Source organism: Eriocheir sinensis, chromosome 5, assembly GCF_024679095.1.
Source record: "Eriocheir sinensis breed Jianghai 21 chromosome 5, ASM2467909v1, whole genome shotgun sequence".
Classification (NCBI taxonomy): Eukaryota; Metazoa; Arthropoda; class Malacostraca; order Decapoda; family Varunidae; genus Eriocheir; species Eriocheir sinensis.
The window spans coordinates 11,215,605-11,331,631 of record NC_066513.1 but is presented as its reverse complement, the minus strand read 5'-3'; the positions used below and the strand labels follow the sequence as shown (position 1 = coordinate 11,331,631).

At 41.8% G+C, this 116,027-nt stretch overlaps 1 long non-coding RNA gene across 1 annotated transcript; it reads right to left on the bottom strand.

Moving 5' to 3' along the window:
• Positions 1-33,189: 33,189 nt before the first annotated feature.
• Positions 33,190-99,131, bottom strand: LOC126984294 (uncharacterized). Its single transcript, XR_007736549.1, has 3 exons — positions 98,947-99,131; positions 68,335-68,800; positions 33,190-33,442 (listed from the first exon to the last, which is right to left on the bottom strand). It is a non-coding gene; the product is annotated as an uncharacterized LOC126984294 (long non-coding RNA).
• Positions 99,132-116,027: the final 16,896 nt, after the last annotated feature.

The following is a 116,027-nucleotide window of genomic DNA, read 5'->3' as shown; positions in this document are numbered from 1 at the left end:
CCTTTGTTCAAACTAAATGTATCCTACTTAAGGGGAGCGTCTGCCATGTTCTAAGATATTATCAGAGGATCACCATTTTCTCACAGGTGATGTGTACCTTGAGTAGGAACATCATGTACAGTTTTGGTGAAGATTTGTTGAAGAAAAAAAAATTATGAATTTTTTTTCAAAAATTTCAAAATTTTGAAATTGAAAAAAAGCATATTTAGAGTTTAGATAGCTCAAAAATAAAAACACCACTGGAACGGGCATACAAAATAAGTGTATTCCTAGAGATTACTTTTCCATTTTTTTTTTTGTTTGTTTCTCCAAAGTTTAAACTTAGAAAATTTATATAAAAATTTTGATGATGTTTATCCAGATTCTGATCACTAGCATTTATAGCTATTTTTTTTCTCTTTCCAACGCTATCTTTATGTTTGTGCTAGGTCCATAAATAACTTAGAAATATCAAATAAATGCGCGTGTGACCCTGTTTTGAGAAAACGAAGGAAAACTAAATTTATCGATCGCCCATCGATTCTGCTCTCCGATGACAATGTATTGGTAATGAATGTCAATGTAACTCTAACCCTGTGTAACCACAACATCTTAGTGCAAATTAGCATTGCATTTACAGTTGTTGTGTCCCATATTTTGGCACCTGGTCCCCCCTCCTTGTCGGAGGTATTACTTGGTCGAAGCCAAGGGTATCAGAAGACGCCACCTTCCTCATTGTAGCCAGGTTTTGGGACTAGAACTGACCAGGCTGATAGTCTGCACTTGGTGTTGTCTTCAGTCTCTTCATGGCCCTGGGTCTTTGGTGCCTTTGCAGCTCCTTTGTTTGGCGTTTCAAACCCTTTTCGATGTCTGGGTTTGTCCCGAAGAGTTTGGTTAGGAGGCTGCTCTTCTCGTACCCAATATTATGTTCCAGGGTAGCAAGCTGAGTGATAAACTTTACCCTGTAGTAGCCTGCAAAAATTACGGACATAAAAGCACTGATTCATGTATGCATATTTTGGCGCGTAAAGCGCTCTGTATGGCAACACTACCAGATATTTAAAGGGCCGCCAGACCGCGCGAGGATTTAAATTTTAAAAAACTAACCTCGCCACGTGACACCCCATTGTATCCCTGGTATGATGAGCCCATAAAGTGAATTTCGAGGAATTAAAAATATTCATCAAAAATACCCCCCCAGACGCTCCCCTTAAACCCATTTTTACGTGTCTTACCCGATTCACCACCAAAACCTTATTATCATCACCCTTATTAAAACCCCTCACATTTTTATAAACTTCGATGAAGTCTCCTCATACCCTTCGCTTTACTAGAGAAAACAAATATAAATGAGATCTATCTTTACGGCAATTTTCGCAAACAATGAATATTCTTATCATGCTTCCCCGCACTTATTTTAACATCTTGATATCATTAGTAACCCTGTTTGAGCGACTATTAGCATGAATGAAAAATTGGGCCTTTAGACGGATATCAAAGGTCACTAAGACACCTAAATTCCTCCCACATCTAGATGTAATAAGGGGAGTGTCATTTAAGGAATTATTATTGAAAGATATATTCCAACAACACACTAAACTATACTTCACGACATTGATTTCCACAGGTGACCTTCTCCAAGTTTCTACAGGTATCCATTTATCGACCATCCAGAAAGGATATGCATCTGGGTTGGCTGCACGCCGACTGCCCACGCCGGGTTCGAACCCAGGCCAGGAGATTCGTAGTTAGCGACTCCGGAATGGTCGTTAGATTTTCCTCTGTGAAGATTACGAGGGAGTAGTTATTCAACAACATACTAATTTCCTCCCCTTTTTCAGTGAGATGACCTGTGTCTGTTTTCAATGCTCCAATTATCTCCTTTGTGTTTGTCGTATACATCTAAAAAAAAAAAAAAAACTTGTATCACTGTCTTGTTACCTACCGTAATCTTATAGTTATTTTCTTGTTACGTGGGCTAATTCAACATAACTATTACTGAGGTGGATTTCACCATTTCTTATTTCATTATAAATTCCGCTCTTTTATGTTTAGCTATTGTTTAAACCTATGGGCCATCCATTTATGGTCGTTTTTTCTCCCTATGTTTGGTAAGGAATATACTGCTCCTATCTCCAATACATCGTAGTTACTCATATCACGCAAAAGCTTACACAAAAACACCACACCCGTAATTTTTTTTTCCGTTCGCACCTTGTACTCTATGGTCAGTTTATAACACAAACTAAATTTATCTGGGGAGGCGGTGGCCGAGTGGTCAGCGTGCAGGCGTGGTGAGCTTGAGGACCTAGGATTGAGTCTCACCGAAGGACGCTGAAAGTTTTCAACCATTGCCGAGTGACGGAAGATTACCCACAAGCTTCCCATATCTTCAATCAATCCTGACTTCAGCGACTTCGTTGAAGTGGACCACTGGGAGCAGCATGGGCCAAGTTAAGAGTCATATATCACGGCAGCCATTATGAATAAAACTCGACGGCGCCACTAACGGGCTGAGGTCGTCCAAGAGGTCACTCAAGAGAGCCTATACGGCGCTATAAGTAAAAGTAAAGGTGGGTGCATACGCTATAGCTGCGCGTGGCAGCGGTGCTCATCTTCGATCCGTTGATCCTTTGAGCTTGCGGTAGGTAACAACCATTTACCCCGGGTCACGAGGTCAATGTGAAATCCGGGATTACCACAGCTTACCTTCCCCAGGTTTCCCCAGATAACCATTTATCGACCAGCCCGAAAGGGAGGATGAACAGGTGAGTGAGTTGCACGCCAATTGCCCTGGCCGGGATTCGATTCCGGGCCAGCGGAGTGTTAGCCAGGCATGCTGACCACTAGATCACGGAGGGGCTATAGACAGCACCTACAAATAAAATGAATTCGAACGTACATGTCCGTACTCTTCACTCAAGGCCTTTATAATGACAACGTGGTCCATAACCCACGGCTTGCCCTGGGGTTCCCAAATTACTTCTCACGGCTATGAGATCATCAACAAAAGCCATGATCAGCTGTCGCTGTGTCTGATTTGAGTGGTTCTACTTCAAGGAAAGCGTCACACAAATATTTTTTTAAAACATCGAAATATTCGAAAAAAAATCTTATGTGTTCTAGAGTACTTCAGCTATCATGTCAGGAAGTTTTATAAGAAAAAACACAAAAATGTAAGAGCTATGACCGATTTTCTCCAACCCCTTCTCTCCCCTGTCACTCGCCTCGGCTGGGAACGCGTTGGTGCATACGTCTTCAATTCATTTTTTTTCTAAGAAATTAGTCCGTAATGGAAATTCATATATCATTCACCAACATCTAGAAACAAACTGGCATATCTATCACACTAAGGCTTCACTACTCTCTCCTCTCCTAAGCTTGGATGAGAATGAACTGTGGAAGAGGCTGGTTGTCGCTCATCGCCACTCATCCTTCCATCATTCTTGCTCCCTTCAGACCATTTACCCTTGCTCCTTTTGTCTATGACACACTGTTTACTGCACACTACATTGTTACACCACCATGCCGAAGGCGTCAAGGTGCAAAAAGGCTCAGAAACAGAGAATGATAGCTATTGTCCAACGCCGCCGTGGGGCATGTGAAGCGGCGACCATGAGTCTGCCACCCCCATCTCCACCTATCCCTCCTCAACTTCTGATCCCACTGAATCCTCACAGGGCTGTGCTAGCTCTCCACAATCTGTTGGCTTACAAGAGCAATACCCATTAAGGGGGGGGGGGGGGGGGGTTATAATATCTCAAATCCCGTGTTAAAAATCTTATGTTCTAAGTGTATATCCTCCCTTTCATTCAAACGGCATTTTAATCAGGAAGGATAGTAGATTAAAGGCTACTCTCTTTTGGTTTCATACAATAGTAAAAAAAAAAAAAAATTAAAGTTCGATGAAATAATACAAAAATAAAAAATGACAAATATTCCTCAAAAAATCAAAATCAACTTCAAACATTAGTTTCGAGACTAGCCTTTATTCCTTACACATACTTTCGTAAGCTGCAGCGGGATATATGTGAATAACAAGACGTGCAAAGGAGGAGATATTCTTTAAAGTGCAAAATAATGGTTTTGAGATATCAAGCGATGAAGTTTATATATTTTTTTCAATTTTACCTATTCCACCTAGGGACTTGAAATCTACAGGATACATACATCAGGATATGAAGAAAAAAGCAGACATGGCTTCCCTTACTTACTTTCATTGATTGTGTAAACAGGCTGCTTTGTTTAATCAAGGTTACGTCTTTTTTACGGGGTCATAAATCCATGTACTCGAATTTTACCATATTTCGCCATATTTCAAAGTAAAAACCAGTGTTCTACTGTGTAAAATCAATAAAATATAATGAAAAAAAGACATTTGATACGGATACATAGAGTGTTTTGATGGATTTATGAAAAAAATATTATGGATAAATTTTAAAAAGATAAAAGTGAGTGCTAAAATTTCCCATTTTTTAAACCAGTGATGAGAGATAACCTAAGAGTTTCATGACAGACCAGGGGAAAAAAATTATATAATTATAAAGGGGTGAAAACATGGTTTGTACCCCGGGCAACAAAAACAGTGTATAAAAAAAGCCCGCTATATGCCGCTCCCAACAACAGAAAATAGTAGAGTGGCCAAAAGAGAGGTCAATTTTGGGTGGAGAGGTGTCTTGATACACTTCTTGAAAGAGGACAAATCATAGGCAGGAGGAAATACAGACGAAGGAAGGCTGTTCCAGAGTTTACCAGTGTAAGGGATGAAGGAGAGAAGATGCTGGTTAACTCTTGCATAAGAGGTTTGAATAGTATAGGGATGAGCATGAGTAGAAAGTCGTGTGCAGCGGGGCCGCGGGAGGGGGGAAGGCATGCAGTTAGCAAGTTCAGAAGAGCAGTCAGCGTGAAAATATCGATAGAAAATAAAGAGAGAGGCAACATGGCGGCGGAATTTAAGAGGTAGAAGATTATCAGTAAGAGGTGGAGAGCTGATGAGATGAAGAACTCTGTCCAGAAGAGCTGTGTGCGTGGAACCCCCACCACACGTAAGATTCATACTCCATACGAGGGCGGACAAGGCCCTTGTAAAAGGATTGCAAAAAGGTAGGGGAGAAGAACTGGCAGAGACGATACAGAACGCCCAACCTCAAGGAAACTGATTTAGTGAGAGAGGAGGTGTGAAGTTTCCAGTTGAGATTTTGAGCTAAGGATTGACCAGGGATATTTAGTGCTGAAGAAGGTGATAGCTGAGTGTTATCGAAGAATAGGGAATAGGTGTTTGGAAGATTATGTCGAGTTGGTAGGTGGAGAAATTGAGTTTTTGAGGCATTAAAGGACACAAGGTTCCTTTTACCCCAATCGGAAATAATAGCAAGGTCTGAGGTTAAGTGCTCTGCAGCCTCCAGTCATGAGTCATGTAATTCCTGTTGAGAGGGTCTTCTGTTGAAAGAATTTGAATAATGCAGAGGGGAGTCGTCACCGTATGAGTTGATAGGACAGTTTTTTTTATGGAGAGAAAATCATTGATGAATAACAGGAAAAGAGTCGAACACCACTGTTAATAGGTTTAAGGGAAGAACATTGACCGTCTACCACCGTAGAGATAGAACGGCCACAAAGGAAGCTGAAGATAGAGGAACAGAGAGAAGGATATAAACCGTAAGAGGGCAGTTTAAAAAGCAAAGACTTGTGCCAGACTCTATCGAATGCTTTCGATATGTCTAGCGCAACTGCGAAAGTTTCACCGAAACGGATAAGAGAGGATGACCAAGAATCAGTTAAGAGAGCAAGAAGATCGCCAGTAGAACGCCCCTTGCGGAACCCATCCCTACACTAATTTTAACCCCTTTTCACGCGAACCCAGTGCTACATGGTTTTGTTTTGTTTTGTTTTTCTTTTCATTCTACTATTACGATACGTTACTGTGTTGTGATAATAGGAACACGTGAATTAGGCGCGCCTAGCTAAGTAAATTTCTAAGTCTCGTGTGTTAGTGCCCATACACCTTTCCACTCCTCTTCCCTCTCCTCCCCCTCCTCCTCCTCCTCCTCCTCCCCATCCTCCTCCTCTTTCTTTCCCTCTTCATTCTCCTGCTCAGCACGGCTTGGTAGGTTGTTGAACGATGAGGTACTTTTGTACTCAAAAAACTCCAAGCGCGGGAGAGACACCAAAGTGCCGTAAATAACTAAACAGTAGAGACCGTCCATCATACGACTAAGGCCTCTAACAGAAAACACACGCAGACACCAGACTACTGTTCCTCGAAGCGTTGAAAACAAGAACGACATTTCTGTCCTATACACTAACGCACGGAGTATAATACCTAAACCGAAACGTGGGCCACCTCTGACCATCTAATGACCGAATTCTCAATTCCGGGATACGAAAGCTTCTACAAAAACAGACTTCACAAGAAAGGAGGTGCTATATGCTACGTCAAGAACAAATACCCGGCGGTGAAAATAACCAAAGAGGACTCAGAGAAATATGACACCGTTTATGTTGAACTGGAAACTAGCAAGCACAACAAAATGACGAGTGGAACCGTATACAGACCTCCAAAGCGACAAGCAGCGGACGACGCAGCGCTGTCCGAGGAAATTCACACCATAACACAAAACAAACAGTCAGACATTATCGGGGACTTTAATTGTTCCATCATTGCCACAACACTGCCTCGGGGTTCCCGCCTGAGGGGGGACCATAAATTACCCCAGGGAGGACTCCCCTTCTGGCTGCCGACCTGAGAGGCGTCCTGATAACTCCCCGAACCTTCTCTTTATCAATTTCTGCAACAATCGCGGTCTTAGTTCTAATTTCCATTCTGTGGAGCGCCAGCTCTTCTCCTCTAAACCTCACCTTCTCTCCCTCACCGAAACACAGGTTTCTGAGGCTACTATCTCTATCCTAAATTTCAATCCAAAGCTGGATGTTGCGCCTACGTGCGCAACGACATCACTTGCTCTCGTGCCCACGACCTTGACTCTTCTGAATTTTCCACCATCTGGCTAAGACTTCATTGTCATTCTATTACTAAATACATATGTGCTGTTTATCTCTCACCTAACTCTACTAACTATGTAAAATTCTTTGACTATTTGAACTCAGGGTGTAGCACATCTTGACTCACTCTCCCTTCGCTGAAATCTCCATCTTGGGAGATTTCAATGTTCACCACCAGCTTTGGCTTTCATCCTCTTCACTGACCAGCCTGGTGAACAAGCCTACAACTTTGCTCTCCTCAACGATCTAGAGCAGTTGCTTCAGCACCCTACACGTATTCCCGACCGTCTTGGAGACAGGCCCAACATACTAGACCTCTTCCTTACCTCTAACCCTTCTGCTTACTCTGTCAAACTGTTCTCTCCGTTGGGCTCCTCCAATCAAACTTTATTTCTGTACCCTGTCCTATCGCTCCTGTTCATCCTCTGAACCCACCGAAGGAGCGATGTTTCTAGCATTTTGCCTCAGCTCGGAGGGACGACCTGAGGATGCACTTTTCCGATTTCCCGTGGAATGATTACTGCTTCCAAGAGAGAGACCCCTCTGTGTGTGCCCAGCGCATCACAGAGGTGATTGTCTCTGGAATGGAGACACACATTCCACGTTCTTTCTCTACTCTTCATGCTAAAAAACCTTGGTTTAATCATGCTTGTTCTCGTGCTATTAAGGATAGAGAGGCAGCTTACAAAAAGTTCCAGAGCCTTCGCACTGCTACTAACCATGAACTTTACATTTCAGCCCGGAATCGTGACAAATTTATTCTCCGACTTACCAAAACATCTTTCATCAATAGAAAATGTCAACACCTTGCTTTTTCTAATTTTTCACGTGACTTCTGGCACCTAGCCAAATATATCTCCACCAATTTCACTTTTTCTTTTTCCCTCCTCACCTTAACCCTGACGGGAGCACTGCCATCTCATCTATCTCTAAGGCTGAACTCTTCACTCAAACTTTCTGTAAGAACTTCACCCTAGACGATTCTGGGCATTTTCCTCCTACTCATACCCCCCTTGACACATTTATGCCTGTTATTAAGATTCTTCATAATGATGTTCTCTATGCCCTCTCTGGCCTCAACTCTCCGAAGGCTTATGGACCTGATGGAGTGCCTCCTATTGCCCCTAAACTGTGCTTCCGTGCTGACACCCTGCCTGGTCAAACTCTTTCGTCTCTGTCTATCAACATCTACCTTTCCTTCCTGCTGGAAGTATGCCTTTGTACAGCCTGTGCCTAAGAAGGGTGACCGTTCCAATCCCTCAAACTACCGCCCTATAGCTTTACTTTCTTGTCTATCTAAAGCTTTTGAATCAATCCTTAACCGGAAGATTCAAAAGTACCTTTCCACTTCTAACCTTCTATCTGATCGCCAGTAAGGGTTTCGCAAGGGGCGTTCTACTGGTGATCTTCTTGCTCTCTTAACTGACTCTTGGTCATCCTCTCTTAGCCGTTTCAGTGAAACTTTCTCAGTTGCGCTAGACATATCGAAAGCCTTCGATAGAGTCTGGCACAAGTCTTTCCTTTCTAAACTGCCCTCTTTCGGATTCTAGCCCTCTCTGTTCCTGTATCGCCATTTCCTTTCCGGTCGTTCTATCTCTGCGGTGGTAGACGGTCACAGTTCTTCCCCTAAACCTATTAACAGTGGTGTTCCACAGGGCTCTGTCCTATCACCCACTCTCTTCCTGTTATTCATCACTGATCTTCTTTCCATAACAAACTGTCCTGTCCACTCATACGCCGACGACTCCACTCTGCATTATTCAACTTCTTTCAATAGAAGGCCATCCCAACAGAAAGTACACGACTCCAGATTGGAGGTTTCAGAACGCTTAACCTTAGACCTTGCTATCATTTCCGACTGGAGTAGAAGGAACCTTGTGTCCTTCAATGCCTCAAAAACTCACTTTCTCCTCCTATCAACTCGACACAATCTTCCAAACACCTATCCCCTATTCTTTGACAACACTCAGCTGTCACCTTCTTCAACACTAAATATCCTCGGTCTATCCTTAACTCAAAATCTCAACTGGAAACTCCATATCTCCTCTCTCGCTAAATCAGCTTACTCGAGGATGGGCGTTCTGTATCGTCTCCGCCAGTTCTTCTCCCCCGCACAGTTGCTATCCATATACAGGGGCCTTGTCCGCCCTCGTATGGAGTATGCATCTCACGTGTGGGGGGGCTCCACTCACACAGCTCTTCTGGACAGAGTGGAGTCTAAGGCTCTTCATCTCATCAGCTCTCCTCCTTCTACTGATAGTCTTCTACCTCTTAAATTCCGTCGCGATGTTGCCTCTCTTTCTATCTATCACGCTGACTGCTCTTCTGAACTTGCTAACTGCATGCCTCCCTCCCGCCCGCGGCCCCGCTGCACACGACTTTTTACTCATGCTCATCCCTATACTGTCCAAACCCCTTATGCAAGAGTTAACCAGCATCTTCACTCTTTCATCCCTCACGCTGGTAAACTCTGGAACAATGTTCCTTCATCTGTATTTCCTCCTGCCTACGACTTGAACTCTTTCAAGGGGAGAGTATCAGGACACCTCTCCTCCCGAAATTGACCTCTCTTTCGGCTACCTCTTTTGATTCTATTTTTAGAAGCAGCGAGTAGCGGGCTTTTTTATTATTGTTTCCTTTTTTTGTGCCCTTGAGCTGTCTCCTTTGTTGTAAAAAAAAAAAAAGCCAGGTATTTTCACGTGGGGGGGCGCTGGATCAAAATTGGTGTGGACTGCGCAGCCAGACCGTGGTGTCACAGGCTAGACGTGGAAGAGGTATGTTTGCTGCGTGGACATGTCTTGACCCAGCCACCGGCTAGAGAAGGTCTATCTGAACGGTCCGTTTTCTGTGACATGGGAAACGCGTGTATAGTATGCCTTCGTGTTGCATTGTTCGTGGGTGCAGATCCCTGCATCACAAAGGGACCACACTGCTTTTTCAATCTTCCAAAAGATGAAGTTACAAATACAGTTTAGGATTGTGTATAATTTCATTAGGCATATACTGTACATAAATAAATAATAAGTCTGTAGCCTCATTACATAGCACAACGGAAGCTGCCAAGCTGTGAGGGAAGGAACTCATTGAGCTTATCTGCACTGGGCACCATGGTTTATACCCAAGATTTATTATAGGTGAACAAATACTTTAAAGAGGGATGGGAACCGTGGATTTTATGTGAATGTACTTGCCCTATAGCCATTATTATTATATGAGTGAATTGCCCTAACACTCCAGGGAAAATTAATGCAGAGGGCACTAAAACAGTACAGAAAGACAAGTGCATCCCAGGATCAGAACCTACTTAGACGTGCAACGGACTACATTACATTAGGATACCTTTAAAATTCTCTCTCTCTCTCTCTCTCTCTCTCTCTCTCTCTCTCTCTCTCTCTCTCTTGCTCTCGCATGACGTCACAGAAGTGAAGCAGTTTTTGGCCTTGGCTTCGCTCCGCCGGCCCGTTACCCCCCATGCTTCACCTCACAGTGGAAAGCGGCGCCCGCTGAGGGCCACTCCATGTATTCTTCCTCCAAGCTCGTATAGCCCGTGACGTCACGTAGGGCCGCTTTCACAGTCGTCTGGTACGCACCCTAACCAAAGGCCCTACCATCCTGTAGGGATGGGCAAGTACCGTTAATTTGAGTACCGGTAGTACCGGTACCGAAAACTCAAGTACCGTTAGTACCGGTACCGGTACCGGTACCCGAAGGAATTTTTTTTTCTTAATGACGTCTGATGAAATTCCCAAATAAATTTCCTGTAAAGAAAACTCTCTCTCTCTCTCCTTCAACATAATATCAACTAGAGTAGAAATGCAACGTTTTGGAGCCTTCTGATTAATGTAAAATCACTTAGGTTTAAGGACAGACCACCTAGTCTGGACCATGGGGTCTGTGTGGTCTGATTTTTTATGTAAATCTATGTAAATCTCTCTCTCTCTCTCTCTCTCTCTCTCTCTCTGAATGAAGTGAATATTTATTTTTTCGATAAAAAAATAGCATGTATAGTTTTTTTTTTTTTTTTTTTTTTTTACAGCAAAGGAGACAGCTCAAGGGCACAAAAAAGTAAACATTAATAAAAAAAAAACCGCTACTCGCTGCTCCTAAAAAGAATCCAAAGAGGTGGCCGAAAGATAGGTCAGTTTCGGGAGGAGAGGTGTCCTGATACCCTCCTCTTGAAAGAGTTCAAGTCGTAGGCAGGAGGAAATACAGATGAAGGAAGATTGTTCCAGAGTTTACCAGCGTGAGGGATGAAAGAGTGAAGATGCTGGTTAACTCTTGCATAAGGGGTTTGGACAGTATAGGGATGAGCATGAGTAGAAAGTCGAGTGCAGCGGGGCCGCGGGAGGGGGGGAGGCATGCAGTTAGCAAGTTCAGAAGAGCAGTCAGCGTGGAAATATCGATAGAAGATAGAAAGAGAGGCAACATTGCGGCGGAATTTAAGAGGTAGAAGACTATCAGTATGAGGAGGAGAGCTGATGAGACGAAGAGCCTTTGCCTCCACTCTGTCCAGAAGAGCTGTGTGAGTGGAGCCCCCCACACATGAGATGCATACTCCATACGAGGGCGGACAAGGCACCTGTATATGGACAGCAACTGTGCAGGGGAGAAGAACTGGCGGAGACGGTACAGAACGCCCAGCCTCGAGGAAGCTGATTTAGTAAGAGATGAGATATGAAGTTTCCAGTTGAGATTTTGAGTTAAGGATAGACCGAGGATGTTTAGTGTTGAGGAAGGTGATAGCTGGGTGTTGTCAAAGAATAGGGGATAGTTGTTTGGAAGATTGTGTCGAGTGGATAGGTGGAGAAACTGTGTTTTTGAGGCGTTGAAGGACACCAGGTTCTTCTTGCCCCAATCGGAAATAATAGTAAGGTCTGAGGCTAAGCGTTCTGCAGCCTCCAGCCTTGAGTCGTTAAGTTCCTGAAGGGTGGGTCTTCTATTAAAAGAAGTTGAATAATGCAGAGTGGAATCATCGGCGTAGGAATGGATAGGACAGTTCGTTTTGGAAAGAAGATCATCAATGAACAACAGAAAAAGAGTGGGAGATAGGACAGAACCCTGTGGGACACCACTGTTAATAGATTTAGGGGAAGAACAGTGACCGTCTACCACGGCAGAAATAGAACGGTCAGAAAGGAAACTGGAGATAAAGGTACAGAGAGAAGGATAGAAACCGTAGGAGGGTAGTTTAGAAAGCAAAGATTTGTGCCAGACCCTATCAAAAGCTTTTGATATGTCCAGCGCAATAGCAAAAGTTTCACCGAAACGGCTAAGAGAGGATGACCAAGAGTCAGTTAAGAAGGCTAGGAGATCACCAGTAGAGCGCCCCTTGCGGAACCCATGCTGGCGATCAGATAGAAGGTCAGAAGTGGAAAGGTGCTTTTGAATCTTCCGGTTAAGGATTGATTCAAAAGCTTTAGATAGACAAGAAAGTAAAGCAATAGGACGGTAGTTTGAGGGATTGGAGCGGGCACCCTTCTTAGGTACAGGCTGTATGAAGGCATACTTCCAGCAAAGAAGGAAAGGTAGATGTTGACAGGCAGAGGCGAAAGAGTTTGACCAGGCAGGGTGACAGCACGGAGGCACAGTTTTTAAGGACAATAGGAGGCACTCCATCAGGTCCATAGGCCTTCTGAGGATTGAGGCCAGAGAGGGCATAGAAAACATCATTTTGAAGAATCTTTATAACAGGCATAAAGGAGTCAGAGGGGGGATGAGTAGGAGGAATATGCCCAGAATCGTCCAGAGTGGAGTTTTCAGAAAAAGTTTGAGAGAAGAGTTCAGCCTTAGAGATAGATGAGACGGCAGTGTTGCCGTCAGGACTGAGGAGTGGAGGGAAAGATGAAGAAGTGAAGTTGGAGGAGATGTTTTTGGCTAGATGCCAGAAGTCACGGGAAGAGTTAGAGAAAGCAAGGTTTTGACATTTTCTATTGATGAAAGAATTTTTGGTTAGTCGGAGAATAGATTTGGCACGATTTCGGGCAGAAATGTAAAGTTCATAATTAGCATTATTATGGATGTACTCGATCATAGTCTAATAACAAAAAAATATTTATTAGCAACCTAAAAAAGAAAAAGAATCGGACATGAAGAATTATCCAGTAATTCCAATAAATAAATAAAATAATAAAATAATGGAAAACTTGGGGAGACGGTCAGCGGGGCAGTGACTCAGCGTCTACACACTGGGCCCATACCGCATGGAGGCGGGCGAGCGCCGAGCGTCACTAAGATCCAAACGGTACCGGTACTAGCGGCAATGCGCAGTGCCGAGTGATCATTAAGCTTATCGGAACCCAAGTGATCATGAGGCTTCGCGGTACCAGTACCTATACCGGGTACCGCGAGGAATCGATTATTCGCGGTACCAAGTACCGATACCTGGTACCGGTACCTGGTATCGGTACTGGTACCGCGAAGCCTCATGATCACTTGGGTTACGGGAAGCTCAATGATCACTCGGCACTGCGCATTGCCGCTAGTACCGGTACCGTTAGGATCTTAGTGACGCTCGGCGCTCGCCCGCCTCCATGTGGTATGGGCCCAGTGTTTAGACCCTGAGTCACTGCCCTGCTGACCGTCTCCCCAAGTTCCCACCATTTTGTCCTGCTTTCCGTTTCCATCACAGCTCCCGTTTCCATTATTTCATTATTTTATTTATTTATTGGAGTTACTGGATAATTCTTCATGTCCGATTCTTTTTCTTTTTTAGGTTGTTAATAAATATTGTTGTTTTTATTATCATATGATATCGAGTCACTCTCTCTCTCTCTCTCTCTCTCTCTCTCTCTCTCTCTCTCTCTCTCTCTCTGAATGAAGTGAATATTTATTTTTCCGATAAAAAAAAATAGCATGTATAGTTATTATGGATGTACTCGATTATGGTCTAATAACAATAACAATATTTATTAGCAACCTAAAAAAAAAATCGGACATGAAGAATTATCAATAAATCCAATAAATAAATCCGAGCAACAGGTACCGGTACCGAGCAATCTGGTACCGGTACCGTACCGTTTAGCTGGTACCGTTAGTACCGGTACTGGTACCGGTACCTGCCCACCCCTACCATCCTGGTAACAGGCATTACCATCGCCTCGATCCGCTTTCACAGTCGCTGTTTTCGTGGTATCGGCGACCACCAGCGTGTAGACGGTCATGACAAGACGAAGGGGCGTGATTCGGCAGTGTTGGTATGCCGGAGCGGCGGGAAATGTCAACAATACATCAGCTGAGCGGAGGATTATATGAAGGAGTAATATGAAAAATAAACGTACAAAAAGTAAACGTGAAGAATAAATATAAAGAGTAACTGTGAAGAATAAATATGATGAAAAAATGTACTGAGTGTCTCGCTGATACAGCCCTCAAATCTGCTGATAGCCTAATATTTCCTAGGCGAAAAAGGTGAAATAATGGTGAAAAATATTAATTAAAGTACTTTTATATTATCTGATGTCAGCAAGTCAGACTCTTCACCTATATCAATTACATTTATTCAATATTCACATATTTATCAGGCTTCACATTTATTCTTTACTTAATATAGGGCTGATTTCGTTATATATATATATGCCCTCTGTATACATATTAGGCTAACTAGAATAATACGAGTTTGACACAGAAGGCATAACAGGTGAATAATGGTGACAAGTATTAAAGTCCTCCCTTGTTCTTTATTGTGTACTTTTGCAACAATAAACCATCAATCAATCAAATTGAAATTCTCAGCAGAACGTTTACTGGTCAGCAGGTGAAGTGAGTTCATATATGTCATTCAAATTCTTCTATTTTTTTTTTTTCTCATATAACCATTGAATCCGTGCAACGTGTTGCTGTACTGTTTAATATTTTTTCACATCTATTTAAAGAAATAATATAACCATTTGAGAGCAAGAATTTGTATTATTTACTAATTAATGTCATTGGTGAGATCCATTGGGGAGCCCCCGCGGCTACCAGAGCTGGGTTACCAGAGGTTCCAATCTCTGGTACTGGGCCCGGATCCACAAAGGCTTAGTTCGTAGTTTTGGGCCCTTAGTGCGTAGTTTTGAGAACATCGAGATTCACAGAGCTAACTACAAACTAATCGATGACGTCACGGGTTAGCGCGCGGATCTACAAACGTTTACCGCGCTCTGTGTGACGTTAAATTTGTTGTTAAATAACTACTGCCTCGGAGCTGACGGTAACGCTAACAATATTATCAGATTTACGTATAAATCCTTATAAATCGCGTTTTTCAACTTGAAATATAACTTTGCGAGTAGAGGAGGCCCATTTCTTTATAAAATGATGAGATATGCACCCTTTGAGAGGTATTTGATAAGTGTGGGCGGTATGGCAACACCCGGCCGGGGATTTGCCAGACCTCCCTCCTCTGCCTGCCGTGGAGGATAGCTTGGCGACGAGGAAAAGTTGCCGAACTTTATGTAATTTCTGATTTACTAGGGAGAATTTTGCGTTTTCCTTCTATATGTAGATACAGAAAGCGTTCATTTACCCATACATGTCAACAGAACGATCTTACAATATATAATAGCGAAGAAATCCGAGGCATATAGATGCCCAGACTCAATTCTGCCCGAGGCTCAATTTTATCGATGACAGGGGCCTATATTTTTCCTTCCCCTGTCATTATTAATGAATCTCAAGTGTCGCAACTTGGTGTGAACATGCCCTAAGTATTCACCTGTGGAAATTTATTGATGTATATGTGATTGGTATCCTATTTTCTGAGAAAAATGAATGTGCGATCATGGGTGTCGGAGTGGTGCTCTGGAGGATGGCTTGGCGACGAGGGAAAGCTGCCGAACTTTATGTATTCTTATTTAATGAGGCAAATTTTGACATGGTCTTTGCCATCATAATAAAGAATGATGATTATGCTAGTTCTAGACGCCATATCAGTCGAAAAGAACCCCACATACACGAGCTTGAGCTAAGATAACAGAGGCATGTGGATGTCCGGGCTTAATTTTGCCCGTGACACCGCCCCCATCCGTGGAGGGACCATGGACCTTTGTCGGGTGACAGCTAGCCCATGAGTTGGGCCGCAGATATGGCAAGACAGTCTTAATTTTCTCTATTCCTTCCTTCCGTCCTTCGTTCTGTCTGCCTCGATATCTGTCCCATATTTCTATTTGCTTTCTTCCTGCCTCAATCTCCTCCGTATCTTCTTTTTCTTCATCTTAAGCATGTTCGTAGGTAACAAGACATCGAACAGCAGAGCTACTTTGACGTAAATGTGCAGCAAACAACGAAATAATTGAATTCGTAGATTACGATTTAGTACAGTTTGCCTTGAAAGGAAGAAAAATGGGAAAAGAGAATGGGTTTCTTGAACCAGCAGCTGGAGGGGGCTCCCTAGGATTGGCTGACGGTTCTGTAAACGTGCTTGCGATTCGCTGCAAGGCCAATGACGTCATCAACCAATCAGCGGCCTCGCTGACTTAGCGCGCCTCTAATTACAATCTAAGGTTTGCTTCGTGAATCTGACACTAACGTCGGTAGCTAAATCAATAGTGCGTAGTTATGTTAGTTCGTAGTTATTGAGTCTGTTTGTGAATTCGGGCCCTGATGCAAACAAACAGCGCCGCGAAAGACGACTGTGAAAGCGGATTTCTTTTTGGTAGCGGCGGTCGCTGCTCATTGGTAACGATCAACACAAACAAACGTGACTGTGAAAGCGGCCCTTAATTAGAATGCGCAGAGAGTGGTGGGGTAGGGGGGATCAAGACTACCTGGTGTTCCTTCTACCATGGTACACACATGCTTGCCCACTTACTCGCTCGCGGATGCACACACACACACACACACACACACACACAAACACACACACACGGTACTACGAGCTCTGTGCTCTTCCGTAGGGAAACGGCTGGCTGTCTCGAGAGACCAGCAGCCAAGGATTATATAATATAAGGATAGCTCACAAAGCATTTGTTTTACCCACAATGCACCTCGGATGACGTCACACATGTAAACACATGTTGCTCGGCGGCAAATTGGTTCACTCCCCGAAGTTCTCACCGTAGCGTGCTCAGTTAAAATGATGATTTATGCTGTATATGCAAGATGGCGCCACTATAAACACTCGCCTGCGCCAGAACGGGCTGGGCCGACCATCAGGCCCCACCTGGAAGAAGCCTTGGGCCGACCATCAGGCCCCACCAGGAAGATGCCTACCAGCTCAATAGGCAACAACGTAAAAAAAAAAAAAAAATGGGTGAAACAGTGGCTCAACTACGGGAAGTCGTCAATGTGTTAGTTTTTTTCGGTTTCCTAAAGACAAACACACCTTGAAGAAGTGGATTTTGGCCTGCAAACGGAAAGATGAAGTGAAGGTGAAGTCTGCGCGGGTGTGCTCCAAACATTTTCAAGAAAGTGATTACAAGCAGGCATATCGTATCAAGAAAGACGAGTCAGGATCATCACCAAGAAAATGCAGGCTCCTTCACCCTCGGGCAGTACCATCTCTACAACTTCCCAACTCAAAACTTGAAGCAGGTATGTAGTACGAGCCCATGTGTATGATGTTGATATCCTGTTTGTCAGTTTCACCCCGTAGATAATGATCAAAGTACACGTTTTCCACCTTTATTAGGAATCTCTCTGATGCGCTCAGAATTATCGAATATCGTTGGAAATGTCTTTATAACCCCTACATAATACCTACCGTACAAAGTCGTCCCATTTAACACTGAAGAAGGGGGGGGGGGGGTAGTTATTTATGTGATAACTGATAGATACATTCCCCTCCAGTCAGGTTGGTGACAAATTTAAATGATATAATAGTCATTGTGGGTGGATGTCAGTGCAAATAAAAATAGGACAGAAAGAATAGGTGCATTATATAGGCCACCGAGTCAGGGACCTGAAGTTGACGAGCTTATGGTAGATGAGGTAAATAGGGGGTGTTCTAAGGGGACATTTTTTTTAGGGGATTTCAATCTTAGTTCAGTAAACTGGGAGACAATAGTAGGAGACGTTCGTGGAAATAGGTTTGTTGAAAATTTTCAAGATATTTATATAATGCAGGTAGTAGACAAACCTACACGGGGAACAAAGATATTGGATCAAGTATTAATTAATATCGAGCATTGTGTGAATGATGCTGAGGTAGGAGAGACGTTAGGTAATAGCGACCACCACATCATTAGATTTAATATTGTTATTAGTACTGTTAGGACAATAAATAGAACAAGGGTTCCAAATTATCATAAGGGAGATTATGAGAGGTTACGACAGTTATTATGAGTTGTGAACTGGAAGGAAATTTTAGAAAATAAGACAGCACAGGAGATGTGGGATGTATTCATGGGAATATTAAAGGAAATAGTAGCACAGTGCATACCAGACATGGCTATTAGGAAAGGAAGTAGGAAACCATTGTGGTGGACTCAGGAGATAGGTAGGAAAATCAGAGAGAAGAAGAGGGCTTTTAATAAGTTACAAAACAGTGGGGAGGAAGTTGACTTGATTATAGCGTTACACCGATAAGCAATTTGGCCGATTGCCAATTAATCGGTAACCAATAATCGGCCGATACCGATTAATCGGCCGATTATTTAGAAATTGTAGATGTGATTAATCTTCATTAATTACTGGACACTGGTACCACAAAGTTAAAGACATACCGTAACCCTCATGTTTACAACTTTGTTTACTGCCCAACTGTCATCTGTATGGAGAGCAAATACTTCTAGTAATTTGTTACTTATAATTTAGCCTTGCTTTGGGGAATTGATTGATTGATTTAAATTAGGCGCCGCAACATTGCTTTGTGGAAACATCCTGGTTTTAATATGTTAGAATTTGCCAGTTTTCTCATTCTTGTGGTGATCCTAGATGTTACTAGAAATGGTAGTGTACAGAAAGTTTATCAGTCTTTCAAGTCTTCTACTAATTTACTATCTGTTACACTGTGTTTACTTATAAACTAAAAACACGCATGTTTTGATTTTTTTTTATTAGTACAAAATAAACAGTATAATTACTGCATATTAAAATGAAATAATTGCTAACTTTATGTAGCTACAGTGATGAAAAGGTTGAATAATGTCCCGTGAGACCCAAGCCACAGGCTATCATTTGCTTGTCAGTCAGTCAGTGTGTCTCAGTGAGCATGCTGCCTATGTAATGTAAGCTGGTGACGTTCCACTTATTGTTTCTAAAAATTCATATATAGGCTATACACGGCAGGCATGGTGAATGATATTGCTCAATTACGATACTAAGCAAGTTGAAATAGGAATATAATTTTGCTTGGTTGTAATATAAAGTAATATGTTGATTTTTTTTTCTAGTTTCAAAGTTGAAGCAAATACTGGTACTTCAGTTCATATCATAATTTTATATATCAATTTGAATTACCTAATATATATTAGCATAGGGACTTGTTTGAAATAAATGCTGTGGAAAGGTATTAGAGTTTTGGTAACATCACCATCCTTACAATAACATTATTGATATTGTGTTATGTACATTGTATTATAAAAGAGAAAATATTTTAATAATCGGCCCCATTTAATTGTTCAAAAGGCCGCTTACCGATTAATCGGCAAAGTGGCCGATTAGGCCGATTACTGATTACTTTCCGATTAATCGGTTCAACCCTACTTGATTAGATACCGACAGATTAGGGATGAACTGAATATAATTATCAAGAGAAGTAAAAGGGAGTCAGAGATTAAATTAGGTAGAAATGGGAGCAAAAATCCCGAAACATTATTTAGTTATTATAGGGTCAGTGATAGGAAAAATCAGGATAGGATTGGACCACTTAGAAAGGATGGGGTGGTACGTAGCAGATAATGATGAGGACATGATATAATTATTAAACAAACAGTTTTCGTCGTGTTTACCAAGGAAAATTTAGGAAGCCTTGGTTCAGGTAGCATGATAGGTAGCTCAGAAGTATTAGATACTATTAATATAGAAACAGGGATCATTAGGAAGTACATTTCAAAGTTAAATGTTAGGAAAGCAAGTGGTCCTGATGATATACATGCTAGGGTACTTAGGGAGGGTGTAGATAGTGTTACTGAAGCACTTAATTTAATTTTTAATAGCTCACTTAGGTACATAGAGATACTTCAGGACTGCAAGTTAGCTAGAAAGGTAGGAAAGAGGATGTTAGTAATTATAGGCCAGTCAATTTGACTAGTATAGTGTGTAAGATTCTGGAGAAAATTATTAAGGGTAGTATTTGGGAGCATTTATATCAGTATAGACTAATTATGGACTCTCAGCATGGGTTTAGATCAGGCAGTGAGGTGCCTGGGGTATAGGGAGAGGTTAAAATAGCTAAATATGTTTTCATTTGAGTGGGGATGTCTAAGGGGAGATATGATAGAGCTATATAAAATGTTTTCAGATTGTGATTACTTAGATGTGGAAACTTTCTTTACACTAGAGGAGGGAAACAGGACTAGGGGTCATGATAGGAAAATTAGGAAACAAGGGTGTGGGTTGGATTTACGAAAATATTTTTATAGCCATAGGGTGGTAGATTTTTGGAATGCATTGCCAGGGAAGGTAGTATACGTACAACAGTAGTTTAAATGTATTCAAAAAGAGGTTAGGTAAGTTTATGGATAAGAAGATTTGGTAGGAAGTAGTGGGTGGGATACAGGGTACTTGACGAGTGGAATAGGCTGGGTGGCCATGTAGAAGCTGGATGTGGCAAGATTACTGCATTCAAGAGACTAGATAGGCTTGGGGAGGTGGATAATAGGTCCTACACTGCCACCCCCGGTAGGCAGACAGGGGCTGCCAAGTATAGGCCAGTGGGCTTTTTGCGGACCCTTTATGTCTTTAACTTGGGGGCATCATATTTTTGGAGTAGTAGGGTAAGGGTTTAGTAGGTAGCATATATATATATATATATATATATATATATATATATATATATATATATATATATATATATATATATATATATATATATATATATATATGGTAAAACTGCAGTATCCATATTCTCTACCGATCTGTCTCATGTTGCAGATATGGGTAGGATATATACCCTACTTAACATCCCTGACGATTTAAGTGGGCGGTCGGCTCCAGAAAATTCCAATTGCTGTGTTGAAATCAAAGATTTCGCGCAGCTGCTCCGCGGTTTCCCCCCCAATTGGACGTTTTTTGTTAAATCTGTCTAGCGGCTCCCTCTCTCTTCCCTTCTCATCCCTCCCCAGCACCAACAAATTTGGGAATCTGGTGGGAAAGTGGGATTTTAGGGTGGGGGAAGCCAAATAGGGCAGATTTGGCAAGACCAAAAAAAGACTACGGTGAAAAAGTTTGTAGAAAAATTCCCCAAATCTAACAGTCTAGAGTACCCTACGAGGGAGCTACGCCCCCCCCCCTCGACCCCCCCATACCTATCGGGAGGGCTGTGTCCCCCTCGACCCCCCACCCTAGTCTGATGTACAATATTCAATACTAAAACCAACACCTAACGGGGGGGGGGGCTTCGCCCTCCTCGACCCCCTCTACCTAACTTAACGTAACCTAAGCCCAGGTAACGAAACCATGCATGACCCCCCTTCAAAAGCATAACGTACGCGTTTCCCCCCACCCCAAACACAACCCTAACCTAACCTAACCTTCTATCCCCCAATCTAACCCTAACCTGGTCAAATTACTAAAAAAAAGGCCCCTAAAATATAGGGTAATTTCCCCATTTTTTTTTTAAAAGATAAGAAAATTTCCCTATCATTTTCTGAGGCCGACCGCCAACTTAAATCATCAGGGAAGTTAAGTAAGGTGTATATCCTACCCACAACTGCAACTTGAGACAAATCGGTGAACATAGATTCTGCAGCGTTACCATATATATATATATATATATATATATATATATATATATATATATATATATATATATATATATATATATATATATATATATATATATATATATATATATATATATATATATATATATATATATATATATATATATATATATATATATATATATATATATATATATATATATATATATATCAGTCAATGTCACTCAGTGAGGAAAATGACAATTTTAAATTGAAGTGTAGCTATTAGGTGTTAGGTGTGGTAGCACATCACTACATCAGTCATTCTCATTTTCAGAGGGCAGCGATACTCGAAGCAGAAGATTAGCTGCTAGGCACCGACATTGGTTTGTCGAGAGTACTGTGCTTGATGGCACTGGTAAGGAATATTATTGAGCCTTCTTGAATGAGTTTGATGTGTATAGTGTTGCACACACACACACACACACACACACACACACTAGAGGACTGGGGTTGGGCTGGAGTTAATTTGGTTTTATCTCCTTTCCCATGTAGCCCCTGTTTACCTATCAGTGCGTAGGTACGGGATGTAAGTAGAGGAGTTGCAACTTCACTGTCCCAGTTCCATTTTTCCAAGCTGTAGCTATACGGGCTGTATTGCCAATCTGTTCTCACCATTCAGCATCTTGATAAGAATAAGGCTTGGGGTATAGCTCCAAAACTAACCATAAGACTTTCTTGAAATTGGTCTTATTGTGTTTCCCACACCAATATACTCAGGAGATCTTGACATGAGTTAACCCAACCTAACCAAACCTAACCTTACCTTCAGTCAAATACCCTGAGGTTGGTGGGTGGGTGGTTTGGCCTAACACAGAGCAGTTTCCTAATATACATACAGGCTTAGTCCCGTGCTTGGGATTACACTCTAGTTAGCCTATTGCTCCCAAACTAACCATGGGATATTTTCGAAAACAGTACTCTTATTGTGATTACAACGGGTTAATCTAATCTAACCCAATCTTACCTAAAAAAGTGGCGAGGGCTGCAAAAGAGCCAGGTAACCAAGCCAGTATACCGTTTGGAAATATGCATCCTGGTGTGTGGTGTGTGAGTGGTCTCAGACCTAGGGCTACCTGAAGATCACTCAGTAGGGATGGGCAAGTACCGTTAATTTGAGTACCGGTAGTACCGGTACCGAAAACTCAGGTACCGTTAGTACCGGTAGCGGTACCCAAAAAAGTTTTATTTTTATTTTTTTTATCTTAATGACTTCTGATGAAATTCCCAAATAAATTTCCTGTGAAGAAAACTCTCTCTCTCTCTCTCTCTCTCTCTCTCTCTCTCTCTCTCTCTCTCTCTCTCTCTCTCTCTCTCTCTCTCTCTGAATGAAGTGAATATTTATGTTTTCGATAAAAAAATAGCATGAATACTAATTATCGATCATAGTCTAATATCAAAATAGCATGTATACTAATTATCGATCATAGTCTAATATCAAAATAGCATGTATACTAATTATCGATCATAGTCTAATAACAATAACAATATATATTAGCAACCTAAAAAAGAAAAAGAATCGGACATGAAGAATTATCCAGTAACTCCAATAAATAAATAAAATAATAAAATAATGGAAACGGGAGCTGTGATGGAAACGAAAAGCCGGACAAAATGGTGGGAACTTGGGGAGACGGTCAGCGAGGCCGTGACTCAGCAGCGAGCACAACATTCAAGGATTAAAGCGTCTCCACAGGACCCATACCGCATGGAGACGGGCGAGCGCCGAGCGTCACTAAGATCCAAACGGTACCAGCACTAGCGGCAATGCTTAGTACCCGGTACCGGTACCTGGTGCCGAGAAGAATCTATTCAGCCTGCACCCGGTACCGGTACCCAGTGCCGGGAAGCATCATGATCACTCGGCACTGAGCATTGCCGCTAGTGCAGGCACCGTTTGGATCTTAGTGACGCTCGGCGCTCGCCCGTCGCCATGCGGTATGGGCCCTGTGGAGACGCTTTAAGCCTTGAATGTTGTGCTCGCTGCTGAGTCACACGGCCCGCTGACGTCTCCCCCAAGTCCCACATTTTGTCCTGCTTTTCGTTTCCATCACAGCCCTGTTTCCATTATTTTATTATTTTATTTATTTATTGATGTATTAGACTATGATCGAGTACTTCCATAATATCTATACATGCTATTTTTTTTTTCGAAAAAATAAATATTCACTTCATTCAGAGAGAGAGAGAGAGAGAGAGAGAGAGAGAGAGAGAGAGAGAGAGTACAACAGAAGACACATCCTAATAATAATAAATTATTGAGGGCAGAGATAAATGAGAGAAAAAAGTCCACTGTGTGTGTGTGTGTGTGTGTGTGTGTGAGTGTGAGTGTGTCTCTCTCTCTCTCTCTCTCTCTCTCTCTCTCTCTCTCTCTCTCTCTCTCTCTGAATGAAGTGATTATTTATTTTCTCGATAAAAAAATAGCATGTATAGTTATTATGGATGTACTCGACCATAGTCTAATAACAATAACAATATTTATTAGCAACCTAAAAAAAAAAAAAAGAATCGGATATGAAGAATTATCAATAAATCCAATAAATAAATCCGAGCAATCTGGTACCGGTGTGGTGTCATGAGACAGCCGCTATACTAAGACATCCCATCCTGATCTGCGCATGCGCTGACTTTGTTTACAAACAGAGCGTGGATGAGCTATGACACGGTACCGTGTCTTTTGTCGACTGCCCATCATGAAACGTCCCACCTAAGTTATTCTTTATCTTTTTGAAAGTGATAAATGAGATAACCTACACCCTTTGTATGTATGTCAGTAAATGATAAATGAGGTAACCTACACCCCCTGTATGTCAGTAACTGATAAATGAGATAACCTGCACCCTTGTATTTCAATAAATATTCTCCCGCTGTCTCCTCAGATTTCTCTTCTCATTGATAGTCATGTTTCTTGGATACTCTCCATTTAGTAGTATATGAATAATAGGGTCCATGTCATCCTTGAATTTGGCCATTTTCCCACAATAGCTGCCATGGTGCCTTGTCGCCATCTTGCCTAGGACAAACGACGATATCAACACTCTGTGTTTGTAAACCTTGGGTCCCGCGCATGCGCAGATCAGGATGGGATGTCTTATTATAGCCGGATGTCTCATGACACCACACCGGTACCGAGCAATCTGGTACCGGTACCGTACCGTTTAGCAGGTACCGTTAGTACCGGTACTGGTACCGGTACCGTACCGTTTAGCAGGTACCGTTAGTACCGGTACTGGTACCGGTACCTGCCCACCCCTATCAGTCAGTATGAGCTCTGAGATGTTTTTGTAGGAGAATGTCTGTCTTCCTCAACTGAGACAAGCAGCAGACCGTGCAGTGAATTACATAAGAACATAAGAACATAAGAACGTAAGGAGTCTGCAAGAGGCCGGTTGGCCTATACAAGGCAGCTCCTGTACACTCAACCCCACCTTACCTCACCATCCATGGCTTTATCTAACCTCTTCTTGAATGTATCTATGGTATTGGCACCCACAACATGGCTCCCAAGCCTGTTCCATTCGTCCACCACTCTATTAGTGAACCAATTCTTGCCTATGTCTTTGTTGAATCTGAATTTGTCTAACTTAAAACCATTGCCACGCGTCCTACCTGGCTCTTTCACTCTCAAAATTTTATTGACATCCCCTTTATTAAATCCCTTCATCCATTTATAAACTTCGATCAAGTCTCCTCGCACCCTTCGCCTTTCTAGAGAGTGTAGATTTAACTGCTTTAGCCTGTCTTCATAAGGCAAGTTCCTCACCCCCTGAATCATCTTCGTCATCCTCCTCTGTACAGATTCTAACATCTTGATATCCATTCTATAATAGGGGGACCAGAACTGAACTGCATAATCGAGATGAGGTCGAACTAGTGCTAAGTAAAGTTTGAGGATGACTTCAGCGCTCCTATTGCTCACGCTCCTTGAGATGAAACCTAGTACTCCGTTTGCCCGATTTTTAGCCTGAATGCATTGAGCCCTAGGACGGAGGTCAGCGCTCACTAGGACTCCTAAGTCTCTCTCCCGCCCAGACCTGCTTAGAGGAGTGTCATTTAAGGAGTAATTGTGTAAGGGGTTATTCCTACCTACACTCAAAATGCTACACTTCCCGACATTGAATTCCATCTGCCACTTCCTCGCCCAATCGTATAGTCTGTCAAGCTCATCCTGGAGAACGGTAGCGTCGCTGTCTGATTGGATTACTCTACCGATCTTGGTATCATCTGCGAACTTACTGACATCGCTACTGATTCCTGTGTCCAAGTCATTGATGTAATTTACATCATGTAAATAATAAAAAGCAGAGGACCCAGCACCGACCCCTGTGGGACTCCACTCGTAACACTGCCCCATTCAGATTTCCTACCATTGATTTGCACTCTCTGCTTCCTACCACTAAGCCACGCCCTGATCCAGCTCAAAACTTTCCCATCTACGCCGTGAGCCTGTAATTTTAGTAATAGCCGGTGATGAGGGACTTTGTCGAACGCTTTACTAAAATCTAGATATAATATGTCATAGTTTTCATCTCTGTCAACCGCCTCGATTACTTTAGTGTAGAAGGACAACAGGTTAGTAAGGCAAGACCTACCCTTTGTGAACCCATGTTGTGAGTCATGAATTAAATTATGCTTTTCTAGATGGTCCCGAATGCTCCTGGCTATAATCGACTCTAACATCTTTCCCACAACTGATGTTAAGCTAATTGGGCGATAGTTTGAGGTGGCTGACTTGTCTCCCTTTTTGAAAATCGGCGTCACATTAGCTACTTTCCATTGATTGGGCACATACCCAGAATTTACCGACATTTTAAAGATATCGGCAAGGGGGCCACTAAGGACTTCCTTGCACTCTTTCAGAACCCTTGGGAATACTTCGTCTGGGCCCGGCGATTTGTTTTTCTTCAACCTACCAATCTCATCCTGGACTACTTGCCTAGTGATGATCACATCCCTCAACTTGTCGTTCTCGTCACCCTCATATATCTGAACTCTCTCCGGAATGGTTGTTAGATTTTCCTGCGTGAAAACTGAGAGGAAATAGTCATTCATCATTTGGCTCATATCTTCTCCATTCTCAACGAGCTCGCCCGTGTTTGTTTTCAACGGTCCAATTCTGTCCCTTGTTTTCGTCCTGTACAATTTGAAGAAGCCCTTGGGATCGCTCTTGGCCTCGTTGGCTACCCTAATCTCATAATTTCTTTTTGCAAGGCGGGTGTTCTTCTTCACCGACCTGGCTAGCTCAACATACCTACCCCTGAGGTGGATCTCTCCGTTCTTTATTTTCCTATAAATTCCTCTCTTCAAGCCTATTTCATGCTTGAGTCTGCGGGTCATCCATTTGGGGTCGTTATTTTCCTTCCTACGTGCTTGGTAAGGGATATGCTGTCTCTGACCCTCTGCAATTTCTCTAACTAAATTATTGTACGTCATTTCTACATGGTTCCCCTGTCTTTCCGGCTCCAGCCCTGAGATCTGGCCCTCATCCAGCCCTAAGGTTTCCCAATTTACCTCCTCAAGGTGTTTTCTGAGCCCCTCATAATCAGCTCTTCTAAAGTCGGGCACCAACACCGGGTTGAGTTCATGGGTCACCGCCCAGTCTAATTTAAACCTAATTTCCTTGTGATCACTGCCACCTAATTCTCCCCCAACATCTAGCTCGCTGATCATATACTCGGTGTTAGTTAAGACCAAGTCCAGAATGTTGTTACCCCTGGTGGGCTCTGTTACTGTCTGCTTGAGAAAATTATCTTGTATTACTTTCAGAAAATCCTCAGACTCTAGATCACCCACCACGCCTTCCCAATCTATATTCCTATAGTTAAAATCCCCCATTATGCAGACATTTTTGCTCCTGCTCGCCCTGCCTATCTCTTGTAGTAATATATCAGTGTCCTGCCTGCTGAGGTTGGGTGGCCTGTAAAGAACCCCCCCCCCCCACCCCACACACACACACACACAGCATTTAAACCCAAACTGGATAATAAGCGTTATGGAGACGGGACAGCATGAGCCTAGTACGGCTCTTTTCCTGTATTTCACAACTAGGTATATAGAACTAGATAAATACACACACATAACTAAATTTTAGTATTAGGTACATTTCGTCTGTGTGGCCATAAGGTAAATTGCATAGACTTCGTCCACACTAATTACAATTTGATTATGCAATAGGCTACTACCTAGATTTTGGTAGTTCAAGATAATAGCAATTTTATTTATTGTATTTGTTTGCAGGTACTGATGGCAGTAATCAAGCTGCAGTCACAGCATGGAAAGACGGTGATAGACCTGGAGTTACACCCCAAGTTACACCACCACCAAGTGATGAACAAATGCAGTACCAAGGTAATTATGTAACAGATTTGTAGTAATCTAATTTATGTAATTTATTTAGTAACTGTAATTGCCTTTCTCTAAAATCTTGTAAGTGTGGGAGCTAAACAGGACGTGATGGCAGTATACATAAGGATGAGACCTTTCTGACATGTCCACCTCACTGACTGAGAGTTCTTTGGTAGAGCAAGGTGTTGTAGATCCGGGTAAACAAGCATTTGTATTTTTTATCACAATGGAGCTTATCATAGATTCTACTGCACTTTCTTTACTCAATGGTGACAAGTAATACTCGTGTGACTAAGGAGCACCAGGCACTGTCTGTCCATGTGTCGACCATTGTCCATATCATCTGTGTCTTGTCAATGTGTCCGGGTATGTCCAGTCATGTCTGTCTGCAGTTGGAGTGAAAGGAACTAGAATGGACGTTTTTTTTTTCTCTCACTTGAATACCAGTATTTCCAACAAAAATTGTTTCCTAACTGCCTACCTCTCTAAACTGCTTATTTAATATACGCAAGTGATCATTTAAGCAAATGTCATTACAACTGAAACTAAAGCTTAAAGATTTATTTGCCATTGAATGCCAAGAATTTATTTTTATACTATCTTGCTTTGTAGCATGGTGCTTAAGAATTTCTGCCACAGTATTCCCTGCATGTTGTAAAAGGCTACTAAAAGGGCAAGGGCAAGGGGGTTTAGGACCCCTCTCACCTGTAATATAATCCAGCGAACAGACAAGCTGTAGAGGGGGAAGGGACTGTGACTCCCCGAACCATAACGATTGGGGCGTTTAATGTGTGTGAATGTATTGTATGTATTGTATGTTCTAAATAAAAAAAATATCAAAGAATTTCTTCAACTCTGTGGTTTGGGTCTTAATAATTCTGCCACTGTATTCCCTACATGTAAAAATTTACTAAAAGGGATGGGGCAAAGGTATTAGGAGCCCAATCCTACATAGTGTAGTCCTACAAACAGACAAGGCACAGAAGGGGAAGGAAGCATGGGTCCCCAAACCCTGATGAGTGCCTTGTCATGGCTACTCTCTTTTAAGGGAAATATCTCAGGCATAGACAGATTGATAGATAATAAGAAAAAAACTATTTCTTCACTACTGGAAGCAGGCAAATTTTGCTTCCTTTTCACATTATTTGGGGGATATTAATAAATTATTATCTTCTAGGAGGTATAATAAGAAGCGAAAACGATAATTGCGTGATGGGGGAAACGACACAGAGTGGATTGTGGTGTGGTTGAGTGGGTGCAGTACGGCACACTGAGATGGTTTAGGCATATGGTGTGAATGAGAGAGGATGAGTTTGTGAAGCAGGTGTTTAAGAGCAGTGTTGAAGATTGTTATGTAAGAGGGAGGCCACCAGTGAGATGGATAAACCATTTGGACGAATATTGGAGGAAGAGAGGGAGACTTTCCTGCTGTGGCCACCCGCATGGAGGAATCCTGAGAGGGGGACGAGGCATCAGAGATATGGATATACATAGAATTTATATATAGAAAGACTCTGAGAAATGGCAACCAGTTTTATTGAGGTTTTGAAAACAGCCACTTAGGAAAGGAGTGTGCAAATTTTGGTTCAATTTCTGTTCCTTCTACAAACTGTATATTTAAATTCTACATACTGAATTTGGTTGTCTGAACATGTTTCTTTCAACACAGATTGCGAACTACAGGATCCTGGTATTGAAGAAGATCTGCCTCATACAAGTACTATGGAAGACCTAAAAGCTTCTCAAGTGCAGTCACAGCCATAAGTACTAAATGATGCCAAAACACCTGAGCACACTAATGAGGATGATGCCTTCAGAACTCAAGGTTGTTGGACATGTGCAACTTTTCCACAAATCAGCCATTCCCAGTCTTCTCTTTTAGGGGAGTTATCAGAGGTTATGAAAGAGTTAGAAGAAGTGAGAGGAAAGAACATATTGCTGGAACAGAAGGTGTGTGAGCTATCTGTAGACTTAAATCTGCTACGTAAAGATAATGATCAGTATAGGAATATTCTATCACAGTATGAACTGGAGAATGCTAAGGCCACTTACAGACATATTAGAACACCATGACGAAACTTCTAACCAGTTGATAGATATACTGCATCCATACTTCACTGACACCCAAATAGAATACTTTTTACCACAGGATCCTATTAGAAAATGGTCAGAGGATGACATTGCTTGTGCCCTTGCTTTTAAAGCTTTAAGTCCCAATACGGTGGCGGTGGCTGAACAGATAGCAAGACGGCCCCGCGTTCAGGAGGACGCGAGTTCAATCCCCGACCGGTGCCACCAAGCTGGGATTTTTCAGCCGCCGCCGAGTGGTTTAAAACTACCCACATGCTGTCCAGAAGACCACCTATCAACCCGGACTCTAGGTTCTAGGATTAAAGATGAGCTCCGGGAGGGCAGTTTGAGCCAATGCAAGATGGCGCCACTATAAAAACTCGCCTGCGCCAGAACGGGCTGGGCCGACCATCAGGACCCACTGGGAAGAAGCCTTAGACCGACCATCAGGATCCACCGGGAAGAAGCCTACCGGCGCAATAGGCAAAGACGTAAAAAAAAAATTTAAATAAAAATGGTTATAGATATGTTAAAGAACACCTTAAGTTACCATACCCATCTGTTTCAACTTTAAGAAGATGGACACAGTCTTACCACTTTGAACCAGGACTTCAAGATATTGTTCTTAAATTAATGAAAAAGAGGGTCGAAAGTATGACACCAGGAGAAAAAGCATGTGTAATCTCATTTGATGAGATGAAAGTTGCTAAAGCATGGGAGTTCAGGCGAACAGATGAAACCATCCTCTCCTCTCATAATTATGTTCAGGTTGTTATGGTTAGAGGCATTTTAGGATGTTGGAAGCAAATTGTGTATTATGGATTTGATGAAAAAATTACCCCAGACTTATTGATGGAAATAATAAAAGCTATGGAACAAAGTGGATTTGAAGTTCATGCAACTGTTTGTGATATGGGGAGTTTCAATTACAGCTTGCTGAATAAGTTGGGTATCAGTAAAGATGGAAATTTATTTCTGAATCCCTGTGACCACAGTCGTAAGGTACATGTGTTCCTCAATGCTCCACATCTTATTAAACTTGTTAGGAACCACTTCCTGGACAGTGGCTTCCAAACTGATAATGATGATCACATTAATTGTGAACCAGTAAGATAACTGATATTAGTAGATAATGGAAATCTAAAATTAGCTCCAAAATTGAAAAATCAACACCTTTCAGTGAAAGGAACAGAGAGACAGCGAGTCAAATTTGCTGTACAATTATTACCTGGTACTGTTGCTAAAGCACTGACAATTCTTGGTAATCATGGGGATATTAAAAGTAAGAATTGGTCTCAAACAGCAGATTTCATTCAGTTAATAAATGATAATGATAAGCAACTAGACACTATCTCTAAGATAACGAAAACCATTAAATGTCTCAGAGTATCTGGAAAGTTTCTACCTTTCCAGAAAGGCATTTTGATAAGCTGCCAGTTACTGGAAACTCTACAACTCTTTACATGAAAGATTTAGTATGTCTTATATCATGACAAGGACACTAAACCAAGATATATTGGAACACTTCTTTAGTGTCATCCGTCAGATGGGTAGATGTCATGACCACCAGAACACCACTTTCATTCCAACATCGTTTGAAAGTTTACATAATGGGGAAAGAAACCACAGTTCTCTCATCCAACAATAATACAGTAGAGTGTGAATCTACTCCTTCAGTTGTTCGAGGGATACAGGAAATAACAGATTCCTCAGAAAGTACTATCACTCCTGAAGATTCATGTTTAACATCACATGTATTTACACCTGATTTTAAGGTTACTGCTTCAGAATGTGAGAACAGTGCAGAGGATGATTTTGAGCTCAAATTTCCAGAAGAAGAAGCAATTAATCACTTTCTTGGCCTTATTGTACATAAATTTCAAGCAAAGTACCCATATCTAGGAACAGTGTTGACTAATGCAAATGAAGACAGAAGCTGGGATGCTCATATAACCCAAGGTAGTCTGAAAATTTTACACTCTTTCTATCGGGAATTCTTCCTTACTCCTGAGCAAAATTTTAGAGAATACCATGGTGTATCTTTAAAAGAGGGGAAAGGGGCTACTGAAGGAGTTATCAAGAGAGTCAATATACCTAATGATATTCCAAGAGAAGTAGCATCATACTTTGTTCGATGTAGGATTTATTTTAGGATCAAACAACTTAATTGCAAAATTAAGGAAAGCAAGTAGTCATACTGAATCCAAAGAAAAAAAACAAAATTTGCAGTTAAAAGTTATTTCAATTTGGTGATAATTGTTTTAGCTAAGGTGACATTGCCTTTTTTTCCCCTTATACGCTGCTAGGCATCTGGGTGACATGTAAGTGACTTTAAGCCACTCGGTAAATGACACTTATGTTTCAAAGTAGCACTGGTGTGGTTTGAATCCATGCACACACATCATTGCAATCCCATGCTCACTGCCTTCATCCACTCGGCCACTGCCTCTCTACTACTGAGTTATCTACTACTGAAGATGAAGTCTGGAAAAATGCTCTTTTTTCAATGTTTGAAGTAAGAGGAACTTCTTATTATATTTGTACTTACGAGGAAAGAAACATGAATAATGTAATATAGATATATAAATTTTACTTGTAAATTATTAGAGAATTTATCATAACTTTTTTGTTGGCGTTATTGCCCTCATACATTTCTTTGGCCATGTCTGAGGCCTTTAATACATTCACCTTTCAGATATAGTTTACATATATATCTTTGGTTCTAGATTTTGTATGAATGTAATCTGTCTTAAAATATTATAAGAAAATTCAGGACGTTTATTTCTTTTCTGTTTGTTATCAGAAATCTTGGCCAGCCATGTAGGTACGTGTTGATGGATATGTGGTAGGATATATTTACTATATATATATATATATATATATATATATATATATATATATATATATATATATATATATATATATATATATATTTTTTTTTTTTTTTTTCGTCGCTGCCTGTTGCGCCGGTAGGCATCTTCCTGGTGGGGCCTGATGGTCGGCCCAAGGCTTCTTCCAGGTGGGGCCTGATGGTCGGCCCAGCCCGTTCTGGCGCAGGCGAGTGTTTATAGTGGTGCCATCTTGCATTGGCTCATGCTGCCCCCCGGAACTCGTTCTTGATTCGCTTGGACGGCTTCCTCTAGAGTCCGGGTTGATGGGTGGTCTTCAGGACAGCATGTGGGTAGTTTTAAGCCACTCGGCGGTGACTGAAAAATCAGAGTGGTAGCGTGGGGATTCGAAACCGCGTCGTCCATCACGCGGTGAATGTGGGCCCAGTACGCTACCACTTCGGCCATAACCCTTAGACTAAGTAATAAAAGAAACAAGAGGGATAAACTTTAAGTTGATTAATACTACGTTTTGTAAGAAAAGAAGTAGGAATTGTCTATTTTTTCAAACATGCTTCCTCTAAGTAAAGTGGTCATCTTTTTCATATTAAATTGACTATACTCAGACATTACTCAACTCATTATTTAGACACGTATTCTATCTATCTATCTTTCTCTGACGCCCAACTCCCTCCGGGAACGTCTCATAATGGGGTGGCCACAGCAGAAGAGCCTCCACCTCTCCCTATCCAAACACTCTCTCTTTGCCTGTTCGATTGCTGCCCCTCTACTAACACCCCTCTCACACATGTATTGAATCCCTCACCCTGTCCTTCCATCTTCCCAGTGGTCTTCCTCTCATACCAGAACCACCCAACTCACTCACATACCAACACCTTTTTCACAATCTCATCCCTCCTCATTCTCTCAACATGACCAAATCATCTTAATGTGCTTCTCTTCACCCACTCAACAACTCCACACTTTATTCCATTTGCAGAAGTTCCCATACCACATCTTTCATACACACTTTCATTTGTCTCACCATCCCACCTTATTACTCCACACACTTCTCTCAAGTAGCTCATTTCCACAGCACACACCCTTGATTGTTGTGCCCTATTCCACGTCCACGTCTCTGATCCATATGTCAGTTTTGGCAGAAGAATACTATTCCTCAAACCCCTCTTTACCTCCATGGATAAATTTCTCCCTCTCATAACCCTTGACAGTGATTATATCACACTCCTACCCTTTACAACCCTCTCCCTTATTTCTCCATCCATCTCTCCATGTTTATCAATAACTGTCTCCAAATATTTGAATTCCTGCACTTCCTCCATTGTCTCTCCTCCCAAAACTATCCTACACCTATCCACTGTCAGTACACTCACTCTGTATGGCATCCTGAAGTTACACACTTCCACCTGCTTCCTCTCAAACACCATCACCTAGCTCTTCCCGGCATGTTCTCTCAGCTTCCTCCTCACACACATTGTAAAATTCATTCACAACTCTCTGAAGTTCGCTTTCACTCTCAGCAAGCAATACCGTGTCATCTGCAAACAAACATGCCGCTACAGGCCAGCTCCCTCCATTCACCTTCAATCTTGCACCAACATTTCCAACTTTAGCTCTCAACTCTCTCATACACCCATCTATAAAGATATTAAATAGCCAAGGTGACATCACACCCCTGTCTCACACCCACGTCTATAGGGAAACTCAGTGAGATCTCCCTTTACCCTCACACAAGCACTTGCCCCTGTGTAAAAGGCCTTAATTCCTTCCATGAGCTTCCCTCCCACCCCATAAATCCCGAGCACATTCTACAAAGCTTCTCTATCAATCCTATCATATGCTTTCTCTAAATCCTAAAGGCTGCATACAGTTTTTTTACCCTTTCCCAAATACTCCTCAACCATCATCTTAATAGCAAAAATCTGATCTACACAACCTCTACCCTTCCTAAAACCTCCCTGCTCCTCACCAATCTTCCTTTCAGTTACTTCCATCACTTTCAGTCAGGATCCTACCATACACCTTTCCTGGCACACTCTGCAGACGTATACCCCTATAATTGTTACACTTAGACACTTATTTATGCCATATATACCTTACATTTTTCAACTGCTTCAATACATTCCAAAATTTGATAGTTCTGTATTGCAAACATTTATTTTTGTTAAATGGATATAAAAAGAATTTGCAGATTCATGAATGTCTGTAATGGAATAAAGTTGTGCTTGTACTCGGTGGCCTATCATTTGCCTTCTTGGTTGTCTAATAAAAGTAAATTCATGGTAAGTCCTTAATTGTTCTAAGTTTGGTGTCATATCAGATCAGGAAAATTATTTCCAATGGTTAATATGAATAACGTATAAAGGGCAGTGGCGCACCCAGGATGGTTTACTGGCTGCCCGGAAACACCCCTCCCCACTTTTTTTTACGCAAAAAATGTCCGGCCGAGGGCAAGTGAATCTGGTGGTTAAAAATAAGAAATATTGGTAATAAGCTCATTTACGTCTCTCTCTCTCTCTCTCTCTCTCTCTCTCTCTCTCTCTCTCTCTCTCTCTCTCTCTCTCTCTCTCTCTCCTGTTATAACATTAAAGAAAAGACAATAAAGCTCTAAAGTAAAAATTTGGTAAAGGTAAATTCATTTAGTTAAAAATTTGCGTAAATATTATGCAATATATCTATGTATAAAAAATTACATTCATTATCCTTTGATATATATAAGTAGCTCTATACATAGATTATGATGTTAAATATTAATACCAAATACACCATTTTCAATTTCAGGATTAGTTACCCCTGCAAATTAAGTTGTAGAAAACCAATGTTACTAAAAGTTAATAAAACGTGCATCGATGGTAAACAGCAATATTTCTGCACCTTGTTTTTATCATGTTTCTCACATTAGTTATATTATTGTATACTATTAGCCAACATAAAAGCTGCCTAATTTAATTCTTTATCCTTAGCAATCAAAAAAGCGCAAAATCTGACCATGAATAAGAATAAATAAGGGTTTTCTATTACATTTTATACCGTGAGAGCAGGGTGACAGTTAACCAGATGACGCACCGCAGTCATGACGTCATCGATGACGTTTCAGTGAGCTATCCTTGTAGTATATAATCCTTGCCCGCAGCAGACCGAGAGGTGCATTACACACACACACACACACACACACATTCACATGGTGTTTTTTTCTACTATCTGAAGCGCATCATAAATTGATATTATCGTGAGAATATATATTTATTTTCCCAAAAAGTCTGATAACCGAATCCAGGCCACCAAAGGTCGAGGCTGACATTCTAGAGTCAAAGGGTACCTCACGAGTTCAAGCGTTTAGTCTTTTTTTCGCGTTTTGGGTCATCTAGATGGTTTATCTTATTCTATTTCGATTTGTTTATTTTTGCTTTGATTTATATATGCTTTGTTTTCCACGTTTTGATACTCATTTTCACTTTTTTATTTTTTATTATCGAGTAAGACCCGGAGAAACACAGCCCAGAAATGAGAACCAGTTACCACTGTTACGGTGGGCCAACCTCTACAGTCATATTTCGGTACTTCTACTTATCGAGGCAAGTGAGAAAGTTGTCTGATGTGGATAATATTTTTTTCCCAACAATCCGCCCAGGATTCGAACCCTGGTCCCGGAGAAGTGAGTCGATCACCGAGGCGTCGAATCAAAGGGTACCCAACTCCGTCTAGGGTCATTACACAAGCACGTACCGCATGCACAGAAGTGCGCGGGTTCGCGCGCGCGCACACACACACACACACATACACACACACACACACACTTATAAATAAACCCATTAACATATTCTAATTTCTTTATCAGCTTAATAACCTAGATTGTTCGCCATTCCGTGTGCATCAGCGGGATGTGGGTCGCAGCGGGGCAGGGTTCAGCGGAAGGCAGCATCTCCCAGAACCAGCACCAGACGGGCCAAGAAAAGAGTTTGTTAAGGCGTCACGAGCTGGGAAGTGTATGGTTCGTTTGCCTTCCAAGTGATGTACTGCTTAGAGACGTCGGATGGAAGCGGCAATCCCCTGCCTGCCTGGCTTGTGCTGTCTGCCGCAGGACGTGCTGTGATGTGTGAGTGGTAATGGGACTTCAAATGTTAACTGCTGAAATATATAATGTCGCATGAAAATAGCTCTAAATGATCAGTCAGTAAATCTCATAAAATATGAAATGATAATTTACCGAGATTACATAGAATGAAAATAACCAGCGGCTTAAAATGCATTTTCATAAATTTTGTAGTGAGTAAGTAAACACCAGTAACTCTATCACTGGCGTCCGCTGCATGGCTCGCCTGTCCGTGCTGTTAATGCCAACTGCTGGCCAGCCTTGCTCCGCCTGCCCTGCTCTGAGATATTCACGTGCGGTGGTCGTCAGAGCAAGGGATAGTTGCGTGCCTAAGATTGGATCCGAATTGTTACTTTCAAATCAAATCTCTTTACTGATGATGATTTGCACCAGTGCCACACCACGGGATATAAAGATCTTGGTTGGCCCCTGGCGTACTACATTATCCCTCAACACACACTGGACCATGTTTGTATTGGCTTCGATGTAAAAAAGGGGACCCCACTCGAAATAAGTTCGACAACCTTAGTGGGTTATTCTTGTAAGAGTTGGCACGTTGTCACTGTACTGTCTCAGCAGTCACAAAATGTAACCACTCACTAATTAAAATCAATCAATCAGAATGGTCCGAATAAATTCAGGGAAAGATAGATTTCTACCTATCATCTATAGCTTGAGTACAGAGACATGTACTCGTGAAAAAGTCCTAGTCGGTGGGAGAAGGCAGTGCTGAGAGGAGCCTGCAATGGGTTTCAGGCACAGTATTATATCGTTTTTCGGGATTTTTTTTATCAAAGCGTCAGATAAGGATAGGAATTCGGCAATGTATTTTTCAAACCTTGCCCTATTGTCGTGAATACGATTTATTAAGAAAAATGTGGCTATTTAAGGCACTTACAATAATAAAACTCAGCAGATGAATTGCTAACTGTCGTGAGGGAAATGTTGTTGTGGAGACGTCATTGTGTGCATTCTCTGGAGGCCAATGCACATTGCGTCCGGTTTTAATGCCTGAGCTCTCCGAGTGTGAGCACAGCAGCGGAGGTGTTAAGTTTCTCGGTGGACGGGCTGACAGGGTGATTCAGTGGCTGGAGAACTAAACCAAGGTTCCCTTAAGGGGAGGTTTCTACTTGGGCGTTTCCCATGTTGAATGGTTTGTCTTCTTTTCAATTATCCTCCCTTATTTCTTAACCAGTTTGCTTCATTCAAAAAGCATTTTATTCAGGAAGGACGAGGGAAAAAGGTGGGGCCCCTTATTGTTAATAAAAAATGAGAAAAAAAAATGTTCGATGAAAAAATTAAAATAAAAGACAAATATTTTCTAAAAATCAAAATGAACTTTAAAGATAATCTAGCAGATTCTCAGTTGTTCCTTTTGTATGGTTTCATAACCCTGAAGCATTAAAACTAGTATAACAGTAAATGCTTAGGAGGAGATATTTTATAAAGTGCAAAATCATGGTTTTGAGATATCAAGTGATGAAGTTTAACTATTTTTTTTTTTTACCTATTCACCCTAGGGACTTGAAATCCACAGGATATATACATCAGGATATGAAGAAAAAGCAGACATGATTTCCCTTACTTTCATTGATTGTCTAAACAGGCTGTTTTGTTTACCCAAGGTTACGTCTTTTTTACGGAGTCATAAATCCATGTACTCGAGTTTTACCATATTTCGCCGTATTTCAAAGTAAAAAAACAATGTTCTATAGTGTAATATCAATAAACTATAATTAAAAAAGACATTTGAAGCGGATACATAGAGTATTTCATTGGATTTATGAAAAAAATATGATATAAAACGTTTTTTCACGGGTAAATACGAAAAATATTAGTGACTGCTAAAATTTCCCATTTTCTTAGCCAGTACTGAGAGAGAACCTAAGAGTTTCATGACAAACCAGGAAAAAAAATCCTAAAATTAAAAAATGGATTGCAGCACGTAGCGCCGCGCGGAGGCTCATTCCAGCACGTTGCGATGCATGTTGCGTACCACCGTATTATTTTTCATCAGATTCATTCATATATCAAAAGAATGCAAAAAATCACAGAATTTTATATGCAAAAAAAAAAAAAAAAAGCCCAAGTGGAAATCTCCCTTAAACTGTTTTGGTAATGGAAATTAGAATATAAATCGATCAAATGATAAAAAAAAGTGACACGGCGGTGGGTTCGGTACTGCCACTAAAAAAATAATAGTGAATGTCATTCGCCTACGTCGCTGGTCACCGGCGTAGGCACATAATGCCGTCTTCGCAATACCGTTCTTCATTGTGTTATCATTACGTGTCTCTATTCAATATTTCAATGATCCACATCTTGTGAATGAATCACATTGATGCAAATAGGTCAAGGTCTGAAACATGTTTTGCCAGAATATTTTTCCTTATCAGACGCTTTGTTAAAAACAAGTTATTCCTGAAAAAAAAACCCGATATAACACGGGATCTGAAACCAGTATGTGCTTGTTGGCTGAAGGACAGGAGATACTAATTTATAAAACATTACCATAATATGATTAATCGAGTCGAATACACACACACACACACACACACACACACACACACACACACACACACACCAACGCACCGCTTCGCAGGTGTTGATGGACATTCAGTGATCGTACCTGTCGCAATTACGTGTATTTAATAACTTGGTGCAGTGACGAAACTGTGTGTGTGTGTGTGTGTGTGTGTGTGTGTGTGTGTGTGTGTGTGTGTGTGTGTGTGTGTGTGTGTGTGTGTGTGTGTGTGTGTGTGTGTGTGTGTACTCATATATCAACGTGGTACTGGTTCACAAAATAGGATCCGCGGCTCTTCCCTTGCCATCGCCATCAACTCCATCCATTCATCATCATCAGCATTACCGGGGCAAAAAAAAAAAAAAAAAAAAAAAAAAAAAATAACAATACAACATTTCTATCACAGTAAACCCATACAATATTTATATCACAGTAAACCCATAAGGAAAACCAGCGATATCGTGTTTGCCAATGATTTGTTGAGGAAAGAGAATGAGGACTTGGAAGAGGAAAGAAAGAAACAAGGATGGGAGGAAAAAAAAAGGAAAGACAATAAAGAAGACTGAGAAAGATTAGAAGTGGAGGGAGAAGCAATGTGGGTGCAGAGGAGGAACGAATGGAAAGAAGCATGAAAAACAGGGTGAAGATAAGAAAATATGAAGGGTGAAGATTGGCGGGAGGAGGGAAAGAGTAAAGAAGAGTGTGGAGTGAAGAAGAAGAAAAAACGAAGATAAATAATGCTCGAGAGGAGTGGATAGGAGACAGAAGAGAAACTAAAAAAAAGGAGACAGAGGAGGCGGGAGAGGGAAAGGATAGCGAAGAATGTGTGGAGAAAACTGAGTTAAGAAAGGACAAGGAGGAGGAAGAGAAAAAATACGAGGAGGAGGAGGAGTGTAAAGGTGAACTATGAGTGGACGGAAGAGTATAGAAAGCAAAGGGAAAGAAAGAATGGAGGAATAAATCAATGTAACGAAGACAGACGTATTTGAGAAACAGGAGAAAGACGAAGAGCGGAGAGCAGAAAAGGCTGGGACCAGAGAGGAGGAAAAAAACAGTGTGGGCGTAGGAATGGAAATGGAAAGCAAAGACACAAAATGGGATTACGAACAAAGCGCAAGAGGAGGAGGAGAGATGAGAGAGAGAAATCCCAGGGAACGGAAGACGGACAGACGAAGTGAGGGATTAAGACACGACGAAAGGGAGAAGGGAACAAGGATCCAAGTGATGGGGGAAGACGATGGTAAACCTGAAATGGGGCAACAGTAACAAAAAGAAGGGAAAGGAAGGTATAGGGAAGAAAGCGAGGAAGAGAGTGGAAGATCAGTAGAAGAGGATATACAGTGTTCAGAGAGAAAAAGAAGAGCTGAAAGAAAATGGGGAACATAGAAATAAAAAAAAATAAAAAACGATAAGAAAGGGGAGAAAGGGATAAATTAAGCGTTAGAGATCACGTTAGCGTGTGAATCGGAAGGGAGAAAACCGTGTGGATTTGTATGGAAAAAATAAAAAGAAAAAGACAAAATGTATTACAAGAGGTGAAAGGAAAAAAAAAAATAGAAGATAATTATGAGCTTTAGGATTAATGTAACGGAGGTAGGAGGAGGAGGACGAACAGGAGCACGGGGATAAACATAAAAGAACAGGTGTATAACAGAAAACCTGCTGGCTCCTAACAAGCCAACATGTATTTTAGTGATTTAATTTTTACCAGTCATTCATGTTAACTGTTGAATAGATTAACAATATTAGAATGCTGGCCCAGAACGCTAACCACTCAGTTACCATACATTGGCTCTTAGCTCCTTACACTCTTATGTTCTTATGTTCTTAATCAAGTCATTATCACGTAGCCACTCTAAAACAAAACGCTCCAGCGTAAGATATACAAAGGCCGAGTCCGATCACATGGAGCCTCAAGAAAGTGTACCGGCACCGTGGGTTGTACATGTGAAAAAAATATTAATTGTCGACTCAATTTTCAATTATTTTTCTGTAGCATATAATGCAGGAAAAAAAGTGATAAGAGTGTCTGTTGCATCTCCTGGCTTGAAATCGTTGAGCGTTATTTCTAGTTATATTCTACTTTAAAACTCAACCTTTGAAGTGATGTACGCTATAGAGCTTATGAAGCTACTGCAACATGCATCTTGAAAATTACTCCTAACAAGGAAACAGGTTGAGGGGCCTGAATTTCTCACATACGATTGAGCCTATACACCAATTGTACAAGTTTCGTGGAGCGTTGCTGCAGTCTTAAACATTCGATGTCCTTGGATATACTTAATGAAGACCAGAACTGTACCGAGGACTCACTAACAACTTAGGGAAGGACAGCATTACCCCTGACAGGGCAGTGCTTGGAATGATCGAGCTCATTGTCGACAATAACGTGCAACGAAGTGCAATGGTTTTCCGCGCATGTTAAATGTATGCTTACTATTACTGGGAGGAGAGGAACAAGGATGGTGTCACAGAATGGTGTGGAGGAGAAGGAGGAGGAGAAGAAGAATGGGATCGAGATAAAGGCAAGAAGTTACAAGAGGACGGCGATAAACATGAAGGCAAGAATACGAACAAAAAGCAGGACGGGGATAAGAAGAAGAAGAAAAAAGAATAGGACGAGGAGAAGGAAAAAGAGGAGAAAGAAAAGGAGAAGGAAGGCGACAAAGGTTTTTCTTCTTATAATTTCATTTGATTATCCTACCAAATAAGAGAGAGAGAGAGAGAGAGAGAGAGAGAGAGAGAGAGAGAGAGAGAGAGAGAGAGAGAGAGAGAGAGAGAGAGAGAGAGAGAGAGAGAGAGAGAGAGAGAGAGAGAGAGAGAGAGAGAGAGAGAGAGAGAGAGAGAGAGAGAGAGAGAGAGAGAGAAGCAAACAAAGATATAAGCAAACTATGCGAGGTCAGATGATATACACCAGTGGTTCCTAAAGTGAGCGGTACCGCCCACCTAGGGGCGATGAAGAGATCTGGGGGTCGATGAGGAAAAAAAGTGGCGGCAGGAGGGCATTAGGAGTAATCAATAACTTTTATTTTTTTTACAAAATCTGAATGACAAAATATATGTCAGAAACACCAAGGTTAAGCTAAAGGAACACGTTGAACATATAGATAATATAATGGAAATAAGAAATGTAAACAAGGGCATGACTCTATTTTGTTACATAGTCCGAAGTCAGAGTGTGGGTACTTGGGTGCGCTTGGTGCCCTGGGAGACAAGGGGGCGCCTGCATAGAACAGTTTGGGAATCATTGGTCTAGACATAGCAGCTTCAGTGAATGGGTTATTCACATTATTCGTCAAATTACCTTTCAATCTATAAATCTATCTAACCTTCATTTATAACTTTCAATTATATTTGCAATATATATATATATATATATATATATATATATATATATATATATATATATATATATATATATATATATATATATATATATATATATATATATATATATATATATATATATATATATATATATATATATATATATTTCCATTTATATACTGATCTGCTACTCTATTCGTGCGCATGTTTTACGTAGTTCCCTCCTGAACCTGAACGTGTCCTATATATACCAATAGCGGCATGAGCGAATGTTTTCATTATAATTACGTTATATGTCCTCTAATGTATCCTTAATAACATATTAAAGTCTTATAAATTGCCTGATAGCTTATGTTTACCTTTTTTAGTATGTTTCTGTACGGCAAGTTTCCTTGGATCATTATGGTTACACTTCGTTGTACCAAAGTGATCCAAAGACTTTAAAAAATTGCCGTTCAGAAAAAAATAGGCCTATCTGGCTTGTATCCTGTGGAAAAAAAAAAAACTGCACTGCAAGGTAAATTAAAGGGACAGACAGACAGACAGACAGACAGAGGGTAAAACAAGTGTTAATAGCACAAAAACTTTGCTAAATCGGCGTCGCATGACCCCCCAACCCCCCCCAACAATTTATATTAAGCAACTAGGGGTCTAAAATGGAAAATGCCGAAAAGTAAAGATGGCGCCACTATAAACACTTGCCTGCGCCACAACGGGCTGGGGCCGACCATCAGGTCCTACTATGAAGGCCTACCGGCGCCACACGCCAAGACGTAAAAAAAAAACCAAAAAAAACACAAAAAACACCTATAATGCCATGTTGTAGGGTTCATCAGGGCTAACATATGTCATTTTATCATGTCATATCTACAATGCATGGATAAGCCAGGAAAACAGCATGAAGAGAACAAGAAGATGGACAATCTGTTGATCGGCGTCTGTGACGCCGATAAATATATCTGGAAGGAGAAAACAGGAATGAAAAAACAAATTGAGAAGGAGGACAAGGAGGACGAGGTGGAGGACAAGAAGGACTACGAAGAGAAGAAAGAAGGGTGAACAATTGAGGGAGGAAGGATGTTTGAAGAGGCTTTAGAAATGCGATACTTGCAGAGAGAGAGAGAGAGAGAGAGAGAGAGAGAGAGAGAGAGAGAGAGAGAGAGAGAGAGAGAGACAGACAGACAGACAGACAGACAGACAGACAGACAGACAGACAGACAGACAGACAGACAGAGAGAGAGAGAGAGAGAGAGAGAGAGAGAGAGAGAGAGAGAGAGAGAGAGAGAGAGAGAGAGAGAGAGAGACTAGGTGGTCTTTCTTTAACACCAAAAGAAAGTTCGGCTTATGACCACCAAGATTTTGCATATCTGCTTCAGTGAATATTAAGGTGGAGGAAATGGCGCTTTTGTGTATCAAAGTGCTTGTTTGGATTGTGCTTTATACCGTTATTTAACTGAAAAATATTCCCTTAATTCATTTGCTTCCATAAAAGAATAGCTGAAAACAAACGGTTTTGTAATACTTGCAATATGAATACAATATTCGGTGCATTTGTTCGTGAGTTGCTGAGACATGCTGAATTATGAGAAGAATTTCTACCAAGCAGTGACGTTAGTGCGTGAGCAAAATAAATATGCTTTTATTCTATCAAATATATGTTAGCAGACAGACATCGTGGTTTTGAATGGTATAAGGACAGGAGCCAAGCATTTTGTTACTTAAAGACTTATGGAAAAGGTGTTGAAATTAAATATATTATTCATAAATGGGAAGAAATAGGGTTGAATACTAAATAAAAAAAAATAAAAACATATATAATAAAACGCTTAATATAGGTTGATATATATAGTTTAATGATTATATAAGAATAGTAACTTTTCATATAGATATCTTAAAATGATTTTAATACAAGATAGTTAACATATTGAAGTGTTCATATTTGAGGTTTTATGCTGATATATTATTTTTTGTCGCGTCAGGAAGGATTTTCGTCGCGGCGCGTGAAATGAGTCAGATTCGGCAAATTTTCGTCGCTAATTCTGGTCAAGCTCGAGCAAAAACTACTGAAGCTAGGAAGGCGTGCTTGGTGGCAAATGAAAGCTCTATTAATACATATTAATAATCAGAAAAACAAATTGGAAAGCACTAAATAAATAAAAAAGTTACAAACAAAAAACTAGAACGTGTCCAAATCGCATCAAAAGGGCCGAAAAACAGGCTATAATGTGACGGCTCGACGACAAACTTGGAATCGAGCTATCACATACTCCTTCGAGATGGTCAAACTACATTGCCAAGAGGGGCTACATGCCAAATTACAGCCTTCTAGAGGCAATAGCAATGCCACACTAGACAAAAACGGCAAAGTGTCTGGAGTTCGTCAAAATCGTTCTCAAAAGAGTTTACGTTTCGAGCTTTAGCGACGAAACTACTGGGAGTAGGGAAATGTTATGCATCATATTGGAAAGCACATTGGTAGGGCAAAAGTATTTGTTAAATGAGTTTTTTTTAAATTCTATAAAAATGAGTGGGTTTCAAGGTTGGGAACTCAAAAAATAGTTTTTTTGTCTTTTTTTTTAGAATTTACTCGATTTTTTACCCTTTCAAGTCGGTTTTTGAGCCCGGTCGCTTTCATTTTGTCGTCGATTGATAACAAAAACATTAATGTAGCCCCAGAAATAAGGGAGTTATGGCGATTCGCACCAAAGCGGTTGATTTTCCAAAATTCGCGGCTTAATGACAAGGGCGCCGCAAAATCAAAAGTCTGCCGTCCATTACTTGAGATGTCACTGATATTATAGAAGCCGCCGTATGTTTGAGTTAGCCACTCAATCAATCAAGGTGGGCATATGCCAGGTGACGTATCGCCTCGCCTACCCTACGACCCCTAGCCCGGGGCCTCCTACGGCAAGTTTCTATGAAGGCCCTCTTTCCATCCTAAGTACTTCGAAGTATCAACTTGCTCAAGTCACGAACTCTGTGAGAGTCCCCTTGGCTTCCTTAAATCTGGGTTGTCTCTTAGAGAAACAACCCGATGAGTAGAGTCACCTAATGGGTAGCGTTCCACTTCCTCGTATAGCCGGAGTTGGTTTTGACGGACTTGCTCATAATATATCTCGAATTAGTCTTACGGAGTAGTCGTTGGTTTGACACAGTCATTCCGGCAATATCTCATGATTTTGCGTAGACACTTTAATACCAAAGGCATCGATCCACCTCTCCAAATCACTATATAGCGGCCATACCTTACATACATGGAGTAAGACAGGAAGCACAAGCGACGTAGGTCCGGATCTTTGTCCATCTGCACAGGTACTGACAACGTCATTTACTTGTGTTGAGCGAGTACAAAACACTATGGGTGAAGCCAATCCGCGCCGTAAGACTTCCTGGCGAGACTCACCGTTGTTCTGAAGTATGCTATCATGGTATGTGAAAATTTCCAAGATCGTAAGGTCTTCGCCACACGCATGAACATTCATTACTGTTTCACCTCCAAACACCTGTACCTTGGTCTTGGCCCAAGAGAGTGCCTTGGGGATGACTTCCTTGTGCAGTGAATCGAGAGCCATCACCATACCTCCAGCGACTATGTAAGGAATACGGCTTCTTCTTCTTCTTCTTCTTCCCAGCTTTTCCCTAATCGGGGTCGCCGTTGTGAATGAGCCTTCTCCACGTATTTCTGTTGTTGGCCATCTCTGGGTTTAAATTCTTCTCCCTTAGATCTCCGTTTATGCTATCAATCCACCTTCGTTTGGGCCTTCCTCTTCTTCTATTTCCCTGCACTTCCATTTCCATGACTTCCCTTCCTACATGATCTTCCCCAACTCTTCTTCTCAAGTGTCCATACCACCTCAATCTTGACTCCTGGATCTTCTTGGAGATTTCAATTACTTTCACTGTTCCTCTTATATATTCATTCCTAATTCGATCTCTTCTGGTGACTCCTACCATCCATCTCAACATCTTCATTTCCGCCACATCCATCTTCTTTTCTTCGTTCTTCTTCAGAGGTGCTGCTTCAAGCCCATACGCCATTGCAGGTCTGACCACTGCTTTGTGAACTTTACCCTTCACTCTTACTGGTACCCTCCTATCACATATCACACCAGAAACTTTCCGCCAGTTATTCCAACCACATTGGATCCGGAAATTCACTTCTTTTTCCATCTCCACTGTCTCGTCTACCATTGATCCCAAGTACTTAAATGTTTTCACTCTCTTCAACATTTCACCATTTAGTCTAATTGTGGCCTGTTGGTCGCCACTTGTATCTGTTGTGAAGTATTCCGTTTTGGACCTACTAATCTTCATTCCTCTGCTTTCCAAAGCAACTCTCCATTCTTCTAGTTTTCTTTCCAGCTGTCTTCTCTCCTCTGTCACCAAGACGATGTCATCAGCATATAATACACACCAGGGTGGTTCCTCTCTGACATTTTCTGTACTGACATCGAACACTATATTGAAAAGTAATGGACTTAGTGCCGATCCTTGGTGTAAGCCGACTTTCACATGGAAACTGTCAGTTGTACCAACCGTACTCCGAACTCTAGTTGTAACATTCTTGTAGCATTCTTGGACAATTCTGACATACTTTTCTGGCACTCCTCTTTCTCTTAGGCTTCTCCATACTTCTTGCCGTGGGACCCTATCGTATGCTTTCTCCAAGTCAATAAAAACCATATGTAGTACTTTCTGCTTTTCCCGATGTTTTTCCATATTCTGTTGAAGTGAGAAAATTCCGTCAACCGTTCCAAGTCCCTTCATAAATCCTAGTTGTTGCCTACCGATATGTACTACCTGTCTCAATCTATCATCCAACACCCTTTCGAATAGTTTAAGGGTGTGAGACATTAGTTTTATCCCTCGATAGTTCTCACAGCCCTGGATGTCTCCCTTCTCTTTAAAGATCGGTATCAGTGTGCTTTCTCTCCACTTTTCTGGTATAACTTCCTTCTCCATTATTCCTCTGATCAGCTGGTGCAACATGTCAACTCCTTCTCTTCCTAAGGCTTTCCATACTTCTACTGGTATTCCGTCGGGCCCTATTGACTTGCCATTTTTCATTTTCTTCAGTGCTCTTTCTACCTCTTGTCTTGTCACCTCCCCTACTAATTGGTCGTTCGGTTCTCCATCATCTCTAATAAGTCTCTCATTTTCTTCATTTAGCAGCTTCTCAAAGTAGTCCTTCCACCTTATTATGATATATCTTTCCTTTCGTATCACAACCCCTCTTTCATCCTTGATCTGTCTAATATGTGTAATGTCTTTTGTGCTTTTGTTTCTCGTCTTGGCCATCATTGGCAAAAACACGGTCAGTGACTCCTGCATGGTAATGCAAATAGATGATGACTCTGGTCCAAACCTCAACCTAGTACCCAGTCTATACAAGTGTTGAAAAGATATGGGGAAAGGCGACAACCCTGCCTCACTCCCATGTTTACGGGAAGGAAGTCTGATACGCCCCCCTCCCCTCCCCCCCCCTCACACGGACACATTTCACAGCACTCTCAGTCTCATAATACATTCAAGTCAGGAAAGATCCATGCTGTCAGGATCTTCAGTCAACCTTAACTTCAGCGACATCGTTCAAGAGGAGCACCAGGGGGCAGCATAGGCCAAGCAAAAGTCATACATTACGGCTGACACTATAAATAAAATTAGGCTGCGCCACTAGCGGGCTGGGGCTCAGCAGGAATCACGCTGAGCCGCAGAATATCCCAGAGTGCCTTGCGATGCATTGAATCAAGCGTTTTCTCAAGATCGACATAGGATTTTTTTTTTTTTTTTTTTTTTTTTTTTTTTTACATCGCTGCCTGTTGCGCCGGTAGGCATCTTCCTGGTGGGGCCTGATGGTCGGCCCAAGGCTTCTTCCAGGTGGAGCCTGATGGTCGGCCCAGCCCGTTCTGGCGCAGGCGAATGTTTATAGTGGCGCCATCTTGCATTGGCTCATGCTGCCCCCCGGATCTCGTTCTTGATTCGCTTGGACGGCTTCCTCTAGAGTCCGGGTTGATGGGTGGTCTTCAGGACAGCATGTGGGTAGTTTTAAGCCACTCGGCGGTGACTGAAAAATCCGAGTGGTAGCGTGGGGATTCGAACCCGCGTCGTCCATCACGCGGTGAATGTGGGCCCAGTACTTTACAGATGCAAGTATCCTCTGTCGAAGCTCACGTCGGCGCTCCACCAGGACACGAAGTGCTAGGATTCGGACATTTGTCGACTTACCAGGCTTACATAAATCTTTTCAGGTTTCTGCAGTTTCAGCAGCATGCTCCAATGCGCATTAGCAATAGATGGACAAGCACCTTGCCTGGCACACTGAGTAGCGTAATACCACGGTATATGTTGCAGTCCTGTTCTTTCTCCTTCGTTCTCCTTAAATGACACTCCTCTAAGCAGGTCTGGGTGTGAGAGAGACTTAGGAGTCTTAGTGAGCGCTGATCTTCGTCCTTGGGCTCAATGCATTCAGGCTAAAAATCGTGCAAAACAGGGTATTGGGTTTCATTTCAAGGAGCGTAAGCAATAGGAGCGCTGAAGTCATCCTCAAATTTTATTTAGCGCTAGTTGGACCTCATCTCGATTATGCAGTTCAGTTCTGGTCACTCTATGATAGAATGGATATCAAGATGTTAAAATCTGTACAGAGGAGGATGACAAAGATGATTCAAGGAGTGAGAAACTTGCCTTATGAAGACAGACTTAAGCATTTAAATCTACACTCTCTACAGAGGCGAAGGTCGCGAGGAGACCTTATCGAAGTCTATAAATGGATGAAGGGGTTAAATAAAGGGGATGTCAATAGGGTTTTGGTTGTAAAAGAACCAAGTAGGAGACGTAGCAATGGTTTTAAGCTAGGTAAATTCAGATTCAACAAAGACACAGGCAAGAATTGGTTTTCCAATAGAGTGGTAGATGAATGGAACAGGCTTGGCAGCCATGTTGTGGGTGCCAATACCATAGATGCATTCAAGAAGAGGTTAGATAAAGTAATGGATAGTGAGGTTAGGTGGGGTTATGAGTACAGGAGCTGCTTTGTAAGGGCCAACCGGCCTCATGCAGATTCCTTACGTTCTTATGTTCTTATGTTTCCTTTCCCTTTCCGAAGAAGGACGACCAGCCATTTCTTCCGGTCAGGAGGAATGGTACCTGATTGCCATATGGTAGTCAAGTCTGCATGCAACCCGTGGATCATGACCTCACCTTCAGCTTTGAGCAGCACCGTCCTGATGTTACAGATACTAGCTGTCTTTCCAACCTGTCCAACCTTGTCATGGTGTGTGTGTGTGTGGGGGGGGGGGGGGAGGCTCTCGTCGATGGGTGGATCATCTTTGGCCACCTACAACGAATTAGCTGAAAACAGCCCATTTGGAGGATTTACCATGTACAACTGCTCAAAATATTCGGCCCATCGAGCATTCTGCCAACCCATGTCCGACACGAGACCGCCGTCTGCTGTTCGTATAGCGCTCACCTGACAGGAGCCTGAGGAGCTTCTTCTGGGCTCGGTAATCAAGTCGGAGGTCATTCGTACTGAGAATGCCCTCTACTTCCTCAGCAAGACCCCTGACATGCATCTCCTTGTCTCTCTGTATTAGAACACCAGTCCTAAGCGACAGAGCCCAATTATTGGTCCCGATTTTCAATAAGCCTGGCAGCGCGGATCTCCTCGATATTGCCAATGATTTCCTCTGAGGCAAAATCTCTTCTAAATCTCAGGCATTTTCCAATGCATTCCTTTTGCAGCTTGAAGAGTTTATCGTTTGCAGATATCCTACAGTTTTAGAGTATCTTCAAAGGTGCTGAACAACTTGAACCGATTTCAAACTGTCATTGCATACTTTTGAGCACATGCCTGATCTTTCAGCTTCCCGAGATGGAACACAATGTTGTTGCATCTCGAGATTTGTCTTGACCTGACACGAAACTTGGGTATTGCAACAACAAACCCGTGATCAGTTGCAGGACTCAAACCTCCGGAAAACGATGCAGTTATGTAGCATCCTTAAACGAATACTTACACACATGTAGTCAGTCTCCTTAGCTACCCTTCCGGCATTGCTATATCAAGTCCAGCGGTGCAGTTTGGGTCTCAGGTACCAAGAAAGTGGGATTCTCAACTTCCTGGGTCTTGGAAAATTCGGGAGGAGAGAGCTGTTAGTGTTCCGGTACCAAACTCATGTGGACCAACACATAGGTCATAGCCAGCCCTGCCAGTGCCAGTAATAGCACTGAAGTCGCCCAAGACAGCGTATGTGTCCCGAAGGAGGAACTTGTCTAATTCTGAGTCGAGTTTGGAGCAGAACACCTCTTTCTCTTAAGTCTCACACATTACGGAAGAGGCGTACCGTACTTCAGTCTCAGTGGGATTGTACGCTCATTACTCCAGTAACCCCAATCAGAAATGGCTGCAGTTGACTAGAGATGCCTCTATATAGCTACCCCCTAAGATGGGTAATATCAATAACTTACACCTCATATGCTCGTCTTTTCCAACGTTTTTAATACAACAAAGGTGGCCATTTTAAAGCATAATTATTTATATTATCAATGTGCGTTTTAACATCAGGGAACGCTGATAACAAGCAGGGATTTTTATTTATAAGAATGTTCTTGTTTCAATATGATGTTATTGTTCCTGTATATATATATATATATATATATATATATATATATATATATATATATATATATATATATATATATATATATATATATATATATATATTTTTTTTTTTTAATATTAAGTGACATATGCTAAAAAGTAAAACGAAAATATTGTATATCCTCTCTTGGATTCTGTGATCATATCCACGGCTAACAGTCAGTTCAATCCCTGATCTCGATTGGTTAGGGTGGGGTTTGTGTTCCCTTCCCGCAAAACCTTATCTCCCGTTTGGTAGAAAGTAAAAAGTAATGGCCGTGATCGAGGCTTCGATCGCGACCCCGGCCCGGTCTTGCTCGGGTGAATGGGGGGTGGAGGGAGGATTGCAAAACTGCGGGCTCTCTCGATGCATTTCTATTGGGTGTGCCTGCCGCTTATGACAGGTGCAAGACAGTTTCGGGGCCCCTGCATCTCTAAAGAGAGAAGATCCCCGGGTCCCTCCGTTTTTGGAGCAACCCTGGTGGTGCAAAAATGGCGTCCTTCCTTATAGCCAAGACCGGAATAAACCCTCACAAGGTCTGTGCGAGAGCTCCTGAAGGTCCTAAACCTCTCGGAGGATCCGTCTGCCTCAGTATATCATTATATATTATATTATTTTTCATTCATCTATTCATTTTTCGTGTCTTATTTTCCATTCGCAGCTGCATCCTTCGATACTCACAAACCTTCAAACAATTTTGAGCACTTCTGCATCTGCTTTTTTCATTGTAATTTTGTCTTCAAACATGTCCTCTTAAAAGGGGCAAGTTCTCCTTTACGAACCCCGTCGACGGGGAGTCACCTTGTCGTGGTGACGGGGCTTGAAGCGAGGTCGGCGGCACCACCTACCGTGGTGGCTTGCCTACCTCGATGGGGCTCGATATCCGCTGGCCTCGTGAACCTAGTGCTCCCCCCTCATCACCGGTGGAGGGGGCCTGCTGGTGATGTTGCCTGCGCCCGCCCTTCTGCCACCTGGGGCGGGACTGTTGTCTCCCCACGTGTTTGCCGTGCGTGGCGTCCACCGCGGGAGAGGGTATAGTTCTCCTCGGTGGGCAACACGCTCCTTTGGTGAGAGAGCTGGGGTAAGACGGGCGGTTCAATGTGGCCCCATTGAATCAATCGGCTGGCCATGCACTGGCTTGAGCCATGCGATGGGTAGTGTCAAGCGGTCACTGCCGGATGGGCGACCGCAACGGTCCCGCGGCCGCCGTTAAACGCCTGACAGTGGCCGCGTATACTTCCCCATTACCCCTGGGGCTGTTCGGCGCGGTCTGGCCCCAACATCCAGCTTCCCCTTGTTGGGCTCCGGGTGGGTGGGGGTGTGGGGAAGTGAAAGAAACCCCTGTATATGGCTAAGTTTTCATTGCCCCGGCCTGCCTCTCTCCCTGACGTCCGCCTGTCTCCAGAAACTCCTACACGGTCCTCTCTCATCGCCACCTTGGAGCCTTTCACGGCTCTTGGTGGTGCTTCTGAGAAGTCCCTACCCCCAAGAGGGTTTGCCCAAGACAAGTCCGTGCGACACAAAGGTCCACGGGATAGTTCACGTAAACCTGGGAACTCCCCAGTCTCCCAAATAGAAGTTTTGACTGGTATATATGATGCCAAATGGCGCCACTATAAACACTTGCCTGCGCCACAACGGGCTGGGGCCGACCATCAGGCCCTACTACGCAAGCCTACTGGCGCCACAGGCGAAGACGTAAAAAGAAAAAAAAATAATATATATATATATATATATATATATATATATATATATATATATATATATATATATATATATATATATATCAGGGTTGGCAAAAACCAATGTTTTTTAACCAAAAAAAAAACATGTTTTTTTTTGGTTTAAACCAGTTTTTTTTGGTTTAAACCAGTTTTTTTTTTTGTTTAAACCAGGTTTTTTGGTTTAAACCAGGTTTTTTTTTTTGTTTAAACCAGTTTTTTTTGGTTTAAACCAGGTTTTTTTTGGTTTAAACCAGGTTTTTTTAAACCAGGTTTTTTTTGGTTTAAACCAGGTTTTTTTGGTTTAAACCAGTTTTTTTTGTTCAAACCAGGTTTTTTTAGTTTAAACCAGGTTTTTTTTTGGTTTAAACCAGGTTTTTTTGGTTTAAACCAGGGTTTTTTTTGGTTTAAACCAGTTTTTTTTTGGTTTAAACCACAGATTTTTTTTTTCTTTTCAGTATTTCTATTCCAGTAATTCTATCCGTATAAACATAAATGAGTTTGAAAAGGAATTATAGATAGATTTAGAGATGGATTTAGCAATATATTCATTTGATCTTCATACAATCTGTAAAAAAGGCAAAATGCAGCTTCTCTAACATGCTTTTTAATTGCAAAGTTAAAGAGTAGTAAAACATGAAAGACCTCTTCTAATTTCCCAGTTGTATGCTACAAAAACAGTTGTAAGAGAGAGAGAGAGAGAGAGAGAGAGAGAGAGAGAGAGAGAGAGAGAGAGAGAGAGAGAGATTTACATAGATTTACATAGAAAATCAGACCACACAGACCCCATGGTCCAGACTTGGTGGTCTGTCCTTAAACCTAAGTGATTTTACATTAATCAGAAGACTCCAAAACGTTGCATTTCTACTCTAGTTGATATTAAGTTGAAGGAAGTGACGGTCGAGCTTATTTTTGAAGGAGTCAATCGTGTTACACTGGACCACTGATGGTGGAAGCTTATTCCATTCTCGCACTACAACGTTGGTGAAGAAAAATTTGGTGCAATCTGAATTTACTTGTCTACATCTGAGTTTTACGCCATTGTTCCTCGTGCGCAGACTGTCATCGATCATAAACAATGTTGATCTGTCTACATTCGTGAAACCATTAAGTATTTTAAAACATTCGATCAATTTTCCTCGGAGGCGACGTTTCTCAAGAGAGAACATGTTAAGGATAGAAAGCCTTTCTTCGTAGGATTTGTTGCGCAAGGAAGGGATCATTTTCGTTGCCCGACGCTGAACACCTTCTAATTTAGCAATATCCTTTGCATGGTGGGGGGACCAAAACAGTACCGCATATTCCAAGTGGGGTCTGACTAAACTGTTGTAGAGCGGGAGTATTACATCTTTATTCTTGAATACAAAGTTTCTTTTAATGAAGCCCAACATTCTGTTCGCTTTATTTGCTGCATCGATGCATTGCTGTGAGAATTTGAGGTTTGACGCGATTTTGACCCCCGAGTCTTTGACGCATTGAACGCTTTTGAGTTTAACGCCGCGCATTTCGTATTCGAACTTCTTATTCCTCGTTCCAACTTGAAGGACCTGGCACTTGTCTACGTTAAAGGGCATCTCCCATCTATCCGACCAAGCTGAAATTTTGTGCAAATCCTCTTGGAGGCTTTGCCTGTCTTCGTCAGTGAGAACCGAGTTACCAATCTTTGTGTCGTCTGCAAATTTACTAATGCGGTTATTGAGTCCAACATCCACGTCGTTGATGTAAATAATGAAGAGCACTGGGCCAAGGACCGAGCCCTGAGGGACGCCACTAGTGACAGGCGCCCACTCTGAGTTAAATCCGTCAATCACTACTCTTTGTTGTCTGTTGCTCAACCAATTCGCGATCCATTGGTTTACTTGACCGTCAATACCTATTTGCTTTAATTTGTAAAGTAATTTATGATGCGGGACTTTATCAAACGCTTTCAGGAAATCAAGATAGACTACGTCCAGTGATTTGGTTACGTCATAAACAGTGAAGAGGTCGTTATAAAAGGTTAATAGGTTTGATAGGCAGGATCTTTTGTTTCGGAAGCCATGTTGTGAGTCCCCAATCAATGAGTGGCTTTCAAGGTAACTCACAATTTTGTCTCTAATTATGCCCTCAAGTAGCTTACCTACAACCGAAGTTAGACTAATGGGCCTGTAATTACCTGGTACTATTTTGTCTCCTTTCTTGAAAATCGGTGTCACGTTAGCCTTTTTCCAATCTGAAGGGACGATGCCTTGTCGCAAGGACATATTGAATACGGTTGTGAGGGAGGAGAGTATTTCGCTCTTCGTTTCTTTCAGCAGAGTTGGATATACTTTTTCAGGTCCAGGACTTTTATTTGTTTTAAGTGAATGGAGAGCTTTAAGGACTTCATCGGTTGTTATTTCAAAATTAGGCAATGCATGCTCGAGATTTACAATAGTACTGGTGTTGGTGGTAGCGAGAGGAAGACTGTTAGTATTAAACACCGAGGAAAAGTAATTGTTTAAGAGGTTTGCAATGTGTTGGCTGTCAGTCACTAGTGCACCGTCGCTGTTTGTTAAAGGTCCAATACCACTTTTGATCGCCTTTCTGTTGTTTATGTAACTGAAGAAAGATTTCGGTTATTTTACAGTTGGCTGCAATATTTTCTTCATATCTACGCTTTGCCTGACCTACTAGTCTTTTTACTCGTCGCCTGGCATCATTATAGAGTCTAATGTTCTCGGGCGTGCTTTGTTCTTTCTTTAACCTGTAAAACAATTTTCTCTCATTGACTGATTGTTTAATTTCGCTATTAAACCACGGTGGGCTTTTATTAGTGTTAATTCGCTTCTCGCACAAGGGGACGAATGTGTTCTGCTGAGTGAGTAAGTGATTTTTAAGGCTTAGCTAGGCTTCCTCTACGTTGCCGTCATCTGATAGTTGTATTTCTGTTAGTTTTTGTCGGATTTCTACGAAGTTAGCTCTTTTGAAATTGGGCACCTTTACTTTATTTTCAGTCACTGATGATTGAGCTTTAATGTCGACGCGCACTAATTTATGATCGCAAGAACCGAGGTGTTCTCCTACCGTGACACTACTGACAAGGTTATCTTGGGTCGTTATAACAAGGTCGAGTATATTATTTTGTCGAGTTGGCTCAGAAACCATTTGGCTTAGATAATTTTCTTCTAGAAATTCGATCATTCTATGTGACTCGCCTTCAGTACCTGACAGTGTCGCCCAGTCGATATGGGGGAGGTTAAAGTCTCCTAATATCAGTGAGTCGTTGTTATTAAGTGACTGCCTTAAGACGCTGTACATTTCAAGGTCGTCATCGAGTGATTGCCCGGGAGGTCTGTAGGTGACAGATATATTTAAATTGACTTTTGCAATGTTTACTCGCACGCACAAATGTTCAACGTTACTGTTTCCCGGTGTTTTGTCGGTGGGTTGCAAATAGCTTTTGACATAAAGGGCGACGCCACCGCCTCTACGGTTTACACGATCTTTGTTGAAGAGTCTGTAGCCATCTATGTTGTATTCGGAACTTAAATCAATATTTGTGGTGTCGATAAATGTTTCGGTTATAGCAATTATGTCAAAATTTTCTGTTAAAGCAAGACATCTCAGTTCATCAAATTTGTTTCTTAGGCTACGCGCATTGAAACTAAGGATTTTTAAGTTATCTAGAGGCTTGGTAATACAGGTGGTGGTACTTGCGGGATCACGGTTACGGGTTTGTTGCGAGAGAGAGAGAGAGAGAGAGAGAGAGAGAGAGAGAGATGGGGGGTGCTCTCCTGGCTATCTCCTGCACCGCATACAGTCGCTGCATCGCGCTCCCTGGAGTTAGGGGCGCTGTTATGATGACTCAGAACAACAATGGCCGGCTTAGCATACACAGACTGTACGTATGTACAATTTACAGTCCACAGACGCCAGTGTCACCATGCAACATGGACAGCATGCATCTAATATCTACTGTGCTAGAACCTAAGTAATACTTATTCTGAGTTATTAATGAGAATAGAGTCACTAGGGCTTAAAACCATTAGAATAGTGGTCCTGGCAATTATTCAGGCGACGATTACCACTGCAGCTTCCAGGACAGCGCCCCCCCCCCCCCCCCCTTCGGTGATGACTGCATTCACGATGCCCCCCCCTACAATACCTAGTTACACTATACCTCGCTGCTACAGTAATACACTACCGGTACAGAACACTTTCACTTTGCACCTTGCTCCCGACTGCAGCTCGCATCTCTGAATAACTAGAATCGTGAGTCACTGTTTCCCTTCCCACCAGGGTTGCCAGGTTTGGCATAATTATGCCAATTTGGTATATTCCAGGCCTGGTTGGCGTACTTGAAATTTAGTTGTATGCCTAACCTCATTTGGCATAATTTTTGGTATATTCAGGGGTGTTTTTAATATTATTTCATTTATATTTATAATAAGGTGCTGGAAGTCAAAGACGTTGACCAGATTCTATAATATATCTAGTGAATAAAACTTCAGAAAAAAGCATTATACACATCAGATGAGGGTACAGTTCCTCTTGGTACCGTTTCAGGACCTAAAGTTCCTGATCACTGCAGAACGCGTATTGTTCGTGTTCGGTTACTAGTCTGCGGGTCTGTGCGGGAAAGGAGAAAGTGGCCTCCGCTGCCCAGCAGTGCCAAGAATTGTACGCTACTTTACGAGGACTTACGCTTTCCCAGGTGTGTTATTGTGTCTTACAAGTGGACTTTTGAATCAGAATGTGCTAGGATCCGTTCCTGACCCGCAGTAAAGGCTATGAGTCGCAAAAACTTGGAAGTACTTGTGGCGTGTTCCTCGGAGGCATCGACGAATATGGCGGAAACGCTGCGGCATCACATCTTTATGCGCTTATAAAGACCCTGAGAAGCCATTTTAACGTGATTTTAGTAGTAAATAAAGCCGTTCGTATTGTATTCTCCCTTCACAGTGTGGCATCAAAGAAAGGAAGCCAGAACTCCTCTACATCTTTGTAATCTACTGCTGCACACATTAGTTACAGAGGCGTCGGTGATGCGATGGAGTGGAATGTGGAGGGAGTGGACAGTGCTTGATTGGAAACAAGATATGAAAGACCAAAAGTGTGTTTTAACTAAGCTAGAGTGAGGGAGGCCGCTGTGAGGGACGCGCAAGTTTGGCGAGAAAACGGGTCCTATGTAAGGGGTCTTGGCTTGTAACTCCCAAGAAAAGGCTAAGATAATACGCATTTGAAAGATGTGCAAGTCTTAAAAATGTTGAAATAATGCAACGTGTGCGTGTGTCTACCATTCCAGTGCTTGAACAGTGCCATACAGCGAAGGTGATGTGAGGGTGAGTGGGAGGATAAGATGACGCGCTAAATCCTTCTCGTGTCAGACCGAAAATATATAGATACGCATACGCTGAACTACCATGTAATTTAAATTGATACATACTGTATACTGAACATACTTAATTACAGAAAGAGCAAATAGTGTATAGAAAAGTGAGTATGATTGTGTTTCAATCTTTATCCTGAACTATGAAAAATATTAGAAATTTTACTGGTTATATTCTATTCAAACAGGCACAGATATATTATAATGCAGTGATCAAACCATTAACTATCAAGTTATTAGAAACAAAGTTGAAACTGTTGGTGATTAACCTAGTGCTGAACTATTCATCAATATGACAGGCAGAAAACCAGACTATATATGATTTTTTTTTTTTTTAAGGTTGTTGAGGGCAGAAAAGGCTGCCGAACAATTTGTAAAAATTGCCGTTAAGCAATGGAAGGACAAATAGTACGAATGAAAAGTCATTTCAGCAAGTTGTTTTCAGTTACCTTGACGTTACAGCATTTGAATAGAGATTTGAGTATACCAACTGACGTTTTCATCCTGGTGTTAGTAAAATGACTGTGCATAATAAAAAAAATAAAACCACATATAATTAAAACCACAATACCTGATGAAACTAAAAAAGATTCACAAAAAACACTGGTTTTATTGATGGGTTTTTGGTTTAAACCAGGGGTGTCAAACTCATGGCCCGCGGTATCACGGTAACCTCAATCTTGTCAATGTATTTTCTACCCTTGTTGGCCCCCATGACGGCACTTCAGAGTACGAATTGGCCCTCGAAGGGTTTTGAGTTTGACACCCCTGGTTTAAACCGCCAACCCTGCTGTACATAATTAAAATCTTACATATAGTTAAAACCACAATACTGATGAAACTAACAAAGATACACACAACAGAAAAAAAAATGGTTTAATTAGTTGGTTTAAACCATTTTTTATTGCTTTAAACCATGGTTTAAACCATTTGGTTTAAACCGCCTCCCTGATATATATATATATATATATATATATAGATATATATATATATATATATATATATATATATATATATATATATATATATATATATATATATATATATATATTGAGGGTATATATGGGCAAGAGATTTTCTCTTAAACATGTCCGGTTGAACGTGATAGTGAATTCAGTGTTGATTATTTTCTTAAGAAAATTCTTTCTCTCGAATAATTGCCTTATTCTCTTTAGTCAGTTTGGTGATGACTTCACCGAAAGTGGTCATCTTTATTGCCAGATCGCGATATCGGGTTTCATAACCCTTATTCAGTGGCGTTGTAGTGTTCGGAGTAGTTTTCTGCTCGCTAGTTGGAGAGAGAATGCTGTTTTTTTTTTTTTTTTTAAAGAGAGTTGGTGAAGAGAACAAGAAGTTAGAGGAAGATAAAAAAAAGGGGGGAAGATAAAGACAAGAGAAGTAGATAGCTTAATGGACGACCACCGTTGCATGAGGTTTTTAGGATGTTGGATCTTCTAGATGTTTTAGAGTGTTGAGATGTGTGTTTGTAGTAGTTGTTTCAATTCATTTGGATTTAACACAAAATGTGTTGAAGTCTTACCTGATGATACAAGAGTTTGTGGTAGTGACTTATCTGGTGGTGAATGTTGTTTGTTGGAAAGCTAGCTAGTTTGTACATAAGGCCACTTAGTGGTATACTGGGGTTGGCAAAGTTTGAAGTGTTTTAAGCTGCTGGGGAACGCAGCATGGTAATTCCTGTTGTCCTGGTGATTTTGGAGTATCGCATCTACCGCAGGAATGTTTAGAGTTAAAAGTCTCTCCCATATCTTTTCTTTTTCAGGTGAAGCCTGATGTTGAGTGGTAGTTTTCGTGCATTGGAGTATGTCTTCTGAGGTGAGGGTGTATGGGTATCGCTGATTCGTTGCAAATCTTAGTGCTTTGTTTTGTATTACTTGGAGTTTGCTGAGCTGTGTCTTACTCATTGCATGGGTTGGTACTGGTGGTTAGTCAAGGACGGGAAGTACAAGGGTCTTCACAAGGTGTGTCTTGGTCTTTGTCGGCATGTCTGCAAATCGGTATAGTTTCTTAAGGGTCTTAAGGGAGAATGCTGGTGCACGCTGGGTGAACGGTATTTAAGGCGTGTCGTCGCCCTCTCCGCGCTGCACACTGGCTGCTGGTTGGTCGGGCTGGTGCGCAGCACTCCTGCGCATACTCGGGAGAGCCTGTAGGTCTTGTGCCCGCTTGTTGAGGTTGGGCCTTATTTCTTTGATGTTGAGGGCTTCTAGAATGGGGAGCTGTCGTTCATCGGGGCACCTCGCGATGATGTCTGTGCTTTCTTCTAAAAATTTTCTTGTTAGCACTGTGTTATGTTTCTGCAGTAGGTGTTGTGGGGCTCCGGATGTCAGGTGATAGCTCATGCGCCTGCTCAGTTTCATCGTTGCCATGCCGATATAGGTTGAGGGGAGGGCTTAGCAGATCCCTCGTTTACAAATAAACCTATAAACGACATGTGACTCTTGTGTAGACAGCTTTTCTTCTTGGGGGCTGTTTCTCATAATTAGCTGGCTTATTTTCTTCTTCTCGGGGAGCCCGTAGCGACACCATCCACTTGTTGGTACAACAACAAGTACCATCAAGTGGATGGTGTCGCTATGGGCTCCCCGTTGGGAGTTCTGCTGGCAAAATTCTTCATGGGTTGCATAGAAGAAGAAGCCTTTAAGACCACCAAAAAACGCTGACATATCCTGCCGCTACATCGACGATATATTCATCAAAACCACAAGCATCGAGGACATCGAACATCTCAGAAGACACCTCCAAGAAATATCCGGAATAAACTTCACTATCGAGCATAGCACCAACGGATCCATGCCATTCCTGGACATCCTCCTCAAACAAGATCATGACGCCTTCAACACTGATGTCTACGTGATGGCCACTAACCCAGGCCACTGCCTCAACGGAAGGAGCGAGTGCCCCAAACGCTACAAAGACTCCACCATAGGCGCCTACATTCGGAGAGCACTCACCCACTGCAGTAACTGGAAGCAAGTCCACCAAGCAATAGACCGATCTACCCAGGTACTACTGAACAACGGTTTTGAAAAAAGCAGACATCAACAGGCAAACCAAGAAAATAATGGATCAATGGCACGCTGCAACCAACAATACAACGGAGGAGAAAGAGAACATCAACAAATACTACAGATCACACTTTTCTACTGCCTACAAAGAAGACGAAAGAATAATGAAACAAATCATCAGAAGTAACGTCACACCAACAAACCCCGAGAAGAAAAAAAAATTTACATCGTCATACACTACAAGACTAAGAAAACAAGCCACCTAATAATATGAGAAACAGCCCCCAAGAAGAAAAGTTGTCTACACAGAAGTCACATGATCTGTGAAGGCCTCCCCACAACCAATATCGGCATGACAACGATGAAAATGAGCAGGTGCCCGTGCCTCCGTCGCTGCTCGCCGGCTGTTACCCGTGGCTGTGGCGGCGGCGGAGGCGTCCCGCAACGAGCTTGCATTGCTCGCCCACACGAGCGGGCTGCTCCTGAGCCAGAGCTCGGAGGGCCCGTTCCTCCGTCGCTGCCCGCCGGCTTATACCCGTGGCTGTGGCGGCGACGGAAGGGTTCCCCCACCCGCCGCACGCCCGCGGCGGGTTCCCCTCTGCGACGGGCCGTCCTCGGACAAAGGCCCGTTCCCCCTTTTTAGGGGGTAAAACCTAGAAACGAAAACGAAAAAACGTGCACCAGCATTCTCTCATTAACTAGCGAGCAGAAAACTACTCCTCCTACTCCGAAGACTACAACGCCACTGAAGAAGGGTTGACAAACCCGAAATCGCGATCTGGCAATAAAAATGACCACTTACGGTGAAATCATCATCAAATTGACTAAAGAGAATAAGACACTTATTCGAGATAAATAATTTTTTTAAAGAAAATAGTCAACATTGAACTCACTATCACGTTCAACCAGACGTGTTTAAGAGAAAATTTCCTGCCCATATATATATATATATATATATATATATATATATATATATATATATATATATATATATATATATATATATATATATATATACCTGCTCTCCTCAACGATCTAGAGCAGTTGGTTCAGCACCCTACATGTATTCCTGACCGTCTTAGAGACAGGCCCAACATACTAGACCTCTTCCTTATCTCTAACACTTCTCCTTAATCTGTCAAACTGTTCTCTCCGTTGGGCTCCTTCGATCACAACGTTACTTATGTAGCTTGTCCTATCGCTCCTGTACATCCTCTGGACCCACCGAAGAGGTGATGCTTCTGGCATTTTGCTTCAACTCAGTGGGACGACCTGAGGATGTTCTTTTCCGATTTCCTATGGAATGATTACTGCTTCCAGGAGAGAGACCCCTCTGTATGTGCCCAGCGCATCACAGAGGTGATTGTCTCTGGAATGGAGGCATACATTCCACGTACTTTCTTGACTCCCCATGCTGAAAAGCCTTGGTTTAATCAGGCTTGTTCTCGTGCTGTCAAAGATAGAGAGGCACCTCATAAAAGGTACCAGAGCATTCGAACTCCCGCTAACCATGATCTATAGTATTCTATACATTTCCGCCCGGAATCGTGCTAAATCTATTAGTTGACTTACCAAAAACTCCTTTATCCATAGGAAATGTCAACACCTTGCTTTCTCTAATTTTTCCAGAGACTTCTGGCACTTAGCCAAAAATATCTCTTCCAATTTCACTTCTTCCTCTTTCCCGCCTCTTCTTAACCTTGACGGCAGCACTGCCGTCTCATCTATCTCTAAGGTTGAACTCTTCACTCAAACTTTCTGTAACAACTCCACTCTGGACGATTCTGGGCATATTCCTCCTACTCATATATATATACATATATATATATATATATATATATATATATATATATATATATATATATATATATATATATATATATATATATATATATATATATACGCTGGTAAACTCTGGAACAATCTTCCTTCATCTGTATTTGCTGCTGCCTACGACTTGAAGTCTTTCAAGGGAGAGGTATCAGGACACCTCTTCTACCAAAATTGACTTCTCTTTCGCACCTCTCTAATCTTTTTAGGGCAGTAAGTAGCGGGCTTTTTTTTCATTATTATTTTTTAAGCCCTTGAGCTGTCTCCTTTGCTGTAAAATTATATATATATATATATATATATATATATATATATATATATATATATATATATATATATATATATATATATATATATATATATATATATATATATATATAGGCAGTACACGGCTCCAGACTTGAGGCTGCAGAACGCTTAACCTCAGACCTTGCTATCATTTCCGATTGGGGTAGAAGGAACCTTGTGTCCTTCAATGCCTCAAAAACTCAATTTATCCACCTATCAACTCGACACAATCTTCCAAACACCTATCCCCTATTCTTCGACAATACTCAACTGTCACCTTCTTCAACATATCCTCGGTCTATCCTTAACTCAAAAATCTTAACTGGAAACTTCATATCTCTTCACTCACTAAATCAGCTTCCTCGAGGTTGGGCGTTCTGTATCGTCTCCGCCAGTTCTTCTTCCCCGCACAGTTGCTATCCATATACAGAGGCCTTGTCCGCCTTTGTATGGAGTATGCATCTCACGTGTGGGGGGGCTCCACTCACATAGCTCTTCTGGACAGAGTGGAGTCTAAGGTTCTTAGTCTCATCATCTCTCCTCCTCCTACTGATAGTCTTTTACCTCTTAAATCCCGTCGCGATGTTGCCTATCTTTCTATCTTCTATCGCTATTTTCACGCTGACTGCTCTTCTGAACTTGCTAACTGCATGCCTCCCCCCCTCCCGCGGCCCCACTGCACACGACTTTCTACTCATTCTGATCCCTATACTGTCCAAACCCCTTATGCAAGAGTTAACCAGCATTTCCACTTTTTCATCCCTCACGCTGGTAAGCTCTGGAACAATCTTCCTTCATTTGTATTTCCTCCTACCTACGACTTGAACTCTTTCAAGAGGAGGGTATCAGGACACCTCTCCTCCCGAAACTGAGCCCTCTTTCGGCCACCTCTTTTGATTCTTTTTTAGAAGCAGCGAGTAGCGGGCTTCTTTTTTATTATTGTTTCCCTTTTTTTCTGTGCCCTTGAGCTGTCTCTTTTGTTGTAAACAAACAAACAAACAAACAACAACAACAAAAAAAAAAAATATATATATATATATATATATATATATATATATATATATATATATATATATATATACATATATATATATATATATATATATATATATATATATATATATATATATATATATATATATATATATATATATATATATATATATATATATATATATATATATATATATATATATATATATATATATATATATATATATATATATATATATATATATATATATATATATATATATATATATATATATATATATATATATATATATATATATGTACGTATTAATTAGAATAATAATTAGAATAATTAGAATTACTAATATTATTTCCTGCAACACCATTTATAAGGAAGAGAGAGTTTGCCTACTGAATCCAGTAAGGTCCTTGAAGTATAAATCTCATCTAATATGACAGGTTTCGATGAGCTGTGTCGGCTCAGGTCGGGAATAGAAGTCATGAGTAACCATGTTCAGGTTTGCACTGCACACACGGCATCATTCTTCACGTGCAGCCAGTAATTTATTGCCTTATGTTTCGTGTAAATAAATCTGGCGCAAATGTTGGCACACTAACTAATTAATGTGGAGCATACGCCCAGGGGCGTTTCGCTTCACTCACTCGCTGTCTACCTTTCCGGCGGTCCTCCCGAGCAAGCCCTCTTGCAGCTGCTTTGCCCATCACAGTCCTGACCAGCAGGATCGGCTGACTTGCCCCAGTCATGAGTATCGAGGGCACCCTTAGTCTTTTCAACTCAGGGTTGTCTCGTATAAAAACAACTCTGCATGTGAGCAGGATCGTCCTCCAGTGGGCGCGCCACGTGCCCATATAGCGGAAGTTGGCGTTTGCGGACTAAGCTAGTAACAGTTTCACGGAGCAGTAGCTGGTTCGACACGTACGTAGTCGTTCCAGCGATACCTCAGAATCCTGCGAAAGCACTTAGTACCAAAGACATCGACACGTCTGTCCAAGTCAATATTTAGTGTCTATATCTCACCCATACAGTAAAACAGGGAGCACAAGCGACTTAAAGATTCGATTTTTTTTCCGCCTGCATAGATATCGACAACGGCATATACTCGTACTGAGCGAGTCCATAACACCGTGGGCCATCCCAATCCGTCGAGTAACTTCCTGCTGAGACTCACTATTGTTATGCACTACGCTACCAAGGTATGTGAAGTCAACTCGTGGTATCATTAATTTGAATAACTATATACTTATGTAAATGCCAGTAAAACCTAATCTTATGGTGCTAAAATTATATTGTTTGTTTGATATTTATGCTGAATTTGATTATTTTGTGGCTGTAATCATTTCGCCTGTGAGTAAGAATAAATGCGTTATTGATTTGCACGTGCATGTCACATAGAAGAGCATGGCGGACGTCCAAAAGGTTTCTACATAATCGCAGTGGTGTGCAGCAATAAATTGGAATTACAAATATGTAATGGTAGTGGTCCATTCTTCCACTGCTCGTCGTTAGAAAAGCCTGTGATTAATCATGTGATAAATCGAAAGGCCATAAACATCCAAAGCGCCTGCACATATGGATGTTAAAACTATGAATGGTAACACTTCCGTCGAAAAAAAAATGACAGCAACAGCGACTCCTATTACTAATACTATATTTTTTTTTATACCTCTACCTCTACATCCAGTCAACTACTACTACTACTACTATGACTACTACTACTACTACTACTACGTCTACTATCACTACTACTACTACTACTACTACTACTACTACTACAACTACTACTACTATTAATACTACTACTACTACTACAACTACTACTACTACTACTACTACTGCTACTACTACCAGCGGTGGGCAAGTGCGGTACTTAGTGCGGTAGTGCGGTAGTACTACCACAAACTTTCTGAAAATACCGCACTACCGCGGACCGCACTAAAAAATCCTGCGGTACTTGTTGCGGTACTTAGAAATTATCGAACACATTTGCAGCACGGCATGCTCACATAAATGTTTTTTTTTTTTTTTACAGTGAATCGGATTCAATCAGTCAATCGGTATTAGTGATTCAATCATTCTGACTTCAGTTATTGTTCAAAATTAAATACTAAATGAATAATTCAGAGCAAATCTGTTCGTCACTTAACCCAAGGCGGCGCGCCATGACTGTCTGACGATGACTGTAGGCTACATGGCAGTGTACAACAGTACAAGCAAGCACTAACATGATCGCCGCTCAGTCTCATGTCCCGTACATTTTTTTTTCTTTGATGCAAAACGTAGACCATAGTACATACTACATATGTTTTTTAACTTCATTGTAACTTCTCTCTCTCTCTCTCTCTCTCTCTCTCTCTCTCTCTCTCTCTTCAATGTAGCCAAGATCAATATTGTTTGATTATAATAATAATAATAATAATAATAATAATAATAATAATAATAATAATAATAATAATAATAATAATAATAATAATAATAATAATAATAATAATAATAATAATAATAATAATAATAATAATAATAATAATAATAATAATATTATTAATAATAATAATAATAATAATAATAATAATAATAATAATAATAATAATAATAATAATAATAATAATAATAATAATTTTATTATTATTATCATTATTATTATTATTATTATTATTAATTATTATTAATATTATTATTATTATTTCCTCGTTGAAATTTCCACGTGGTTTCTTCGCTGAGGCCTGAGACGCCAGAGCTTAGATAATTCCCTCGGTCGGTGTCTCGCTATTACCAGTTGATGTGTTTTGTCTTAATATGTTGGACAGTTTGAATAATGTTTCATTCCCTTCATGACTTTCCTATATTATTAATCTTTCGTTTTCTCTCAAACGCCGTCTCCGAAAATTCCTCCCCTTCCTACCTTCCTCCCATTCCCCCGCACCACCCTTCCTTCCTTCCTTCTTTCCTACCCACCACCCCACTTCCTCCTCTCACATGACGCTGATCTCCTCCCCCTTCTCTGTCCCCTCCTTCCTCCCTCGGAAAGTTGCATTCCCATCCCTCCCCCTCCTCCCTTTCCCGTCCTCTACTCCCTTGTCCCCCCCCTTCCTCCTCCCTTACCTCCCTCTCTCTCACCCCGTCTTCCTTTATTATTTTTTTTTTTGTATCTCAAGTTATTAGTTAGTCAATGGATAGCCAGGATAGGCACTGAAGTACTTTTTTATATTGACTAGTGACTACCGCTATCGCAGTACCGCACACCGCGTAACGCACTGGGAAAGAAAAAAAATGGGACCGCACTATCGCAACCGTACTACCGCAACCGCACTACTGATTTTTCAGTACCGCGCCAACCACTGACTACTACTACTACTACCACCACCACTACTACTACTACTATTACTAATACTTCTACTACGACCACGACAACTATTACCACCATCACTACTTGTACTACCACTAGACTTATCACACTCACCCCATGAAGAGCACCACGCCAACCTTAGCCACGCTCGCCTCGATGATCCTCCACGTCCTCTTCACCACTTCCCGCTGTTCCTCCGTCAGTTGGGGTGGCAGCTCCTCCCCCTCGCCTTCTTCCTGCTCTACCCGCTCGCCTCCCTCCTCCGTCTCCCGCCACTTGAAAGATTTGCTGTACTTCCTCAGGAGGCTGCTGCTCCGAGACGTTCTGCCATTTGATTCCAGGGAGTCTTCACGTGCGTACGAGTTGCCCATTGCTCTCTGTATCCACAGGGGCTCGTCCACAGCACCGGCAGCCTCACAACACCCTCATGAGGGATGCATGGGTGCTGCCAGGAGGAAAACACGCCCGCCTGCCTGTTGACGCGAGGCACAGTGGCCTGACACACACCTTGTACTACGGGAGCCTGCTGATGACGCGGCGTGGCTCCACTCCTCGGTTCCGTGCGGGAGCCTCACCCGTCCTGAGGAAGAAACAAACACGACTAGCTGAGTTCAACACTAGGGTGCGTGGCAGAAACATATCAGCAATCCAAAAATACCTTCAACCGACACTCGGAGTCAACATTTACTCAGAACCGCCGTGATCACCTGTAGCCTTACATTAGTGTTGACACTCCCGGGCCTCTCCGTGTCCCTGTGGCACGAAGTAGTACATGGAAGTCTCGTCGAGAACGCAATGACTACAGCAGCGCGGCTTCGATCAGGAGGGTAAACAAACTCCGCCCATTCAATACTGTCTCGGGGGAGGCTTAAAAGCGTCGCCATTGTGAGTGACTCGCGGAGATGGACAGCTTTCTTAGTGTAAACATGAATGTTTGTTCGCTTGGCCTCGATCAAAACCTTATCCACAAAATATTAATTGCCAGTTCATATCGATATTGTATACATTACATACTAAAAAAAGATCTGTTTTCTCATACCTTTCAGTATGTACGGCGCATAATACCGAAACGATTCTATACTTTTTGATAAGCCCATCACTGCGACCACTAGCAAGAAACGCTGTGTTCCCCAGCTCGTGAATGGCTCTCCAATATCTAGAGCGGAGAGCACTCGCGGCTCACCAGCGGCAGTGGAAAGAAGAGGTCGACTGGCTGCAGGAGATTTAGCGGGCCTAGTGTGTGTTTCGTGAGCAGAAAGCAAAATCAGGACTATGATACTGAGAAGCCAAGGAGGGCATCTTGTCCCCAATACTGAGTATCCAAGAAGTACGTTTTGCTGTCAAAAAATGTTTGACTGGGAAGTGACAGATCCATCCCTGAGGCTTTAAAGATGGCTAATGGACTGCGACAGATCGAGCAAAACGGAGGCGTGGGTAGCATACAGCTAAGTGAGTAGATATTTTATGCACAGCTGGAGCACGTTCGGGTGTTGTGTCTCCGTGGGAACAGTGGGTGGCGATTGCCTTTAGTGGTGTGTCCTGGACTGTATAATGATGACTGACAGGATTTTGAGAGACTTAGATGGACTAAACTACGAATACAGTGATGAACTATTTACTGAGACGTAAAAGTGAACAAAGGCTTTAATATAATCGAAACGCAGAAATAAAAGCATAATGGAAATACTTTTATTATCGGTGCTCGGGTTTAATTCAAAGAGTAATTACTCACAAATATAAGTTTTGGGAAGGAGAGCAAACTTCATGGAAAGCAATGAGTAAAGTTTTCAGTTTGCAAAAGGTATGTGAGAAAAAGATGTGACCAAGTGGAAAAGACCCCCAAAAGTTAAAGCAAAACTGGAAAATGAAAGGAGAGCTCATGACTGGCAGCTCTGCTTGTTCCGGGAGAGAAAAAAGAAATGTTTGTTTTCTTATCGTTTATAGTATTTGAATATTGTCGCTTGCTTAGTGTTTCGCTTTTGTCATGCTTCCGTCTTTGATGCATTGTTTCGGTAATTGGTGCATTGTTTCGCACACACAACCTGCCCAAGAGTATGACAAACCAGGACAGGCAATGCGTGGCCGTTATGTGTCCGCCTCATTTGCTGTGCAAATGTCTTTTTTTTTCAGTCGTTAATACTATGTATTGAAAACTGGCCATGTATTATTATCATTCTATTTAAAAAACATTGTGAGACATATTAGTGGCTTTTACGAAGTTCACACTAGGCTCACTGCTGTTACAACAACTAGTCCAGAATATAATTTTTAACGAACCATCATTGCCTCGATCAACTGTTGTAAAGCCTTAAACGTCGATTTCTAAGCCGTTTAGTAGATAACAGAAATAATGAATGCCACACACCGACATCTCGCCGCTGAAGCAAAGCTAAAAACGTTGCTGCCTCATCACCAAATTAAAAGACAAACAAACACAAATTCAATACAGCCACCGAGAAGCCGTCCACATCACCATCACCCACATCATACAGGTCAGTCAAATGTTCATTACCACATGTTCCATAGCCACACCACGACGTCCTAACAGCCACATAAACACCAAACGAAAACGCCACCATCCCCTAACAGACAAATCACTATCGAGCAGAAACACCACCGATTCATGACAACCAGATCACCACCACACCATCCCCGTCGCCACATAACACCACACCACCAACTAGCTCAAGCACATACAACCATCACCCCTCGATTTTAAATCCTTTGCTTTGACAAAGCTCTGAGAATTAAATGGACGAACACACACACACACACACACACACACACACACACATATATATATATATATATATATATATATATATATATATATATATATATATATATATATATATATATATATATATATATTACAGTAAAAGAAACACTTACCAGGACACCTCTCCTTCCGAAATTGACCTATCTTTCGGCTACTCCTCTTGACTCTTTTGTAGGAACAGTGGGTAACGGCCTTTTTCCATTATTGTTTTATTTATATATATATATATATATATATATATATATATATATATATATATATATATATATATATATATATATATAGGAAGACACATACCGAAACCGGCGTTTGCCACTCCTGGTGAAATATATATTGGAAGTGAGGAAGGTGCTGAAGCCCTTACAAGACCCCTCCCATGTCTTCACTTTCCTTTTCCCTATTGTCTCATCAACACTAGAGAGTAGTTCAGCATGCCTCGGAATCCCGCCTGGGAGGGGAGAACACAAATTCACCCAGGGATGACTCCCCTTCTGCGGTCTTCGTTCTAATTTTCTTTCTGTGGATCACCATCTTTCGTACTCTAAACCTCTCCTTCTCTTCATCACCGAAACACCGGTTGTCTGAGGCTACAGATAGCAATCTCTACCCTGTTCCCTCCTACTATCTCTATCCTAAATTTCATACCAAAGCAGGCTGTTTTTTTTTTTTTTACAACAAAGGAAACACCTGAAGGGCACACAAAAAAGGAAACAATAATAAAAAAAAAGCCCCCTACTTTCTGCTCTTAAAAAAAGAATCAAAAGAGGTGGCCGAAACAAAGGTCAATTTCGGGAGGAGAGGTGTCCTGATACCCTCCTCTTGAAAGAGTTCAAGTCGTAGGCAGCAGGAAATACAGATGAAGAAAGATTGTTCCAGAGTTTACCAGCGTGAGGGATGAAAGAGTGAAGATGCTGGTTGACTCTTGCATAAGGGGTTTGGATATTATAGGGATGAGCATGAGTAGACAGTCGTGTGCAGCGGCATACAGTTAGCAAGTTCAGAAGAGCAGTCAGCATGAAAATATCGATAGAAGATAGAAAGAGAGGCAACATGGCGGCGGAATTTGAGAGGTAGAAGACTATCAGTATGAGGAGGAGAGCTGATGAGACGAAGAGCCATTGACTCCACTCTGTCAAGGAGAGCTGTATGAGTGGAGCCCCCCCACACGTGAGATGCATACTCCATACGAGGGCGGACAATGCCCCTGTAAATGGATAGCAACTGTGCGGGGGAGAACTGGCGGAGATGGCACAGAACGCCCAGCCTCGAGGAAGCTGATTTAGTAAGAGATGAGATACGAAGTTTCCAGTTGAGATTTTGAGTTAAGGATAGACCGAGGATGTTTAATGTTAAAGAAGGTGATAGCTGAGTGTTGTCAAAGAATAGGGGATAGTTGTTTGGAAGATTGTGTCGAGTGGATAGGTGGAGAAACTGTGTTTTTGAGGCGTTGAAGGACATCAGGTTTCTCTTGCCCCAATCGGAAATAATAGTAAGGTCTGGGACTAAGCGTTATGTTGCCTCCAGCCTTGAATCGTTAAGTTCCTGTAGGGTGGGTCTTCTATTAAAAGAAGTTGAGTAATGCAGAGTGGAGTCATCGGCGTAAGAATGGATAGGACAGTTCGTTTTGGAAAGAAGATCAGCAATGAACAACATAAAAGAGAGTGGGAGATAGGACAGAACCCTGTGGGACACCACTGTTGAAAGGTTTAGGGGAAGAACAGTGACCGTCTACCACAGCAGAAATAGAACGATCAGAAAGGAAACTGGAGATAAAGGAACAGAGAGAAGGATAGAAACCGTAGGCAGGTAGTTTGGAGAGCAAAGATTTGTGCCAGACCCTATCAAATGCTTTTAATATGTCCAGCGCAATAGCAAAGGTTTCACCGAAACGGCTAAGAGAGGATGACCATGAATCAGTTAGGAAGGCAAGGAGATCACCAGTAGAACGCCCCTTGCGGAACCCATACTGGCGATCAAATAGAAGTTCAGAAGTGGAAAGTTCCTTTTGAATCTTCCGGTTAAGGATTGATTCAAAAGCTTTAGATAGACAAGAAAGTAAAGCTATAGGACGGTAGTATGAGGGACTGGAACGGTCACCCTTCTTAGACAGAGGCTGTATGAAGGCATACTTCCAGCAGGAGGGAAAGGTAGATGTTGACAAGCAGAGGCGAACGATTTTGACCAGGCAGGGTGACAGCACGGAGGCGCAGTTTTTAAGGACAATAGGAGGCACTCTATCAGGTCCATAAGCCTTCTGAGGATTGAGGCCAGAGAGGGCACAGAAAACATAATTTTGAAGAATCTTTATAACAGGCATAAAAGAGTCAGAGGGGGGATGAGTAGGAGGAATATGCCCAGAATCGTCCACTGTGGAGTTTTTAGAAAAAGTTTGAGAGAAGAGTTCAACCTTAGAGATAGATGAGACGGCAGTGTTGCCGTCAGGACTGAGGAGTGGAGGGAAAGATGAAGAAGTTGGAGGAGATGTTTTTGACTAGATGCCAGAAGTCACGGGAAGAGTTAGAGAAAGCAAGGTTTTGGCATTTTCTATTGATGAAAGAGTTTTTGGTTAGTCGGAGAATAGATTTGGCATGATTCCGGGCAGAAATGTAAAGTTCATGGTTAGCATTAGTTCGAAGGCTCTGATACCTTTTGTTAGCTGCCTCTCTATCATTGACAGCACGAGAACAAGCGTGATTAAACCAAAGCTTTTTAGCGTGAGGAGTAGAGAAAGTACGTGGAATGTATGCCTCCATTCCAGAGACAATCATCTCTGTGATGCGCTGAGCACATACAGAGGGCTCTCGCTCCTGGAAGCAATAATCATTCCACGGGAAATCGGAAAAGTACATCCTCAGGTCGTCCCACAGAGCTGAAGCAAAATGCCAGAAGCATCGCCTCTTCGGTGGGTCTAGAGGGTGTACAGGAGCGATAGGACAGGATAAAGAAATAAGGTTGTGATCGGAAAAGCCCAACGGAGAGAACAGTTTGACAGAGTAAGCAGAAGGATTTGAGGTAAGGAAGAGATCAAGAATGTTTGGCCTGTCTCCAAGACGGTCGGGAATACGTGTAGGGTGCTGGATCAACTGCTCTAGATCGTTGAGGATAGCAAAGCTGTAGGCTTGTTCACCAGGCTGGTCAGTGAAAGAGGATGAAAGCCAAAGCTGGTGGTGAACATTGAAATCTCCTAGGATGGAGATTTCAGCGAAGGGAGAGTGGGTCATATATATATATATATATATATATATATATATATATATATATATATATATATATATATTATATATATATATATATATATATATATATATATATATATATATATATATATATATATATAGCATCAACTGCACGACGATTATGTTTCTTTAAAAAAATATGTTATAAATGCTCTTGTTTCCACTAGTGCACGATCTGTAATAAGATTTCCTTCATTCCATAAGCTAAATACTTGCTTGGCTTTGGTCGTCAGTGTGCATTCTGGAGAGAGAGAGAGAGAGAGAGAGAGAGAGAGAGAGAGAGAGAGAGAGAGAGAGAGATTAATTTTTCTTAAGAAAAAAAAAAGTCACTGCAAAATAGTAGCCTACTTTTCTTAAATGCATAATAATAACTTAGTATTCGTAAATGCAAAGTAATAGCCTAGTTTCATAAATGCAACCGAATCGCTTATTATTCTTAAATGCAAAATAATAGCTTTGTATTTCAATTCAATTCATAATAGCCTACTAGTTTCCTAAATATGCCGGCTGGCATGGTCAATGACGTCATTGCATAACATTGCCAAGCGAGAGTTAAATGATGGTATCATTATATATTTCTAGACCATATCAGAATATTTGTGCACGTTATCAATGTTTTCTTCGTAATTTCTTAACGAGGACGTTGCAGGAATGAATACAACATTTATTCAAATGCATAATAGCGTTGTAAACAATTTTACTGTCCCTGACTAAATTTGAACGAAGTGTAAAAAGAGACATTTTCGTCCGCGAATTAAAAACTTGTTATCAGTGTGCACAACTGACAAATTCATATCTAATAAATTATGGAGAGTGTGTATGTAGCGACATATCTGAACATTAGCCTCTTTCCATGCGGTGTATATATTTTTAAGTCGGGGTCAGTGAACGAAACTCATTGGACAGTGTGTCATCCCTTGTGTCCCACGATTGTACAGTCGACGATAGAGAGTAGTGTCACGGTTTTCAGAATGTTTAGGCTGGTGGCGGTATTTGGCAACTATACCACGGTGGCGCATTCACTGGCGATGTTAGTGACGCGTTTCAGTGTGTACCGTGTGTGTGTGACCGTGAAATTATAACAGTGTATAATATTATATTATAATATAATGTAGTTAGAAATATACCAGATTACATGACTTCAATTTAGAAATGCAATAACGAATGTCTTCTACATGATGATGATGATGATGGCGAGGTAAAACATCACGAACAGTCTGAAACACTTTTTTCTTATTAAACTTTGAAAATACCGTGTGCAATGCTGTCCTTCACAGAGGCAGGCAGTGACTAATGCTCCTTACCATCATACAGCAAATACGCTTGAAGGTCTGTATAACTCGCAGCCTTAATTCCCGTCACTATAAAGCCTCAAAGACAATTCAGATCATCAAAAATATAACATTATTTCTCCGTGAAGATTACGTAATATCTAAGTATATATACGTGTGTGTGTGTGTGTGTGTGTGTGTGTGTGTGTGTGTGTGTGTCGCTGACTAGCTGACCCCTTGTCGCTGATGGCCATGTCTCCCGTCCCCACCTAGCCTCTCGCCCTCTCTCTCTCTCTCTCTCTCTCTCTCTCTCTCTCTTATTTTTTTAGGTATTAAAAATTATACGTTTCCACAGCCACTGACGTGACAGCTCAACTGCAGTGCCTGCGGACATAAGGGCTTTAATAGAATACCGCTGCTCCAGCCAAGGCCCGCGGTCGACGACGCCATCATGTGAACGTTTATAGCCTATTATTACGTATACATTTTTTTTTATAAAGAACAAGATCTCGGCTGTCAGGAATTTTTTGTTTTTAATTAAAAGGCATAACAATCTCCCCAAATAAGTGCAGTGTATTTTTAAATGTATCATAGTTTGATAAACAACTTAGAGTTGCTCTTGACTAAATTTGAACGAAACTAAAAGCTCGTGTCAAAATGTAGCGACAGAGCCTAAAGAAAAAATATTTATTAAGCGTTAGCGACCGGCACTTTTGATAAATATCTATCTTAAAATTATGTAGAGTGCACCTGTGACCACCAATCACCACAACAGTACGATTTCGATATGATATAATAATTTTCATGTTGCGTGGAGGGGTTGCCAGATGTCGCTTTCTGAACGAAACTTACTGGACAGTGTGTCACTACTCTCTATAGCCGACTGTATATATATATATATATATATATATATATATATATATATATATATATATATATATATAGAGAGAGAGAGAGAGAGAGAGAGAGAGAGAGAGAGAATTATATATATATATATATATATATATATATATATATATATATATATATATATATATATATATATAATTTACATCTTCGCCTATGGCGCCTGTAGGCTTATTTTGAAGGGGCATGATGGTATGGCACAGCCCGTTGTGGCGGAGGCAAGTGTTTATAGTGGCGCCATCTTGCATTGGCTCATGCTGCCCCCCGGAGCTCATCTTTAATCCTAGAATCTAGAGTCCGTGTTGAAAGGTGGTCTTCTGGACAGCAAGTGGGTAGTCTTAGGCCACTCGGCGGTGGCTGAGAAAAATCCCATCTCTCCTTTTAATATCGCCTGAGATCATTTTTTGAGTACAAATCACTTTTTATGTGATTATGATATTGGACTGATTAACTTCCTGAAAAAAAAAATCAACAAGAAGAGTTGTTGTGTTTCCCGGATAACTTTGAGGTACATAATTTGTTTTTATGTAATTGATACCCTGTTTACTGGTTTTCCTTATTCCCATTGTATCTACTCATTCATTCAGGATTTTTTAAAATTTCTTGTTACTCTTTTTCATATGTTTTCTTATGTGTTAAGCGCCATGTTTCATTCAAGTAATTATTTGCTCATCTAATAGTTTAATTTAATGTTGGTTGGTTATTAATCTGTCTGTCTTCTTGCATCTGCTCGGGCATCTTAATTGTTCGTTTTGTGGTAGCAGCGCGCACAGCTGGAGGTTAATAGGCCATTAAATGCTTTATTGTGCCCGGAAAGGAGCCACGCTCCATGCAGTGGCCACTATCTCTTTTTTGATGGCTGATCACTTACACCCGCTGACTCGTATAACGGAGAGGCTGGGTCGCAACGTGAATCCACAAGACGTGTGGAAGATGGACTTGGCTCAGAGAAGGGGCATGAAAGAACAAGGAATAAAGAGAAACTAGTCAATTATGGGAGATAGGGGAAGGAAGAGGCAAAATGAAGCAATGATTTAAGCTATGATAGGGGGTGAAGCAAAGAGGAAGGGAAACAGGTTGAGACTTAAATAAGCTATAAGAGGAGATGAATTTAAGAAAGAGAGGACCTTTAAAAAAGTATGTTTAAACCAAGTGTTCATCTGGTGCAAAATCAGCATTTGTTACGCGGCACTTGATTGGCTGCTCTCCCCTCTCGGCTCTCGCCCTGATTGGCTGGCTTACTTTGTCAATGCGTTGTAGTGGAGGCGTCACTCGCACGTGCTCTTGGTGATAAATGTTTATAAACTATTTACCTAAGCTCACCTCTTATACAAGACAGCCAGATTTAGTTAACCATGTTAAACGCAGCAGTGATTGTGGATCCTAAATATGCTTGTCAAAACTTTGTAAAATTAAAAGTAAAGAAATAATGACGAGTATAAGTGATTTAACGCGTGTGATATGTTTATACCACTTTTACATAAATAGCTGATACTTGCAGAAAATATTGAGTCGCTGCTGACCTAATCCATTTAATTCCATAAATAAGAGTCTCATGAACATGGTGGTATAACCAAACTATCGATAAAACGCGATGTGAGCGAAATATGGAATGATCTATACACCTTTTCACCCTCTAATAAAAATAGTTGTCATTGCACTACTCACTTCAGCTCGACTTACCGTAGCTGTTGTCACTGCACTACTCACTCAGCTCGACTCACCGTAGCTGTTGTCATTGCACTACTCACTCAGCTCGACTTACCGTAGCTGTTGTCACTACACTACTCACTCAGCTCGACTCACCGTAGCTGTTGTCATTGCACTACTCACTCCAGCTCGACTTACCGTAGCTGTTGTCACTACAATACTCACTCAGCTCGACTCACCGTAGCTGTTGTCACTGCACTACTCACTCCAGCTCGACTTACCGTAGCTGTTGTCACTACACTACTCACTCAGCTCGACTCACCGTAGCTGTTGTCACTACACTACTCACCCCAGCTCGACTCACCGTAGCTGAACTCTCTTCAACTCTACTCAACGCAACTTACCGCGCGCAACAACGCAACTCTACTCAGCGCAACTTACCGCGCACCTCAACACAACTCTACTCAGCGCAACTCATCGCACAACGCTACTCAGCGCAACGCATCACCGTCTGCCACAGCGCCCCAGCACCAGGGAAGATTTCGTTCCTCTTTCCTCGTCACTGGGGGGGAGTAATCTGTAGCAGTCACCGCTCGAATTCCGTGTTCCTTCCCCTCAGTGACAAGAAAATGGGGTACTGCAAAGAAAGACTTAAGATTCTGTGTTTTCATGTTTAATGTTCATCGTCGAGCCTTTACTCCCTCTGTCTTGTAGCGTCTTGAATGTTTAACTTTCCTTGTCCTCGTTTATCTTCCACTGTCTGTCTTCGTCCTTCTATTGTCAAATTATACACATAGTTCCACATATACACCAACACTTAAATGTCACCCACACTTCACAACATTCACATAAACGCATACACAAACAAACACCTTTTCTTAGTGTCTTGTCTATGTCGATGACCTCTGTAAGTTTGTCCAAATAAAGTAACCCTGGCGGATATGACTTTCTCTATCCGTGAACCGATTAGCACTTAGAACACTCGCTACCACCAACAACCCTAGGGTTTCATGGAATCTCAATTGCCTTGCCGTCAGGACTGCATTAACTATCCTGGTATTACATTGCTTAGCGTGCCAGGTACCAGGGAAGGCGGTAGCTGAGTGGTTGGCGTGCCGGTGAGCGTTCAGGGTTTTCGTCCCGCCCGCCGCCACAAGCTGGTATTTTTCAGTAACCGCCGAGTGGCCCAAGACTACCTACATGCTGCCCTGAAGACCACCTATTAACCCGGAATCTAGATTCGCTCTCTACAAGATCGGATCAAAGATGGGCTCCTCAAGCAGGATGGCGCGACTATAAACAATTGCCTGCGCCACAGAGGGCTGAGGCCTACCATCAGGTCCCACCATGAAAGTCTACCGGCACCATAGGCCGAAACGTAACAAAAAAAAGGTGATTGCCACTTTATTGCTCCTACGGATTTGCAACCAACTATTGAAGCTGCAGAGGCCTGTATCGTCCGGGATCAGGCTATTCTAGCGTTTGTGGACTGATGGAGCTCCGACGCGAGTTTGCACAGAGGTTGCTTGCAGCCTATGTCGATCTCAAGGAGACTTTTGATTAAATGCTTCGAAAGGCATTCTGGTTGCTCCTTCGATTCCGTGAGATTCTTGCAAGAACCGTTACCTGGCCTGTACTCTGGGATTGATTAACTAACTAACGGAAAGCATACGCCCTGGGGCGCGTCGCTTCACTTACCTGCTGCCTCCACTCCCGACGGTTCCCCTGAGCAAGCTTCCATGCAGCTGCCCTATCTATCCAGGGCCATTTTGGCAGGATCAGTTGACTTGCCGCAACCATGAGTTACGTGAGCATCTTCTTGGTCCCCTCACTCTTTGTTGTCTCGTAAAGAAACAACCCTATGAGCAGGATTGACATATGGGAGGCGCGCCACGTGCCCATATAGCAGAAGTTGGCGTTCACGGACTAAGATTGGTAACATCCTCGATTCAAATTCATTGCTTAGTCGCCGGCTCGACAAAAGGTCATCCCACCCATACCCCATGATCCTACGATGGCACTTTTTACCAAAGGCACCGTCACCCCTCTCCAAGTCACTATTCAGAGTCCATGTCTCACAACGATACAGTGAGACAGGGAGCAGAAGCGACTTAAATATTCGAATCTTTATCAGCCTGCATAAATATCGACACCACATAATACTCTTGTTGAGCGGGTCCCTAACACCATGGGCCAGGCCAATCCGTTGAGTGACTTCCTGGTAAGACCCGCCATTGTTATGCTCTACACTACCAAGGTAGGCGGTGGCTGAGTGGCTAGCGTGCTGGGCCAGCATTCATCACGCCATGGAGAACGTCGATTCGAATCCCCACGCTACCACCTGGGATTTTTCAGTCACCGCCGAGTGGCCTAAGACTACCCACATGCTGTCCTGAAGACCACCCATCAACCCGGACTCTAGAAGAAACCGTCAAAGTGAATAAGAAAATGAGTTCCGGGGGGCAGCATGAGCCAAGCATAACTGGCGCCACTATAAAATAATGCCTGTGCCACAACGGGCTTGGGCCGACCACCAGCTAGGCCCCTGAAGAAGGCTACCGGTGCTATAGGCTGAGATGTAAAAAAAAAATGTATGTGAAACTTTTGGTGACCTCAACATCCTCACCACATGCATGAAGTGTCACCCAGCAGCCATCCAAACAACAGGACCTTCGATTTGGCCAAGGAGACCTTCAGTCCCAGAGGCTTCGCCTCCTGATGCAGCACTTCGAAAGACAACAGGACTTCCGCGATTCCGTGAGAAGTACAGCCTCAACAAACACAAGGTCAATAACCTTGATGCTGCTAACAGATGCTCCACAATGACTTTGATCAGCAACTTTGCCTATTACCAAGTCCGAGCAAGTGTTGAAAAGTGATAGAGCAAGGACGCGCCCTTGCTTCACCCCAGCATTAACAGGGAAGAAGTCGGAAAAGCCTCCCCCACATTTCACAGTACTCTCAGTTCCAGAGTAAAGTCCAGTCATTAGGTCAGGGCCTGGCTCGAGCTCATGTCTCATTTGCACCCCCCTGGTGGTCCCCCGGAAAAGGGGGTGGGTGTGACTGGCTGGGCAGGGGTACTCCCCCCCCCCCCCCCCTCAGACCTATCAAAGCAGTGGATAAGCCCAACAGCCCCAGGGGCAGCAGAAGAGTACACGCAGCCCCAACCCGACACAGTGGTGGCCGCTTGGTCTCGTGGTAACACAGACTAGCCGATTGACCTCTCCGAGCCAAATGAGGTCGCATGCCTTGACGTTAATAAGGGACCAAGAGCTGTGATGCTCGCTGTAGAACACGACTACGGCATCGGTTCCGTCTCCCAACCATTCGGGGACGTCACACACGACAAACATCTGGGAGGATTAAGACGAAGGACGCCTCCCCCCCCCCCCAGGGTGCGGCATTTGCAATGGAGAAAACGGTTGTTCATGAAAAGGGGAAAAAACGATATAATTCAGGGTGATTGAGTGCGCTGCAATACTCATCCAAACAGGTCTGCCCTCGTAAATTGTGTGTGGGGGGAGGGGGCGGTTGTTTCTTTCCCTTGAACACGGGAGTGAAACAGGGGTGAATCTTGCCCCATCACTTTTCAACACTTGCATGGACTGAATATTAGGCACAGTTGTGGATGAGGTCATTGTGCAGCTACTGTTGACAATACCAAGGTCATTGATTTTGTTTTTGACGTTGTCCATACCTGTGCAGAAGTACAAAGATCCGGGTATTCAGGTTCCTTGCACTTCCTTTCTTATCTTACGGCTGTGAGTTACATCAGTCAGTTAAATGATGGAGGCATACCCCAATGGGGAGCGTCGCCTTGTCCACCCTATGAAACCGTGACGTGTTACATGAACATTGAATATTGATTTGAAGAGGCAGATTGATGCCTTTGGTAATAAGTGCCTACGAAAAATCATGGGACATCACTGGAATGACTAAGGCATCTTTCACCCAAGGCCACCTGTAGCCATCACCGGTGACTACTACTGGTTACTCCAATATGAAATGGCCAGGTAACTGCAAGTAACTAGTGACCTCCATCGATTTGTGACGGTCCCTAACATGGCTGTCAGTTGCACGAATGGAGTCAAACGAGGAGCTTCTTTAATGAAGAGATTTTCTATTCTCTTTTTCTATTACTCCCTCAGTCCCACACGTCCTCTGCGTGTATCGAAACACACGAAAAATTAATCACAACAAGGAGAGGGTATTCCCCGGCTGCCTGGAATTGAACCCGCGACCAGCGTGACGGGAGAGCCACTCCTTACCGAGTCGGCCAAAGAGGTACCCCACTGTCTACGTGGGTTATGGGAGGCTCCTTCATCAGGCATAGTCGCCGCACTACACGGCTTCCCCCCCTATGTAGATTAATTTCTGTGTTGAGACCTTTAGACAGTGACCCATTTTGATGCACTATTTCACAATGTCCCCGTAGAGACATACCTCCAACACTTCCCACTTTCTTTCAACCTCGGAAAGCATAGGCCATCACTCTACCTGTTATACCCCTTCGGGTAAACTCAACAAAATCGCAGGAGAGGATGCCACCAGTATGCCACCAGGTTAATGAAAAGATTTTCTATTCTCTTTGTTATATTACTCCCTCAGTCCCACACGTCCTCTGCGTGTATCTAAACACACGATAAATTAATCACAAGGAGAGGGTATTCCCCGGCTGCCAGGGATTGAACCCGCGACCAGCGTGACGGGAGGGCCACTCCTTACCGAGTCGGCCAAAGAGGTACCCCACTGGCTAAGTGGGTTATGGGAGGCTCGTTCATCAGGCATAGTCGTCGCACTACATTTCTTCTCTTTGCTTTGCTGCCCAAGGAAATGAAGAGACGCCCTAAAAGCAGAAGAATGCATGTCCATGAAATATTGTTATCTAGGATGGGCAGCGGTTTGTATCATACACTTTACAGTGATTTATGTATCGACGATTTTTTGTTATTTCCTTTCTATGAGCAATCCTTCGTTTGAGGAGCTTTTTGGCCTCACCTGAGTGACCTGACCTCGGAACATTCCGAACGCTTGAAAATACAGTAGACACAATTTATCAACACCATATTTCAACACACCTGAGCTTCCAGAGAACGAAAGTGGCGGCCACCGGTGGGTCCGCATGAACCCTCCCATTGAAAACAATGTTTTTTAGTGAGTGGCGCCCACTGTGGGTGACGCCACCGGGCAACCGCAGTGACCTCGTATGAAAGGCGCCATTGAAAATTATGGGAGGTAACATGGCGGTCACCGGTGACAGCCACCGGTGGCCTCGTGTGAAAGAGGCCTATATGTCAAGCCGGCCGGTGAGACTGATTCGAGTCCTATATCTGAATAGTCCGTGAACGACAACTCTGGCTTTATGGGCATATTACGAAGTACAAAGAAGTCGACCCTGCTCACCGGATTGTTTCTGTAGGAGACAATTTCGAGTGGAGGAGGCCAAGGGACGCCCGCATAGTTCATGAGTTGAGCAGGTTGATATATCCTGCGATGAGGTACTTATTTGATGAAGTCTTTACTCTCAGGGCCAGAAAGGTTCATCTCTCTGAGTGTTACATATTTTGCGGATCAGTATCAATTCAGCGGTGTAGGGACACGTGCTGCATAGTTTTCCAGAGTTTACCAGATAGTATGGACTGATTCGTTCAAAAGTCTACCAAGCCTGGCAGCTCTGGGGAGGTTGTGGCCTTGTGGTCAGCGTGCGGGAGTGGTGACCCCTGGGACCTAAGTTCGAGTTCCACCTACGTACGCTGACAATTTCCAACCATCGAGTGGCAGATTACCCATTTGCTGCCCAGATCTTCAATCAACCCTAACATTAGCGACTTTGGTCAAAAGGAGTACTGGGTGGCCCCATGGACCAAGCAAGTCATATATCACGGTAGCCATTATAATTAAAATTCACCGGAGCCACTAACGGACTGGGGTCGTCTAAGACATCCCTCAAGAAAACCTACCGGCGCTACAGGCTGCACCTAAAACATAATAATAATAAATAAATAAACACATTATTAAAAATCCACAAAGTGAGACAAATATAAACCCCCTATCTCTAAAATATGTCGCCTTTTAGAAAAAAACGTGGATCTAGTTGCCTACAAAATGGAAGTTGGTTTCTCATTAAAGTCCGTTCAACCGACCTATTAGGCTGAAACCATTGCAACAGGGCAAATTGTCCACATATGTCTCTCGAAAAACTTCCGATATCAGAGCTTCATTTAACTATAACTTCAGCGAGTTTATTCACGAAGAACATCGGGGAACAACATTGGCTAAGAAGGTGCCATTCATCACGGCACCCACTATAAACAAAATTCGTCTGCGCCACTAACGGGCTTGGGCCGTCAAAGAGGCAACTCAAGAGCGCCTACCGGCGTTAAGGGCAGCACCTAAACAAATAATATTACGGAGTTTACTCTAGTGCTAATGCATAAATATATGCTCCTTCAAATGCCATCAAAGAACGATGAAGAATTTATTCTTGCTTCATTGACAGATTTGTCACTCAAGCAAGAATAAATTTATATAAAGTCACTTAATGCATATCCAAGCACGTTCTCAGGAAAGGTGTGGCTTCATGATAGGTGAGATTAGTCTAATACTATTACATTAACTTCTTATGCTTGTTCGTCACCATCTTCTTTTACCATTACTAGTCAACTGATGACGAAGAGGAATTTCCGAACGTTTTCCACTCTATCCGATGTCAGTGTTCTCCACAGTGCACCGGCAAACGTTCGATTCATTTCTCCACAGGTCTTGTCTACCCCAACATAAACTTACCTCTAAGCACTTTCTTCGAACACTAGAATCTGAGTGCACGGGTGAGGAATCGAAGCGGTTTGGAGTTCTAATTATGATAAAGTAATGGGAACTTATATGTTCAATATCTCATCTGATCGAGCTTTACAGACTCATTCGTGTGACGAAAACCACCATATGATGTGATAACAGAATCGCTCATAATGGTCATGGTTTCTTGAGTCTAGTCCAGTACAGTTACATGAGCTTCCATTACATAGTGAAAGGCTCTCCTGAACGCACTTTGCAAAGAACTCCTGTACCGCCATGAGAGTAAAAAATGTCGTCAGAGATGCTTACCAGACACTTGGTAAGCTTAGGTGTATGTCTATTGTTTTCATTCGACTTTTACTATTACAGAAATCTCCGATACTTATTCAACATCTCTGAACTCCTATTCCGAGCATCGTTACATAGTATGATGTTTTATCTGACGAACCCAGGTGTGGTTGGAATGCTGTTGAGCTTAGTATAATATTGCTATGTAAGGTTTTCATGCTTATTCAAAAGCTCCTCACAATCCATGGTCTATGAACAATACCTGTAACTGCGTAAACTAGTGAAAAAGAGTTGTATGATACGTTACCAGACAACTGGTAGGGAAAGTTGTGGTCATGTGACTTATAGACCATTACTATTACATATTCATATGATACTTATTCAATAGCTGTGAACGCGTTATATTAGCAATTATGTCAACACGACCAACAAATTAAGGTCATATGATGCGCAACCGAACAAAAGAAGTCGATCGTTGCTATTTTTACTGGTACATAAACGTACCATGTTTATTCCTCTAAAAACAATTCACAAACTGTGCCCGTACGTGCAAATGTCAAGTAGTAAAGAGTCAATTGATGCGTTACCAGACGAACGCTCAGGTAAGGTCGTGGCTGTGGCGACCCTTGCTTTGTGAAGCTTAAAAAAATAACAGGACACAAATGCATTTTTTAATTCCAAGACCCCATCCTCTCTCTCTCTCTCTCTCTCTCTCTCTCTCTCTCTCTCTCTCTCTCTCTCACACACACACACACACACACACACATCAAAAGGGTGACATAAGAGAGAGAGAGAGAGAGAGAGAGAGAGAGAGAGAGAGAGAGAGAGAGAGAGAGAGAGAGAGAGTGAGGGGTAATGAAGTTGTTTCTAGGAAAGCAAGGATCATAGGTAGCGGGTAACGAAGCAAAGGGGTTTTAATAGTCCAGGAGTAATAGGTTTAACCCCGAACAAATTATAAACAAGCTGAGAATTGCAGGATATGTTCAGAAAATTGTCCTGATTAACATACTGGAAGTCCCCGGAAATCCTGCTTATGCTTCAGTAGAAATCCAAGATGGCCGCCAGTTGATTAGTTTCCCATATCTCTATTTCAGACATGACAGAAATACAAAAAAAAGTGTCAAAATAAAGGTTTTGAGGCATGTGGATGTCGATTAAACCATTAATTAGAAGCCAAAGTGAGAATCTGAAACGAAACCAAAGCTAAGACGAATATAAAGGTGTGGTGTAGATGCACAGTTATCAGTTCACATGCAGATACATCAGCAATTCGTTGGTTATCAACCAGACCATCTGGTGTCAATTGCTACTGGGGTTGTAGCATATACCTCAGTCAACTGTGATGATGCAGTGAACACTGGTCTTGCTGCAGCCTTCAAGATAGCTGGAAAAAGCTTCACAGAGGATATGCTGCACCGAAGCGACAAGGTGAAGACAATTAGTGATAAGCACAATAACATCACTGTCAGGGGTAAAAACACAGTCGTTAATCCTGATCTGTTCTTCAACAGAATCAACTGTCTTGAAGTCAAGCTCTGACTTGGAAGAGTTTGTGGCATATGAGCTTGCCCCTCAATCTTTTTACCCGTTTCATGATGGTGTCATGCGAAAGCCAAACAAGAGTGCCCTAGGTACACTCCTGAAGTCGTTTTTTTTTTTTTTACGTTTAGGCCTATTGCACCGGTAGGCTTCTTCCCGGTGGATCCTGATGGTCGGTCCAAGGCTTCTTCCCGGTGGGGCCTGATGGTCGGACCAGCCCGTTCTGGCGCAGGCGAGTGTTTATAGTGGCGCCATCTTGCATTGGCTCATGCTGCCCTCCCGGAGCTCATCTTTAATCCTAGAATCTAGAGTCCGGGTTGATAGGTGGTCTTTTGGACAGCATGTGGGTAGTTTTAAGCCACTCGGCGGCGGCTGAAAAATCCCAGCTTGGTGGCACCGGTCGGGGATTGAACTCGCGTCCTCCTGAACGCGGGGCCGTCTCGCTATCCGTTCAGCCACAACAATCTGACTACAAAGACGTGTGCCACAGTTATGTATCCTATGCCATGAAACACTATGAAACACTCACTACTGTTGTATTTGATGGTTATACCACACTCTCTACAAAGGCAGCTGAGCAACAGGGGCGAATAAAGAAAGCCACATCTAGTAACATTTTGTTTGACCATAACATGCAAACCACTACTTTTCAGGCTGCATTTCTGGCCAATGGTCACAATAAGGAGCAACTAATACAAATGCTTAGTGTCATTTGTGTCAGTCAGGCATTTTAGTAAAGCAGGCCAAGGCTGATGTCGATGCCCTGATTGTATCAACAGCTCTATCCTTAGCAGAGTCACGGAAACCTGTAGTTGTTGCTGGTACAGCCACCAGTATTCTTGCAATGCTGGTGGCTCAAGCAACTACGAACATGGACGTGTACATGTTGAGTCGGAAGAACTCCAGAAGACTGTACAGGATTCGTGACATTCAAGACAACATTGGCAACAGAAGTTCTTATCTGATGGTGCTCCATGCAATAGCTGGTTCCGATACTGTGTCGCACTGTATCGCCAGGGGAAGCGCAAGGCATTCAACCTGGTACATAAGAAGAAAGGGTATGGTCTTCTTCACATCTTCAACAGTATTGGGAGCACTCACCAGCAAGTGCAAGAGGCAGGTGAAAGCTTCCTCCTGAAGCTATATGGAGCTAGCAGCAAATGTGCTTCGCTGGACAAGTTCCGATGCATTGCCCACAAAAAGGCAATTAGCAGAACCTCTCTTGCATCAGCCTTTCAGCTGTCAACACTGAGGCCAACAAGTGCTGCAGCTAAGCAGCATTCCTTCAGAGCATACATAACAGTTCAGGAGTGGATGGGGAATGTCATGGAGCCAACAGAGTGGGGATGGAGACAGAGAAAACAACCTCACTCCCATTGAAACAGATCAGCCCATAGCCCCTGACACTCTGCGAAACATGGTCTCGTGCTGCTGCAGAGCAGATGGATGTGGTGTGTCATGCGGTTGTAGAAGGCTTGGGGTGGACTGATCAAACGTATGCACTAAGGGCAGGCGGTGGCAGAGTGGTTAGCGTGATGGACGACGCGGGTTCGAATCCGCCGCTACTACCTGGGATTTTTCAGTCACCGCCGAGTGGCTTAAAGCCCCGTTCACACTGTGCCGAATCTGGGCCAAGACTACCCAGCGACTACTGTACTTGACAAGTCGGCTCCCACGCTCCAATAATTTTTTGGAGTCTTGGTGTGGGCTACCGTGATTGCCGACTGTCTGGGACATTCGGCCAACTAGTTGGCAGAATGTCTGCGGGATGCTGCCAACTAGTCTCAAGACGAGTCTCAACGGTCAAGTTTTGAAATGGCGCCATGTCTATGACAACCACGAATCTGCCGACCGATTGGCCGACAGTCTTGGCGGTCTTGATGACAGCCTTCCAAATTGTCTTTCAACTGGTTGGCCGACTAGTTGGCCGACAGTTGTCAAGGAGTTGGCCGACGGTATTCCTGACCGTCTTCGCGACTGTCTTGGCGGTAGCCTTGCCGTTCCTTAAAATACGGAATCGCTCTGTATTCGAGGATGAAATGTATCGTTCCGTTTTGAACCAATACGGAACGGCATTTGTTCCGTACGGTATTTTATTATTTGAATGGTCAAGCAGATAAAATTCAGTATTTTAAAATTGTAGTGAGCGCATTTTTAGGTTGAATCACAAAACCAGTCCGTAAAATTTATCAAAGGCTCGTCCTAAAATACGTGTAAAATACGCGACGTAACGTCCATCCCCCCTCCCTCTTGCCTCCACCAGCAGCGTGCTGCGGCTATCACTCATTGCATGCTCGAGAAATTTTAGAGTTGCCACCCGTTCCTTTAAATACGAATCCATTCCGTATTGAAGAGTGAGATGCTGCATTCCACATTTTTCTGACCTCAGGGTGGCAACCCTAGTTGTGTCATTCAACACAAGAGAGATCGAAGCAAAAGGAGTGCGTGCATGCGTACTGTGTGGCTCCCAAGTTTGTGCCAGCGAATCGTAACCATGCCCAGAATTTGTTATTGTGCTTGTGAATTGCAAGATTAAAATATAAATTTCTTGATGGCGGCAGTGTTAGCCAATATTTCTGAGCCGACAGTCGTCACGAACGTCCTTCATTAGGCGAAGACTCGTCACGACAGTCCCTCATCATTCTTAAGTAGTCGGCACAGACGACTGTGCCGACAGGAAACGGTAAAAATTTGAAAAATGGGCCCGACAGTCGTCACGACTGTCTCAAGACAAGACAAGACTGTTGACGACAGTCGTCACGACTGCCCCAGACCTCCCTCAGACCTCAACCGGAAGTGACGGTTGGTCCAGACTCTTGCCGAATCTTGTCGTGAAAGTTTAGCATGGAATACTTTTTGGCGCTACCCCTCACGACTCCAGACTCCCGTTACAACGTCTGCACAGCAGTCTCAAGACCTCTTTCAAGACATGCCCGACCCTTCCCTTTCACATCAACACCCAAGACCTCGTGTACCCTAGAGTCGTGGGTTGTCTTGGCCCAGAGTCGGCACAGTGTGAACGGGGCTTAAGACTACCCACATGCTGTCCTGAAGACCACCCATCAACACGGACTCTAGAGGAAACCGTCCAAGTGAATCAAGAACGAGCTCGGGGGGGGGGGGGGGGGGGTAGCATGAGCCAAGAAAATATGGCGTCACTATAAAACACTTGCCTGCGCCATGACAGACTGGGGCCGACCACCATCCAGGCCCCTCAAGAAAGCCTACTGGCGCTATATGCTGGCACGTAAAAAAAATGCAACGGCTAGACCTGCAACAATGTGGCACCAGCTCCGTCACTGCTAGATGTAGATGGAGAATGTGACGAGCCTCGATCAGTTTCTCCAGACAGTGATGTAGAGGGTGATAACTACATGTAATATTAAATATCGAGGTTTAAGGCTACTTTGCAAGCATTCCAAATTGTGAACTTTCAAATTTGTACCTCTCTCTCTCTCTCTCTCTCTCTCTCTCTCTCTCTCTCTCTCTGATATATATATATATATATATATATATATATATATATATATATATATATATATATATATATATATATATATATATATATATATATATATATATATATATATATATATATATATATATATATATATATATATATATATATATATATATATATATATATGCATACATACATATTATGGTTATGCATTCATGTGTGTATTTACATGTATAAATTGTTGTTTTCCAGTTTGTTTTTTTCTCTTTGTTTCTTTTTTATATATATTTGTTTTCATTTGTTTTCCCCTTTTAATAATTTCCCTTACTGTAATGGCGGGTTTCAATTGATTCTGTGTGTAGTTTTTTGTAATACAGTGTATGCTTGGTGTGAATATGATATGTCTAATATTAAGATGTTTATTGAACAAACTTACATTTTCATGTTGCTGCATTTCTTTCACAAGGTTGTATAATAATTTTGTCATTGTTCAAATGACGGAGTTAAGGTTCCTGTATGATTATAAATGCAAAAATAAATGCAAAAATAGAATTGTGGAGATAAATGGAAGGCCGATTTATATTTTCATTTATGTCCAGCCAACAGTCTTGCTGGAGTCGTGTTTCCCTATCAAAATGTAAATTTATCTTTAAAATAATGGTTTTATTGAACTTCCTGTGCTTGAAAACCTATATTTAGCCACCCTGTTTGCATTTCTATCATGCCTGTAACTTGTTATGTGAGGAAATACCAAAGTGACGCCATTTTGGACGCCATCCTGGATTTCCGCTTAATTAAGCATGAGCAGGATTTCTGGGGACTTTTTATAATTTGTTCGGGGTTTGGCCTTATTTGGTGCTATTACTCTTGGACTATAGGTTCAGGCCACCTCGCCATTCACGGTCGTCTCTAGCAGGCCCATGCACCAGCAAAAATCCATTTAGTCCGCAATATTTTGAAACCGGCTGTGCTCTGCAATAAACCTCGATTTATTTGATGTTTTACGTCAGATCTTTACTCACTTTGCAATAGTTTTTGTTAATCATTCTCGTTTGATGTCAAAATGTCAGGCAAAACGAATGAAAATAAGGGTTAGAAAATAGAACGATTTTAGGGGAGAAATAATAGAAACGGCATGACAAACAGATGCATTTTGTCTGCTGCTGGAGCGGTAGGGCGACCTGAGCAAATGAGAGAGAGAGAGAGAGAGAGAGAGAGAGAGAGAGAGAGAGAGAGAGAGAGAGAGAGAGACGGGAAGAACGAAAAAAATGTAAAGAGAAGTGAAGAAAAATGAAGAACAGTCAAGCAGAGAGAGAGAGAGAGAGAGAGAGAGAGAGACATTTTTGGTTGCTTAGTTTATCCATGTCGTATTTGATTCTCATGATTCTGAATGACTGCAAACAAACGACTGCACTTCGTTATAATTAGACACTGTTGTTTTGTTGTTACTATCATTATTATTATTATTATTATTATTATTATTATTATTATTATTATTATTATTATTATTATTGCTGGTTTCGTTATTGCTGTTTTTAGTTGTTACTGTTATTGTTGCTATTGATATTCATTGCTATCGTTTTTACTATTAATATTATCTTCTTTTTTTTTTATCAACAGTAACAGTAGTAGCAGTCATAACTTTCTTTTTTAATATATGAATGGTATGGGCGAAATCTCGTGTGTGTCTTGTAATCTCGCTCTGATCCTATCTATAAGTATGTAGTCTGTCTGAGCTCGACAACAAAGGCACCCATCAGCAGAACAAATGTATCACACTCCAGCCTTCTTGCACGTCCTTGAGACAACACACAACACACTCTCTGACCCAGGCAACAGCAGGGAACTTGGCACAGCAGAACAGGAAAAAAGTACATCGCAGTATTGCCTCAGTATTAGATCAAAGCAGGTTGTAAAGGATCTTATAACTGGTGAAGTATCTGCCTGAGTTTTGATGCGTTTTCCTACAATTTTGATATGTTCATTACTTATGTCCCAGCAGTTGACAGCAGCTTCAACATAACTTCCATCACCTGACGTGTCATACACGTATGAACTAAGATTTTTCAGGGGTCGAACATGGAACCCAATCTGGTACCGAAACTTCACCATATCTTTCATCGTGTTCAATTTTATCACATTGGGAGCCAAGCAAAAGTTACTCAGTATTTCTTTATAGTCCATTAGAAGACTTTGAAGAGCCCGAAAAGCATATTGTTGAAAAATAGCATATTTAACATACTTGAAGAACATTTGCATTGCTTCAGAGAAACTAACATTCTGCAGATGAAACTTGGAGGAATCACTTGAAGCACTTGAATTAGCGAATATGTATGTTAGTCACCATGAGCGATGATAGCGGTTTTATATGGCGAAAGGGTCAGAAGTTGCATCAATCGATGTAGACAGTCGTTATCTCATCACATTGTCTTTCATGTGCACAGTGTGATATTTGAACCCATTCCAAACTTTCATTTGTTCCTTGGTATACCATTTGTCTAATTTTTAGTTGACCAGTTTGCAACCAATTCATGCACCAATCGCAAAGTATTTGCTATGTACCAGTCAAGTATTAGAATGAGACTGCCTCTTTTGATTACTTGATTGGGAAGCAGATGCAAGGAGCGGATCTGGCTTAGACAATACAGGTACATCTTATTGTTATTTCCGTTTCTTCTCTCTTTTCATGGCTATTTCAAGTCTATGGGTGTAAAATAGCTTTAGCTCACACAGTTCATGGAGGTACAGTCGCGATATGAAGTGATGTTGCCGTGTACGTTTATTTTCGATCACGCAAGTATCGTTATATATTTTTATGAGTACCATTATTTTCCTGTATCTTCATCATAACTAAATATATTTTAGAAGCTAGAAAAAAAAATAGAAAATAAATATTCAGTGATGTCTTACGAAGAGTAGTCGAAATATTTTCACACAAAGTGTTTTCGTTCAGCAAGGAACAAGTCAAATGAAGTTCAAATATCGACATATTACTCAAACAGAAAGTAAAATTTTCTTTTCATGATCATTGTTGACAACAATAAATCTAACATATTCACAATATATAGGATATGCATAATTAGTCGATATCCTAAATTAGGATGGCGTAATTGATTTAATTTATACTCTCATATGATGATGACGTCATCCCCCGCGCACCATACCTATTATTCAGCCCTGATCGACTCACTCTTTGCCTTTCGTGGTCAACATAACGATAACAAAAGATTTCCGTGGACTTTTAATGAATGATAGTGATCAAGGGAAGATGCCCACAGCCTATAACTACCGAGGGATAGTGGGAGATGGAAAAATAAGAATAAATAGCTTCAGGATAGTCGTGTTTTGTAACTCCAAGCTCCTCACTCTTTGCCGCCGATCGCAAACATCATTGCCTTTCTTGGTCAATATAACGATGACAAAAGCTTCATGTAGACTTCTAATGCTTGGAGGTGATCAGTGGAGCATGTCCACAGCTTATAAGTGCCATAGAATAATCGAGGAAGGTGGGGAAATAAGAATATATGGCTTTGAAATGGAGGTGGTGGTCGGGCGGGTAGGCTAATCGCAGCGTTGCCAAATATTATGCTATAGTCGAGTGTTCGTAGAGGCGTCCGGAATTTTGATAGTTAAGATAATTATGGCAACCCTACCTGTGAAAGCATTCTTCATTCATCACCGTTACTGAGCAATGTTACTATATATTTCAGTGCCTATGCTTATGATAAGAAGCCATCATAGTGAATAAAAGGTGTTTAATGTGAAACCTTATTATTTGACCGTTTCTTAATCAATAAAACGCAAAGTAATGTCAGTAACTGTCCATTCGCTTCGTGTCTTACTGTGCGTGTGTATTAATAACTGCAGAAGACAGTTCATGGAATGACCCAGAATATATTATATATATATATATATATATATATATATATATATATATATATATATATATATATATATATATATATATATATATATATATATATATATATATATATATATATATATATATATATATATATATATATATATATATATATCGCCTAAATCTGAACAACGTATAACAACTGTTTTGCAAAGATAAGCACACGACGTGAGCTAAATCATTTCAAGGTTGTCTTCAGTACTGAAGACAATACATGACATTCGCAGTTGGATTTTTTAAAGCAAATGAATGTATAATTGTAATTCAGGTACTACTGTTATTTTACCGTGTTTTACATCACAACGTATTATGGATTATCATTAAAAGGGAACATTATAACATAAACACTAAGTACACATCACTTCCGTTACCTTCAAATGCTCCCGTACGAAACATTTTGAGAGCGGCGACATCACTTCATATCGCGACTGTACATGCAATTGGGTCCATTGCCCCATACAATTGCATTGCAAACGGTTGCAAACTGTTGATATCAGTCCGTTCCATTTTCTTGGCATTTTTTTTTTTCTACCGCGATTCCGTGTTCATGTTACTTCGGTCTTCGTTGCACTCATCATGGCACTTCCATTCCCTACTCGATTTATAAATATATCGCATAGTGGTTAGTACCCAACCATACACCTGCAAGAAAAAAAATATAACTAACTACGGTGAAATACACAACACTGGGTAGTGTTGCAACCATAGTTAATGGTATTTGTATGTTGATAATTCGTATAACGATAACATAATACGGAATAATTCTTGTAACACATACCTTTGTGGCTTGTAGTTACAATTATAATGCCTATTTTCATGATGACTTACGAGCATGAAATTGCTAATGATGCTTAGATATTGTTGACGGTTTGTGCAAAATATTCATCCATCATATCATCGACATTTCATATCTTGAGGATACTAAAAATGTTTTATATTACTTTTAGTTTTTCATAGTTTCCACATCGTATAGTGATTATCAATAAATCACATTTCTGACATCATATTTAGATTATTTAATATAAAAAAAAACTACTTTTAGACACCAAGAGCAGACATATAGCCATTGTATAAGCAAAGATGTGCAGTTGTCATAATTTAATGGGAGACAGGTGCAATCCGTCCCTGTGGATGAACTCACTTTGTCCAGAGAGAGAGAGAGAGAGAGAGAGAGAGAGAGAGAGAGAGGGGGGAGGGGCAGGTATGGGGGAGAAAGAGGGCGGGGGGAGAGAGTGCGGGGGAGAAGGAGGAGGGTAGGAGGGAGGTAAAGGGAGGGATGGGAGTAAGGGAAGCCAGGAGTGGAGGTAGGTGGTGGATACACGTCACAAATACGTCACGCCTCACCTGTTTGAATGTGTAAGTGGCTCACGCAAGTTTTACCATCAGTCAAGAGTAAACGCCATAATTAACCGCATCTGGCAATGCACAATGGCGTCAAAAATTAGCGGAGAGTGTGAAACAATCTGTACCAAAGCCCCATGCTAATCAGAGTCTTCGTTTGAAAGATATTTGCGAAAAACGGTATGTCATAGGGTCTGATATGGATAGTAGCTTTGAATCGGATATAACAAGGAACAGCTCACCTATCACTGTTAACAACACACTACTATGGGTTTCACTGGCCGTGTTACACTGTTTTTCGCAAATAATTCCTAAACAAATTGTCGGATCAGTATGGTATTTCAACACCAAGCCTTTTACACCCCTACATAATTTATGGCCCACATAGCATATTGCTATATGTGTTTACGAAGGAGTTTACTCCTGTATATTAAGCCGAAGCCAGGCATGGTCACTAAGGTCGTATGCACATTCGAACGAATGTGGGGTACTCGTCTAGCCCCGCCTACACCCCTACCAACCCCCAGACTATTCCCTCTCTACCCTTATACCTCACCCACCCCCTCCCCGTCTCCCTTAACCCCTTTATCACCGTCCCGCACACGTGTACGTGATAGGGAGGTATGGTACTACATACCATCACGTACATTGGTACGGAATACATTCGGAGTAAATATTAGAATGGTTTTGCTACCTTGTTTGGCGTCTGGGGCGGTGATAGTAGTTACTAAGATGCTCTACTAAAAAAGTAGTGGGCTCCGCCTACTCTGATAGCATGAAATCAGTGAGTGATACGTCATGTCACGCCACGACCGGGGTGGCGTGAACGAAGTGACTTAACGTCCTGCATTGAGGACCGAGGCACAAGCACAACAACCATCAACGATGTCAGGCATGTTGCTCCATTGCCCACGTGGATGCAGGACGGCATTTGTTCTTCGCCATCGATCATAATACTTTCATTTCATAAAATAATACAATGTATAACATACAGTAACTTCATAATATCCCACAGCATATTTTGTATATTTATTGCCTCAAATGTACTTGATAAAGCTACAACGCCATTATTACCATTAGGCATCAATAAACAAAGATGCAGTGATGCAAAGAAGAACAATTGTGCAATTTATATGGAACCCTGTGGTTATAAACGACACAAGTCAACAAAATAATATAATGTCAACTTGACCATGTTGTGTGATAAATACACTATGTTCTAAAGAAGAACAAGTTATTACAAGAAAGTCAAGGCCACAGGTAATACAAATAGAGCGTGTTCATTCGGCTGGCCATAGGACCTACGTACAGCACATTTGCCTCCTACTACATTTGCGTAAACATGATGTTATACAGTAATGAACAACGTGATATACGTTTTGCCTCCATGAAAGCTTGCAGTACTCCCACGTTACATGTTAAGTAATATTGAAAGCTGCACACACTGCATTACTTAGATGCATACCTATATGACATATGTAGCTATAAGTACAGTACATAAAGTAAACGGTATAACATAATGGAAGAGGCAGGAAATTGAGTAATGAGGGGAGGGGAGGGTAAGGAGGAGACGGGGAGGGATACGAAAGGAGGATGGAGGGGGGAAATATGGGAGGGTGGTGGGGGTGTTTGGGGGGTGGGGACGCGTCCTCTGAAAGTGTAGACGTGACCTCCTGGCTTCGGCTTAATATACAAGAGTAAACTCCTTCGTAAACGCATATAGCAATATGATATGTGGGCCATAAATTATGTAGGGGTGTAAAAGGCTTGGTGTTGAAATACCATACTGATCCGACAATTTGTTTAGGAATTATTTGCGAAAAACAGTGTAACACGGCCAGTGAAACCCATAGTAGCTTTCTTTGAGTATTTCTTTCCTTTCTTGCCGTTTCCTAATATTTTTCGGTATTTTTTAAATCTTTCATTGGTTATTTTTAACCTTTTTTTAGGATATTATGAGGCGTCATATGTTGTGCAAATGAATAGCAGCCACAATATGACCATGCAATATATTTAGGTTAGGATACTTATTAGTTTACGTAGGTCGGTTAGGTCAGATTGTTTGGTTAGACTTGTTTTTTTTCACAATAAATACCTGCGATAGGTTCCGTACTGCGCCGTTGTTGTAACTGGAGACGGATTAGGCTATGCAGTTTAGCAACCCACGGCGTCTAAACTCATTCCTATCATTTACCGGGAGGTTTAAATGTAATTACAAAATACATGTGACAGTAGAGGAGCAATCTGTTATGTAAGAAACGATATATTGGCGCATGGATAAAACCATTTCCTACCCAATTCAAACAACCAGTGGGGGCATATGCCGGGAGGCGCATTGCCCCATCCTACGACGCAAAGCGTGGGGATCCCTCCGGGTAAATCTCCATGCAGGCCCCCTTCCCATCCTGAGTACCTCCTGGCAGTATATATCGGCTTGCTCAATGCACGAACTCTGTGGGCTTCCCCTTGGCCTCCTCCAGTCAGGTTTGTCTCTTACAGAGACAACCCGATGAGCAGGATCAGTTTATGGGTAACGTGCCCGTACAGCCGGAGTTGGCGTTGACGGACTATGCAGGTAATAATATATGTCGCTGGTTTGACACCAAGTCATTCCAGCGATATCCCATGAATTTTTCATAGACATTATTACCAAAGGCATCAATCTGCCTCTCCAAGTCCCTATTTGTGTCCATATCTCAGAGCCATAAAGTAAGACAGGGAGCACAAGGGTCTTGAAGATCCGTATCTTTGTCTCTCTACACAGGTATCGCCAATACACAGGTATCGATAACACCGCGGGCCAAGCCGTAAGACTTCCTAGCGAGTCACCGTTTATCTGAACAACAATGATATCTCAAAACGTTCGCAATAGCCTAAATCTATCAATAGATGAAAATAAAACACCGAAAATATAAAACGGCAATAATGAAAAGATTCCACCTTCTTTGCTTTCAAAATCCCATATATTAGACAGTCACTCCGTTTTGCCACTCAGCATCATTTTAGAATGACTTGGATTCTATCAGCAGGAAGGGGTAGCAGAAGACCGACTCTTTCAGCGTTACATTTGCTTTCTTTACTTTAGCCACTCATATAATTATTAGACACTAACACCACGACTCGCCTTTCATCTTTTTCGCTTAGAATCAAAATTAATAATCGTCATAATGGTTTGAAATGCAAAATAAAATAAAAAATAAAAAATCAGAAAAGAACAGGAACATAAAGTGTATTTCCTCATAGCACTGTAGCTTTCAGTGCTTGCGCAACACACGAAAAGCTTTATTATCCTAAATCACTCTTTTCTATCTTTTGCATTGAGGCCATTTATAATCGAAATACCACAGAAGACATTATACGAGATGAAGGAATCACAGCACACAATCGTCTTTCCATACTTTCTTTACTTTAAACTTACAATATGAGACCTTACTCCCCATGTGACCCTCTACTTTCTTGCCACAGAATGACTGACCATAATAATTATTATTGAGCATAAAAGATGCAACACGACGCAACAGCTACGTACTATTAATTACCTTAAGACACACGGGGAGCACAAGGGGTTCAGGACGCAGGTAGAGTCTCAATGTGTTAGTTCCTTTGGTTATCACTCGTAGTCTAGTCTAGTCTCACTTTACTTCCCTTCACCTATAAACCGGCGCGAGAGTGAGGGTAGGCGGCGTGCAAGAGAACTGATCGACCGTACGTCCTCTTTCTGCCGCGGTGGAGGCAAGAGTGAAGCTGTGGGGCGCAGGGTTGCCATCCTCGCAGCAGAGAATTATCGTGCAGTGTACTCAAAATTATGGTATTTACACCCAAATTATCGTACAGCCGGGAAAGAGAGGGGAAATATATATATATATATATATATATATATATATATATATATATATATATATATATATATATATATATATATATATATATATATATATATATATGTTTTTTTTTTCTTATTCATTAATTTATTTATTAGGAACAATTTGCAATATTATGAAAATTAATGTTAGTTTCACAACCTTATAAACACAAAATAAATAAACAAAACCTGCATTATCTTAATGGTGAAACATTTCATATTTGCAATAATTTTTGAGTGGTTGAATTGAAAAAAAAAACTGAAATATTGTATCACGTATATGTACTACCTTAGTCTTCATCGTCTGAATCTGGTAGGTTGCAATAAAGATTATTTTTCGTCATGCGAGAACACATGTCGCCAGCCTCACCTCATTTCACTGCCACACCACTTACGATCATCTTCCTATAGCCCCTTTATCACTCTCAACATCACTATCTTAGCTCACTCCTTTATACCACCACTCATCACTTCATAATCATGGAAGTGAGGCGTAGTAACCTCACAATCTTTGTCTACCGTAGCCAACAGCGAAAATTCCGAAGCCTCTGGCGTCATTCTATCAGTTGTCCATCACTTTTCACGCATATTTTAAACACTTTTGACATTACAAGATATGTATGCATTACTCACAAACCTGAAATTTGCCCGCAGTTTGAACGGCGTGTGGGATGTCGCAGCGGCCCGAGGCTCTGGTACATGGAGTCAGGGACAGGACACGTTACGTTAACTTCCGGATTTCCGACCCCGACTTCCAATCACCTTATTAACAAAATACAGCCATAACCTCGATTTATCATTCTTCTATATCATAATTTTATTATTAATGTAGCATATACGCCACCACCTTCCATCCTTGGGGTATATCCCCAACGAAAAAAAAAAAAAAACTGGAATTATCGTATCGTATCGTACGGTTTGGTAAAATTATCGTACAAAACATACGAAAATTAAAAAGACTATCGTACATCGTATCAAGGGTAAAATTGTCGTACATGTACGATAATTATCGTACGGTTGGCAACCCTGGACTAGGGCGTTTGGAGTCTCTCTCTCTCTCTCTCTCTCTCTCTCTCTCTCTCTCTCTCTCTCTCTCTCTCTCTCTTCTACCATCTTTTGTTTCCGTTCTCCTTTTTCCCATTTTCTTTCTTTCCCTTTTTCATATATTTTTTATCTATCTAGTAAATTAATTACCGTTCTTTGTGTCTTTTCTGCCGTCAGTTGATTTTTTCTCTTCTTTTCCTTTAACTTTATTTATTTTTCTCCATTCGAACGCGTATCAATTATTTTGTTTTGGGTATCTACACACACACACACACACACACACACACACACACACACACATACACACACTTTAGTCGGTTCACCCGTGTCTGAAGTGAGCATTATCGCGCACCGGCAACCTGCAGCCGCATGGCGTGTCCGATTTCGTGGATACTGTATGCTAGCCTATGCATAGTAAACAGTCGCCAGTGTCAATAATATGCAGGCAGCAATAACAAATACCGTCAATTATAGTCGATTATGAGTTAAAAAAATTAGTAATGTCACAAATAGGTGTTTTGTTAATGTTAATGATTAATTATTAAACATCCTTGAAGCTGTCCACCACCGAGAAAATTAGCCGGCTTTATATTAATAAAACAGCTATTTGCGACATTACTAATGTTTTTTTTTACTCAAAATCGACTGTAATTAACGGTATTTGTTATACCTGCCTATATATTATTGACACTGACAACTGTTTACTATGCGTAAGCTAGCATACAGTATCCACGAAATCGGACACGCCGTGTGGCTGCAGGTTGCCGTTGCGCGATAATGCACACTTTAGACTCAGGTGAACAAACTATAATTATATCATGCCTCTTCTATAGTCGTGTGTGAGATATGTCATATAATTATCGCCATACCAAGAACTCCATACCTGCAGCTCTTACCCTCCCTCTCCTGTCCTAACATACCCTTCCCCTAGCGCCCCTATATAGGATTCCATGTTCCCTAAGGCGAATTCAGGAAGTTCGCAGATAATTGAGCCCCTGGGGAGAGACAGGGTAGGTGAAGGAGGGATTGAAAGGGGATAGGGGAAGAGATCAAAGAAAGACAGAAAGGAAGACGAAGAGAACCGTACAGAAAAATAAATATACCAAGAGAGAGAGAGAGAGAGAGAGAGAGAGAGAGAGAGAGATGGAAAGAGAAAGAAAGAAAAGGAAAAAAAAAAAAAGAACAGATATGAGCTTGGCATAGTATGGCAAGTAGCAAAACAGATCAGAAGGGATGAAAGTTGAAGGAGAATCAAACGTAGAATCAGAATCAGGATGGTTATATTGCCATAAAAATTACTTATGGTCATCGATTTTTACACGATATAGACTAAGGAACTAAGACTTAAAAAAAAAAAAGAATAATTTGATGAAACTGTATCATATTATTTTACGATAAGTTAAGATGTTTACAATTGATTAATGATAAAAACTTAGGAATTCAGTGAGTTGTTACTTTATCGTTGATATTTTTTTTGTCTATTTTTGAAGATTTATAAGATTTAGTGTTACCTGGCTTGGTAAGGAGTTTCATATATTGCTCAGGAGGAAACAGGTTTCCAGTCTCTTTACTTGGTGTAATAGATGGGTTGCCACAATTGATGTAGTAGTATTATCGGGTATTTGTCAAATGGTTGCATTGTTGATAATATAATCATAACTTGATTACATTTTGTTAACGTATGTTTTGACACGAGAGAGGGTAGTTTTAAGTATTGATAAAGTGAGTCAGCTCGGTGACCATGCCCGTGTACAAAAATTGAATGTTGTCTGCATACTATTGTATTTCACAATCAAAGTCGATTTTGGTTACATTATTAACAAATATAGTTAAAAGCATTGGGTTTATTATTGGTCCCTGGGAAAACCCAAACCCTATAGACTCAGATTTTGACATGGTATTATCAATTTTTGGCAGTTTGACCTCCGTGTAGTATGTAGAGACGGAATAATAACGAGTCTACTTTTACCTTAGTTAGTTTGTCCATTAAAACATTATGGTTCACGCTGTCGATGTCACCGTCGTTATAATATTTTTACATTTATCATTTTCCATGTTTGATTATAGTGTGTTAGCAATAAAACTTAAGACTTTTGATCTAAAGTTGTATTGGCTGTTGGAAAGTAAATCATGTCTACAGAAAGATAGTCAGCTTTTGGGCCACATTCTGTAAGCAAAAGGAGAAACGCAGGAAATGAAAAAAAAAATTGAAAAAGCAAGATGTTAAAACAATAACCGATAAAAATGATGTATTTTTTGTTCATTTTCAGAGGATACTCCACTTAAAAAAACTTTTTGTATAGCTAACGGCTTCTGTTTCGACCTGTCAGTATACATACGTATACGTGTAACAACATATTTAGCAGGTAGAATGACTAATAATCCTGGGCAAAACTTACTTTAATAGGACCTAAATGCAGTCACTGGAGATGGGTGAGGCGTGCTCACCACACATCGGGCACTGGCAGTGTACTGTATACACTGCTGCCGAGTCTTCCGGTCCTTCTTCCAGGGGCAGAAGACACATCTTTTCATTGGGTTTTCACCCTCAGCTAGTCGCTGATGTGGGATGTTGATGTACATATCCCTGATTGTCATCTGTGTGCTCCTTTGTAGGACTTGAAATGACATCCGCTCCTCTGCCCAAAAGATCATTTCTTCTGCCAGTTTCATCATGAATTTTCTGTGCTCCTTCTCTGGTTGACCTCTGTCCTTCAGCATTCTATTGTAGATGATCCATGTGTTGATAGTTTCTGCATTTAACATACATATGCCATCGTCTCGTCTTTCGGCTGCACAAATAACGAAGACACATCTGATCGAATGCGTCAATAGCGCCTTTAGTCGTATTGTAGCATTCCATCATCTCAGGCTTCCCATTGGCTTGTGTAACGGGCTGATCATGTATAGTGTAGGTTGAGTGTATGTATTTAAGGGATGACAGAAACACACAAGTCTCTTAAGTAGGTTCTATTCTAGTGAAGACGAGTACAGGTAGTTACGGGTGCGTGTAGAGCACCTTAACAAAGCGGGGGGACGCGCGTAACGTTGCCTCTGGGTATAGGGTCCCAGACTGCGCCTGCTAGCTAGCTAAACTACCCGGTAGCTAAATATACTACCCACTAGCTACCTAAATTACCTGATAAATAACTAAACTAACCCACACCTCCCTTCCGCCTTCACGCTCATAGCAAGGTCTTGAGCGGACTATTTTAACTGATACGTTCTGATCGGCAAAGGGCAGGATCGTCACGGTGAGCGGCCTGCTCATTCATAGGGATGGACAGGTACCTAATCTCTCTCTCTCTCTCTCTCTCTCTCTCTCTCTCTCTCTCTCTCTCTCTCTCTCTCTCTCTCTCTCTCTCTCTCTCTCTCTCTCTCTCCACTGAATGAAGTGAATGTTTATTTTTTGCATAGAAATTAGCATATATAATGTTACTATGGATGGACTCATAGTCTAATAACGATAACAGTATATATATATATATATATATATATATATATATATATATATATATATATATATATATATATATATATATATATATTAGCAAAACTATATAAAAAATCGGACATGAAGAATTATCTAATAGATAAGTTAATGAAATAATATGGAGCCGAACGGGAGGATGGAAACATCAGGCAGGACAAAATGGTGGGAAGATGGACATGCAACGACTCGCACAGCCGGGACTAACACCATACAGCCAAGCATGGCGGGCGAGCGTGTCCTGGCACTAGGAATCCAGCCGGTACTGATACCGGAAATGGTAACGTTAGTCTTCTGACACTTTGAGGGGGGCCCATTACCGATAGTGTCATATGAGCATTCGGCACTGAGCAGTACCGATTTGTAATGATTCCACTCGGCACCCGGTACCGGTACCGGGTGCCAAGAAGAATCATTACAAATCAGTACTGCTCAGTGCCGAGTGCTCATATGACACTATCGGTACTGGGCCGCGCTCAAAGTGTCGGAAGACTAACGGTACCATCAGTACCGTTTGGATTCCCAGTGCCGGCGCTTATAGGGACACGCTCGCCCGCCATGCTTGGCTGTATGGTGTTGGTCCCGGCTGTGCGAGTCCTGCATGTCCGTCTTCCCGCCATTTTGTCCCGCCTGATGTTTCCATCCTCCCGTTCGGCTCCATATTATTTTATAAACTTATCTAATAGATCATTCTTCATGTCCGATTCTTTTTTTTATGTATTTTTGCTAATATATATATATATATATATATATATATATATATATTTATATATATATATATATATATATATATATATATATATATATATATATATACTGTTATCGTTATTAGACTATTAGTCCATCCATAGTAACTATATATATATATATGCTAATTTATATCGAAATATAAATATTCACTTCATTCAGTGGAGAGAGAGAGAGAGAGAGAGAGAGAGAGAGAGAGAGAGAGAGAGAGAGAGAGAGAGAGAGAGAGAGAGAGAGAGAGAGAGAGAGAGAGAGAGAGAGAGAGAGAGAGAGAGAGAATTACATAGAATTACAAAGAAAATCAGACCACACAGACCCCATGGTCCAGACTAGGTGGTCTGTCCTTAAACCTAAGTGATTTTACATTAATCAGATGGCTCCAAAACGTTGCTTTTCTACTCTAGTTAATATTAAGTTCAAGGAAGTGACGGTCGAACTTGTTTTTAAAGGAGTCAATCGTGTTACACTGGACCACTGATGGTGGGAGCCTATTCCATTCTCGCACTACAACGTTGGTGAAGAAAAATTTGGTGCAGTCTGAGTTTACTTGTCTACATTTGAGTTGTATGCCATTGTTCCTCGTTCGCAAAGTGTCATCGATCATAAACAATTTTGTTCTGTCTACATTCGAGAAACCATTAAGTATTTTAAAACATTCGATCAGTTTCCCTCGGAGCCGACGTTTCTCAAGAGAGAACGTGTTAAGGGTGGAAAGCCTTTCTTCGTAGGATTTGTTGCGCAAGGAAGGGATCATTTTTGTTGCTCCACGCTGAACACCTAGTTTAGCAATGTCGTTTGCATGGTGGGGAGACCAAAACTGTACCGTATATTCCAAGTGGGGTTTGACTAAACTATTGTAGAGCGGAAGTATTACATCTTTATTCTTGAATAAAAAGTTTATTTTAATGAAGCCCAACATTCTCTTCGCTTTATTTGCTGCATCGATGCATTGATGTGAGAATTTGAGGTTTGACGCGATTTTGACCCCCAGGTCCTTAACGCATTGAACGCTTGTGAGTTTAACGCCGCGCATTTCGTAATCGAACTTCTTATTTTTTGTTCCAACTTGAAGGACCTGGCACTTGTCTACGTTAAAGGGCATCTCCCATTTATCCGACCAAGCTGAAATTTTGTGCAAATCCTCTTGGAGGCTTTGCCTGTCTTCGTCAGTGAGAACCGAGCTACCAATCTTTGTGTCGTCTGCAAATTTACTAATGCGATTATTGAGTCCAACATCCACATCGTTGATGTAAATAATGAAGAGCACTGGCCAAGAACCGAGCCCTGAGGGACGTCACTAGTGACCGGCGCCCACTCTGAGTTAAACCCGTCAATCACAACTCTTTGTTGTCTGTTGCTCAACCAATTCGCGATCCATTGGTTTACTTGACCGCCAATGCCTATTTGCTTTAATTTATAAAGTAATTTATGATGTGGGACTTTATCAAACGCTTTCTGATAATCAAGATAGACTACGTCCAATGATTTGGTTACATCATAAACTGAGAAGAGATCGTTATAAAAGGTCAATAGGTTTGACAGGCAGGATCTTTTGTTACGGAAGCCATGTTGTGAATCTCCAATTAATGAGTGACTTTCGAGGTAACTCACAATTTTGTCTCTAATTATGATCTCGAGTAGCTTACCTACAATTGAAGTTAGACTAATGGGTCGGTAGTTTTCCAATCCGAAAGGACGATGCCTTGTCGCAAGGACATTGAATACGGTAGTGAGGGAGGAGAGTATTTCGCTCTTTGTTTCTTTAAGCAGTATAGGATAGACTTTGTCGGGTCCGGGACTTTTATTTGCTTTAAGTGAATGGAGAGCTTTAAGGACTTCATCTTTTGTTATTTCAAAATTAGGCAATGCATGCTCGAGATTTACAATAGTACTGGTGTTGGTGGTAGTGGGAGGAAGAGTTAGTATTAAACACCGAGGAAAAGTAATTGTTTAAGAGGTTTGCAATGTGTTGGCTGTCAGTTAATTGTGCACCGTCGCTGTTTGTTAAAGGTCCAATATCACTTTTGATCGCCTTTCTATTGTTTATCTAACTGAAGAAATATTTCGGATTATTTTTACAGTTGGCTGCAATATTTTCTTCATATCTACGCTTTGCCTGACATACTAGTATTTTTACTCGTCGCCTAGCGTCATTATAAAGTCTAATATTATCGGGCGTGCTTTGCTCTTTCTTTAACCTGTAAAACAATTTTCTCTCATTGACTGATTGTTTAATTTCGCTATTAAACCACGGTGGGCTTTTATTAGTGTTAATTTGCTTCTCGCACAAGGGCACGAATGTGTTCTGCTGAGTGAGTAAGTGATTTTTAAAGCTTAGCCAGGCTTCCTCTACGTTGCCGTCATCTGATAGTTGTATTTCTGTTAGTTTTTGTCGGATTTCTACGAAGTTAGCTCTTTTGAAATTGGGCACCTTTACTTTATTTTCAGTCACTGATGATTGAGCTCTAATGTCGACGCGCACTAATTTATGATCGCAAGAACCGAGGTGTTCTCCTACCGTGACATTACTGGGTCGTTATAACAAGGTCGAGTATATTATTTTGTCTAGTTGGCTCAGAAACCATTTGGCTTAGATAATTTTCTTCTAGAAATTCGATCATTCTATGTGACTCGCCTTCTGTACCTGACAGTGTCGCCCAGTCGATATGGGGGAGGTTAAAGTCTCCTAATATCAGTGAGTCGTTGTTATTAAGTGACTGCCTTAAGACGCTGTACATTTCAAGGTCGTCATCGAGTGATTGCCCGGGAGGTCTGTAGGTGACAGATATATTTAAATTGACTTTTGCAATGTTTATTCGCACGCACAAATGTTCAACATTACTGTTTCTTGGTGTTTTGTCAGTGGGTGCAAATAGCTTTTGACAAAAAGGGCGACGCCACCGCCTCTACGGTTTACACGATCTTTGTTGAAGAGTGTAGTCATCTGTGTTGTATTCGGAACTTAAATCAATATTTGTGGTATCGATAAATGTTTCGGTTATAGCAATTATGTCAAAATTTTATGTTAGAGCAAGACATCTCAGTTCATCAAATTTGTTTCTTACGCTACGCGCATTGAAACTAAGCATTTTTAAGTTATCTAGAGGCTTGGTAATAGAGGTGGTGGTACTTGCGGGATCACGGTTACGGGTTTGTTGCGATGCACGGTGTCTATTTACACGGGCGGGGTGGAGGGACGTGGCTGAGACTCGTTTTTTGATCGAATGTCACGTCCTGTGTCGTTGAGGAGCCTCCCGAATCTTGCTGCCCCGATGGGAGACAGGTGCAATCCGTCCCTGTGGAAGAGCTCACTTTGTCCATAGAAATTGTCCCAGGCGTTGAAGAACTCCACGTCAAGCTCCCTACAGAGAGAGAGAGAGAGAGAGAGAGAGAGAGAGAGAGAGAGAGAGAGAGAGAGAGAGAGAGAGAGAGAATATCTATATCACCGAGATATCCACTCAGGCACTCAGCCTCAGCCTCACTCGTGTGAGGAAGAAATGAGGGACGCCATGAGCGACTGGCTAGTATCGGTACCGGTACCGAGCAGTCAGGTATCAGTACCGTACCGTATAGCTGGTACCGTTAGTACCGGTACTGGTACCGGTACCTGCCCACCCTTACTCATTCAGACTCGGGGAGGCTGCTGTGGGGAAGTCCACAGGACAGAGGAAACGTCGGTTACGCCACCAGACGCGGCCGCTCGGTAGCCAGACATGGTATGCTCACGACTTGCCCAGTCCCATGATGGTACCAACTTTGTCCCAACGCAGAGATGTTGGATCTCTAATCCGAATTTGGTAGTTGATCTTCAGTTTGGGAAGATGGGCATACGCGTTATAGGCGCTCTCAACGAATTGTAGACGTTTGGCAGCTTGTCGATCGCACAGTTCCGTCTGGGTCTGCCACTTTTCCAGAAAGGACTGTGGGTGCGCTGGGATGCAGGAACGTAGAGGGCGTCTGTAGAACACTTGAGGTGGAGAACGGCCGGTGTTGTTCGGGGCGTTTCGGAGCTCTAGAAGTCCCCGATCGAAGACCTCACAGTCAGTGTTGCCCGATGAAGCTACCTACATAATCAGATGTTTTACTGACTAGATCGCAGCCTCGGCGTGACCGTTGGATTGTGGGTAGTGCTGCAAAGACACCACACGTCTGACTTCCCAGCGGTCAAGAAAGGCTGCGAAGTCCCGGCACGTAATCTGGGGTTCTCTGTCGGTCCGAAGAGGCACTGGGACCCCCACGTCCCTGACGTAGTCCCGAAACTTGCAGATGGTGGCGGCGGACGTTGTGTCGTTGCCATATGGTATCACGACGGGCCAACCTGAGAGGCGGTCAGCGATGACGATGAACGATTTCCCACCTACAACGAAGAAATCCGTCGAAACAGATTCAAACGGTCTGGTGGGATTGTCATCGCAGAGCAATGGTTCCTGCGGCTGGCTGGGCTGCATGGCTTGACAGAGCTCGCATGCTCGGACGGAGTTGGCGAAGTCAGAGTTGATACCCGGCCAATAGACAGCCTGCCTTGCACGTCTCCTGGTGGCCTCAGCTCCTCGATGGCTGTCGTGAAGGCGAGCTAGAACGTTGCGGCGTAGGGCTGCAGGGATGACAACGCGTGCTCCATACGGAACAAGGTTGACATCACAATAAAGCTCCTCACGTAGCTTCCAATAGGGAAGGAGTGTCCAGTGAAAGTCAGAGCGGTTTCGAGGAAAATCGTTCTTTGTGGCCTAGAAACATGACGTACGAGTGGTCGCTTCGAGCTGCAGCTTGTAGGTACTCGAGTGCCATATCGTCGGGGGACGAATTCTCCGAACGTTGTGGGATGGCAAGGAACTGGATGGCCTGCATGGTTACAACAGCGTTGATGGATGAGGAGGTCTCGGTGTTAGCACTTTGTCCTCAGGGGCAGGGTGACCGACGGGAGAACAGGACAAGGTATCAGGGATACAAAGATGCTCACCCGCGTGCCACACTGTTGTGAAGATGTACGCCGAGAGCTTCTCTTTCAGGCGCTGGAGGCAGGGGTTTTCGATGGCGTCTAGTGAGTAGTTGTTCATGATAGGTACCGACGGGAGATTGTCAGTGATAAGCTCGAAATGTTGAAGGCCGATGAGATAAAGCTTGCATTCCGATGTTGCCCACACTACAGCCACAAGCTCAAGCTCGATGGTGGTGTACCGTGTTTCTGTGTCGGTGATTAACCTGGAATCACACTGCACGATTCTAAACCTTCATCCGCCATGATCTTGCAACAAAGCGTAACCGATGTCAGTAGTAACAAATGTACGGAAGTGGGGGTTGCCTCAGCGGGGGGGGGGTCGGAAGTGGGGGTTGGGGGGTCAGCGGGGGGGTTACGGAAGAGGGGGTATCTGGACCCCCCCTACCCCCCCGCCTCCCATCTCTTTCACCTTTTCACCCCCCCCCTCACCCACCCCTACCCACCCACCCCCCACCCCCCTCTCGGGCTAGCGTACGGAAGTGGGAGGGTGACGGGAGTGGGGGTGCCCAGCAGGGAGGGGGGGTGACGGGAGAGGGGGTACTTGAAGGGTTAAGATAAGATCGTGGGCTCGAATGACCACAAGATTATAATCACGGAAAAGGTTAAAGACATTAGGTTAATGACCAGGCTGGAATATGAATTTACTCTCTAATGCAAGTCCGAAAAAAAAATCGACATTGAACGTAAGACTCGATAAATTATTTAAGTTTTTGCTAGGTGTATTGTATCATTATCTTATTATTTTTCATTTCTTAACTTGTTTCTTCTTATTTATTTCCTCAACTTATATATATATATATATATATATATATAATTATATATATATATATATATATATATATATATATATATATATATATATATATATATATATATATATATATATATATATATATATATATATATATATATATATCTATATATATATATATATATATATAATTATATATATATAAAATTATATATTTTTTTTTTAATCCGGTTATTTGGTGCCATCTAACCCTAAACACTGCAGCACCGTCTTTTTTTCTGATTTTGCATTAATTGATGTCTTATATCTCATTTCTTAACTTCTTTCTTCTTATTTCTTTTCTCAACTTACATTTCTTTATATTTTCTGCCTGCTCTTCGGTGTCATATGACCTTAGACGTTGCCGCATCGAGTTTACCTTTTTCCCTAGGTCAAGATAGCGCTCAAAACGAAGGCAACCCAGAAATACCTCAGTGAGTCACCGGAGGGAAGGGAGAGAGAGCGATGTGAGAGGAAAAGCGGTACGGACGAGACGGTGGAAAAGCCATAAAGTGAAAAAGGATCATGCGTGTGTGTTTGTGTGTGTGTGTGTGTGTGAGTGTGAGTGTGTGTTCCATTCCCCTCTGATTCTTGAGAAATCTGCGGCTAGCTCGAAATTTTGTAGGCCAACTTTTTTAGCCGAGTATATGTTCCGAAGCGGAATTTAGTGAGGATTCTTATGGTATCTTGAAATTTCTCATACGTCTATTAGTTCCCGAGTTACACCGAGAAAACTGTATTTTTTTCTCTCGTCAGAGTAGCCTAACAAATAAAAATCGCTCAAAGCTCCTCATCTACGTTCCTTAGAAAGATTGCCATATGTTACTATTAAGAAACTTATCCCAATTACTGACGCTTCCAAATTTGACGCACTTTCATCGAAAACTTAATTTTTAATCATCTTTTATTTACTTTTATGGCGCGTTTCGCGTCATCGTCCGCTAGAACCTTTTACCCTTGATGACACGAAATGCGCCATCGTGCGCGAGAGGGTTAAATAGGTCAGATTTATCTCAAATTCACTGTCTGGGCAGACAAATATTCGGAAAAGAGAAGGCAAACCAGTTTGTAGATATATACATAAATATGCTGTATATTCACGTCCTTATGGATATCTTCTTGTTGATTTGGGTATAAATACTCCTAAATCCCTACAGTTTCGCTCAACTCTCCCTTCCATCATACCCTTCTCCCTCCCTCTTCTCTCTCCTCCCTCCCTCCCCTTCCCTTTCCTTCCCTCGTGTTATTAAATAAGTCAGATTTATCTCAAATTCACTGTCTGGGCAGACAAGTATTCGGAAAAGAGAAGGCAAACCAGTTTGTATATATATATATATATATATATATATATATATATATATATATATATATATATATATATATATATATATATATATATATATATATATATATATGCTGTATATTCACGTCCTTATGGATATCTTCTTGTTGATTTGGGTATAAATACTCCTGAATCCCTACAGTTTCGCTCAACTTTCCCTTCCATCATACCTTTCTCCTTCCCTCTTCTCTCTCCTCCCCCCTCCCTCCCTCCCCTTCCCTTTCCTTCCCTCGTGTCATTAAATAAGTCAGATTTATCTCAAATTCACTGTTTGGGCAGACAAATATTCGGAAAAGAGAAAGCAAACCAGTTTGTATATATATATATATATATATATATATATATATATATATATATATATATATATATATATATATATATATATATATATATATATATATATATATATATATATATATATATATATATATATATATATATATATTTTTTTTTTAAATGCTGTATATTCACGTCCTTATGGATATCTTCTTGTTGATTTGGGTATAAATACTCCTGAATCCCTACAGTTTCGCTCAAACATTGTTGGAGAGCCTCCCAGGTGAACGCGTATTCCAATGGTGAACTCCAGGAAAAAGGAGCTCTTACACGTTATATACTCCCAACATAACGAACCCTTTGGTTTAAGCTCTCAGCTACTTCTGATCTTACTCTCTCAAGCCTTTGCAGCTGCTTTCTTATACCCTCGAAGCCCGCCTTCCTGAAGTCAGGTATTAAGTGTTGTTTCTGCTGACTCTATCCTCCCATTTAATATTAAATATAATTTCCTTATGATCACTGTTACCTAATGAACCCCCAACCTCAATGTTGCTTATTATGTCCTCTCTATTAGTTAACAACAAATCCAAAATATTTTCTTCCCTCGTTGGTGTTCTAATTAACTGCTTAAGGAAACTATCCTGCGGCGGGAAATGAAAAAGAACCATGCAGCATGGAAAAACTGCATGGAAATTTGTGTGCCTGTGAGAACAAGACAACGCTTGCTGAGCACCCAATGATGATCACAAGACTAAGATTCCCACCCGCGGGATATACTGTGAAATTTATTAATCATGCTAAAGCATATGAGCCATCTTATTTACCATTCTATAACTTTGAGAGTATTCTCGTAAAGCCTTCTTCGAATGGGTGTAAAGAGACATCACTTTGCCATAGCGTATGCTTACATTATAGTGAATAGAAACGGAGAAACAGTAGAAAGCGGATCCTATTGTGGAAGTAATGCTGTAAACCATTTTATTCATACAATGCAGCGTTCCTGGAAGAAGTTAAAATTTTCTAAAGGCTACGATAAAATCAATATGACCGATGAAGATACGGTACGTCACAATGAACAAACTCACTGTCTTCTCTGTAAATACGGGTTTTTAAAAGGTAAAGGAGTAAAACATCATGACCATGAAAAATCAGGAAACAATTACATTGGAGCTTATTGTAATAGATGCAACCTTCAAATGAAAATCACAAATTGCAGCTCACTCTCATTGCACATAATGCGGATAACGACATGTCGTTAATCCTGCGTGAATTAACGCTACCTGACTTGAAAATCAAACTAAGACCAAAACATTCAGTTCACAAATACCATGAAGTCATCATAAATGACTTGAGATTTATTGACTCGTTGTCTTTATGTCTGGTTCACTCGCGGCTTTAGCGAACCAATTCATCAGTAATGGGAACGAACCCATATACACATAACAGATGTTGAAAGATGTGCCAGCACCTGCGTTACCATTATTGATCAAGGGAAAGCAGGATTTTTGTTATAACTATATGGATTCGATGGAATGACTTTCTGAAACACGTCTTCCGTCCCGCAAAGATTTTTTCAATTCGCTTCAAGTAGCAGAACTTTCCGAAAGTGATTATAAACATGCTCAGAATGTTTGGAAAGTACAAACGTAACCCCCCCGCTGACCCCCCAACCCCCACTTCCGACCCCTCCCCGCTGAAGCAACCCCCACTTCCGTACATTTGTTACTACTGATGCCGTAAAAGCGAGAGGTGTCAGTTTGTAATGCTGGGATCACACATCCGCAATTTCGCTCTGTGACGGTTGGTGATTTTGAAAATTTCCGAAATCGGCATATACGCTCGACATTGTAGCGACGTCCCTGCGATTAGTCGCAATAGTCACGCGATAGAGTTCGCGCGACTTGCGGGTGCCGGCCCGTCGCGCGAACATTTTGAAATGTTCAAAAAGTTCGCAGGAAGTCTGCGATATTGGCCAAATCGCACGATTATTCGCACTGTTCAGCGAGAGACCATCGCAGTATGCGCTCGCATACCCTCGTCAAACACAAGGGGTCGCGGTGTATGCGCTGAAGGTCCAATTTTGGAAGTCCCTTCACAGTCTGGTGAGGTTGTAGCAGCTGCATTACCAAGCATTTCAACTGATGTAGACTCCTCATTGCCTCAGCCAGCCTCTACACAGTCTACAACTTCTGTTTCAGCCCCTCCATCAACTGCTGTTCCATCAGAAAGTAAGGTTACAGATGAGCCTCTCCCACTACCTTCTCCAGTTTCTTCATCACAAACTACTTTGGGTGATGTCCTTCCTGTGCTTCCAAGATCTCCTGCTTCTCCAACAAAAATTACAGAGGTACCTTCCCCACCACAGTCACCACTTCCAGTCCGACCTGCTCCATTCCTGGCTACAGCTTCTGATGTTCCTCCTGCATCACCCACAACCTCTGCTACTGTATCACCTAGTAAGGCTACAAATGTCATTTTACCATTGCTATCTCAGGCTGTTGCTCCTTCAAGTTTGTCAGGTCCAGGTACAAAAACAAGTAGTACTCCAACACATGTCCTTTCAGCAGCTCAAGACACTGCTTCAACAGTTAATACTACTACAGGTGACTATCAGAAATCTTCAGTTGTTCCACTTGCTCCTACTGTTGTTGAGTTTCATGAGGAGTCCACATCAACATTGTTGAAAAAATCTGATAAGCAGCAAGGGGACCAGGCTTTGTCTGTCAGTGACCCAAAATTAGTCAGTGATGATGAATGGATCAAATGTGTCGGCCAGTTAGAAGTGATAACAAATCAGAGTAAGAATCTAATTAACACCGTGAAAAGTGATTGTGTGATTGGCAACGTAGAAGAATTTCTGACAAGTGTTGTTTCATCTAGTAAGGAAATAAAATTTCTTTGTGGAAAGTTAGAACTAAAATCTCAAAATTTACTAAGTCAAGTATTGGAAGAGGCTGCAAACAGAGAGGACTATTTGACTGATGTTTTACAGAGTGATGACCAAGTTCCCCAGGATCCTGGAAGCAGGCCAGTGGTGCTCACTGACAAGCAAAGAATGTACCTTGTAAAGTTAGGCCCATATCAACCAAAACTATCTTCATTTCCTAAAAATGAAGCTATGAAAAAAGTGAAAGACACATGTTGTTTTTCGTCAAGATGGTATGGTGAATATCCATATCTTGAATACAGTATTGTCACAGATAGGGCATATTGCTTTGTTTGTAAATTGTTCAGCCATGGCTTTGACAGAGAAAAAAGTGAACGAGTTTGGATTGAAGGTTTCTGTGATTGGTGGAAAGCAAAAGGCAGTAGAGGAAAAGGGAAACCAGGTAAAATTCAGTTACATTTTCAAAGCAACAGCCACAAAGCAGCTCTTTTTGACTATGCTACATTCTGCACTGAAAGTGAACGTGTTGATCTGTTGCTAGACAAAAGTAAAAGACCTAGATTAATTGAATAAGAAAAGATTCTCCAGCAGCATAGAAATGTCATTGCAATGATGATAGACATCTGTCGCACACTAGCCAGGCAAGGACTAGCATTTAGAAATGAACCGGAGATGGACTCTAACTTTGAGCAGATTGTTCATCTAATAAGTAGACACAATACAGCAATGAAAGCTTGGCTCACTGAAAGAAATTCAAGACCATATCACACTACTTACATGAGCAAAAACTGTCTAGATGAATACATAACACTACTTGGTGAAACTGTTCAGAATAATATAGTTAAAGAGATAAATGATGCAGGTATTATTGGAATTATTGCAGATACAACCCCTGATATCACTCATGTGGATCAGCTCACTGTGGCAGTTAGATTTGTTGATGCAAATGACATGCCCAAAGAACGGCTTCTTACAACTGCAGAAGTAAAAGACAAGACAGGAGAAGGTATGGCGAAAGCTATACTAAAAGCCCTTTCTGAAAGCAAAGTAGACACAGATTCCATTAGATTCCAGACTTATGACAGTGCAGCAACAATGTCTGGAAAGTACAATGGTGCTCAAAAAAAATTATCTTCCATACTAGATAGACCTATCACATATATACCTTGCTTACCTCATGGCT